This window comes from Eubalaena glacialis, chromosome 19 (genome assembly GCF_028564815.1).
Source record: "Eubalaena glacialis isolate mEubGla1 chromosome 19, mEubGla1.1.hap2.+ XY, whole genome shotgun sequence".
Taxonomy (NCBI): Eukaryota; Metazoa; Chordata; class Mammalia; order Artiodactyla; family Balaenidae; genus Eubalaena; species Eubalaena glacialis.
This window is the reverse complement of record NC_083734.1, coordinates 40,542,153-40,684,409: the sequence shown is the minus strand read 5'-3', so window position 1 is coordinate 40,684,409 and position 142,257 is coordinate 40,542,153. Positions and strand designations below refer to the sequence as shown.

The 142,257-nt window shown below is 50.2% G+C and overlaps 2 protein-coding genes across 7 annotated transcripts; both read right to left on the bottom strand.

Moving 5' to 3' along the window:
* Positions 1-42,635: 42,635 nt before the first annotated feature.
* ARHGAP27 (Rho GTPase activating protein 27) lies at positions 42,636-74,438 on the bottom strand. 6 transcript variants are annotated; one of them, XM_061177123.1, is made up of 18 exons: positions 74,221-74,438; positions 73,149-73,281; positions 71,184-71,858; positions 50,748-51,170; positions 50,369-50,551; positions 50,070-50,150; positions 49,914-49,997; positions 49,452-49,519; positions 49,056-49,146; positions 48,421-48,525; positions 45,757-45,855; positions 44,683-44,788; positions 44,401-44,523; positions 44,229-44,327; positions 43,961-44,038; positions 43,742-43,876; positions 43,479-43,584; positions 42,636-43,372 (listed from the first exon to the last, which is right to left on the bottom strand). In XM_061177123.1, exons 3-18 carry the CDS (start codon positions 71,838-71,840, stop codon positions 43,195-43,197), a joined length of 2,616 nt encoding a protein of 871 aa, XP_061033106.1. In that variant the 5' UTR covers positions 71,841-71,858; positions 73,149-73,281; positions 74,221-74,438; the 3' UTR covers positions 42,636-43,194. The 6 variants fall into 6 exon arrangements, with proteins under 6 accessions (XP_061033106.1, XP_061033107.1, XP_061033108.1 ...); XM_061177124.1 differs by having other exon boundaries at positions 73,164-73,281; XM_061177125.1 differs by lacking the exon at positions 74,221-74,438 and having other exon boundaries at positions 73,145-73,163.
* A 3,382-nt stretch (positions 74,439-77,820) lies between these two features.
* Positions 77,821-127,475, bottom strand: PLEKHM1 (pleckstrin homology and RUN domain containing M1). Its single transcript, XM_061175479.1, has 13 exons — positions 127,357-127,475; positions 124,497-124,658; positions 120,229-120,317; positions 117,019-117,266; positions 114,628-115,254; positions 106,512-106,917; positions 94,381-94,642; positions 90,084-91,007; positions 87,645-87,790; positions 84,241-84,434; positions 79,765-79,828; positions 79,077-79,234; positions 77,821-78,314 (listed from the first exon to the last, which is right to left on the bottom strand). The coding sequence occupies exons 3-13, from the start codon at positions 120,274-120,276 to the stop codon at positions 78,203-78,205; spliced, it is 3,189 nt and encodes a 1,062-aa protein (XP_061031462.1). The 5' UTR covers positions 120,277-120,317; positions 124,497-124,658; positions 127,357-127,475; the 3' UTR covers positions 77,821-78,202.
* Between the last annotated feature and the right edge of the window lie 14,782 nt (positions 127,476-142,257).

Here is a 142,257-nt window from a genome sequence, read left to right as displayed (position 1 = left end):
ATTTAGGCACCTACTGGGTACAGGACCCAGGGAAGAAAGTGGCTTAAGAGAATGGCCACTCCTTTATATTAGAGCTCCAGAGTCATCTTTAATTTTTTAACTTTTTATTGGACAATAATTTCTTATCTTCAAATATACATAATTTCACAAATAGAAATATATTGAAAAGCTGGTATTCATGTTAGATTTCAGTAAAGAAGTCTTAGCCCCAGGACGAAGAAGAATTCCCAGCTCATAAATATTGTTTAAGTACAAAAACTGATCACTGTGTAGTGTAAAGCAAACTCTTTTTAAAGACCTTGAAAGAGAGACTGAATTTCCAGCTGGTGGGGATGGTTTGGATTAAGGTTTTTATTTCTGTGATGTTTCTAATTAAAACCTCCCGGCTCTTCTAGCTGAATTAGGCCACGTTGGTCTCTCGTTATTTTGGTATTTCCTAAGAATCTGAGCTGGGGCCGGATGACAAATGTGCTCCTCAGCCCTTTACCCATGGACTCCGTGGCTTGGTGGCCTGAGATATCACTGGTTTTGCCCTTCCTTTGCCAGAGGAGGAAGAGGGTAGGGGTGGGGAGGACAGGTCACCCAGCTAATCGGTTTTGAAATGGAAGGGGAATCCGTTTGCTGGGGGTGGTCTCTTAATGACCCAGATCTGATCCTGTCACTGTTCTGCCTGAAACCCTCAGGGACCCCTCTGGCTTGTACCCCTCCCCAGCCCAGCAGGACCATGCCCCCTGCCCGCTGGAACCAGCTGGCTCCTTCTCCACATCTCACTTTCTGTCCCTCCGGCTGACACAGGCCCACCATTACTCCCCGTTCCAGCCTCCAGGTGGCCTTCTTCACAGCCTTCAGCATCTGGAAATGACCCGTTTATGGGCATGAGTGTTGGCGTAGAGTCTTTAAATTGAATGCATCTGCCCCACTGGCTCGTAAGCTCCCCGAGGGCCAGGACTTGTCCGGTCCTGCTCACCACTCTATACCCAGCACCAGCTCAGTGCCCAGCCCACAAGAGGCACACGGGAAATATTTCTTGATGCCATTATTATGTCTAAGCATACAGTATTAATCCATAGAATAATGACTTCAACAACTATTTACTGGAAGATAAGCTTAGGAGTCACACAGACCTGGGTTCATGTGCCATCTCAGCCAGCCTCAGGTTTGTCATCTTCAAAGTGTGGGTAGTAATCGCACCTGGATCACCGGGCAACTGTGGGGAAAGTGAGGCAACGCACATAAAGCACTTAACAGAACGCCTGTTGGGGCAGAGCACGCACTGAACAAATGCAAGCGGAGCAGGCTGCTATGATGGGGATTCTCTCTGGAGACAGGGGTGGGTGAGGGTGAGGGCCCAGGACCCACTGACTTTGTCTACATCAGTGGTGAACATCCACCACAGCTGTTCCACTCCGACGTTGGCTTCATCGGATTTAGAATGGCGTTACTGCTGTGGTTCCCAAACTTGGCTATATGTTAGAATCAAAGAGGAGTTAAAAAAAAATCCTAATGCCTGAGCTCAGCTCCAGAGAATTCTGATGTAATTGATCTGGGGCATGGCCTGGACATTGGGACTTTTACAATGGCCCCAGGTGATTCTACCAGGCAGCCAAGGGTGAGACCTGCTGCCTTACCCCAGGTGTGACTTCAGTGGCCTCCTACCTCTACACTGCCTTCTTCCCACCTGCCTGAAGTTCATTTGACACAGCGCAAAGACTTTCATGGCACAATAATAAGTAATGGCTTAAAATGCAGAGGACGAATTGAGGAGAGAAAATGGCTGAATTTCTTTCCTACACATGCTCTCAGTCAGCTGTCAGATTCTTTTCTGCTTTCCTAGCAGGAAGGGAATTAGAGCAGAGGGGCTGGGCCCTGGGAGTTGGAAGGGAAAGGAGAGAGAGGGTCTGGTGTCTGGAGATCCACGTCTTAACCTCAGCTTTGCCACCATGTAAATATAGACAAGTCACTCCTTTCCCCCAACCTGGGTCTCAGTAACCCCTCTGTGAGATGACATTCCTTTGAAAGCCATCATCCTAGAGCCAGGGCCAATTCCACAATCCCTAAGAACCAGCTTTCCAGCCATCCTAAACCCTGCTCATCCACACAGATTCCCTGGACTCTAGCTTGCCCTGCTTCCTGAAATTTTTATTTATTTATTTATTTCTTATTTTATTTTATTTTTAAAATTTATTTATTTTTGGCTGCGTTGGCTCTTCGTTGTTGCATGCGGGCTTTCTCTAGTTGCGTCGAGCGGGGGCTACTCTTCATTGCAGGGCACGGGCTTCTCATTGTGGTGGCTTCTCTTCTTGTGGAGCACGGGCTCTAGGCACGTGGGCTTCAGTAGTTGTGTCACGTGGGCTCAGTAGTTGTGGCTCGCAGGCTTAGTTGCTCCGCAGCATGTGGGATCTTCCTGGACCAGGGCTCGAACCTGTGTTCCCTGCATTCGCAGGAGGACTCCCAACCACTGCACCACCAGGGAAGTCTCCCTGAAGTTTATTTAACACAATCGAGTTACTATAAAGCTTAGTTCCCAGAAGACATCACTGTACCCGTGAGGTTATGAAGCAACCCATAGTAAACTTATGAGGTGTTGATAAGTAGAGGTCATGGGGGATCAGCTTTTTACGGCATAGATGAGAGTCTTCTATAATCAGCTGGAGGCTTATTTACAGTTAGATGTTGCCTAAGAGAGTGAACATGTTTCCTCTCTTGAGCAGGTCAACATGGAGCCACTGTAATAATTTTTACACAAGTTATTTAAAGGGAACCCTGTTCTTATTCCTTGTTGCCCAATTAATTGATGAGATTTTAGGCCTATAAAGCAGTTTTTTGTTTTTTTAAAATTAATTAATTAATTAATTTTTACTTGCGTTGGGTCGTCGTTGCTGCGCGCGGGCTTTTCTCTAGTTGCAGCTAGTGGGGGCTGCTGTTCGTTGCGGTGCACGGGCTTCACATTGTGGTGGCTTCGGCGTGGGCTCTAGGTGTGCAGGCTTCAGTAGTTGTGACTCTCGGGCTCTAGAGCGCAGGCTCAGTAGTTGTGGCGCATGGGCTTAGCTGCTCCGCGGCATGTGGGATCTTCCCGGACCAGGGCTCAAGCCCATGTCTCCTGCATTGGCAGGCAGATTCTTAACCACTGAGCCACCAGGGAAGCCCCTAAAGCAGTTTTAATGAGGCAAAGAATGAGTAGGGTTGAGGCAGGGAAATGCCCTGGAACCAGCCTGAAGGGTGGGCCCAGGACGGTACCCCTGGGCAACCACTCTTGGCTTTCAGATTTTTTTCCAAGGTCAGGGCTGAGGACCTCCTAGTCACAGAGCCCAATCAGGCCATGATGACTGCACAAATCACAAACATCTAGCGGCAGCCCAATCAGGCCAACTTTTACGAATGTTAGAGCTTGCACATTTGAGGTCAAGCGCTGTTGGACACAGAGAGGAAGGGTATTTGGGAAAGGACAGACTTTTCCCAGAAATTCTCTGGCACCCAGCCCCCCTCTCCCCAATTCAGATTTGGGAGCACATCCAAAGCAAGGCACCATCATGCAGATGGCTCAGATACTCTAGGGAAGCTTTCTAGATGAAACCCATTCAATCACTTCAAAATATGAATTGGCTGAGTCTCCTTGTGTCCAGCACTGGGTTAGAGGCTCAAGTAGGAGTTGGGAGGTAAGACAATGTGGCATTATTCCCATGAGGGGGTGGAACCAGTCTGTGCTCCAGGCACTGTGGATTCAGACTGGGGGTTCAGAGGTGAGAAAGACCTGCCCCTACTCTGGAGAGGGTCGCAGTCCATGGGGGAGACAAACAACAGACCTGGCTCAACCATCCTGCTGCTCCAGGACTTGACCCCGCCTGGACAGACCGTGGCTCTTGGTCCCACACACAGTAATCATTAAGCTCCCTTTACACTACTATACCCTCCTTTATCCCATTGGCTGCCTGATGGGCTATCTGGTTGACCCATCCTCCAAATAATAATTTATCTTGATAATTGAGTTTCTTGGCACTTCCTGAAATTTTGCTCTTGAGGCAAATGCCTAACTTATCCAACCCTAACTGAGGCCTGGACAGATGTCTGACACAGCCACACATATATAAGCAGCTGCAGGCCAAAGGGGTGAGTGCTTAGGACAAAGCCCCATGAAAGTTCAGAGGGACGTTTGAATAATTCTGGGGGCAGTGTTTCCCAGAGTATGCTCTGTGGAACACCAGTCCTCCACAAATAAAAGATTTTGTGGACAAATAAGTCTGGGAAACAGTGCTTACTTTAGCTTCCCCTTTAGATATTCATGAGAGACATGAGCACACTGAAGCCTCTGAGACTGCTGTATGAAGAAACAATACTTTCTTAGCCCATCCTCTGAGGCTACTAACTGGGTCGGCTTGGGCAAGTCTATCAATGTTTTTTAAAGTGAAATGAGAGAGACTTATCTCAGAATCTCTTGGGGAGTGCTCGTTAGAAATACAGGGTCACCAGTCTTGCTGCAAAGTTTCTGAGTCAGAGTATATGGAGCCAGGACCCAGGAAACTGCTTTGAACAAGCTCCCAGTTGATCGTGATGCATGCTCAACTTGAGAACCCCAGATAAACCTTCCCAGGCCTTGGCTTTTTTCTCAGAATGTTGTAAAGATCAAGAGATAAGCTTGACCAAAACATGAGTGAAAAGGAAACCTAGACACTTCCAACTCATTCTATGAGGCTAGTATTGCCCTAATAACAAAACCAGGCAAAGACACCGCAAGAAGAGAAAACTGCAGACCAATATATATCATGAATATACATGAAAAAATCCTCAACCAAGTACTAGCAAACCAAATCCAGCAACGTATCAAAAGGATTACACACCATGACCAAGTGGGATTTACCCCAGAAGTGCAAGGTTGGTTTAACATCCCCAAATCTATTCATAATATATCATATCGACAGAATTAAAGACCCAAACCATATGATTATCTCAAAGTATACAGAAAAAGCATTTGACAAAATCCAACACCTCTTCGTGATAAAAACACTCAAGCTAGGAATAGTAAAGAACTTCCTCAACTTGATGAAAGACATCTACAAAAACCCCACAGTAGGTTTTTTAATGGTGAAAGACTGAATGGTTTCCCTCTAAGATTAGGAACAAAACAAGGATGATCACTCTTGCCTTTTCTATTCAATACTGTACTCAGCAAAGTGTAGAATGGTGGTTGCCAGGGGCTGAGGGAGGGGAAAATAGGGAGCTGTTGTTCAATGGGCATAAAGTTTCAGTTATGCAAGATGACTAAGTTCTAGAGATCTGCTGTACAGCGTGGTGACTACAGTTAACAATACTGTATTGTGCACTTAAAATCTTTGTTAAGAAGGTAGATTTCTTTCATGTTCAGTGTCCTTACCACAAAAAACAAGACAAAACAAAGGGACAAGAGGGAACTTTTTGGAGATTTATTACCTTGACTGTAGTGATGGTTTCATGGGTGTATGGAATTCATCAAATGTGTCCAAATTGTATGCATTAAATATCTGCCGTTTTTTGTACATCAATTATATCTCAATAAAGCTGTTTAAAAAACCCCCAGAGAGGTACTTCCCTGGTGGCGCAGTGGTTAAGAATAGCCTGCCAATGCAGGGGACAGGGGTTCGAGCCCTGGTCTGGGAGGATCCCACATGCCGCAGAGCAACTAAACCCTAGAGTCACAACTACTGAGGCTGCGTGCTGCAACTACTGAAGCCCGCGCACCTAGAGCCCGTGCTCCGCAACAAGAGAAGCCACCGCAATGAGAAGCCTGCGCACTGCAATGAAGAGTAGACCCCACTTGCCGCAACTAGAGAAAGCCCGTGCGCAGCAACGAAGACCCAATGCAGCCAAAAATAAAATAAATAAATAAAATAAATAGATAAATAAACTATATTTGAAAAAAAAAACCCCATAGAATTGGAGGTTCTAGCCAGGGCAATTAGGGAAGAAAATGAAATAAAAGGCATCCATATTGGAAAAGAAGGAGTAAAATATCTATATTCTCAGATACCATGATCTTTTATATAGAAAATCCTAAGGAATCCACTAAAAAACTATTAGAACTAATAAGCAAGTACAAAAAGATTTCAGAATACAAAAATCAGTTGTACTTCTCTACACTTGTAATGAACAATGTGAAAATAAAGAAAATAATTCCATTTACAATAGCATAAAAAAGAATAAAATACTTGGGAATAAATTTAACAAAAGAAGTGAAACTTTATACTCCTGGAAACTACAAAACATTGCTGAAAGATGTTAAAGAAGATCTAGCTTCTTTAATAAAAGAAAAGATATCCCATATTTGTGGATTAGAAGACTTAATACTGTTGAGATGATAAATTTATTTTTTAGATTCAATGCAGTTCTTATTGAAGTCTCAGCTGTCTTATTTCCAGAAATTGATTCTAAAATTCATATGAAGATTCAAGGGATTCAGAAGTCAAAGCTATTTAGAAAAAGAACAATGTTGAAGAACTTGCCCTTCCAAATTTCAAAACTTACTACAAAGCTGCATAATAAAGACAGTGTGGTACTGGCATAAAGATAGATATAGAGATCAATGGAATAGAATGGAGAGTCCAGAAATAAACCCTCACATTTATGGTCAATTGATTTTTGGCATGGATAAAGCAATTCAATGGGGAAAGAATTTCAATAAGTGGTGCTGGAACAAATGGATATCCACATATAAAAGAATGAAGTTGGATCCCTACCTCACACAATATATAAGAATGAATTAAAAATGGATCAAAGGCCTAAATGTAAGAGTTAAAACTGTAAAACTCTTAGAACATAGTACAGGGATAAATCTTCGTTACCCCAGCTTAGGCACTGGTTTCTTAAATATGGCACAAAAGCACGAGCAACAAAAGAAAAAAATAGATAAATTGGACTTCATCAAAATTAAAAACTTTTGTGCTTTAAAGGATACCATCAAGAAAGTGAAAGACAATCCATAGAATGGGAGAAAAAAAATAGGCAAACGATCTGAATAGACATTTCCCCCCAAAAGACATACAAATGGTCAGTAAACACATGAAAAGCTGCTCAACATCATAGTCTTAAGGGAAATAAATGCAAATCAAAGCCATAATGAGATACTACTTCTCACCCATTAGGATACTAACAACAACAACAATAGATAATAACAACTATTGGTGAGGATGTGGAGAAATACACTTCTGGTGGGAACACAGATGGTGCAGCCACTTTGGAAAACAACTGAAAACTCATCTAACCCTAATGGAGGCCCCGACAGACCTCTGACTGGGGGCAGCGCAAGCACAAGCCAGAGGGGTAGGCCAGAGGGCTGAGTTCCTCAAAAGGTTAAACACAGGGTTACCATATGATCCAGCAATTCCACGTCTCGGTATGTACCCAAGAGAATTAAAAACATACATTCACACAAAAACTCGAATGAATGTTCATAGAAGTATTATTCATAATAACCCCAAAGTGGAAACAACCCAATGTCCGTCAACTAATGAATGGATAAATAAAATGTGGCATATCCATACAATGGACTTTACAATGGAATATTATTCAGCAATAAAAAAGAATGAAGTACTGATTGATGCTACAAGATGGATGAACCTTGAAAACATTATGCTAAGGGAAGGGAGCCAGACACAAAATGTCACATATTGTATGATCCCATTTATATGAAATGTCCAGAATAAGCAAATCCATAGAGACAGAAAATAGATTAGTTGTTGCTTAGGGTTGGGGTGGGGTGGAGGAATGGGGAACAACTGCTAAAGGGTATGGGGTTTCTTTTTGAGGTGATGAAAATGTTCTAAAATTGACTGTGGTGATGGTTGCACAAGTCTGTGAATATACTGAAAACCACTGAGTTGTACACTCTAAATGGGTGAATAGTATGGCATGTGAATTATATCTCAATAAAGCTGTCACAGAAAGAAAAGAAACCTAGAAGTGGAACTTCATTGCACCCTCTGACTGATAAAGTTCATCAGTTTAGACACAAACAGAACGAAACCAAGTATGAATCATTCATTACCTTCAGCCTCTCGCTTCCTCTTACTTCCTCAGTATGTTTTCCCTTGCCTCGCTCAATCCCCCCCTTGACCACAAACTTGTGGACCTAGCAGAGGAACCCTGGTTGCAAACCCTAGGCTGGTGCTCCACGTGGTCCTCTGTTTTGATGCCTCTGCCTAATTTTCCAGATCTCATTTACCCCAAGAAGCGTTTATTTAGAATCTATGTTCTGCAAAGCACGTTGAAGAAAAGAAATATAGCCATTGCCTTCCATTTTTCGCAGAATCATAGGAGAGATAAGACCTATCATTTAGGATTCACTTCGTTGATACAAGAGAAAAACCCAAAATACCAATGGCTTAAACAAGACAGAATTTATTTCACTCACACTAAATAGAAGCCTGGAGGGACTTCCCTGGTGGCGCAGTTGTTAAGAATCCGCCTGCCAATGCAGGGAACATGGGTTTGAGCCCTGGTCCGGGAAGATCCCACATGCTGAGGAGAAACTAAGCCCGCGAGCCACAACTACTGAGGTCGTGTGCTGCAACTACTGAAGCCCACGTGCCTAGAGCCCGTGCTCTTCAACAAGAGAAGCCACCACAATGAGAAGGCCGAGCACTGCAATGAAGAGTAGCCCCTGCTCGCTGCAGCTAGAGAAAGCCTGCAGGCAGCAACGAAGACCCAACACAGCCAAAAAAAATTAAAAAAAAAAAAGAAGCCTGGAGGGGGGTACTCCAGGGCTGGTACCGTCTTTCCTCAGAGTCACTGGGAACCCAGGCTCTTTTATGTTTTTCCATTTTGTCCTGGCACATGATTTCCCATCCCAAGCTTCACTTCCTGGGCTGAGATGGCTGCTGAAGCGGGTTGAGAATGAATGGGAATTGAGGCAGAAGGAGCAAAGAAATGAATGGCACAGAAGTTGGATGTGCATATGAGGTCAAAAGATGAATTTGAAAAGATGGGAGACAGTAGAGGCAAGTGAAATAATCTCATTCAGAAGGAGAATTTAGAGATGGCAGAGGGGGTAGAACAGCTCAGGAGTCCGGTTCTTGAGAAGGTGAGAAGAGACGGCATCTAGAGCCCATGTGGAGGGAATGGTCTTGGAGAGGAGCAGGGATGCTCTTCCAGTTGTCACAAGGAGTAGGAGAACATGGTACAGATGGGGACATGGGAAGGTGAGGGTGCTCCTGAGGGATTGCTTCTATTTTCTAATTGAAGCTGTCTCCCCCTTGGCCCTCTTTATTTCTTTATTTTTTCCTTTCTTTTTACGAGCATTTACTGAGCACATACTGCGTGTCATAGCACTGTTCTAGGTTACAGCAGTGATTAAACAGACGACAGCACCTCATGGATCATACATTCTCCTGGGTGGAGTCAACTAATAAAATGAATAAGTAGGTTTTACTGATGTTAGAAGGTAGTAAATGCTACAGGGAAAACTAAAGCAGGAAAAGGAGACAGGATATTTTGGTGGGAAGAAAGGAAGGAAATAAGAAAGGAGGCTGTGGGGAAAAATGCTGGGGTGATTGGATTGGAGATGTTGGAGCACTGGTGCAGTGAGAGAGAGAGCTGGAGGGAAGGGGGATGCTATTTGAGGGTGGGACAAAGTCTAGCATGTTCTAGGGCAATGGGTGGCTGAGATGGTGTGAAGGAAAATGGCTTTGGAGGTGAGGAGGTCAAGTAACTGAGAGGCCAGCATCTTGAAAAGTCATCCCTGTGGGCGGCGGGGTCACAAGAATATCGACGGGGTGTGGGAGTGACGCGCGGACCGTGCCTGGAGTGAAAGTTCCCAGTGAATTAGGAGGTTGGTCAGGAGGCGGCATGGAGGTTTAGCCAGTTGGTGCGGACTTCGAAGGAACTAGAGTTTTTAAGGGAGGAAGGAAGAGAAATGACTTTGAAGGAGCTGTGGGGAGTAAGAAAAACACCTGCCCCACCCCCGGCTCTGAGGTACTTGGAATATGAGAGAAAAAATAGCTTCCTCTTGAGCAGGAGGCAGTGTCTCAGGGGAGAGCTTGGTTTCCATTAGGGCCAGGAGGTAGGGGAAATTTCCAGAAGAAGTAGAGTGGGAGTTCCAGAGATCCCAGGGGGAGGGTTTGGAAAGGTGAGGAGAGGGATTGGGTAGCTTGGAATGAGTGTCTGAGTGATGATGGATCAACAATGACTTGCAGCGAGCGATGTGAACAAGGGTGTGGGGCCTGATGGGATAGTCTCAATGGTCTCATAGAAGGAGAGAAATTAGTCCAGACTGTGTTGATGAAGATTTGTTTGTTTTGCCCTTTTTTCCAAAACGTTTTATTATGAAAAATTTCAAACATACAGAAAATTTAAAAAAGAATTGCATTTGAGCACTCACATACCTACCACTGAGGTTCTGCAATTAAGATTTTGTTCTGCTTAATCACATGTCTATGCATCTCTCTTTCTTTCCCCATCCATCCATCCATCCACCCACCACCCATCCATTCACCTATACCTCCATTTAAAAAAATCTTTGAGGGAATTCGCTGGAGGTCCAGTGGTTAGGACTCGGTGCTTTCACTGCCAAAGGCCTGGGTTCAATCCCTGGTCAGGGAACTAAGATCCTGTAAGCCACACAGTGTGGCAAAACAAAAACAAAAACGAAAACAAAAAACTAAAAAAAAAAAACCAAACAAAAAGAATTTTTGAACCATTTCAAAGAAAATTGCAGACATTAGCGTATTTTACCCCTAAACACTTCCGGAGGTATATAATTAACTAAAGTTCAATATTTGTTTATCTTGTTCAGGTACAGTTTACATACAAGAAAGGCACAGATCTTAATTATACATTAGGTGAATTTTGACAGGTGCCTGTACCTATATAATTCAAACCTCCATCAAGATATAGTACATAGGGCTTCCCTGGTGGTGCAGTGGTTGGGAGTCTGCCTGCCAATGCAGGGGACACGGGTTCGAGCCCTGGTCTGGGAAGGTCCCACATGCCGTGGAGCAACTAGGCCCGTGAGCCACAACTACTGAGCCTGCACGTCTGGAGCCTGTGCTCCACAACAAGAGAGGCCGCGATAGTGAGAGGCCCGCGCACCACGATGAAGAGTGGCCCCCACTTGCCGCAACTAGAGAAAGCCCTCACACAGAAATGAAGAACCAACACAGCCAAAAATAAATAATAAATAAATAATAAATTAAAAAATTAAAAAAAAAAAAAAGATATAGTACATTACCATCACCTCAGGAGGTCCCCCATGCTCCTTCCTAGTCAGTCCCTTCCTCCCCCGACCCAGGCAGCCACTATTCCGATATTTTCACCATAGATTAGTTTTGCCTGTTCTAGGACTTCATAGAAATCAAATCATACTACATGTACTCTTCTGTGTCTAATTTTTTTCTCTTGGCATAATGGGCGATTCATTCATGATGTTGCATGTATTGGTAGTTAATTCCTTTTTATTGCTAAGTAATGTCCCATTGTATGATTATACCAGAAGAATTATTTATTCTTCTGTTGATAGTCACTGGAGCTGTTTCTAGTTTTTAGAGATTATGAATAAAGTGGCTATGAACATTCTTATATGAGTCTTTTTGAGGACATATACTGTCCTTTCTCTTCGGTAAGTAGCTAGAAGTGAAATTGCTGGATCATAGGTGGCTTTTGTTTTAAGAAACTACCAGATCTTTATCCAAAGTGGTTGTACCATTTTACATTCTTTTTTTTAAAATTTTTATTTATTTGTTTATTTTATTTATTTATGGCTGTGTTGGGTCTTCGTTTCTGTGCAAGGACTTTCTCTAGTTGTGGCGAGCGGGGGCCACTCTTCATCGCGGTGCGCGGGCCTCTCACCATTGTGGCCTCTCTTGTTGCAGAGCACAGGCTCCAGACGCGCAGGCTCAGTAATTGTGGCTCACGGGCCCAGCTGCTCCGCAGCATGTGGGATCTTCCCAGACCAGGGCTTGAACCCGTGTCCCCTGCATCGGCAGGCGGATTCTCAACCATTGCGCCACCAGGGAAGCCCCCATTTTACATTCTTACCAACAATGTATGAGAGTTCTGATTGCTCCACATCTTTGCCAACATTTGATCTTGTCGGTCTTTAATTTTAGTTGTTCTGGTAGGTGTATATTGGTGTCTTGTTGTGGGTTTTATTTTGTATTTTCCTGATGATTAATGATGTTAAGCAGTTTTTCATGTGCTTCTTCGCCATCTGTATATCTTCCTTTGTGAAGTTTTTATTTAAATCTTTTGTCTATTTAAAACATTGGGTTCTTCTTATTTATTATTATTGAGTTGTAGGGATTATTTATATATTCTGCATACAAGTCCTTTGTCAGATATATTTTGCAAATATTTTCTCACAACCTAAGGCTTGTCTATACTACACCTAATAGTGTATTTTTAAAATAAATTTATTTGTTATTTTATTTATTTATTTTTGGCTGTGTTGGGTCTTCATTGCTGCGTGCAGGCTTTCTTTAGTTGCGGCGAGCGGAGGCTACTCTTCATTGCGGTGCGTGGGCTTCTCATTGCAGTGGCTTCTCTTGTTGTGGAGCACAGGTGCTAGGTGCACGGGCTTCAGTAGTTGTGGTGTGTGGGCTCACTAGTTGTGGCTCGTGGGCTCTAGAGCGCAGGCTCAGTAGTTGTGGTGCACAGGCTTAGTTGCTCCATGGCATGTGGGATCTTCCCGGACGAGGGATCAAAACCCTGGTCCCTGCATTGGCAGGTGGATTCTTAACCACTGCGCCACCAGGGAAGCCCACCTAATAGTGTATTTTGATGAGCAGAATTTTTTAATTTTTATGAAGTCTAATTTTTCAATCTTTTTAAAAATAGTTATTTCTTTCTATGATCTATTTTAAGATACTTTGCCTACCTCCAAGTCCCAAAGATATTCTCCTATATTTTCTTCTAGAATTTCAGCTTTTGACTGAGGTCTGTGATTCATCTCAAATCAACTTCTGTGAGGGAGGGAATGAAGTTTATTTTTTTCTATATGAACTTTCAGTTGGTCTAACATCATTCGTTGAAAAGACTTCCCTTTTCCCTTTGGATTGCTTTGGTGTCTTTATTTATTTATTTATTTAAAAAAATTTTATTATTTTATTTTTTATTTATTTTTGGCTGTGTTGGGTCTTCGTTGCTGTGCGCGGGCTTTCTCTAGTTGCGGTGAGCAAGGGCTACTCTTCATTGTGGTGCGCGGGCTTCTCATTGCAGTGGCTTCTCTTGTTGCGGAGCACGGGCTCTAGGTGCACGGGCTTCAGTAGTTGTGGCACGTGGGCTTCAGTAGTTGTAGTTCGCGGGCTCTAGAGCACAGGCTCAGTAGTTGTGGCGCACAGGCTTAGTTGCTCCGCGGCATGTGGGATCTTCCTGGACCAGGGCTCGAACTCGTGTTACCTACATTGGCAGGGGGATTCTTAACCACTGCGCCACCAGGGAAGTCCCTGCTTTGGTGACTTTATGAAAAAATCAAATGACTGTTTAATTGTGGGTTTATTTCTGGTTTCTCTTCTATTCCATTGTCGTTTATCCTTATGACAATGCTGCAATATCTCGATTACTGTAGCCTTATAAGTCATGATGACAGGTAGGATAAATTCTCCATTTTGTTCTTCTTTTTCAAGATGCTTTGGATATTCTAGATCCTTTGCATTTCCATAAAAATTTTAGAATCAACATGTCAATTTCTACAAAAGGGTCTGCTGGGATTATGATTGAAATTGAGTTGCATCTAATAATCATTTTGGAGAGAACTGACATGACAACAATATTGAGTCTTCCAATCCATGAACATATTTCTCCATTTCTTTAGGTCTTCTGGAATTTCTCTCAGGGATACTTTGTAGTCTTCAGTGCAGAGGTCTTACACATAATTTGTGAACTTTTTTCCTAAGTATTTCATGTTGTTTTAAAAAATGTTATTGCAAATGGAAAATTTTCAAATTTCATTTTCTATTGTTGGCAGCAGAGCTGAATGCCAGAACAGTGACAGAAAAGACAGCCCATCAGGAGATCCTAGGTTTGGGAAGTGGGAGTGGGGAGGTGCCATTTATTTACAGGCAATTGTAGAGGGTCTAGGAAGGTTAAGAATATTGTGGCCATGTGATGGCAGGGAGAAAGAGGCACAGTATAGTGTGCAAGACTGACTTCCTTTCTCTATCCTGTTCCTGAGAAGGGATGTCCTTCCTTAACACCCTCCTGGTAAGGGAAGGCAGGGAAGTGCCAAGGGGCCTTGGGAAAGTGCTCTCGTGTCCCTCTTCCCCAACCTTCTGGGCCACATCATTCAACTAGCCCTCTGGCGGGGCTGCTGCCACCATGGCCTGGGATGAGTGTGGTCCTCTGTGGACAGGTAAGCTGGCGTCAGTGGTATAGGTGGCATATTCTGCCCACTCTATGAGAAACTGCCACAGCCTCTGGTCCTTTGCTGGCCCAGCCTGCAGGGAGGAGAGAGAGGCTGAAATACCTGGGATTTAATCTGCTCAAGGTAGCCGAACTCCGGGGCTGGCTTTCCCAGGGCCCCCACTGATTGCCACCCTCAATGGACTTTCCAGCCCCGTTTCTTCATGTCGCCCCACCCAGTTACAGAGCCAGCTGCCCAAACCTCTCACAAGGGCCAAAACTTCCAACTCACGCTCTGAGGAACGATTTTTGAGGAGAAAACTGGGCAAGCCCAAACTCCACCCATCCTGGGTCTTGTCTGTTTCATGGGGAAGGGTGTGGGAGGGGAGGAAGGGAGGAGAGGAAGGCACGGGAGCTGCCCTGTTGCAAGGCAAAAGGGCTGTTGGTGGGGGGACAGTGGCAGTGCTGCGGAGGGGGACTGTCACCCCTCTGTACTCCCCACAGTGCTCCCAAACCCCCTTCAAAGAAAGGTATACTTACCATGCTTTAAGACAGTGCTAGTTGCTGTAACAAGTAACCCCCCACAGATAGTATGTTTCTTTCTCACTCGTGCACCAGTTTATAGCAACTGTTCCTAGTTTGCATTTCTTCCACGTGGCGATTTAGAGACCAGGATTTTTGCATATTTGAGGCTCTACCATCCCCTGGTCTAGCTGTCATCCTTGGCACCCATCTAGTTGGAAGGAAAGAGGCATAACCGCTTCTCAAAAGCCTTGATTCTATTGGCAAGAATTTGTCATGGGGCCACATTTAGATGCAAGGGAGCCTGGGAAATGTGGTCCCTGGCTCCGCAGCTGTTTCCCGGTGACAAAGTGACACTGGGAGAGCTTGAATTTTGCTGGCCCTGCCACTGAGTCCCACTGCATTTTAACCAGTTTTGTGACCTTGCTTTGTAAACTGTAGAGGGCTGTTTGTATGTGAAGGGTTGTCCCCCACCCCATCCCCAAGCTGGGTTCCTCACAGCTTCCTCTGTCTCTGACGTTGCTTTCCACCTCACTCAGCTACCCCAAGGTCCCCATCTTTCTAAGACACTTGCCTAAATCTGACCTCCTCCACGAAGCTTTTCAGGGACTTTAATATCCACACTGAAGTCTTCCATTCTCTGGGGACCCCGTTTGCCATAAACATGAGCAGGAGCAACATTTAGGGGCGCATCTCCCCCTTTCTCACCTGCTCCTAAGGTTTGGAATTCCTTCAACTGAAGACCAAGACTTTCTGCCCACAACCAACATTGAGGCTTCAGATATGCGTACCCCTGGGAAAGGGGGCAGAATTCTCACACCCTATAGGTCCTTATAGGTTCTTCTAGAGGGGAGGGAAGGAGAGCAAGGGGACCCTGGACTGAGCGGAGAAAGGGGCCAGCTGGGGAAAGGGAAGTGTCAGGCCTGATGCAAGCTTTGATGACGTCTCAGCTATATTTTTTATATTTTTCAATCATCATATGTTGAGCATCTTCAAATTTTTCTAAACAAAATGAGACTAATTTAATAGTGTCATTTATTTACTTATTTGTTTGTTTATTTGTTTAGGCCATGCCACAAGGCTTGTGGGACCTTAATTCCCTGACCAGGGATCGAACCTGGGCCCACGGGAGTGAAAGCACTGAGTCCTAACCACTGGACTGCCAGGGAATTCTCCCCAAGTAGTGTCATTTATTAGTGCTTACCATGTGCCAGGCATAGCGAAGCATTAAGACTTGTCTATTGATCTTCCCAACGATCTAATGAGGCAAGGACTCTTATTTTATCCCCATTTTGTAGACAAGGAAAGCAAAGCTCAGAGAAATGAACTTTCCCAACGTCACATAGCTAGTGAATAGAACAGCTGGGTTGAAACCTAAGTAAACAACTTCACAGTCTGTGAATTCCTCTGTGCCTCTGTCTCCTGGGACACCCAGCGAGGCAGAGGCACTTAATGCTCATTGAATAGCCATGTGCTCCTCCACACTTCCCAGCCTTCCTTGCAGTCAGGTTGGGGCCATGTGACTAACTCTGATCAACAGGCTGTGAATGGAAGTGATGCGTGTCATTTCTGGACCAAGGCATTAAGTGCTGGTGTCTGACCCTCCTGTTCTCTCTTTTCCTTTAGTGGTGACTATAGCGGCCATAGCTTGAAATGGAGGAGCCACTAGGAGGAAGCAGCCTGGATCACTGGTTGTCGTACAAAAGACAGCTGTCCTACCTGCAGCTGCTTCGTGTGTACAAGAAATACGCCTCTGTTGTGTTAAGCCACTGAGATTTGGAGATTAATTGGTTACCGCAGCATGTCATAGCCTCTCCTGACTAATACACCAGACAGGACACCAAATATATCACTGTTTCACCCTGTTGTCTATTGACAACATAGTGTCCCTAAGATACTTTGTTTTGTGAACTGTATTGTGCCCAGAGTAAGAATGACTGCCCAAAGACAAGCTTCCAGAAGCAGATGGGAGAATACTGAGGGTCTTCCTGAGCCCCCTGAGCAGCAGGGACCCCCAGGCCTGGCCTCTTGCTCTGGTTCCTCCTCTGCCTGGCATCAGGCTTCTCCCTGTTGCTGGTTTCCAAAGCTGCTCATCTTTGGCACAGTGCCCCTGTCTCCACCCCCAGCAGATGGCTTCCAGAAGCAAAGGCCCAGACACCACTGGCTGCCCTCCAGATGCTGGCCAAAGTGCCTGGAAGTTTCTCTGAGCCTCACATTGTCTTTCAGATGTATCCCTGGGGATGCAGAGCTCTTGCAATCAGGGCAATCACCGTCTTCTGGCCCCTGCTCACCGGGAACCACTGGCTGGGTGTGGCAGGCAGGAAGCTCAGGGCAGGGCTGCCTGCTTTTAGTTCATACCTGGGGAGAAAGTGGGGGTTTCAGGGCATTGGGCTGGCTCCTGGCTGGAGTGGAGACAGCCGGGACAGTGAGAGTGTTCACTCCTCATCCAGGCAGTTCTCAAACACTCATCTCTGAGCATCTCTGTAGGACTGGCCCTGTGCTTGGTACTGTGAGAGCACAAAGGCAAGAGGTCCTCACCCCTGCCTTCCAGGAGCTTCCATCCCGTAGGCTCAAATAGGACATTAGCTACAGAAAACCAGAGCACAGGGAGTAAATCAGTCTGGGATTTTTCAGTTGCAAGTAATATGACCTCTAGAGAGAAAAGACTGTGTGCTTCTCACTTCTGAAAGTAATTCCTTTTCAAATGTTATTTTCTAAAGTGTTATTTTTTGGAATACGTGTGTGGTGTGTGTGTATGCCAAAATTAACATTGACTCTTTAGATTTTCTGATTGCAAAATTCTAAATACGTTTATCAAAGCTGAAATCTTTTCCTTTCTTCCTCTGTTGGTCCCCTAAGTTAGCTAGTGCCCTAAGTCCATGCTTTGAGTTATCCAAACTGAACCAATCTCAAAAAGGGAATATTTTGTCCTCATGTCTGAAGGGATTGCAGCTTCAGGCTTGGCTGGATCCAGGTCCTTATAACATGTTACATGAAATCTGCATGGCTCTGCTCTTCTCTGTTTTGACTTCATTCCTGGAGATGCTCACACTCTTAGGACCATATCCTGTGATAATCAGTCTCACCTGAAAGAATCTGTCTACTCCCTGGTCACACCAGAAAAGCCCTTATTTAACTGACTCTGACTGGGTCACAGGCCCATCCCTGAACCAATCTCTGTACTGGTCGGTGGTGGGGATGAGGGTGGTTAGAGAAGATGAAATGCTCTGGCTCCTCCCTGGATCCTGGGGGTGAAGTCAGCTTCTTCTGGACCACACGATTGAAGTTGGGGGATACATGATTTCCCAAGGAAGATTAGGATGTTATGATCTGAAGGAAGACAGATGCTGAGTAGGATAACAATCAATACTGCTGGTAGGATGATGGAATATGCCCTCAGAGAGGTATGAACCAAGGCCTGTGGGAATTCAGAGAGGGAGATGTCATTTGTAGTTAAGGGGATCAAGGAAGGCGTTATGGAGGAGGATGCATCTAGGCTGGGCCTTGAAGGACAACCAGAGTTTGAGTGTTGGATCTGGGGGGAAGGGGAGGAAAAGGCATTCTGGGCAGAGGGGACAATGTGAGCAAATTCCTGAAGGCAAGCACAGAGAGGAGCAAGAACTGAAGCTGGATGAGGGAAAGGCTTTGAGTGCCAGGCTAAGGGGTGTGGATTGAATTTGGGAGGCATTCATGGATGGTTCAGGAGCCAAGGCTGGGGTCATCAGATCTGAGCTCCTGGGAGCTGAAAGCGTCAGCCACAGGAGCCCTGACTCTCTGCTCCACTCCTGCCCCTTCCACCCTGGGCTGCCCTTGGTGCCCACAGGTCCCTCTCCCTTCAGTTCAGCTCAGACAGGGCTGGAGTTTTCCAGTAGAAATGCTTACTGAGAGACAGAAGGAAAGTGAAAGCACAAAGTGTGATTACAGAGTTTAGCTTTCTCCTGCCAAAGTACAGAAGGCTTGAGTATCCCTGACATCCCCCTACTCTGGGCTTAACCTCCCCTCTCCCACCCTGTAGGCTGAGCCGGAGGCTGGGTGGAGGATGGGCAGGGTCTGTGGGGACCCTCAGGCTCTCCAGCATCCAGTCAAAGGTGGGACTTGGAGTTGGTCAAACCTGTGTTTGAATTCCTCCTTTGTCCCTAGGGACAAGTCATGTAACCTCCCCGAGCCTCCGTTTTCCTTTTCTGCAAAACGGAACGAATAAGCTCCATCTCACAAGATTGACGGGAGGATTAAATGGAATCCTGTATGTCACATACAGGCACAGGGTCTGCAATAAATGGTGACAATGATGATGATGAAGTTGATGAAGGAGATGAAAGAACCAATCAGGGAGGAAGGAAATGACCAGCAGAGTTCTGTCCCTTGGAGCACTCTGAGCTGAGCCTGTGCGTGAGGCCGTGTCATCAGGCTGGGCAGATGCGGGGCAAGGGAGGCCGGGACAGAGCACAGGGGCCAAGGGCAGCCCCAGCCCCAGACCACATTCCTGGACTTTGAACTCTCCTTGCCCTGCTGGGCTCAGGGAACCCCAACATGAACATCACCGGGTCATCCTTCTTGGAGATCCCCAAATTAAGGGAAGCATGGGCCCTGGGTCATGGCAGAGGGCCCTGGAAAGTCAGACTGTGCCCATACGCTCCAGGTGGTCACCCTCAGAGCCTCGTTTACCCATTGGTTAGGGGATACTGGTCAGGCTCTTTGGGGTCCCAGGGCTGCCAGAGGAGCAAGCTTTTCACAGGATTTCTACAAATCTCAGGATGGCTGGAATAGGCCTGAAGGATGGGGTGGGGCTGGTGGGGGGGCAGAAAGGCGATGAAGGCTCAAGCCAGGGGTCACCAAGCTTTACTGCTCCCTTCTCAGTAAAATAATTTGAAGATGTATCCCCAAAATGTATTTGTTTAGTTATTTATGTCAGTGATATATACTATTACACTAATATATTATGCCCACTATAAAATATACATAAAATGAAAAATTTAAAGCACTATCAATAGGAAACAAACAAATTATGGCCCATCCGTACAATGGATTACTAAGAATGTAAGAATGAGGTCTTACAACTCAATAATAAGGTAACTAAATTGAAAAATGAACAAAAGATTTGAATGGACATTTCATTAAAAAAAGAGATATGAATGGCTAATCAGCACATGAAAGTGCTCAATTTCATTTAACATTAGGGAAATGCAAGTTAAAAACCACATGAGGGGGACTTCCCTGGTGGTCCAGTGGTAAAGAATCCGCCTTACAATGCAGGGTACGCGGGTTAGATCCCTGGTCAGGGAACTGAGATCCCACATGCCGCAGGGCAGCTAAGGCCACGTGCCACAGCTACTGAGCTTGCACACCTCAACTAGAGCCCGCGTACCACAACTACAGAGCCCACGTGCCCTGGATCCTGTGCACCACAACTAGAGAGAGAGAAAAAGAAACCCGCACACCACAACTAGAGAGAAGCCTGCGCCACAAGGAAAGATCCCGCATGCCTCAATGAAAATCCTGCAGTGCCGCAACTAAGACCTGACACAGCCAAAAAAAAAAAAAAGTCAATTATTAAAAAAAAACCAAAACAAAACAGAAAAACCACATGAGGTAACCCTTCACATCTTCTACCATGGTCTTCTTCAAAAAGACAATAGCAAGTGTTGTCAAGGATGTGGAGAAATTGGAACCTTCATCCATCACTGATGGAAATGTAAAATGGTGTGGCACTTTGGAAAAACAGCTTAGCAGTTTCTTAAAAAGTTAAGCATAAACTTACCACACAACTCAGCAATCCTCCTAGGTATCAGCCAAGGAGGAATAAAAACATATGTCCACACAAGGACTTGTATGTGTTTGTAAGCAGCATTATTCATAATAGAAAAACCTGGAAACATCCTAATGTCCATCAACTGGTGAATGGATAAACAAAATGTGAAATATCCATACAATGGCTATTACTCAGGGACAAACTAATTAAACGTGCTGCAACTTGGATGAACCTCAAGGACATTATGCTCAGTGAAAGAAGCTAGACACAAAAGACTACATATCCTATGATTCCATTTATATGAAATTTCCAGAGAAAGCAAATCCCTAGAGACAGGAAGCAGATCAGCAGTTGGCTGGACTAGGGGTGGGAGTGAGGGTTAAACTGTAAATGACCCGAAGGAACTTTGGGGATGATGGAAATATTCTAAAACTGGATTGTGGTCAAAGTTGCACAACTCTATAAGCTTAGTAAAAATCATCAAACAGTATACTTACAATGGATGAATTTTTATGTAAATTGTATCTCAATATAGCTGTTTTTTAAAAAAAGAGGACGCTCTTTAGGCATCGATATATACAGGTTTCCAAGATATATTTTTAAAAATTTTTAATTGAAATATATGTTGTGTTAATTTCTGCTGTATGGCAAAGTGATTCAGTTATCCATATCTATTTATTCTGTTTTAAAATATTCTTTTCGGGACTTCCCTGGTGGCGCAGTGATTAAGAATCCGCTTGCCAATGCAGGGGACAGGGGTTTGATCCCTGGTCTGGGAAGATCCCACATGCCATGGAGCAACTAAGCCCGTGCGCCACAACTACTGAGCCTGAGCTCTAGAGCCTGCGAGCCACAACTACTGAACCCGCAAGCCTAGAGCCCGTGCTCCACAAGAGAAGCCACTGCATGAGAAGCCCACGCACCGCAACGAAGAGTAGCCCCCACTCGCCGCAACTAGAGAAAGCCCATGCGCAGCAACGAAGACCCAGCTCAGCCAAAAATAAATAAATAAATTTTAAAAATAAATAAAAAATAAAATATTCTTTTCCATTATGGTTTATCACAGAATACTGAATATAGTTCCCTCTGCTACACAGTAGGACCTTGTTGTTTATCCATTCTGTATATAACAGTTTGCATGCAAGATGTATTTTAAATGGAAAAATCAAGGTACAGAGTATGCTGCTGTTTGCATTTTTTAAAAAAGAAAAGGTGTGCTACTATGGAAAACAGTATGGAGTTTTCTCAAAAAACTAAAAATAGAACTACCATATGACCCAGCAATTCCACTCCTGGGTAGATATCCAAAAAACCCCAAAACACTAATTTGAAAAGATACATGCACCCCAGTGTTCATAGCAGCATTATTTACAATTGCCCAGGTATGGAAGCAACCTACGTGTCCATCAGCAAATAAATGGATAAAGAAGATGTGGTATGTATACACAATGGAATATTACTCAGCCATAAAAAAGAACGAAATTTTGCCATTTGCAACAACATGGATGGACTGGGAGGGTATTATACTCAGTGGAATAAATCAGACAGAGAAAGACAAACACTGTATGATATCACTTATATGTGGAATCTAAAAAATAAAACAAACTAGTGAATATAACAAAAAAGAAACAGACTCACAGATATAGAGAACAAACTAGTGGTTACCAGTGGGGAGAGGGAAGCAAGGAAGGGCAAGATAGGGGCAGAGGATTAAGAGATACAAACTATTTTCTATAAAATAAATAAGATACAAGGATCTATTGTACAACACAGGGAATAGAGCCAATAGTTTATAATAACTATAAATGGAGTATAACCTTTAAAAATTGTAAATCACTATGTTATACACCTGTAACTTATATAATATTGTACATCAACTATATCTCCATAAAAATGTGGAAAAAAATAAAAGGTGTGCATATACATACTTTCATACATATTTATATTTATTTTTATACATATAATGTTTATACATAGACATGTATATATGGATTATCTTGTATATGCACAGACTCTCTTTGGAAGGACACACAAAAACTAAAGACATTAGGGTTTTTTTGGTTGAAGGAAGTGGATGGCTGCTGGGCAGGAGTGCGAGAGTGACTTTTGTACCTTTACATGTTTCTTCCTCTTTTTGTTTTTAATTGTGGCAAAATACGCATAACATAAAATTTACCATCTTAACCGTTTTTAAGTGTCCACTTCTATGGCATTAAGTACATTCATACTGTTGTGCAACCATCACCACCATCCATCTCCAGAACTCTTCTTATCTTGCAAAACTGAAGCCCTGTACCCATTAATCAGTAACTCCCCCAGCCCCTGGCAACCACCATTCTACTTGCTGTCTCTGCGAATTTGGCCACCCTAGGTACCTTATATAAGTGGAATCATACAGTCTCTGCCTTTTTGTCCCTGGCTTCTATCCATTCGCATAATGCCTTCAAGGTTCATCCATGCTGTAGCATGTGTCAGAATTTCCTTGCTTTTTAAGGCTGAATAATATTCCATTGTCTGTATATACCACATTTTGTTTATCCATTCATCCTTCCATGGATGCCTTGGTTTCCATCTTTTGGCTATTGTGAATAATGTTGTTATGAATACGGGTGTACAGATTATCTCTTGGAGATCCTTGTATATTTACATTTCTAAAGCATGTGACTTGTACAACTTATTTGAAGAAAAAAAAGTAAATTAAAATGTAAAAGTATGAAATATAAGTGAATCGAAATGTAAGTTGTACTATTTCTCCCCACATCCGCTTCGAAGGTCCCTGCGCAGCCCTTGGGCCTCCCCGGACGCGTTTGCCTGCCGGAAGGAGTGGGGGGGCACTGAGCCGGGTCCAAGGGGGCGCGTCCTCCCCGCCCCTTGCAGGGTAGCTGCCAGACGCTGGGGGTCCGGCAGGGGCCCGCAGGGAGGGTCTTGCTTAGTCACCGGGAGCCCAGCCGTGCCCTCGCCTGCCCGCCGCCCACCCCCTGCCAGGCGATTGGCCGGGCCACATTCCTGCGAGCTGCCTGCTGCGGCCCGGTGACTCACGGCCCAGGCAGCCAGGGAACGCCCGGCCTCGTCCTGGGGCCCCGCAGCCGTTGGTTTTCCTATCTGGAAACTCCTTAGACGCCTCCGCTCCAACCAGCCCCCTCTCCTCCCCGGTCCCCAGCAGGCGGGGGAAGGAGGGCAGGGAAGCCTGGGGACAAGCGCCCTCTCTGTGCAGCGACCCACCGGCCTTGGAGAGAACGGATCCACACTCCCTTATCCCCAATTCCAGAACCCAAAAATGCCTGAAAACCAAATGGATGGCAAAACCTGCTGAACTGACGTGAAACTAAGTTATAGTCTTTATCGCGTTGAATGTAGATGCTCAGACGTTTGGCTACAGAAATGTACATGTCTGATTACAGGATGCTGCCCCAGGTCCCCTGGAGGTGCTATATAATGTACATTTCATGCTGAACCTCCTTTCTAAAATCTGAAAAATTCTGAATTCCAAAACCCATCTGGCCCCCAGGATTTTAGATAAGAGACTGTGGATCTGTGCTTTGCCCATTTTACTGAACAGGGTCAAGGCTCAGAGTGGTCAGTCAGAGCTGGGCATGGACTGATGGGTCTAAGCCTGAGGTGGTGTCTCTCCCAGATGCTGTCCCTGCAAGAGTCTGCCACCCTCTCTGTCCCCCCCCTCTTCTGTCCCTCCTCTGGAAAACTTTTCTTGTCCATCCAACCAAAACCTACTGTCCGACTTGGCAAAGGACCTTCCCCTGTTGGGTCCCAGTGCCCACCACTTATGGGCACTTGTTGGGAAGCAAGAGAGTAGAGAGACTAAGCAGGCTGACCCGAGGCTCCAACTAATCAGGACCTAGCTTTGGTTTGGTCACTTTTCGGCTATGTGACCTCATGCAGGTTACTCATCCCTTCTGTGCCTCAGTTCCCTCCGTAAAGGAACATAATAATAATACCCCTCCCATAGGGTTGGCGTGAGGACTGGAGAGAGGTCTGGCGAAGGGCTGCCAGATAAAATACAGGACACCCATATTGCATGGGACATACTTATGCTACAAAATCATTCGCTGTTTACCTGAAATTCAAATGTAACTGGGTGTCCTGTATTTTTATTTGCTGAATCTGGCAACTTTCGCCTATATGTTAGCTAGTATATTAATAATAAATGTTGAACGACATGGAAGGCTTTTTAAAAAATTTATTGAAGTATAGTTGATTTACAATGTTGTGGTAATTTCTGCTGTACAGCAAAGTGATTCAGTTACACACACACACACACATATATATATATATATAAATACTATGAAAGGCTTTTTATCATAGTATTTGTATGTGCCTAATCTTCCTTACTAGATTAAAAGCTCTTCAAAAGTATTCATTCATTCAATCATTCACTTTATTTATTGGGCACCTACTATACGCAAGTCACAGTTCCAAGCTTTGGGGATAAAGTATCAAACCAGACTTGGTCCTCATGGAACTTCCAGTCTGGCAAGGAAGATGAATATTAAATACCAATTACCCAAAATGATTAATAACCATTGCGACAAGCCCTGAGGAGTCCTAGCTGCAGGGACTGTCTGTGGTGGGGGCCTGAGCTGGTCAGGGATGGGTGCCCAAGCCTCACACTTTTCCATCTCTTCCCTCAGTGTCCTGCCTGGTGGGTGGCTGGATGGTGGTGCTAATGGAGAAGGGCTTAGCAAGGATGCTCTTGATCCCTGGGGAAGGAGGGTTGATGTGTCCATCCGTGCTCCTGCAGGGGACCCACGGATGGACACACCCTAGACCATCCACGCTCTCTCCCCATCCTCCCTGTGAATGGAGCAGGTTGGGAGGTGGCAGGTTTAGCTGAGGACCCAGTCTGAGATCAAAGTGGATCTGGGCTGGATCCAGGTCCTTATCTTTAGGCACGTCTTCTTCCTGTGTGTTTGTCCAGTCATCAGGCTCTGGCTGGGGGCTAAGAGAACAGGTTTGGGGTGAATAAGGTCTGTGGAGGCTGGAGAATCAGCTTGTGATGTCACCAGAGGAGAGCGTCTTAAAGATCAACTGACCTGACATTTGATGGATGAGGAAACTGAGCGCTCGAGAGGGAAGTGACTTCTGAAGGTCACACAGATCTTTCCTGGTGGAGCTGCCACCAAAACCCAGGCTGACTCCCAGCCAGGCCAGAACCCACCCCCTGTCCCCACCCCCCGCCCTCCACTGTGGTGTCAGAGGAAAAGGGCCCTGTGAGTTTACTGCGCTGCCTCCAACTGGGAATGCCCGCTGGGGTCACCTGGGTGCTGTGGCCCTCCTTCTCCCACATCCCCCAGGCAAGTTTCGGTACATTTCAGGTCCCAGCCCTTTGCCTGCTGCTCCAAGCAGGGGAACCACTGAAAGCCAACCTCACACAACAGATGAGAAAGTTGACCTTGAAAAAGTGTCACTTCCCAAATTTCATGGTGGTGACTACAATCTGGGCAGCGGGATCTGACATCCCTAATGCTCCCTCACCAGCTCCTTAAAAAAACCCTGAGGAGTTTGGCCCGTGACCGTTCCAGGCTCACTGAGTGCAGGAAGCCCATCTCCCTTTTCTCCCCGGTGCTAGGTACTGATTCAGGCCCCCTGCCCTGGACAAGGGGCTCCCCAAGCCCCTGGAACCATCCAACCGGCCCAGCAGTCCCTGATCCTCTGGGCTGGGATGTCCGCGGGTAGACAGGACAGAGCTTTCACCTTCTTAGCATCACTGCTCTCTGTCTCCTCTCCAAGCCCACATCTACTGCCTTCGTGAAGCCCCTTCTCTTTCTTTCTTGGCAGCCTGGAGTCATGTGAGGTCCTATGGCCTAATGTGTAGACTCTGCCGTCAGACATCCCAAATTCACCTTCTGGTGCCACTACTCCTAGCTGTATGTGGCAGTTCTAAAACATGTCCACAAATTCTTTGGCCGTCAAGAAGTGGGGTCTATGCCTCCTCCCCTTGGAGGAGAGCCAAACTTATAGAGTATGGTGACAATAGGGTATGGCAGAAGTGATGTGATGTGACTTCCAAGGCTAGGTCTTAAGGACAATCCAGCTTCCTTCAAGTTCTCCAGGGATACTCACCTTTGGAGACCTGAGCTGCCGTGTAAACAGTGCAAGGCTGCCATGTTGTGAAGAAGCCCGGACCATGTATAGGTGTCTGGCCAACAGTCACAGCCAAGGTCTGTGCTGACCAGTATCAACTGCAGACAGTGAGGGGATCTGCATTTAGAGAGAGAAGAATGAGCCAGAGGTGTCTGCCAGGGATGCTGGGAGCTCCTCAATCAGGACCCACTAACAGGTGGAACCTTGACTGGCCCCAAATCTGGGCTTACAGCTCGGAAACTCAATGTCAAGGGTCTCCAGAGATGAATGCGCTCAAGGGGAGAGGACCCCCACCCCCGGACTCACAATTAGAGATACTGGCTCTGGGTGCTGCTCCCAGCTCTTAAGCTAGCACCCCCCTCCCTGTGGGCTCCAGCCCAGGCAGAGCATGCTCATGATCAGCAGGTTGGAAGGGACCGTTGGTCTGGGCTGTTAAACCACACCAGCTCTCAAATCTCTGTTTCCTTTATTTCTTTGTTCCTTACTTAGCTCTCTCTCTATGAAAGCAGGGACTCACAGGAGTTTATCTGTGTTGTAATCTGCAGCATCTCCAGCACTTACAACAGTGCCTGGCACTGTTAGGGGGTGCTCAATAAACATTCACTGAATAAGTAAATGAATGGATGCATGGATGGTGTGTCTGTCACTGTGAGGCCAGACCAGCTGCACACTAGGTCCTGCTCCCTCCTCTGTGAAATGGGCGCCGTGACGGGACTTACCCATTGCAGGTGTTGGTGGGTGACTTGAGAGGATGGATGAGCGCTCATGCCTGGCAGGTCACTAACGCTCAAGGGACAATTGCTGGGACTGTTACCATTATCAGTTGTCACCAGGACATCGGTCGGGTTTCCTCTGACCAGAAAGGCAGATTCAGGTTTCCTGACGCCCCTTGGCCCAGGCTCCATGAAGACTCCCAGCCTGTGAGCATACTAGCGCTTCTGACACTCCAAGCAGATGAGGCACCTTCTGGGGCTCCCAGAGCCCCATGTGTACCCACATCCTAGCTGTGGCACACTGATCACTTGTTGGTCTGTGAAATCCCAGCCTCCCTCCGTACACCGTAAGGATTACTGCTCCGTGACAGCCAAGATGGTGGCTCACAGGGCCAATTTCTTCTCATTTCCCTCCCAGAGCAGGAGTTCCATGTGGACCTGTCAAGGCAAAGGTGGCGGTAGTGTCAAAGGGGTCCCCCTACACACACGGATAAAGTAGCCATGGCCTCTGAGAGGCAGCTGCTTTCTCCACAGCAAACACAGCAGGGAGACCAGGGGACCTGGTGGCTAATCTGGCACCCCAGGTTCCCCACCAAACCCCCTCATGGTTGAAGAGCAGTTTCTGTGCCTCTCTGGTGCCCACGGAGATTATCTGCAAAGGAGCAGCGGTGAGGAGATGGGGCCTGTCCTCCCTGTGTCCCTCAGCTGCTTTCACCTGGGTCTGCCCAGCCTCGGGGCCCCAGGCCAGGAGGGAACCCGTCTCCCCAGAGTGAGGGAAAGAGGAAGGGGTCTGGGGAAGACCAGTACTGCTGGCCTGGCAAGACCAGTGGTAGAAGCCACAGTTCTGGCAGTTTTGGGGGTTCAAGGCAGTTCTACAAAAGAATGGATAGTTAACCTGGGCTACAAGCTAGTTAACTTCTCGCCCTCTTTGGGACCTTCCTTCCTCCACAGCGCCCTCTGCCGCCACGACCCATGGCCTCCACCCTCTCCGTCCCCACCCGGCCTGCCCGGCTGGCCTGTTTGTCCTTCTACTCCAGCTAGTTGGGAAGTTCACCCAGGGTGGCCTCAGCCTGGCCCATCTCCGTGTCCGGGCCTCTCTCTCAACCCCTTTACAGCCCTTCCTGGGGGCCTCGGGGTTCTCAGGGTGTCCCCCCAACCTCCTGGTCAGGGTGGAGACTTCCCAGCAGCCCTTGCAAAAGGAGGCATCTCAGGGCCAGGAAGTGTGTGTAGGAGTGTGTCCTCCTCTTTCCCTATAGTTTCCAGATCATTCCTCCTTCAACCCCCTGGCCCCTCTGAACACATACCAACTGCAGCTGTACCAGCCATGCCTCTGCCAGTGCTGGCGTCCACCACCTCCCAGCCACCCCCAACACTCTGGGGGACCCGATGCCTGTCACCCAGCCTGGCCTGGTTCCCAGTGACTCCCACATCCACACAGATGCTCCTCAGCACCCTGACCTCCTGGCCTCCAGCCATCACTCTCCACTCCGCCAGCTGCCCACTTCCAGAGTCACCCCTTGACCTCGTCCTCATTGCCGTCAGTGTGGTCCCCAAGTCTCCACCCTGACCACACCTCTCATCCTCCCAGCTCACTTTCTCTCGGGCGGGCACCGTCTAAAACCCCCAACCAGGGACTCTCCCACTTTCTCACTGGCCGTCACCCCTGCCCTTTCCCTTCTGTCTCTACCACCTTGGAGTCCATGGTCTACCATTTTGATTATTCTCTCCCAACGACCCCAACTCCCGTTCCCTCCTCCCTTCATCGTCCATGCCTGCTGGAGCCTCCCTGTGGCTGAAGCCTACTCTCCACTTTCTCCCCAGAGAAGCAGGAAGCTTCTGAGCCAGTCCCACAGCCAGGCTGCCTGGGTGCAGCCCCTCAGATGGGCACTGGCCTGGCCTGGAGACGGTTCTATTCTCCTGGTGTGAACACGGACAGAACTGAACCTGTGTGGAGGGTGAAGGGAAGAAAGGATGTGCAGGAAGGACTTGGAAATTTTGGGCTGGAGTAGTAGGGTATGCCGTGGGGCCACTTTTCTGAGATGGGACAGATGGGGAGAAGCAGGTTTGGAAGAGAAACCAAGGCTTCCTGCAGTGGGTTCTGCCTGTTTTACCCCCCACACAGACCGTCCATCGTTGCTGGTCTCCCACCTCTGTCGCCTCCAGCTTAGCCCCGTGGTCTTGTTCAAGCATCACTCAGAATACATCAGCTCACTTCCTTAAAACCTTTCGATGGACTCACATCTCACTGCAGAATTAATCCAACGTCTACAAACCTTTTCTAATCTGGCTGCTGGCTTCCTCCTCTGTCTCATCCCTTCCACTCTCCACTTCACCCTCATCGAATATTCCAGTTCTCCAGCTACGCAGAGTGCCTTCCTTCTGCTTCTCCAATGCCCCTGGCACTGTCCCACCTCAGCACCTTTGCACTTGCTGTGCACTCGGCCTGCCCTACTCTTTTCACGGCTGGTAACTTCTCAGATGTCACCTTCTCTGAGAGCCTTCCGCACACGCATCCAGCGCAGCCCCGCCAGTCACTCCTGGTCACGTCACCCTGTTTGCCATGTCTTTCACAGAACTTATCATCACCTAACATTACCCTGCTGGTTTGTGTACAAGTTTACTCTCCGCCGCACCCTGATGAGGGGTCTTGCTCGACTTACATTCTTGGCAACTGGCACATGCTAAGCTGTCAATATATATTTGTGGAGTGTATGAATGGAGGGGTGGATGGAGGGGTCCCTGTCTCCAGCGTTGCTGTGAGGATGAGCTGCGATCCTGGCTGCGCCATCACTCGGGAAACTGGCTCATGCTGCACATGGTGGGTGTTTTGCTCCTGCACCATACCTGGCACGAACTAGGTGCTCATGAATGAACTCATGCAACACGAGGCAGGATTTAGGGTGCAGAGGAAGTGCAGATGAAGTGCCAGGGGCAGAGGGAACTCATCAGAGAGAGGAGGTGGGGGAGGCGGGGGCTCTGTCTGGCCCTCTCCGCCCTGCCTGTCTCTCCAGCCTCATCCCTCGCCGGTCTCTGCCCCTTCCCACCCCAGCTGCATCTCACTCCCCTCACACGTCCTGCCCTTTCCCCACCTCCAGCCCTTTGTTCACAATGTACCCCCCTCCTAGAAAGCCTGAGGAAAGGCCAGCTTTCACTCATCCCGCACATCTTAGCTCAGCTCTTGCCCGATTCCTTCACCGATACTCCTGGAACACCTGCTCTATGCCTGCCACTGTCCCCGACTTTCAGGCATTGGAAAAGCAGCTGAGGACAAGATGTGAGGTCCCTGCCCTCGTGGAGCTTACATTCTAGTGGGACAGAAAGCAAACTGATCAGCAACCGACACATCAACCTCCTCCGGGAAGCCTTCCCCTTCCCCAGCCGCCCCTCCCCAAATCTGATGCCTCTTCTCTGGCCCCCTGTACCCCTCCCCCACTGCACTCACCACCCTCTTCTGTGAATTTCTGTCTGTATCTGTCTCCACTTAGGAGATAGGATGGCTGGGATTCCTGTCTTTTCCATCTCTTATCCCGACAGATCTGGTACTTGGTGATAACTGTACCTTTGAGTTGAATTTCAGACGCTGAAAAGGTGAGGCACGATGCTCTGGGCTGAGGGGCCGGCAGGGTACAGTGTAAGTGGCTGCGTGTTTGGGGAGAGCATGGGGTGCAGGTGGTGGGGTGAAGGTGGCATGACCGTTGTCACCAGATCTTGGAGGGCTGCTCAGGTTTCAAATGGGGGTCTTGCCGAGGGAATATGTCCCGATTTACTAAACCACCAAGGGAGCCATGGACTCGATCACGTGTGAAGTCACATCTGAATGAGTTGCCCCATTCAGTTACTCTCCTCCCCGTCCTGCACAACAACTTGTAAAAGTTGAAAACTAAGTGTGATTGTCTCAATCAGCAAGTGCCTGGCTTAGGGAACCTGTTAGGCTACCAAGAGGTTAAGTAGAAGTTGGAGTCACTCTCATGGGTGACCTATCCATATAAGGTGGTAAAGGGAACTGGGATGACTTGGGGACATCCCTAACCTTTGAGGCTGACGTCATGGTGATAAGCACTCACCCACAACGCATCTTGTGGCACCCATTCTCCACAGAGATGGATGAGGTCCCTAACACGGGGCTGAGTGTCTGATGCTCTTACAGGCACGCAAAGGGAACCAGCTCCCGCCCCACCCCACCAGGAAACTGCAGAGAAGTTAGAATCATTTGAAGTTACAATCATTCTTTCATTCGGCAAATATGTATCGAGAGTCTCCTCCTATAAGAAGGTGCCAACCACTAAAGGAATAGTAAACCATGTATAGGTACACCTTGGAGATATTACAGATTCAGTTCCACACCACCACAATAAAGCAAATGTCTAGATAAAAGGGGTCACACAAAGTTTTTGGTTTCCCAGTGCATATAAATTTATGTTTATCCTGTACTGTAGCCTATTAAGTGTGCAATAGCATTATGTCTAAAAAAAATGTACATACCTTAATTTAAAAATACTTTACTGAGCTTCCCTGGTGGCGCAGTGGTTAAGAATCCGCCTGCCAATGCAAGGGACATGGGTTCAATCCCTGGTCCGGGAAGATCCCACATGCCACAGAGCAGCTAAACCTGTGCACCACAACTACTGAGCCTGAGCTCTAGAGCCTGCAAGCCACAACTACTGAGCCCACGCACCACAACTACTGAGCCCACGCACTACAACTATTGAAGCCCGCACGCCTAGAGCCCCCCACAACAAGAGAAGCCCCCGCTCACCGCAACTAAAGAAAGCCTGTGTGCAACAACGAAGACCCAACGCAGCCAAAAAGAAAATAAGTAAAATAAATAAATTAAAAAAATACTTTATTGTTGAAAAATGCTAACCATCATCTGAGCCTTCAGAGTCCTAATCTATTTGCAATAGTAACATTAAAGATCACCATAAAAAATATAATAATGATGAAAAATTTTGAAATATTGTGAGAATTACCAAAATGTGGCACAGACATGAAGTGAGCAAATTTGTTGGAAAAATGGTGCCTGTAGGCTTGCTTGACGTAGGGTTGCCACAAACCTTCAATTAAAAAAAAAAAAAAGCAATATGTGTAAAGTGCAATAAAATGATGTATGCCTGGATATTGTATGTGCTCATGGGTGGGATGGCGCAGAGAGGGTGGAGCTAGCCTCTTGTGGGGCCTGGCATCACGTAGGAAGAGGTGCTTGAGCTGGGTATTGAAGGATGGGCCAGTGTGATCACCAGGTAGAAGGGCGTTCCAGGGGAACAGCATGCACAGACACTTGGGGGTGCAAAAAGGTGTGAAACAGCAGGGCTTGGGCAGGGACCATCAGCTGGGCCATTTATCAAGGCCATCCTGTGTGCCCAGCACTGGACAACGTTGTTCCACTGATCAAGCCCATCACCCTCTAAGGTGATTTATAGATGAAGAAGCTGATGCCCAGAGAGGCTAGGTAACTTGTCTGAAGTCCCACAGCCAGTGGCAGAGCTCAGGTTCCAACTCAGGTTCGTCAGGTTCCCAAATCTGTGTTCCTAACCACCACGCTGAACTGCCCCATGACATGATGCAGGACCAGAGGAGCCAGGTATGACCATTTGGACTTGAGTCCTGAGAGCAGAGTTCCCTGAATGCCAGCCATTTGCACTCCATCTTCAAGAGACCTGTCCTGTCCTCAGACTTTCATTGTCTGAATGCTTGTCTTTATTTTTAAAAATTTTTCTTTAGTTTTTAATTTCTTAATTGATTTACAATGTTGTGTTAGTTTCAGGTGTACAGCAAAGTGATTCAGTTATACATAAATATTTTTTTCAAATTCTTTTCCCTTATAGGTTATTACAAAATATTCAATATAGTTCCCTGTGCTATAGGTAGGTCCTTGCTGGTTATCTATTTTATATATAGCAGTGTGTGTATGTTAATCCCAACCTCCTCATTTATCCCTCCCTAAATGCTTGTCTTTAAATGTTTCACTTTTTAAAAACTTAAATTTAAGTAATTTTTTCTTGACATACAACACATATGCAGAAGTACACAAAGTTAACTTTCACTCATGTTAAAAAAAGCAATTTTTCACCCAGGTCAATAACAGAATATTATGAGCCCTCAGCAGCGGGCCTTGTGCCACCTGCCAGACATAGCCCCACAGGTAACCACTCCCTGAGTTGTAACAGCATAGATTAGTTTTGTTTGCTTTTGAACTTCATATAAATGGAACCACAAAGACTGTTCTTTTTATGTGTCTGGCTCAACATTTGTGTAGTTTAATTTATTCATTCTCACTTTTACACAATATTTCATTATGTGTATATACCAGAATGTTATTTCTCCATTCTACTGCTGACATGTAGCTTGTTTTCAGTTTCTGGCTATTATGAGTAAAGCTGCTATGAGCATTCTTGTGCACGACTCTTGGTGAACACATGTACCCATATCTGTTGGGATCATACCCAGAAGTTGAATTCCTGGGTCAGAGGGTAGTATGGAAATGCCCAACATGAGTGGATATGGCCAGTTTCCCAAAGTAGTTGTCATAAATTACATCCTCACTACCAGTGAGTCAGAGTTCCAATTACTCCACAGTCCTGCCAACATTTGATACTGAAAATCTTTTTCTTTTTAGTCCTGGTGCATGTACAGGGATATCAAACTGTGATTTTAATTCATACTTCTCTGATAACTAATGTACTTGAGCACTTTTCATCTGTTCATTGGTCACTTATATATGGTCTTTTTTTTTTGAAGTGTTTAAGTCTTTTGCTCATTTTTCTATTTGATTTTTAATTTCTATTCCTTTTTTCTTATTGATAAGTAAGAGTTCTTTATATATACTGGATGTTAGTCTTTTGATGGATATATGATTTACAATATCTTTTCCCAAATAAATTTATTTTATGGGCCATTACTACTATAACTAAAAAACCAATATCATATGTCATAGATAGTAGGCAAAATACATAAAATAAAAATAAGACCATGTTATTACATTCTAGCTAAATATCTCATGGCTGGCAGAATGGATAGAATCCTGTTAAGAGATTAGCAAGTGAAAAAGAGGTGTTAAAGACATTCTAGCAGCACGTGGAGACTTTCTCCTTGATGTCTTCAGAAGGTTGGAAAAAATTAGAAAAGATATAATATTCTCATTTTGCAGCTCCATGTTAATTATCCTTTGTCCTTGAGCCTCCTATAATTATGCCACCCACTGTGTGAGGTCTGCACAACAGTTAGGAGATGTGGATGCAAGGAGGGTTTTAATGAAGGGGTTTAAACTAAGGGGTTGACATAATGAAACTGATGTTTTAGAAAAATCGTTCTGCTAACAATGTGAATAAAAAAGCAGAAATAAAGGTGAGGAACCTAAGTTAGGAGAAGTTGAAGAAGTCCAGGTGGTAAGTGTCAAGGGTCTAAACCAGGGGTGAGCCAGGGACTGGGGGTGAGTGTGCGGACTGGAAAGACAAGAGGTAGAATCTGGGCAACGTAGTGGCTGATTGATGTGTTAAGAGAGAAAAAGAAGATGTCTGGGTGACTGTGGGACTTCTAAGTCGGAGGACTGGGAGGAGTGGGAGAGCAAAGACTGGAGAAGCAAATCATGGGAGGGAGGAGGTGGTGAAATCTATCTGGAATGCGTTGAATTTGAACTGTTTGCAGGACCTCACAGGGAGAGTCTCCGTTTTTTTATTCATTTCACAAATATTCACTGAACACGTATGGGTGCCAGGGGTACAGCAGTGGATCAGACAGATAAGATTTCTGCTCTGATGGAGCTTAACGTTCATGGGAAAGATGGACGGTGGGAAAGACAGATAAGGACCAGCAAAGTGTGCACGTGGCTCAGGGCTCTGGGCCGTGGGGTGGATTGGGGGCCTGTTGGAGTCAGCGCAGCAGTTAAAGCTGTCCGTGTGAGTGAGCTTGCCCAGGGAGAGGGACAGAGTGAACTGTGCGGAGGGGAGGGTGGAATGCCAGCGTTTAGAGGCAGCAGGGGAAGGAACACCCTCAAAGTAAACCACGGAGGAGTCATCAGAGGAGGAGGAGGGTGGAAGTGGGCCACAGGAAGAGGGTTTCAAAGATCTTTCAACTGATGCATTCATTCACTTATTCAATCAAACTTTACTTGGTGCCTTCTGAGTGCCAGGCTCTGGGGAATCAGAGATGAATGTGAAGTCTCTGGGGGAGGAAGTTGTGTGAACTACAAATGATTAGGCAAGGCTGCGTGAGAAAGATTCTATTATGGAAGCACAGTTGATGTATGTCGTGGGAGCGCAGAGGATGGGAACTCCCGCTTTTTGAACCTACTATGCGTTAGGCTTCCTGGAGGGGTGGGCATGGAGCTAGAGAATGGGGGCAAGGGCCTTGACAGAGAAGGACCAGCCTGAGCAAGGGCGAGGAAGTGGAAAGCTGCTTGGTGAGTTCTGGCAGCCAGGATCCACAAGCACAGGAGGGGTGGAGCAAGCCAGAGGACCAGAAGCCTGGGACAGGCTTAAGATCATGCCGAGACAGTGGGCTCAATTCAGAAGGTGATGGCGCCAGTGCAGATTTCGAGGAGAGTGCCTGCCACTCGGCACAGTTCCACCAAGCCCACGGGAGCCAGAGCCCCTGGCAACGCCCCTTCTCTTCCCAGCCCCCAGCGGTTAGGAGGCGCCCCGCACGCTGCGCAGCCAGTGTCCACTCTGCGCGCTCCACACAGCCCGGAGCGCCCTGGAGAAGCCCCGGGAGAAGGGGTGGGCACGTGCTGGAAGGCATCTTTCAGAGAGGCATGTGAGAGCCGGGTAGAGTATGGGGCGCTCCAGGGTCTTGGGAGCGTTCTCGGAAGAGTGGACGGAGAACTGAGGGCATCTGTCAGGGATGGAGAAGGGTGGATGGGGCGGGAGGTGCCAAGGTCCAGCCCGGTGGCCTGAGCTCCGAGCCACCTCCTGATGGGGAGCCCCGGGCTGACGAAGGGCCAGAGCTCTCTCCCTCCGCACCTCCTCCTAGTCCAGGCCTCACCTTGCCTTCTCCCCCACTACGGGTCATCAGCCTCGTCCCCCAGCCTTGGAACTCAGGGCTGCACTGAAACTTGGGGGCTGAGGGCTGGAGGGGCACAAGACTCTAGGTTCTCTTGGCGCACGCCCACAGCGGCCCGAAGCGCCAGCAAATCCTCCCTGGTGTTCAGGGTTTGGAATCGCCCTTTGGGCGCAAGACCTCTGGCGCCCCCTACTGCCAGCTCTGCTTCAACAGCCCCAATCCCTCCTCTCTGCTGCCGACCCTGACCCATGTGGCTGGAGGGCCAGTTTCAGTGGCAGGAAGTGATGAGGAGCCCCGTCAGGACGCAGGTCTGGCTTGTGATGTTTACCTGGACTCCAGCAGCTTCCTAATTGGTCTCCCTCCCTCCCTCTTCCACCCACAGCTGGGAGAATCTCTTTAAAACATATCTGTGGAATACTACTCAGTGATAACAAGTAATGAACTATCCGTACTCGCAACAACTTAAATGGCTCTTAAGGGCATTATGCTGAGTGCAAAAAGCCAACCTCAAAAGGTTACATACTTTATGATTACATTATATAACATTCTTGAAATGACACAATTATAGAGATGGAGAATTGACAAGATTGCCAGGCCTTAACGAAGGGGAGGGAGGGTGTGGTTATAAAAGGGCAGCAGAAGGGATTTCTTTTAAGGTGATGGAACAGTTCTGTATCTTGATTGTGGTGGTGGTTATATGAATCTATACATGTAATAAAATGTCATAATTATACACAAAGACATACAAAAAAATAAGTGCATGTCCAAAATGGTGAAATTGAGTGAGGTCTGTAGTCTAGTTGTGTCTAATGTCAATCACTTTTCTGGTTTTCGTAACACTACAGTTATGTAAGTTGTCACCACTGGGGGAACTAGGTGATGGGTACACGGGACCTCTTGGTACTATTCATGTGACTTCCTGTGAGTCAATAATTCTTTCAAAATAAAAAGCTTATGAAAAGAGAAAAAAGCATACCTGGCCATATCACCTACCTTTTGTTTTTGTTTTTTTTATAAATTTATTTATTTATGTATTTATTTATTTTTGACTGTGTTGGGTCTTTGTTGTTGCGCGCGGGCTTTCTCAAGTTGTGGCGAGCAAGGGCTACTCTTCGTTGTGGTACGCGGGCTTCTCATTGCGGTGGCTTCTCTTGTTGTGGAGCATGGGCTCTAGGCACGCGGGCTTCAGTAGTTGTGGCACCTGGGCTCAGTAGTTGTGGCTCTCGGGCTCTAGAGGGCAGGCTCAATAGTTGTGGTGCACGGGGCTTAGTTGCTCCACGGCATGTGGGATCTTTCCGGACCAGGGCTCAAACCCGTGTCCCCTGCATTGGCAGGCGGATTCTTAACCACTGTGCCACCAGGGAAGCCTCCACCTACCTGTTTATCTCTATCTTGTGGCACATGGTAGGCCACAGAGGATGAAGTCCATGGAAGGAAAAGTGCCAACTCCTTTAGTATACCAAGCCCTCCTCTGAGGCTGGCGACAGAAAAAGAATATTCTCTCCTGGAGGGCACAGGGGGCTGGACCTCACAGCCCTGATTCTACCTGAGGGGACTCGCTTGTTAATCCCAGTGCATCCCCTCCTGTACTGGCCTGAGGGGGTGCTCTTCCACCTCTGATGCTCTGGTCGCCAAGGGGACAAAGTACCCTTCCCTTAACACTGCTGGGCCTCAGTTTTGTTTTGTTTTGTTTTTATTGTTTTTCTCTTCTAAAAAAATTTTTAACAATCATGTAAATTTTTAAATCAGGAAATAAACTTTTTTAACTTAAAAAATTTTAAGACACATCAAGCTTCCTATCTAGATACAGTCATGTATGAAAATCGTATCTTAGCACTTTTCTATATCACTTTTATAAAAGGGATCATTTCAATGGCTGTGCTCCTCTATATGAGTTAGAGGGCTAATTAAGCATTGAAAGGCAAGTTTTTCACCAGCTAAATATTTAGTCTTATTTCAGTAAGACATTTCATTTAGACGTAAAATTTCACAAAAATACAGCTTGGGAGTGGTATAGCTATCTATTGACAGAAGCTACTTACATGTGTAACACAATAATAAACCTTTATGAAAATGTTTCTGCAGGTATGCTGTCCTCCTGGGTATCACAAATACATCTGTGGGGATCAGTCTTGGAAAAAAGGCTGCTCTGGAGCTCCGGGAAACAAAAGCTGAAATAAATTATGTTTTCAGACAATGCAAAGTAAGCTTTCAGGCTTCCACGATGTTGGGTGAGGCATTATAATGAGCTGGTTGGTCCCCATTTTTTAAAGTGCAGCAAAGGATAACCAGAATGAATTTTCAAGATTTCTTATTCACTTTCCCCTTAAAATGAAACTGGCGAATGGTAGTCAGTGCTTGGCTATTGTTAAGTTTACCCCCCAAAATGTTGATGAATGAATGAATAAATAATTTTTACTCTTAAAAAAAAAAGAAAAGAAGAGGAAGAGATGAGCTCTCTCTCTCCCCCCGTGCCGTGTGAGGTCACAGCAAGAAGGCAGCCATCTGCAAGCCAGGAAGAGAGCCCTCACCACAACCCCACTCTTCTGGCACACTGATCTCAGACTTCCAGTCTCCAGAACTGTGAGAAATAATTTCTGTTGTTGAAGCTACCCAGTCTATGTTATTTTGTTATAGAGGCCCATGCTGACTAAGACCGTATTTCCCATAAAAACTCGCACCTGAATGTTCACAACAGCGTTATTCGAAACAGCCCCAAAGTGGAAACAATCCAAATGTCCATCAATTAGTGAATGGATAAAAAAATGTGGCATATCCATACAATGGAATGCTATTTGGCCGTAAGAGTGAATGATGTACCTCCATGGACTACATGGATGAACGTGGAAGACATGTAGCCCTTAGCCTAGTGGGGAAGAGAAGGCTATGAAAGCACAATTACGTTACAGCGAGGCAAGTGTGATGAGGGAGAGAGGCACGTGTGAGAGATCTGAGGAGGGGTGTTGGGGCAGGTGTGAGCTGAGGCTGAGAGAAGGAAGAATTAGCCAGGAGAAAGGGAGGAAGACAGGGGACTGTGGGCCCAAAGGCATGCAGGCAAGGAACATTCTGTAGTGTGCTGGGAGCTACAGGCATGGGCACAGCTGGTGTGCAGAGAGGTGGGAGGCATGGCTGGGGAGGGCCTCAGAGGCCACACACCAGAGTGCCATGGTCAGATGGCTGCTAAATGGACGATGGAACTGGAAGTGGAGGAGTCCATCCAGATGAGAGGTTGAGCAGGGGTGGGAGAGGCAGATCCAGGAAATCTTTATGGGGTAGAAGATAGGGACTTGGAGGCTGCCCTGAAATAGGGGGAGGGGTGGCTTCAGTTTTGTTTTAGGCAGGTTGCACTTAGGGTGCCTGGCAGCCACCCGTGCAGGTGGACATTTGCACTTGGAACTCGGAAGCGAGCGGTTCAGGCTGGTGACAGAGATCTGAGTGATGCACGCGCAGGCTTGATGACAGTCCCCAGAGTGGAACGGATGAGCGCCATCAGGGAGGGTGGAGAGGAGAGAGCAGTGGGCCGGGGCATCACCATTTACAGGCTGGGCAAAGACCCATGTTGCTGTGAGCAAAGGACAGCTTGTCTAGGAGGATGACAGGCAGTTCACGAGTCCACTCACATGAGAGCTGGGCGCGTCCACGGGACTTAGCAACCAGGTGGACACCGGAAGCCTTTTCTAGGGCAGCATCAGGGCAGATGCCTGGCTGTCGGAGGACCTGGGGTATCTGCTGGGAGGGGGACAGAGGCTTGGGGAGAGGCCCCCCTGTGACAGCCCTTATCAACTGTGTCACTTATTTTTGTCTATCCCCCAACCAGATGGCACTTCAAGAGGGCAGATACTCTTTCTCTATATATGAGTATATATATACTTTTTCTATGTATCTTTGTGCCTCCAGACAAAATCCAATTCACCCCAAACGTATTCACTGTGCACCTGCAGTGCTCGCCATGCACTGTGCTCGCAGTTGACGGTTTATGGCTGAGCTTAACCTTCTGCTGGGGCTCACTGTAGGTGCTCAGACTGTGTGCATGAAGCTCTGGGCAGGCTCTGCTGCCAACCTGCCGTGTGACCTCAGGTGAGTTACAGCTTGTCTCTCCAGGAGTTTACTCTTTGGCAGTAGGTGATTTCTGAAGCTCCTCCTGGTGATAGTATGTGATGATCCTGGGACTTCCGTGCCTGAAGCTGCCCACATTACTTGCTGCCCACCAAGCTCTTGGCAGGGTCAAAAGCTTGGGGTGGGGTGGGGAGCTGACACTTCCCAAGACCTTCCTGCCCAAGGATCCTCCTGCCACTGTCCTGCCACAGGTCCCCATTCGTGGTGGTCCACAAGGCCCTGTGCACTCTGCCCCCTGTCAGCCTCTCCAGCATCACCTCCCACCCAGGCTGCTGGCTTTGTGGGCTCCAGTCACGATGGTCTTCACTCAGATTTTGTTCTCCCCACAAGCCTTCTTGCCTCAGAGACTTTGCACATGCTGTTCCCTCTGACTAGACACCTTTCCCTTAATTCCTCACCTTGTTGACTCCTCCTCATTCTTTAGTGCTTGGCTCAAATGTGGTTTCAGCAGAGACATCTTGGCCCCCTGGGGGACAGTCACACCCCAGTGACACACCTTCAGAGCACCCTGCGCTTTTCTCAGCTCCCGTACCAACATGGTTAACCAAGTAGTTGGGTGTTTAATATCCGTCCAGTTCCGCCCTTAGACCTGTGAGAAGGGTCTCTGCCCTGCCATGGGTCCCACTTTAGCTCTGGACCTTCTCTGTCTGTGCCTCTCCCCCCAGGATGAGGGATCTTTGGGGCCCCCTTGGAGCCCAGGCCCATCCCTTTAGACCATGCTCCTGACACGTGGGACCCCAGGCCCATTCCCTCAGAGGGTGGACCATGTGGGGTGACCAAGGGGCAGCAGTTTGCACTGCTGTGTCCACCTGTGTGCACCTCCCCTTGGGCCAGGATGCTCTGAGGGTGGGAAGATATGGTGGGTGTGGCTGAGAGCAGAGCCAGCTCTTCTCATGCCAGCCATCTGGGCATGGAATTCGGAAGAGTCAAAGAAGTTTATGTTAGAACCTGGCCTTCAGGGATTCCCTGGCGGTCCAGTGGTTAGGACTCCTTGCTTTCACTGCCGAGGGCACAGGTTCGATCCCTGGTTGGGGCACTAAGCTCCCACAAGCCGCATGGCAAGGCAAAACAAAAAAACCAAAAAAACCCTGGCCTCCCAGGTCATTATGAAAGATACTTGTCAAAGTAGGAGAATAGAACACATTTTATTGAACACTTGTTAGCTTGATTTATAGCTTTACGATATGTTGACGTATGGTATGAGGCCTCCACTTGTACTCTTGCCCCAGCCCCTCTGGCATTAGGGGTGGGCTTTGGTCAGCCCTGCCCACCCAACCATAAGCTCCACCAGGGAGGCAATGTGCGGTACCCCTGCCCCAGAGCACAGTGCCTGGCACAGAAGAGCAGATAATAAATATTGGCTGTGAGAAACAAATGAGATAATCCAAGTAAAATGCTTGGTATGGTGCAAATGTCAATAAATATTAGCTATTATTGTTTGAACACATGAACGGGTAGGTGGGGCAGGGTGCTGAGACCCATATACTGAGGTGGTTTGTGTACAAGAAGGGAAGGGGGGCTGATGACCGCAGCGTTCACGCTTCCTTTTCTGAGGATGTGCCCTCCTTCCCCCTACCCATCAGGCCTCTCCCTCTCAAGGTGGGCACCAGGGAGGCATACCTGACAGCCAAGGCACTGGGAGGGGCTAGGAGCTCCTGCCAGTGCTATTTCCCGTCCCCGCAGAGAAGAACAGCTGAGGCAGATTCCCTCTTTGCCTTCAGGGACCTCCCCAGGCCCAGACAGAACCCACTCAGCTTAGTTTCCCTGCTTTACCATAAGGCCATGCTGGGGTTGAGGGGTAGCTGAAAGGATTGATTTCACCCTCACAGGAGGCTGTGCTCTGGTGTGAGAGGAGCCTGAGCTGGGGAGTCAGATCACCCACCAGACCCTGAACAAGGCACTTTGCCTTTGTATGCCTCAGTTTCCTCATCTGTAAGATGGGATTACTAGTAGAAAAGGTGCATGTCAAGTGGCAGGTGCAGGGTACACATTCAGTGACCAGGAAGAACCCTTGCACAGAGCACAAGTGGATCAGGGAGGGCAGAGGCCCAGAACCCCAACAGGAAAGTCAATGAAGAGGGTCTACAGCCAGCCAGTGATTGGGCCTGGCAGGAGCGTCAGCCCAGAGGCCTGGGGAAAGGCAGCTTCAGCTGCCCGCTGGAGGCCCGGCTCAGTCCTGTTTCCGCAGCAGGGAGGTTGTCGATTGCTGCTTCATGATGGGCACAGTGCCATGCACGGGGCCGGGGACCCACAGGGTCTCCCTGAAGGCCTCCACCAGGTGCAGGCCTGACGAAGCCAGGAAGCCCTTCGGCCAAATTCCTCCTCGCAACAGCGGTCGTCCCAGAAAACTCTCCCCCCACCCCTCATTCTCGCACACGCACAGTAGTTGGCGCTATGATAAAGAACAGAGCCCAATTAACCCCCAAACAGGCCAAATCAGAGAAAAAGAAAAAGAAAAAAAAAAAAAAAAAAAAAAAAATCACATTTTGCGAACTGCCCACCAGGGGTCACCATACCCTCAGAACCGAGAGGTGCAGAACTCGCACCGGCCTGCGGACTGGTGGGAGGCGGAGGGTCTCAGAGATAGAGTCCAGCCGCGTGGCTTCCAGCCGCCCCGCTTCTATGCAGGACCACTGTCGCCGCCCCCACTCCCAGGTCCGCAGCGCCAGCAGCGGGGGTAGGGGTGCAGGCCCGCGGTCAGTGCGGCGGGAAGACGTCTGAGCACTGCTGCAGGATGAGCTCCACCACCTGGTTCTGGAACACCATGGTCATGGGCATGCTGGTTTCCTCTGTCTCGGGCCGCAGCAGCGTGGGCCCGAACACTATGGCCACGCTCTGCACGGACATGCGGTTCTGTTCTCCGTGCTCGATCACCCTGCGGTGGGGGTGGGGTGGAATCAGGGCCCAGGGCTGGGGAGAGGCGTGCGGGGGAGGGTCCTATCAGGCCCGCCTCCCCATTCCCGTGCGGCTCCCCGGCTCACCTGCACAGGTGCTGGAAGAGCAGCCGCAGCGTGTCGTGGTTGGGGGCGGGCAGCGAGCGCACCAGGTTCCGAACACAGCGGCTGCGCTGGGCCTGGTCCTGCAGCTCTGGGCAGGGGACGGGTCAGAGGCAGAGAGAGGAGAGGGAGGGAAACAGAGGGGGCTGACTTCCAGTATTTTGCGGGGGCGGTCCCAGCCAGAGGGGTGCCTGAGGCAGCCCAGCCCCACCCCTACCCCATCCGCCCCACCTCCCCCAGGCGCTCACTGATGGCCGCGATGAACTGGGGGAAGTGCGAGAAGGGGAAGAGGGGCTCGGGCAGCTCTCGAAAGAAGAGCTTCAGGGCGCCGGTGATTACGTGGACGTCCTCCCAGCGTCCGTCGTCCAGGTCCAGACGTTCATCTGCGGAAAGCGGGGAGGGGAGGAAGAGGAGGTCAGCATCCCTTTGCGCCCTCGGGCCTGGGGCAGGGACGGGACGGGCCTCACCGTGGTCCACCTTATAGCGCAGCTTCTGGATGGTGGCCAGGTTTCCACTGATGCGGTATAGACCGTCGATGTCCAGCCCTGGAGCGGAGGGAGGCGCTGACCGCGGGTTCGGTGGGATGGCGCTAAAGCCCCTGCTATGATTCCTGCTCAGGAACTCCCGTTCTTTCCCCCTCGACCCTGCGCTCCCCGGGGGCTCCGTCTGGGGTCCTGGAAGGAGGCCTTCAGGCTCCCGGAATGCCAGGCCCAGCCGGCAGGCGCGCGTACGTACCCCGGGCCTCGACGGCGCGGATGCACTGCTGCACGAAGCGCGGCACCTGGCTCCTCTCGCGCTCACACAGCACGGCCAGCGCGCAGCCGAACACCTGGTCTGGGGGAAAGGCTCATCAGCGTCGCCTCGCCCCTGCGCCACCGGCGCCCAGCTCTCCGGGTCCCTCCTGTACCTCTGATGTAGCCCTTCTCCCGCAGCGACTGCAGCGTGGGCCGCTTCAGCAGGAACTTGCGGAGCTTGTGCCGGACCTTGCTCAGGTCGCTCTCCAGACCTCCGGGCCCCGGGGTGGGCACGGCTGCCCAACGGGAATGGGAATGTGAGGGCTGGGTCAGTCGGTGGCGCCGGGGTTGGCCCGGCAGCCCTAGCCCGGTCGTCACCACCCCGCCCCCCCCAGACCCCACCCCGCCCAAAGGATGCCCACCACCCCCTCCACCAGCCTCACCCCCAAGCACACCTGCACCAGGCCGTGCCTCATCCTCCCGCCAGCTTCCTAGGCGCTCACTCGACCCAAAGTCCACGCTGCTGCTCTCACTTTCCTCCTCGGGGGGCAGGTCTGCGGACTAGAATCACACAGCCTCAGAGAGGCAGAGCCTTGGGCCAGCTGCGGGTCCTTCTGGGATGGGGTGAGGGACCCGAAGTGCCCTCCCAGCCGGCCTGGACTGGAGACCCCCAGGCAGAGAGTTTGCTGTTTCCTTATCCAGGTCAACCCCCTTCACCTCCACCAGAGAACCCCAGAAGCTCACCTCCCTTGGCTGCATGGAGCCCTCCAGGTGTTGGAGACAGTCATCCTGTTCTCCCCCACCTTTTCTTATCCTGACTACCCCTACCCACCTCCCCGTTCCTGGTCCACTTCCCCCATAATTTTCCTTAGCTCCTCTGTACACACTCCAGTAGGTCAGTATTCCTCAGTATGTGGCTCCCAGTTCGAGCTTGCAGTTTGAGCTGGGGCCAGAGCGCTGCCAACAACCTCACCGGCATCACCTCCCTGGATCTGGATTCCTACCTCTATTAATACAGCCAAGCAGGGCACCCGGTGTTGCCTAGTCCCTTAACAGGGAATTAAGGATCAAAAAGCCTCAGGTTGTTTCCAGGTGAAGAGCTGTCAGAGTGGGCCTGCCCCATCTCTACTTATGCAATTGATATATTGAACTTAAAAAACAATGCTAGACTCATCAATTCAATCCTTTTAAATTCTGTCTTCTGGTTTCAGCCTGTCTTTCCAGCCTGCGCCTGTTTAGCAGAGTATTTACTTTTCTCTTGCCTCAGTGTGGAATGGGACACTCCTCTAGGATATGCCCACCTGGAGAGTCCTCCTGTGCGGCCAACCCCAGAGGCTGGATTCACTTCCTTAAGAAAGGCTATTTCTTCAGCAGCCCATCTGCATCTGCAGAGAGGGCTACTTACCCACTGGTGCCATGGAGCTCCCAGTGCCCCAGTGGAGGGCCCCACCCACAGTGGGCACAGCTGCCCTGCATAATGGCTGCCCATCCCCTCCCCACCAGCCTTGGCGGCCCCCAGCTCTGCCTACCAGCTCCTGGATGCCCTGGGCGATGGCCTTGTGCCAGGTGCTGATGATGGCCTCCGAGTCATGCTGGATCAGGTACTCTGAGCCATCTCGGCTCCGCAGCTGGTGGGACACAAATCACTCAGTCATCTCTGGTTCGCTGGGTCTGTCCCAGGGGGGATACAGAGGTAGAGGTGATCTGTTCCTGTCCCCAGAAACTCAGAGCCTAATAGAGCAAGGGCCTCACCCCAATCCAGGGTATTTCACCTCATTAAAGTGGTAAGTAACAGCATCTCCGTGTTACAGATGGGCAAACTGAGGCACAGTGAGTGTAAGCAACTTCCTCGTAGACACACAGCTAGTGAATGATGGAGCAAGGATCTGAGTGCAGAAGATCTGCACATCTGTCAACGGTCTGGTGTGCTCTTCCCTGCCCCATCCCGTCTCTGCATGAGCCACAGAACATGGCAGGCCTACCCAGAGCACAGGCCAGCAAAAAAGTCAATGAAAGAAACTCCCGGTGGGAGACCCCAAAGCCACTATTTTGTACTATTGAGGAGCAAGCAGATATTAACAGCCTGGGGTATTTTTCAGCTGACTGCTGTTTCCCTAACAAAGTCTACAAAGAACAAGGTGAGGCAACTTGGATGGATCTCTCCTCAACCTCTGGCTCTGAGAACCAAGCGTTCAAGGTTGATGGGAATGGTTGGTTGCCACAGCTTTGGGTCAAATGAGAGTCAGAGTCAGCAAAAACTGTCTCAGACAACAGGGTACAAACTTCCAGAATCAGAGAGGGCTGTGTTTTGGCTGTCTACCTATTTAACTCAGACTTGAATGCTACTTAAAATGCTTTCCAAGACAAAACCAAACAACCCTGCATGTTCTACCCCATCCCCCTTCCTGCAAAGACTAGAGAATCTTCAGTGGGCAGATGGCACAACCTCGTGCTAACCTAAACTGACTGTCTGTTATCCCAGAGAATGGCCTAACAATGCCTCTAAAACAATAGCCATTATTTTTGGCAGCTGTCTCAAAACATAATCAGTTCATATTTGAGTTTCATACAGAAGGCACATCTGTCTAGTTACATATCAATATACTGCTCAAGACATTCATTCTGTTGACTGCACAGGCAAGCCGAGCTCAAACCAGCCATTCTCAGGGGACTGTTACTGAAGTTTTCTGTGACTCTGGGGTGACTAGAAAGACCGGCCATCCTCAATGATATAGAATTTGGGGCGGTCTCTTGAGAAAAATCCAAAGTCACCTACAGGTCACCCCTGAGTGGAGGAAGGATGGCTGCCAGCCAGTGGGAAGCAGGGGGCTCCAGGATTTCCATTCAAGACTGTCAGCCTTCCCATCGGCTTGAGGAGCTCTGAAGAGCCCCATCTGCCTTCCAGTTCTTGCCAGAAAAGACAACTCAGAAGCATCTACTCTGAAACTTTCATCAAAAGCCCGGTCAGAGAGGTGACATTCAGAGAGCCCTGTTTGAAGGATGTCCCTCCAGATCAGGAAGGAACATACCTAGCAAATATGATGTCCCTCCTCAATCTGACGTCCACGGCAGACATTGCTAGTCGATTACAGCGCTAAGCCTGGAGAAGGCTCCAGACCTACTGATCAGAGTGGCTCATGAGACAAAACAGGTTTCCAGCTCTGCTCTGTGGATACTCTGGTTCTAGAACTGAGTGAAGCTGGGTGAATTATCATTAAATGACACACTCAAGCCCCTTGCAGAATTGCTTTTTCTGAGCTGAGATGGAAGGTCATGCTTTTTGGGCTTTCATCAGATGTTAGCTGAAGCAGCCCAAGAGTCCCTTTACTAAACTAGAACGGAGCTGCACACTAGAAACTGATTTCCCTCAAAATCTAGGAAGGTTTCTCCCCGCCCCAATAATAAGAGCCATGTAACTGATTGCCGTTCTCTTTTCACTCTGGCGACCAGGAAACCTGGAGCTGATTTTTTTCAGCAACGACAACCTCAGTACCTGTACATCATCCTAATCCCTCTCCACACTGCCCTCTTCCTCTAACTTGTTTTGTGGGTCCTGGCTTTCAGTGGCTTTTACCAGCTCACCATATGCATTTTTGTTGTGAGCTGCCTCAAAACATTTGGGGACTGAGGTGAGGGTAAGAGTAGTTTAAAAACAAGACAACACATGGACAGTGAAGGGAAACACAACAGTGAAGACGGTGAAGGCAACACATGGACAGTGGCCTGGGAGGGTCTTGCCTGGGCCCCACCTGGCCTCTCTCTTCCTGCTGCAGAGCCTGAGAAATGTGTCCACTACCCTGGTTTATTCACTGCCAGTTGGAAGCTGGGCTCTGACCAGCTAGAGCAGGTGTCCCAGCCTACCAGAGTAAGTAGCTGGGGACCCAGAGCCTCCTGTCTGTCTCAGGCCAAAGCAGCTGGGATGAGGACTGCGCTTCTAGGCATGACAGTTTCATTCCCCAAGGACCCCTACTTGGGACCAAGGACTCCAGTGAACTCCACTCCTGGAGAGGGAGCTGCAGAATCTGTGATGCCAGGAAACACTGTGGACGGATCCCCAAGGTGGAGGCAGTTTTGGTTTTGAGCCCCGAGAATTCCAGTCCTAACTCCCCAGGTCCACCTTTTTGGGGCTTGCTTAGTGAGGGTCCCAAGCCATCAGTAAGCCCCTTCTCCTTCTCCCCCACCCCACCACTCACCTCCAGCACATTCTTCTTGCTGGATTTGTCTTTGGGGGCCCAGGCGAGAGAGGCCCCCTTCAGCTCCACCGTGTACTCGGGGGTGGAGAGCTTGGAAGGCTGCCTCTGTGGGAAAGGGAAGAAGGGTTGGAGGGAGCATGGTTACAGGGCACCCTCAGCTCAGCTTGGGCCTGTCACAGCATCCTGGCTCCAATCTACCAGGCTCCCTTGGCTTCAGGGACAAAATGGGGTCACAGCTCTGGGGACAGGGGGTCCAAGCGTTCCTGGAACCCAGAGATCCTGGTACTTCTTAACCATGGAGCCTGCAGGCTGGCTGGTTGTTTGCTACCTGCCCACCTAGGAGAGGAAAGGAGAAAGGAGTGCAGCCCCATCTCTGCGAGCGGGTGTGTCCAGTCCCCAGCCTCCCTGCCCACCAGGCTGGAGCTGTCCATCCTCAAGGACTGGTCCCCACGCCCAAGGTGGCTGGAAGTGCTTGTCCTGGGGTGATCTGCTCTCATCACCCCCTGCCAAGGCCCAGCTCCCTTGACACTCATCTTCCATGGTCTCAGACCTAGCCTCTGGCAAGCCTGATGAGGTAAAGACCCACAGGAGTCAGGAGCAGATGGGGTGGTCCCTGCTGGGCGCCTGGGCCTTACCAGGCCACCTGCAGTCGAGGTCTTCGAGTCCTTGAAGAATGTCAGGATGCCGCCCTCCAGCACTGTCCAGGAGGCACTCCAGTTCTTCTTCCTAGGTGGGGCGGTGGTGGCAGGGCTTGGGTTTGGTCCTGGGCTGAGGCCCCCCTCCCACCCCCAGGAGCAGGGCGCAGAGTTTAAGAACACAGCTTGGGGCACCCAACTGTAAGGGGTGGACTCCCAGCGCTAACACCTGGTAGCCAAGGGACCTGGGGCAAGTCACTTCCTCAGTGCCTCAGGGTCCTCACAGGACCTCATAAAATCTCTATGAGGGTTAACAAGAGCCCGGCATACGGGAAGTGCTCAGTGAACGTCATCGTTAAGGCCCACCGTGGAGTCTGGGGGCAGACGGGTTCTCACCGGAGCCGCTTTCCTTTGTCCACCGTCTTGGTTCGATAGAGCACGCCTGCCTTGTCCAGGGTCTTGATCTTAGAGAAAGAAGGGGAAGGAGGAGGCAGTTAAGGGGGGAGCCATGGGGGGGGCGGGAGGGGGAGCGAGAGGCTAGGCTCCCTCTCAGCCAGCCACTCCCCACAGGTTGGGCCTGAGTCTCCACTGAACCCTCTTTGCCGGCACCTGGCTGCTACTTGGTGGGGTGCCTGCTCCCACAGCAGGAGCAGCAGCAGGAGAGACTTCCTTCCAGCTCCGAGCCTCGCCCAGCTCTGAGCCTGGGATGACCCAGAACCCAGGTTCATTCAGCCCAGGTTAGTGCTCGGGGCTATGGTGGAGACGTGCCTCCAGACCCAATCCCAGCCTCCAGAGCCTCCAGAAACACCCCAGTTTTTCTTTGGGGTCCTGCCAGGTCCTACATGCCCCCTCCCTTACCTTCTCCTCAGGTGGGCTGGCCTGGGCCGGGGTCTCATTGTCCTGGCTGGATTTGCGGATGCTTCGAGGGGCAGGGACAGGGACCTGGGGAGAAAGACACTGTCATATATAACCCCCCCTCCTCTCCCCGGCACTCTCCCTTCCCCACTTGGTTACCTGGGGCAGCTCCCACTGCACGGAGGCGTCATCTGGATTGTAGAAGTAAGGCTTCCCGTGTTGGTCCTCCAACCTCATCCACTGTGGGGAGAGGGATGGTCAGGGACCTAGCTCACCTCATGATGGGGGAGCAAAAGGTTCCCTCCGACCAGAGCCCAACATAGCCCCAAAGAGTTTACACGGGCAGGTGTGGGTGATTCGGTCTTGGGCTGACTTGGAGCCCGCGCGGGAACTTCAGTTTAGAGTGTTAAGGGGAGCGACCCCGCGGCTGTCTGGGACCATCTGCCCACTGCCCCTACCTGTTCTTGGGTGAAGTTGTTAGTGTACAGCGTCTGGCCATCCTGGCTCACGTGGCAAGACCAGCCTGGCGGTGTGACAAAGGGAGAGGCGGGGCCGGGCTCACCGAAGGAGCCCACGGGGGAATAGTCTTCCTCTGGGTAACTGGTCAGCAACTCGGGGTAGTCCGTCTCAGGGGTGGGGGGCTGCAGGGAGCAGAAGAGTCAGAGGCTCTCAGAGCCAGCAGTGACCCCAGGGGCCCGGCCCTTTCGGTCCAGGCCACGCCCCCTCACCCTAGTTCCCCCGGGCTGTGGGAGACAGAGGCGGGGTCAAAGTCTCTCAGAGCCAGCCCCGCCCACCCTGGCCAGGCCCCGTCCTTTCAGACGAGGCCCCGCCCCTCACCCTCTGGTCCCTGGGGCTGCCGGGGCTCAGGCCAGGCTGCATCTCCTGCTCGTCCTCCGGCTGGTCCTCGGACTCGTCCTCCCAGGCCGTCTCGCCCGTCAGCGGGTTGTAGAAGAACACCCTGCGGCTCTCCTCATCCCAGTACTGGCCCCACTCGGTCTCGAGGCTCTCGTGGCTGCCCACCGAAGCCGGAGACGTGGCCGGGCTGGCGGCGCCCTCGGCAGCCTCGAAGGGCGACTCCCAGGTGGTCACGCCCGTGTTCGGGTTGTAGTAGTAGGGGCGCCCGGTGCCCGCGTCCGTGTGCGTCTCCCAAACCGAGCCGGGGCAGTGGGCTGCGGCGGCGCCAGGCGACGTGGCCCGAGGCTGCCTCTCTACGTTCGCGTACACGGGCTCTGGGAGGTCATCCACTGGGAGGTCATCCACCTGCGGCAGGAGGAAGGAGACGTGACCTTCAGGGCAGCCCCGCGGTCACATCGTCCCCACTCGGGCACTGGCCACTTGGGCGACTTTCAGCAAGTCACAGCACCTCTCTGCCTCGGTTCCCCCAGCTGCAAAATGTCTGCCCTGCCCACTCCGGAAATTGTAGTGAAGAGAGAATGAGGAAATGTTCTTGAAAGTGCCTTGTAAAGTATGAAGTGCCCCAGATGCATGGGACAATTAGATTATTTATTAACAGTAGTAAAATATTGATAACGAAGTTCTCCAGCTGCACACTCACAGGTGTGAATCAAAGGTTGCCCAGGAACAGAGAAATGCCCTGGGCCCAGTCCTTTCTCGCCCCAGGCCTCAGGACACCTGGGGGCAGGGCCCTGCTCCATTCTACAGCCCCCACGAAGAACCCCCAGCCCTCCTTCCTCTTCTGCCAAGAAAGCTCTGAACTGGAACCAGTACTGCCTCCGGTTCCAGATTTGGAGCTGGAACTTCCCCAGTACAGGGTTTGCAGGCCTCAGAATCAATTGCAGACAAAAGAAAGAGAAAGAGCCAGATGGGAAGGAGGAAGGAGGGTGAAGAAAGGTGAGCCCCACTTCCTCCTCCAAAGTAAAGTGAGGTGGGCTGGAGGGTCCAGTCACACAGAATATAAGCCTGGTCATGCTTTACACCCTCATGGCTTCCTGCTACCTGCTGGGCAAACTCTAAGCCCTTACCAGGGCACCAGAGGCCTTCCGTCACCTGCCTGTCTTCCCCCCTATTTCCTGCCACTCCTGGCCCTTGTCTTGAACTTCAAGCTCCAGTAGCACCGGGTTGCTGGAGGCCCCCAGCCTCTCTGCTGTGTCTGCTACAGGCCTCTGCTCCTTCACAACCTGCCCCTCCTGGCTGACTCCTATTCCTTCTTTAAGACTCAGCTCAGGTGTCAGGTTCAAGATCTCCCCCGAGATTTCTCCTGTGTGCCCACCACACCCAGCCTAGCACCCACCAGAAAGATAAATAATGACACTATCAAACCCCAGGCAGCAGAATAGCACGAGGAGATTAATACTGTTTTCTAAGAATGCATAATGGTACAAGGGAAAAGCAGATTTCAAAATGTAAACTTAGCACAATTCCAATTTTGTGTTTTTAGAAACTCTCCAAAATGCTAACGGAGGTCATCTCTGGGTAGTGTAATTATAGGACTTGGATTTGGTCTTGTTTAGTTTTTTTCTTTCCTGCAGCATCAAAATTTTGTGCAATAAATCTTTTTTTAAAAATCATAGAGGGACTTCCCTGGTGGCGCAGTGGTTAAGAATCCGCCTGCCAATGCAGGGGACACGGGTTCGAGCCCTGGTCCAGGAAGATCCCACATGCCATGGAGCAACTAAGCCCATGTGCCACAACTACCGAGCCTGTGCTCTAGAGCCTGCGAGCCACAACTACTGAGCCCACGTGACACAACTACTGAAGTCCGCGTGCTCTAGGGCCTGCATGCCGCAACTGCTGAAGCTTGTGTGCCTAGAGCCCGTGCTCCGCAGCAAGAGAAGCCACCGCAATGAGAAGCCCGCGCACCGCAACGAAGAGTGGCCCCACTTGCCGCAGCTAGAGAAAGCCCGCGCGCAGAAACGAAGACCCAACGCAGCCAAAAATAAATAAATTTAATTAAAAAAAAATCATAGAAGTCCCTCTGTTGCTGTAACACCTTCACTAAGCTATAAACCAGGGGTCCCCAACCCCCTGGCCATGGACCGGTAGTGGTCCCCAGCCTGTTAGGAACTGGGCCGCACAGCCCGAGGTGAGCGGTGGGCGAGCAAGCGAAGCTTCATCTGCTGTTCCCCACCACTCCCCATAGCTGGCATTACAGCCTGAACCATCCCCCACCTCCCCCCCCCACCCCGGTCTTCCATGAAACCGGTCCCTGGTGCCCAAAAGTTTGGGGACTGTTGCTATAAGCTACTCGAGAGGGGAAGCACCTCCCGCTCAAGGCAGCCTCTCACTGGGCCTTGGGCAGGCGCCTACAAAAACATTCACTTGGCCAGCAAAGATTTGCCTGCTCTGTGCCAGGCACTGTTCTAGGCACTGGGAATGCAGCCGTGGACAAATGGACACAAATCTGCCCTGGCGGAGCTGACACTCTAGTGCATGTGTGTGTAAATGGTGGTGGGGTGAGGAGGGCACCAAGCAGGGTGATAGGGAAATGCACCACACCTCAGTGATGACTGCTGCTAACAAGAAAAAAATAGAAGGGGGTGTTGCCATTTTAGACAGTGTGGTAGGCCCCAGGCATGGAGGGGGCAGGAAGAGCTGCGTACACCAGTCCACTCCTCTCCCTCGCTCCACAAGCTCCTGTGTGGCTGAAATGGGACCTTCCACACCACTTCTTTCTCTCTGTCCACAACAGCCCTCCGGTGGCATCCTGTATTCCAACCACACTGGCCTGCTGACCCTCCCCCAAACACAAAAGGCATCTTCTTACCCCTATGCCTTCGCTCCAGATGTTCCTGCAGCCTGGAAACCCACCACCCTCCCTCCGCATTCCCTGCTGGTCCAAATCCTGCTCCTCCGCTGGCGCTCAGCTCACAAGCCTCACCTGGGGGAGGCTTTCTCCCTCGGATGAGAAGTCTAACCCGCTGGCACTCCGCTTGTTGCTCTGTTGGGGCCCGATGGCATTCTGCCTTGGTGGTCCGTTCATTGTCCACCCATCTGCCTAACTTCTCTGCCCCCAAAAGGCAAGAGTTTCTTGAGATCAAGACCCAGGATGATGTAACTGACCATAGTCGACCCCCAGCAGATGGTCCAATGCCCTGAGCCACACAGCCGATCCATCAAAAACTCTTACTGAGACTTCCCTGGTGGTCCAGTGGTTAAGACTCCGTGCTCCCAATGCAGGGGGCCCGGGTTCGATCCCTGGTCAGGGAACTAGATCCCGCATGCCACAACTAAGAGCCCACATGACGCAACTAAGGATTCTGAATGCCGCAACTAAAAGGTCCCACATGCCGCAGCAAAGATCCCACGTGCCGCAAATAAGACCCGGCGCAGCCAAGTAAATAAATATTTTTTTAAAAAATGCTTTATAACAAACAAAACAAACAAGCAAACAAACAAAAACACTTACTCCATGAGTACGCAAGTCAATTCCATGCCAAACGTCAGTAACAAACAAAAACCAAACACACCCGATATTACAGGAGAGACTGGGGTTAGCTTTGAGCAAGAATTTCCTGAAAATGAGAGTTCAGGCACAGGAACCAGGGAAATCCTTGGGAGAACAGGATGCAGGCAGCGGGTGGAGGAAAGTGGATGACCGGACACACCTCCTACCCACCCCAGCTGGACCCACTGAGGTAGCGGCCTTGCTCATCCCGGGGACAGGGGCTGGAAGGGTGCCAAGGAAGGAGACAGGCTCTTGGGAGTGGGGATTTCCGCGTGGCCAGGCTGCTGGCCTTGGCTCTGAGTCCACGGGGAGTCCTGGGCTGGTCGGGATCTTGTACAAGGAACACCCCCAGCCGGTATAGAGGAGATTTGGGAGGTAGAAGTTGAGGCCCCCCACGTGACTGTCACCAGGAAGAGAAGACACAGAATTACACTGGGGAGCTCCAGACTGCAAATCAGAGGCCAAATGGGGGTAGGGCAATGCCCCTTGGAGGGAAGCACAGTCTAAGGATTGGAGCTGCCCCAGAGACACAGGCAGCTTTGGAAGGTTGTGAGGGGCCTTCGTTTGAGGTGGGCAAGCAGAGTTGAACCACTGCTAGGGATGCTGCAGCGCTGTGGAAAGAGCTGGACTGAAGTAGCCCCGAGGCCCTTTCAGACTCTAGAACTCTCTGTAGAGCCCCTGCAGTGCTGAGATAGAGGTACTTTCCTCTCCTGGCAGAGCCTCAGACAGGCTCAGACTGGCTCCTGGAAGCCAGGTGGTGAAGCCAGGCCCTCCAGGCCCTCAGGCCTTCAAGGAGGAGCTCTCCCCGCTTAGAGCAGGGCTGCCGCCCCTCCCCCAACTCCTGGAGGCCCAGACTAGATGCAGACACAGGGGTCTGACTAGGGCACCAGGGGCTCTTGGGCCCCAGATCCCAGTCATGTTAGAGACACAGGGGACACTGAGTGGGAAACAGAAAGTGGTCTCCCACCTCAGTCTGGAGAACAGAGCCAAGAGGGGCCCAGCTGTCACCACACCCAGCTGCCCCCGTGCCCCTCTCAAAACCAGTCCCCTCCCCTTGCCCACAGGCAGGTGACAGGCCTGCCTCTCCCCTCCCCGCCCCCAGCCCTGAAGCAGGTCACCACCTCTCAGCATCCCTATGCCGCCCCTCTCAGACAGGCGGGGCCTCAGAGAAGGAAAGAGGAAAGAAGGGAGGAGTCCCAACCTCCGTGAGGCTCCCTCAGCTCCTAGCGGGGCCAGAGGATGGAGGCCCACTGGCAGCCCCTGACCCCATAGCCCCCTCTGCCATCCCCATCAGAGGCTGAGCTCTCCCCCTGATGCCAGGGTCCCCTACCTGTCCCCGCAGGCCCCGACTCTGCCTCCTGGTCAGTTTGGCAATGATGTCCACCATCGTGTGCCCCTGAGCTGCTGGGATGGAGCCCTGGGAAGGCTTTGGGGGTGGAGCTAAGGGGCACAAGCCCAGGGCTGGTACAGGGCAACAGGGAAACAAGAAGTTGCCTTGAGATGGCGGGAGGCTGAGCCTCCAGCCCATTTCCTGTCAGGGCTGCGGAAATGCTGCCTGAGAAGGAGGCCGCCTGAGACAGGGTGGGGTGGAGTCAGGTAGGGGTGCCTCGGGGCAGGGGTGTTTTATGTCCAGGGAAACCACTGACCACCCCACTCAGTGCTCTGATTACCAGTGAGTTCTGAATCCCAGGCCCAGACACAGACGCGGAGCAGGCTGCACAGAGGACGGCACTGGGCCCGTGGGTGGGGGAGGGGTGGGCTGCACAGACGGGGGGCCGGCAGAGGCGGCAGCTGGGCGCTGGGGCCTGGGCTGGTGTAGACAGGACAACGAGTGGCCGTCAACTCCTCCAAGGCCCAGGGAGGATGTGATGGAAAAGAGGAAGCTTGTATGTGGGGGGATGTCTCAAAGAGGAAGGGGTCTGGGCAGATGTGGTATCAGAGGGAGCTGGTGTCTGGATCCCTCCAGCCACGCGGAGGACAGGAGGGATTCTGGCCACACCACCATCTACCCGCCTGACCACCTGGGTCCGCCTCCTCCAGCCTTGGTCACCAAGACGCATGCGTGCACCCTCACCTGAGTGCCCACACACACGAGCAGGTACGCCCGGGCCCCTCCCCTGCCCTCCATGGACCCAGAGAAGGGAATGGGGACTAGCCCCCCACCCCACCCTACCCTAAGAGCTTTCTTCTGGCCTCCCCTCTCTTCACCCCCTCACCAGGTGGGTGCTCACAGGACACAGCACGTCCTGGATGAGAAGCTGCGGCCTCTCCTCCGAGCCTCTGGGGTCCATCTTGTCTTTATTAACCCCCTCAGAGGTGCTTCCTCCTCAGCCCCAAGTGCCCACCACCCGGCAGCCCGCAGGCTCGCCCGCAGTGGCTGAACAGGACGCTCTGACCCTCCCCCTCCCCCCTGCATCCCAGGGCCCTCATCTCCCATTTCAGCAATCCCTCACCCCCCAGCCCTGGCTCTCCTTCCTTCCCGGCCCACATCCCCCAGGCTCTCCTCCCCTGCACCCACTGTGGGCTCAGGACAGGGACACCCAAGTCGAGCCAGGCATGGTGTAGATTTGGGGTGTGGAACACTTGGGGAGACCCCATTCAGAGCAAGTCTGAGGGCTATGCCCTACTCTGCCCTCAGGGCTCTAGTATCACTTCACTACCATCCCCTGTGCCCCAACTCAGAAGCCAGCAGCCCAGGGGCAAGACTAATCCCCCAGAGAGGCCTGGAGTCCTCACTTGTCACACATATGGCACAGCACATTGCCCCCACCCTGAGGGCCAGGGCACACACACACACACACACACACACACACACACACACACACACAGCCACCAAGAGAGATGGAGCCAAGCCCCAGAGAAGGGAAGAACCTCTGTAAATTCCAGAGCAGCTGAGCCACCAGGGAGGAGCTGGGGTGGGGAGGGAAGACAGGAGGACAGGTGCGGGAACCTAGGCCCTCAGCACTGCCCTGCAGGAGGAACTGGGGAGCAGGGTCTCCCTGTGGCAGGGACCAGGAGTGACAGTGGGGGGATGGCTAGGACCACAGAAAAGGCAGCCAGCACCCCGCCCACTGCTCCTCCCCTCTAAGAGGCCTGGCTCCCACGCCTGGGACCGAGCAAAACCCACCCACACAGCTCTGGCCTGTCCTGGTCACCGAGGTTGGCTCCTCAGGCCTCCTGCCTGGGCTTCCCCTCCCCCGGTGAGAGGAGGTGGTGACCACAGCGGCTCCCCAGCAGGGTCCTCCTCGCTCACCACACCCTCAGGCCTCGAGAGGCACATGCGGGGGGAGGGGGCACAACAAGCCAGCTGCATGTCACCCATCTCTCCAAAACTCTCACAGAAGTATCGGGCCAGGAGTAGGTGCAACCAGAAAATCCTATCAGCTCTCTGGGACCAGAGGCAAAAGAAAAGCCCACAGACCAGTGACTGAGCCTAGGGACTGGCTAAGGGGGGCCGGGGGAGGGGGGACAGGAACTCCTTGGCTGCCTCTGAGCCTGCTCTGTGCCACCCGGGCTGGGGTGGAGGGGGAGCGGGAATGAGTCATGATCTTTGTCCCCAGGGGCTTAGCCGTGTACAGAACCGCCCTGTTCTGGCGTCTGTCCCTCCTCTGAGCACACCTTCTCCAGCACAGAGTCCAGGCCTCACTCCGTATCCACCCCTAACCCTGAGCGACCGGTGCACCAACGTGCAGTGCGGAGCCATGCCTGGCCCCGCCCCCGAGAGGCACTTAGTGTGAGATTCCAAACACAATGACCTGAGGTGAGGTTCTTCTCCTGGGTTTGGGGCAGAAGCTCCATTCAATTAAAGGGAAAAAAGAATGGAGCCAGAGTCCAGAGACCTGGCTTCTTGTGTAGACTCTGTCTCAGTGTCTCTCTGGGCAACCCCTGGAATCTCCGGACCTCAGTTTCTTTATCCATAGAGTGGGCTGTCATTGTCCCCCCCCACCCCAACAGGGTTAGTTGGTACAAAAGAGCCAAGCAGGTACCTGAGTTCCCACACCCACATGGGGACATGGGGAAGAAAGCAGGGTTGCACTTCTGCTTTTCTGGTTTTGGGTTTCAGTTGGGTGCCCTTGGCTCTGGACTCTGCTCCCAGCCTCTTGGTGCCCATCTCCTGGGTGCTTGGTGTCTCATCTCTGCTTCTCACTCTACTGTGCTAGGAAAGCTCAACCAGCTTTATTAGGTTAACAACTTGCAACTGTATCTCCAGGTTACTTGGTGGGGTGAGGCCTGGGGTGGAGCCCCTTCCCCACTTACCACCCCCTGTGCTCTGAGGAAGGCTGGCAGACACCCAAGAGGTCTCCTGCTGCTGGGCCAGGAGGAATCAGAAATGGTCTGTTGAGGACCCCGCTGGCCAGCAAACGCTGTGATTATGAGCCAACCTCAGGAGGTGGGAAAATGTGACCGGGTGGTCATCTTCTGCCACCCCTTCAAGCGAATCTGTCCCTGTGCTCACCTTTCCTTCTCTCTCCCCTGATGGGGGTGCAGGGTCCTCCTGTCCAAGCCGACCTCCCCAACGGGCCCGGGAACCCGACTAACTCTCATTTGCTCAGAAGCTGCCTCACCTCTAATCTCCAGCCCCTTCTCCAGCCTTTGTCCCTTTGGCATTTCAACAAATTCAAGGTCTCTCCATCTTGGAAAGAAAAAAAGTGTGTGCCTGGACCGAGCCCTCCCCTCCTCCTTTTCAGAGCCAACTTCTTGAAGGAGTGCATTCACCCACCATCTCGCCCAGATACCCAGCCCCCTGCTCGGGTCTCCCACAACCTCCTCAATGACTAATTTGGTCCTGGTCTGGCCTGACTTCTCTCTGCTCCTTAGTCCTTATAATCCTCCCCCTCCTGGACTGCCTCAGGCCGTGGCCTCTTGGTCTGTCTCCTTCCTCTGTCCATCTCCTGGGTGCTTGGTGTCTCATCTCTGCTTCTCACTCTACTGTCCTGGGAAAGCTCAACCAGTTTTATTAGGTTAACAACTTGCAACTGTATCTCCAGGTTGAGAAATCCAACTGCCCCCCTCCCCCCGCCCCAGGATGTCCCTGGTACACTGAAAAGATGCACAAACCGAGTTCATCTTCATCCTCCTCCCCATCTCAGCATCACCTCTGTTGCTCAGGCAGAAACCTAGAATCATCCTTGATTCCTGCTTCCCTTGTATCACCTGTCTCAGAGCCCTGGCGATTCAGCCTGCGGAAACCTTTCAGACTTACCCGTCCCCAGGTAACACCAGGCTTAGAGGAGCATGGGAACATCACCACAAGGAAGCCAACATTCAGCTCTAAAACAGACATTCTACAGGACAACTGGTCTGGTCTCTTTAACAAGTCCGTGTCAGGGCAGAAGGAAAGGAAGGGGGTTGTCAAGGGAGATTTAAGAGACAACCAAATGCAATGAATGCATAGGATTGGATCCTGGTTTGAACCGGCTGTGAGAGACTTGTCTTAGGATAATGGGGGAAATTTGACTATGGCTTGGATCTTAGAGGATATTAAGGCATTAATGTTAGTTTTGTTAGATATAATAATGGTATCATGGTGATAGAGAAAAAGATCATTTTTAAGAGGTGCATGCTGAAGTTTTCAAGGGTGAAATATAATGAACTCTGGAATTTGTAACTTTTATAATTTTATTCTTGGCAAAAAAGATAGAACAAACACGGAAAACAGTAACTGTCGAATATAGCTAATACGTATAATTATATTCACTTCAGTATTATTTTTTCTTTTTTGTATGTTTGAAAAATTTCATAATAGAAAGAAAAAAACCCCTCAAACTTTTTTTTTTTTCTATTCTTCATCCTCAGTGTTACTACTCCACAAGGTATTCATTATTTCTTATCTGGAAACAGACCGGCCCTTCCAGCTCTCCCCTACTCCCAATCTGTCATAGACAAAGGAATTTCTCTCCCTTTAAGATATAGTTCTGGGGCCAGGGATTCTGAAATATAGCAGCTTAAACATGCCCTGCTTCTCTTCTTCTCCCAGTTGCTACCCTCTACTGCCCAAACCAAGTGGGAGCTGGTGCAGGTGAGTGGGCAGGACCTGGCTGGCACAGGTGAGAGGTCCTGAGAGAGGCTGGGACCCGGGAGACCCTGGTGTAGACTGCCCCTGCCACGGGACTTCACCTAGGGTGAAGGCAGGGGGAGCCTTGTCCAGACCCCTTGCCCCCAGGAGCTGACAGGGAGCCAAGCAGGTGGGCTAAACACCCTCTGTCCTTAAGGCTGGGCCTGCTGAGGAGGCAGGGAGAATTCACACTGGCAGAGACCACCGCTGCTCTAGGGACTCCCCACCAAGCTCACCCCCAGCCCTGATGAGCAAAGACTCATAATAAACTCCACTCCTCTGACAGCCCGGGGGCTGGAGAGAGGTGGAACAAACAGAGCCACCAAACTGGCCACTGCTATCAGACCCCAGTACGATTGGGATGCAGGACACGCTAAAGACGCCATCACAAATCATGGCAGGAAGAACTTGTCAGTAAAGGGGGATGGGACAACTGGATGACCATCTGGAAAAAAAAAGTAATTAAAGGTGAGTCGACATCTCACTCTGTCCACTCAGACATACCCCCAAAGGATCAAAGATTCAGATGTTAAAAGTGAAGCCATAACAACAATACTCAGAGAGGAAAATATAAGCAAAATTCTCTTGAAAAAAAAGCCTTTGTGGGATTTCCCTGGAGGTCCAGTGGTTAAGACTCCGCACTTCCAATGCAGGGGGCGCGGGTTCGATCCCTGTTGGGGAACTAAGATCCCATATGCCGCGTAGTGCAGCCAAAGGAAAAAAAAAAAAAGAAAGCCTTAGTAACAAAGACTCTAAATCTAAACGCCATAAAATAAGTGAGTTTTACATTTGACTACATAAATGTATTTTAAGAAAACTTGTGTGGCCAAAAATTACCATTAGCAAAGTCAAAAGACAAACTTTGACCAGGGATTACAACTCATGTAATAGACAAAGGGCAATTTTCCCTACAGAAAGACCTCCTGGAAATCAACAAGAAAAAGACCAAGAATTCAATAGATAAATGGGCAAAGGATAGGAACAGGCCATTCACAGAGAAAGAGAAACAAATAGTCCTCAAATATGTAAAAAGGTGCTTATTCTCACTGGAAAGAGAAATGCAAATTTAAGCTACCTTAAGATAATACATTTTACTGTCAGATTGGCAGAAAACAAAATTTTGATGACACTCAGTTGGCAAGGCTGTGGAGAAATAGTCGTGCTCAGTTGCATTGGTGGGAGAGCAAATTGGTATAAGCCCCACCCACAGCAATTCGGCAACATCTAACAAATACCTACTGTTTACCCTTCAACCCAGCAACTGTACTTCTGGGATTTATCCTCAATTTACCTGTAAAGGTGTAAAACATTATTTATTATAGTGTTGTTTGTAATAGCAAAAGATAGGACACAATCCAAGTGTCCATCAACAGTGGACTGGTAAAATGAATTATGATACATACCTACAATGGGAAACCATGTAGCTATAAGGAAGGATACTTTCTGTGTACAATCTCCAAGATACACTGTTAAATCAAAAAGGCAAAAAATAACAAGATGTAGGACCCTGTGTCCTGCATACTATCTTTGTGTAAGAGAGACAGAAAACAATCAAATATATATTGATACCAGTTTGTGTTTGTATAAAGAAACTCTGGAAGAATAGAAAAAGAATTAATAAAAGTGGTGACTTTTGAGCTGATGAAGAACAGGGCATGGAAGCAACGGTGTGTGTGAGGATTATTGCTATATACTTTTTAATATTGCTTTGATTTTTTTAAAACCATGTAAGTATATTACCTGGTTTAAAAAAACAAAAACAAAAACACTTTGAGGCTATTCGAAAGATAGAGCGCTGGAAAATATAATTACAACGTGAACAAAAAATAAAAACTCTTGGGCTTCCCTGGTGGCACAGTGGTTGAGAATCTGCTTGCTAATGCAGGGGACACGGGTTCGAGCCCTGGTCTGGGAAGATCCCACAGGCCCGGAGCAACTGGGCCCGTGAGCCACAACTACTGAGCCTGCGCGTCTGGAGCCTGTGCCCCGCAACGGGAGGGGCTGCGATAGTGAAAGGCCTGCGCACCGCGATGAAGAGTGGCCCCCACTTGCCGCAACTAGAGAAAGCCCTCACACGAAAACTAAGAGACCCAACACAGCCAAAAATAAATAAATAAATAAATAAATAAAAAACAAAACAAAACAAAACAAAAACTCTTAAGGAGATTCAAGTAAGGCACAAAAGAAGGAAAAAAAGGACTATTTTAGAACTTAAAATATATTGTTGTACTACTAATTGAAGGAGAAGATAGTCACTCTTGAGATTCAAATGTGTGGCCTGGGAGATCAAGCAGAAAAACATCTCAAACCTCAGAGCAAAAGCACATAGAGATGGAAGTAAAGAGGGAAAAGATAAGAAACCGGGGGTATCCAGCCAGGAGAGCTAACATGCAAAGGAAAGAAAAAGTAAAAGAAACAATAATCATGTAACAAAAAGATTTCCCTAAGCTGAAAAAAGACCCAAGTCTACAGACTGACAGGGCTCTGAGAGCTCCAGATGGGTTGCTGAGAAAAAGAATCCTCATCACACACATCCTCTACAACACACTGGATTAGGAACCCCAGGGAAAAGCAGAAGCCACTAATGACGAGCAAAGTGCAGCAGGACAACAGATTAACAGGGAGAGAAAAAGGTAATCAAGAGCAACCTGACTGAAGGGGAAAAGAAAACCGCAAGGTAAACCAATAAATGTAAAATAAACCATTAGTGGGACTTCCCTGATGGTCCAGTGGTTAAGACTCCGCGCTCCCAATGCAGGGGGTCCGGGTTTGATCCCTGGTCAGGGAACTAGATCCTGCATGCCGCAACTAAAAGAGCCCGCATGCCGCAACAACTAAAGACACCGCGCGGCAACAAAGATCCCCGTGTGCCGCAACTAAGACCTGGCGCAGCCAAATAAATAAATAAATAATAAAATAAAATAAAATAAATCATTAGTAATAAAATCAAGGACAGTGTATCAATTATTAAATGAAATGTGAACAGATTGAATTATCCCATTAAGAGACAGCTTGGGTTTTAAAAAAACAGTGATATGATATGTACAAGAAATACACTTTTTAAAAAAATGATAATGATTGAAAATAAAAGGATACTGAGAGAACAGCAAGTGCAAAAAATAAAATAAAATGAAATAAAAAGGAAGCATGGCCATATTAATAACAGAAAGGTGGAATTTCAGGTTTAAGCACTAAGCAGGTTAAAAAGGGACATGGCATAATGATACAAAGGCATGATTTGTGATGACAGGACAGTCAAAATCTGTATGCCCCCAATAGCATCATAGTTAAACAGAAAAAGCAAAAACTATTAAGAGTACAAGAAGAGGGCTTCCCTGGTGGCACAGTGGTTAGGAATCCGCCTGCCAATGCAGGGGACACGGGTTTGAGCCCTGGTCCAGGAAGATCCCACATGCTGCGGAGCAGCTAAGCCCGTGCGCCACAACTACTGAGCCTGCGTTCTAGAGCCCGCGAGCCACAACTACTGAGTTCGCAAGCCTAGAGCCCGTGCTCTGCAACAAGAGAAGCCATCGCAGTGAGAAACCTGCGCACCGCAACGAAGAGTAGCCCCCGCTCACCGCAACTAGAGCAAAGCCCGCGCGCAGCAACGAAGACCCAACGCAGCCAAAAATAAATAAAAAAAAAAAAGTACAAGAATAAATTTACAGAGAGAATTTGAGTGGGAGATTTAATAAACCTCTATCAGAATCAGAACAAAAGACAAAAAAAGAAGCATACAAAGGAAATGCATTTGAATAATATAATCAATAAACTTGATTTGATACATATGGACCCTTACATCCCTTAAACAGAAAATATATACAGTTTTTGTAGGTCTATGAAAAACTTTGAAAACTTAAAAAGGAATACTTTCCTGGTAAAATATGAAAAGGCCAAAATTAACTAGAGAACCAGTGGAAAACTTGAAAAGACTAATTACCATTGATGAGAAGAAGAAGAAAAAAAAATCTGTCACTGCAAAAGCACCAGGTCCAGAAGGTTTTGCAGGAGGCTGAGTTGTAGAAACCGTATGATTCACCTCTGACATCCCCTCCCTGGACAGGAGGATTGTAGATTTCCCTCTCGCCTGAGAGATCCCGGCAGGGGGGCTTCTCGGACGTGCCCCCCACAGCACCGTGCAGTGGCATTCACCACAAAATACTGTAACTGTCATTTACTTGTCAATCTCTCCCCCTGGACAGTAAGCTACCTGAGGGTAGGGACCACCTCTGATTTTTCATTGTCTCCCAGTGCCTGGTAACATCACCTGCCATTTACTGAATCAAGGAACGTGGAAGTGAAAAAGTACAGCATAATTGTCAGCACACTGGGATGCCTGTAAAACTCCCCAACATGTAAGCCTAGGAAAGCAGAATGGATGGAGAGAAACCCAAATCCTAAATCATTAGATTGAAGTTCCCCCTCCCTCCCCTTTATCCAAATATTTGCAATGGGGTTAAACTATTCTTATAGGGAAACAGTAATTTACAAGTTCAGACAAGGCGAGGAGTACTCCAGTGTATAATGAGGAGCGAAGATGGCTGGCAGGGTCTGGAGGCAGGCCCCTTGTGGGCTTCCTCTCTCGGGCCCAAGTGGGCCCAGCCTCCAGAACAGACATGAAGCCTAGACATGGAGTCCTGGCCCACTCACCTTCATGCTCACGGTGGACCTCCAGGTAGGGCAAGGAGAGGATGCAGGGCGGCACCATGGAGCCCAGAGCCTGGGCTGGACAAAGGGTCCTGCAGGCCTCACCTTGCCTAGGCAGTAGCTCTGGAAATCCCCTCAACACCACAATCCTTCCTCAATTTGGAAACAGTCTCCGAATTTTAGCAAGCACCCCTTCCCGGGACCCAGCGCCGGGAGCCCCATTTCCCTCGACACCAACCAACATCAACTATCCCATCGCTGCTCCACTTAGATCCAGCTCCAAATCTCCCCAACACTCTGCCGTGGAACCTTGACCATGTTCTGATCATCAGCTACCTCCGGTCATGATCATGGGCTTTCCCATGCCCAGGACCTGGCACTGACTGGCCATCGGGGCTGGCATTCAGTACTGACTGCCCGACCCCTCCCACTGTTGGACCGACAGCTCCAGGAAGGGCAGAGAAAATAGATACAGAGTGAGCCCAGCTGCCGGAGCCCAGGAAGGAAGTGGGGAGGCAGGTGGGCTTGCGGCGGGGTTGTCTCAGGAGGCCTGGGGGCTGAAGGGAACCGGGTGAAATGAGGCCCAGGCTGGGGGAGCGGGGGAATCACCCAGTGACAACAGTCTGCAGGGTGGGAGGTTGCTCCTTTCCGCCTTGGGAGCAGTGGGCAGTGGGGGCTCTCAGTGGGCAGGAATGTGGGGTGAGGATGGGAGGGAGCTCCCCAAGAACCTGCTCTTTCACAAACCAGGTCATAGGCTGGGCAGTGGGGCTCCCGGGTCAGCCTGGGGCTGCAGGTGAGCCATGGGGAGGGTAAGTTCAGGCCAGGTGTAAAGAAAGCAGCTGGGCCACCCCAGGGCAGCTGCCCTTGCTGGGTGGGGGTGGGCTGAGTTGTTGGAAGGAGGGCATATGGACAAGGGGACTCATTAGGTCCTTCGCTTGGCCTCGGCTCCCCTGTTCTTACCAGCCCCCTGGCTGGTCCCAAAGGGGGATCCAGGTGGATCAGCCCAAGGCCAGTTCCCTTATCTCCATCACAGCTGCCTGGGGCTGCCCTTGGAGTCTGTCCCAGGGAGTGCGTGCCAGGGCTGGGATCCGGAGAGGAGAGTGGGGCACCTGGCAGCAGGGGTCACCGGGTGGGTTCTAGGGTACAGGGAAAGGCCGGGAGGGGAGTCGGGGAGAGCGTGGGAAAACCGCTGTGGCACGTCCCTCCTCCCCCCAGGGTCCCAACTCCTTGGGAGGCGAAAGGTCACTCACAGTTCCTGGCAGAGGAGGAGGGAGGAACGAGGGCCCTGGGGCTCCGTCCAGTCCAGAACACGCTCAGGTGCGGTGCCTCCTGGGCTGTTTGCATAAGCAGCTGCAGAGGCCGGGGCTGTAACGCCTTCCTCCCTGGGGCCAATGCCCCGGCAGCAGGGGCGGGCTCCAGTCCAGGTGGCCGGCCTGGGCCTTCCCACCTCTGAGTCATCTTGGGGCAGCGATGGTGACCACACCCTGAAATCCCAGAGTTGGGACGGCCCGTCGCCCAGGGGTGACCCCGCAGCAGCCACCGGGGAGGAGTCTCAGAGGCCCCTTCCTCACCAGGCTTCCCTGGGCTCCCAGGGTGCCTCCCGGCAGGTGTGCGTGGCTGGCGGGGGTACCGTCCTCCAGCTCACCTCCCGCCTCCCTCTCGCCCGCCTCAGAAGGGTGTGCTTCTGCCCCCTCCTGGGACATCTCATTCTCAAGGGGAGTGTTTGGAATCCCTGCCTCCTCCGTGCCCCCATGCCCACGGCTGGGCACATACGGAGCACACAGAAAAGTGAACACTTGGGGATTCCCTGGCGGTCCAGTGGTTAGGACTCCGCGCTTCCACTGCCGGGGGCCCAGGGTTCAATCCCTGGTCAGGGAACTAAGATCCCGCAAGCCGCGCGGTGCCGCCAAATAGTACCCAAAAGTGAACACTTGCTTGCCTTGGGCTTGTACTGTCCTTGCTGAGAACAGGGTGGCCAAGCCTGAAAGCCACCTGGCTGAGACTGAGCCTGATAGTCAGGGTGGGGTCTGGGGTCTGGAGGCCTGCAACTGATCTGGAAGCAGCCACCTCCTGGCCGTGTGACCTTTGGCCAGTCACTAAAGCTCTTTGAACCTCTGTTTGTACTCGGGACAAACGTGGGGGGGTACCCATGCCTGCCTTCCGGGCTGCTGGGAGGATGAGTCTTTGAGAGCCCACAGGACCGTTAGCCCCTTTGGGACAGGGACTGTCATGTCTTACCATGCTTTGTGTCCCAGTGGCCAGCACACGCTAGATGCTCACTATGTGCTTCCCTAGCCAAGTGAATGGTTAATGACGAGGCTATGAAATGCCCCACGTGGTGCAGGCTCCTCTCTTCTGGCGGGGACAGTCCCTGCCTCTGCCAATTGTCCTGCCCTCCTCGCCACCATCTCCCCTTGTCCAATGGTCCATCAAGTGGACACTGTTCCTACCCCCCCAATGACCCCATGTCACCTCCATGCACACATCCTTGCTCCTCCTCAGAGGAAGCAGGTCCCTTCCCCTCTGCTCTGGGTCCCTCCCTCACTCCTTTCTCCTGGGATCTCATCTCTTCAACTACCTCCTCACCATCCTCAGCCTCCCCCTCTTCCTGCCCCTTCACTGAGATTCAGGGGAGTCTCCACCCTAGATCTGCACCCGCATCTGACCACACGGGTCTGCCTCCCTGTTAAGCTTCTGAGAGTTGTCTACATGCTATCTGTGTCCTCACCTTCATTTCTCTGATCCTTTGCTCTCTGCCTTCAGCAACCCCTTGACCCCTTGACCAGCTTCTGATAAGGTGGCCGCTGACCTTCTGGTGGCCACTACCGATAAATGTTCGATGGCCTTTATCTAACTTCCTTTTTCTCTGGACACTTCCCCTCAGCTTCTGGGCCAGCACTCCTTGTTCCCTGACTGTTCTTTCCCCTTATGCTCCTCTCTCCTCCCTCTGTCAGTCACCCAAATGCAGTAGCCCCAAGGCTGTTCAGGTGCTCCTATCCCCACGTCCACATTCTCTCCACACCCATGGCTCCGCCATCACAGGCTGAAGGTCTCCTCCTGGACGGCAGCCCCAGCTATCCGACTGCCTACTGGACCAGGCAGGGCCAAAGTGGGCACTGCGTTTTTCCTCCACCCCTTCCTCCCCGGTTATCCCAGCTGTGAACAGCACCACTGTCTGCTCCAGTGTGCGGACTGGGAGACTGGAGCTCCTCCTGATTTCCCACCCACCCCCTCGACCCATCAGCCACCAGGTCCCGCAGAGTCTACCTCCCAAATCTCCCATTATCACTGCGTACCTGGGAGACCATGAAGGTCCTCGTCATTCTCCAAGGCCCAACCACAGGGGTTTTTCCTCAATCCCCCTCCCTTCTCTGCTGAAAGCCTTCCAACAGCTGCAGGATAAAGTCCAAGTTCCTGGCGAGAGCCCATGAGCCCCTGCTCGGCAAGACCATCCACCCCCGACCCCAAACCCCCATTCCTGAGCCCCAGCTGTAAGGCCCCAAAGGTGCCGCATCTTCCCGCACCTCCACCTCTGCCCATGCACCCCGAGTATAGCTCCATCACAGGTGGCCTGTGCCAGGCACTGAAGCATCTGTCCCCTCCTCCCAATCTCCCGTCCCAGACAGTGAACCCCTCAGAGCTGGAGCTGTGCCTCAGTCACCTTTAGATCCAAAGGCTCACCTGGTGCTTGGCAGGTGTTCAGTCAATTCACATGTAGTGAATGGAGGGGAAAGGTAGGACCTGCTTCTCCTGCATCCTCCAAGGAGAAAACAGGCAGGCTCACCTTTCAGGAAACTGCTTCTCTAAATGCTACCTTGAACAACTGAGCGCAGGGTGGGATTTCCTTCCCAGGAGGGAACCACCTGCCCACCCCTGGAGTTTGTCAGGGATGGGGTGTCAAGGGAGGCCCACAGCTGACACTTGAATAAAGCACAGTCACAGGGAGTGTGGTATTATACCCATTACACAGGGGAGGAAACAGGACCAGAGATGCTAAGTGACTTGTTGAGGTCACACAGTGAATTAGGGCCAGAAGTGGGACTGGGCAGAGCCTCTCTGCCAAAACCCAGGTGTCTGGGAGACACCCCAGTTCCTCCCTGTACAAGCCCTACCCCCATCATCACCTGTGTCCACATACTCCTAATACACCACTGCAGCTGCCGCAGCTAGAGGAAGAAGGGGCAGTGACCCTGGCTCCTGGGGTGATTTCTCTTCTGAGGAGGTACCAGGATGCGGGGAGTGGGGTGGGGGGGGTGGTGTCTCCTCTCCCTCTTTCTCCCATCTTGGTCCTGGGCTCATGGGTGGAGCCCCTTGGGCAGACCTGCAGAGCCCCGGCTCATGGTAAGGGGGCTGGCTCTCCCCGTCCCTCTTCAACACATTCGGCAAGGCTCTGGGCCAGGCCCTATGCCAGGTGCTGGGGTTCAGACAGCAAGGCCAGTCCCCCACCTCAAGGATCGAAGAGTGCACCTCCAAGGGCCAGACAGACATTCCCACCATCACAAGGACAGAGAATGTGGAGAGGCCCCAGAGCGCGCCGCCGAGAGCCTGCTCAGGAAACGGAGGGGCGCCGGGGAAGGGGTGCTGGCATCCAGCCATGTATTCCAGAGAAGCTGTCTGGTGGGTTAGCAGAGGCGCTTGGCTGAAGGATTCGCCCCATCGCTGCTCCGCCCCCGCTCCGCCCCCGCAACTCTCCCCGCTCCGGGTCTGGGTCCCGACCTCCTTCCCCACCCACCGCATGCTGTTCTCCGCTCTGGTCACCAGGGGGCGGCTTGGCCCTTGCAGAAACCTTAGCAAAGGTGGCGTGCACCCGGAGGAAAAGATACCCAGTGGGACCTCAGCCAGTCTTGGCTGACCGCCTACTACGTGCCAAGCACTTCCACACTTCACCTCGTTTAAGGCTCTCAACGCCTCGAATCCTTTGGTGTTGTTCTGCATGTACACAAGAGGGCATCGTGGCCGGGGGAATGAAGCGGCTTGTCAAGAGATGGCAGGTGACCCAGCAGAGTCAAATTCGAGTCTCTGCCCCAAATCCTGAACACTGCACCATAACGAGACCGGGCGGAGGGAAGACCCAGGAACTCACAGATGGGGACGGTGCCTCTTTCTTCCCACACTCAGTCCCTGCACGTGGCAGGCGTCAATATTTATTGTAATCGTATTGGGTCCAAAGAAGGAAATCAGAGACTCACAAGTTTCAGGGGTCATCCATCCCCTACCCCCTTGATCTAAACGCTAACTGAGACCCTGAGAGAGGAAGTGGATTGCCCATAATTACACAGCTGTCAGATGTGGCACATGTCAGAGGGGGCCTGTGCCCCTCACCCCCCCACCTCTCCCTGAAAAGTCCCTAAACTTGAAGAAGTCCAGGCCGCCGAAGGATTCTGAGGATGTAAGAGTTTTAAAAAGGTGCTCTTATTTTAAATGATACTTAAATAAAAATTTAAAATTTCCCAAATTTACATAACCGGATTCTGAGGCAAAAAGAACATCCTCGCGATAACTGGACTTCTTTCTGAAACAAAACCATCGAAATTACAAAAAAAAAAAAAAAAAAAAAAAAGGAACTAAAATGTTGGAACCAGTCAAAAAAGGAAGCAGACCCCTGACTTTCACATCCATTATCTCCTCCGACGCCCAAGCTCATGTGAGAAAGGCGAGGCAGGTAGAGCCGCCGGCGGCAGGTCCACAGTCCCCTATTTCATTCCGGATACGTTTCGGAATGGTTCGGATTTTAGAAGGATAACCGGCGCACACACCTGCCACAGGTGACATAACTCTCCCAGCAAGGCTTGGGCAGCAGCCTGTAATCGGGTTTATCTGCACTTCTGCAGCAAAACTTGAATGGTCACACTAAATGGGATAAATTAAGGCCGTCCACGGCCGCACATCGGTTCAAGTCAAATTTTGCCATCAGCTGAGTTACAAAAACCCTTTGGGCTCCAGGGAGCTTTGACATTTGGGAATTGCAGGTAAGAGATCGTGAGTGAGCCTGTACCCCTCTCGTTTCGTGGTTGAGGAAAGTTAGGCTCGGCGTGAGTGGTCCAAAGCCGGCGGACACTGCTGCTCCGTGGAGCCCGACGCAAGACTGAGCGGGTCTCCTAGCGCCGCCGCCCGCGGCGGCCGTAACTCCCGCCCGTCTGCCCGCTCCCGGCTCCCCGTGGCGTACCTGCTCCGGGTGCTGCTCCAGCGGCTGGCCGCGCACGTCCTGGATGGCCTCGTAGACGTTTTCGGAGTTGCTGCGCGCCAGGGGCCGCGGGCACACCCACGAGCCCGCCACGCTGCAGGCCTTGAAGCTGCCCCCGCTCCCGAGGAGACCGGCAGGGGGCGCGGCGGTGCGGGCCAGGTCGTCCAAAGACTGCGCGGGCCGCACAGGTGCCATGGGCCTCGTGTACAGGCAGGAGGGCAGGCAGGGCGCCAGGCTTCGGCGCTGGGTTGCTGCGCCGCGCCGAGCTAGGCCGCACATGGAGCCCGCGCGCCCCCGGGGCTCGGCGGGCGCGCCGTCGGGACCGGCGGGCGCCGACGCTCTCACGAAGCGGTAGTCATAGGCGACCGGTTCGGGGTCTGCGGGGCCCGGAAGGCGCGCGGGCGGCTGCGGGGCGGGGACAGGGTGGCCGAGGGCCGGCAGCTCGCGCACGTACTGCGCCGGCAGGTAGAAGGGGCGGCCGCCGGGCTCGCTGCGCACGTGCCACCAGTGCTCCGTGCTGCGGCGCAGCAGTCGGTAGCGCTCGTTGGGCTGGATGGCAACGCGGCGCCCGTCCTTGCCCGTGTACTCGAAGGGATGCTCCACCAGCACGTACACGTCCCCCTCGACGTCCGCCGCCATCGCGGCCGCGGCGTGGCCCTGTGAGCAACGAGGAGGAGGGGCGCGGAGGTCAGGGCCGCCGAGCCGGGAAGCGCACCGCACTAGGGAGACGGAAAACTTGGGTTCGAGTCCCGAAGCTACAATCGTTTGTGTACGTTCAGGCCTCAGTTTTCCTGTCTCTAAAACGGGGGACTTGGATAAAATAATCTCTAAGGTTCTCATTCTTACACTCAGTGATGGAATTAAGACAGTCCTTTCATTCTGTTGCATTGATTGTAAAATTCTATCCCTTGGTAGGGAGATTGTGGGTAATACTGGTTCAGCTTTTCAGCCAGGGAAGCTTTGGCTCAAAGAGATGGGGGTGATTGCCCGCGATAAAGTCGACACCACGTTTGCCTAAAAGTTGACTGGGCCTCAGTTTCCGCGTCTGTGAGGTGGGAAGAATAGCCCATTCCATTACCCCCGTCCCACCCCTCCCCGACGCTTCCAGCCCTCAGGGAATCGCGTCCTTGGCACCCCGCTCCCCAGGCGTGTGCGCCCCAGGCCCGCGGGGACAGGGTTGGGGCGCGGGCTCCAGGAGCGGCCCCCGCTTTGCTCTACTCTGGGAGTGTCCCTGCCCCGCTTAGTCCAAGGGCCTTGGCGTGAGGGGCCGCGACTGCCAAGGCCGGGGGAACCGGTTCTCTCGGTTGCTCTTTCCTTCCGCAGCGGCTTTGCCACAGACGTGAACCCGGAGCCCGGCCAGCCCAGACCGACCGGCACCGCCCCCTGCTCTCTGGCTCCCATCTCCACCTCCCGAGAGAGGCTCGGCCTTGCGGCCTGCCCCCCTGCCCTGTGATCTCTACCTTGCCCCATGAGAATGGCCCCTAGGGAATGCACTTTGTGACAGTGACCACCCGTGCGGTGTACCCAGGGGCCCCCAAAGCTCTCCTGGAATGATCACCACAACACGCCCCCCTCCACGCCAGCTCAGTCTGGCCCTTGGTATGTTGGGAGAGAGAGTCAGAGCCCAGTTGTAAGCCTGCCTGTGTGGCTGGTCCCTCCAAGCCTTTACATCGACCACACCTACTGACCCACAAAGGTGACCTGGGACCAGCAGCTGGGAGCTCGGCCTCTTGCTGAGTCTGAGGGATCCAAGGCACAAGGTCTGGTCTGGTCTAGCGCTCCTTCTCTTTCTCAAGCTTTCCCCGATGGGGAAGGGGTGTAAACTGAGTCACTAAGCACACTGGACCCTGGAGGCGGGGTCCTTGAGCTGACGGGAGCTAAGCCACCAAACCCTAGAGGGGGACACCCCTTCTCACCACCTTCCCCTGGACCCCCGCGCTCACTCACGTCGGCAGGGCTGACCTCACGGAGCCCATGGGCTGGCTGGGCGGAGCCGGCGGATGTATGCAGGTTAGGTCCCTGCCATCTCCTTGGGCGGGGCTTCAAAGAGCTAGGCTGGAGAGACCTCGGGGAGCAGGAGCTGGCAAGGAGAGCAAAGAAGGAGAGGGCTGCCTTCAGTTCCCAAAGCGGCTGTGTCTGGGAGGGGCGAGGAGGAGCCTGAAGAAGTCTGGCTGGGCCGGTGGGGACTTTGGGGGCGGGGCCCGGGGCAGGAGAAAGCCTGAGGGAGGGGCAGGGGCAGGGAGGGCTGCGACCGAAGGGGCGCTGGAGGGTCGCGAGCGGATCCAAGGGAGGGTAGGTCCCGACCCTGCCCCGCCCCACCCCTACGCGCGAGATTTCGTTGTCCGCGAGCCTCTGCGTCCCGCGGGCGCGCTGCTTAGGGACTGCTCGACCCGGGCTTGCAGTCTTGTCGGGGCGTTCCCAATCCGAGCAAGGCCATTTGCATCCTGAACTGTCCGGATTGCAGGCACTACCCGCTCCGGTCCCATCTACGTCCTCCCCAGGCTCTTTCCGAACGCAACTCGGCCGGGCCTGGAAAAACTTGGAGCGGGGTTCCCACCGCAGGGACGCTCCCCGGGGCTCAGGGTCACTGGCTGGGTGGGGAGGGGACCCAACCCTCGGCTCCTTCCCCGACCCTGGGGGAGCGAAGAGAACGGAAGGGATGGGGGAGCGGGGAGGATCCCTAGAGCGCGAGGACGGACCCATCACCAGGAGGTGCACTGCGTCCACTGCCCGGGAGACAGACAAGAGCCACAGGGGCGCCAACGCCTGGGTCGAAGCTGGGGGCCTGGGCCTGCGCCCCTCCTGCCCCGGGACGGAGGGCAGCCCTTCGCCTCCCCCCTCCTCCCGGGGGAGGGGAAGATCCGTCCCGCGCGGCCCTCCTTCCGAGTCCGCGCAGCTCAGGCTCCAGCGCAGTGCGAAGGGGCTGGCGCGCGATGCTCCCGGGTGAGGACCCGCCACCTGCGGTTCCCCTCCCCGCCCCAGATCAGCACCCCCGCCCAGTCCGGCCCTGCCCTGGCACCTCGGGGTGTCCGATCGCTGGCCTCGCCTCCACTTGTTCTGGCAGCCGCGCGGGGGCTCGGCGTCCGGCGCTCCCTCCTCCACCGCCCTGCTCCCACGCTGCCCTGTTTCCTGTTCAACAATATAGCGAGGGAGGCACCGGCGGAGAGCACCCGGCAGAACTTCCTCCCGGACTGGGGTTGCGGCTCCGAGAGACAATCCCCGGTGTCCTGGCTTCCTGTCCCCTCTGGGACGGGCCAGCGCCCGAGGAGCAGAGGCGCCACCCCTTCCCCTGCACCTCCCGGGATCCTGGGCCACACCTGGCGGTCTCCCGGAGGTGGAGGCAGCAGAACCAGGATGGTGGGATGAGAGGGGAGGAGGCCTTCTCACCAACTTCTGGCCAGATTTCCCTCCACTGCTCTACTCCAACCCTTTCCCCCACCGCCTTGCCTTGATCCTTGTGGGGCAGGAGGGCCTCCTCCAGTCTGTCCCTAGGATAAGCTCAGAGCAGGCTCCTGGGGCTTGAACTCAAGATGCTCACCTTATCTCTGCATCTCAGTTTTCTTTCCTGTAAACTGGGCATAATAACACCTACTTCACAGGATTGTTGTGAAGATTAAATGAGATGCACTAAGCAAATGTATTGTTATGATCACATTCTAAGAACACACATTAGATTAGTTATTACCACTAATTTTATTATGAGGTGAGCTGTCCTCTTCTTTGGGGTTGAATTGAGGTCTCCAAACACCACCCCCCCATCCTTCTTTAGGCAGGAGGGGGAAGGGAGACACAAGTGTTCTCAGAAACACCTTGCTAAGGATGGAGGATTGAGTCCAAAGGTAGCACACAGGTCATGTGCTCCTGGCCCTCCTCTGGGCCTGCCTCCTCTAGCCCTCGCACCAGGTCCCTCAGGTTTCCTCGGAGCCCACCACTACCTGCCCTTGAGGGAAGCTGGGGCTCATGCAATGGGCGGAGAGTGAGTGGTCCCTCGAAGGCTGAGAGGCATCTTCAAGGACAGGAAACTGCAGACCTGAATCTTTCAGTCCCATTTTCCTGCAACCTGATTTCCCTGGGAATTAGTCTGTTTCCTTCTTCTGTCTTTACAAGGGGCAGTGGCGGGCTTCCCCCTGCAGGAGCCCCCCACCCCTGGGACTTCTTCTGGAACTTCAGAGGAAAGTTGGCAGCCAAGTAAAGGCCATGTTGAGCCCTAAAACCATGAGCCCTGAATCGGGCCCTGCTCACGAACCTTTCCTTCCTGAGCCCCTTCTCTTGCCTTGGATAACCCTGTGGGAAATGGTTTCACATGTTCCAGTGTCAGGAGTCCGTGCTTTGACATTTAAGGAACAGGAAAGAAGCCATCATGGTGGGATTTCAGGCATTAGCTTCATTAGTTATATGAGTGTATGTAAGTAAACCTCCCCAAAGGCCCTGAAATCCTATCCCACGGTGGGGGAGGGGGGCTGACTCCGAGGAGAGGCAAGGGTGGGGGGGTAGACTGAAGAATTACTTCCCCTCTTCTCCATGCCCAGTCCTGGCACACAAGCCCCCTGCTTGCAAATGTTTACCAATAACCACTCCCCTCCTGCCCTCCGTTGCCTAGGGTTTGACTGACAAGAGAGCAGGGGCGGCTATCAGATGGTAACTGAGGGCCTGTGGTCTCCCCCAATCAGCGGCAGCATTAAGATTCAGAAACCAGGGACTTCCCTGGCGGTCCAGTGGTTAAAACTCTGCGCTTCCACTGCAGGGGACCTGGGTTCGATCCCTGGTCTGGGGAACTAAGATCTTGCATGCCAGGTGGCACGGCCTAAATAAATAATTAAATAACTGAATTACTTACTTAAAAAAAAAAAAAAAGATTCAGAAACCAGACCACAGGTTAGAAAGATCAGGTCTTTACTGCAAAATCATTCAAAAATCACACGCAGCAGTTCCTTCGGTACATTGCAAAGCACTTCTCAGGGCCAGGGCCCCTCACTAGAAACAGTTTATTGCATAAAATGAAATTTTAAAAATAGTGTGGGCACTACTGAGGTTCACATCAGCTTCCCATTGGAGGTGAGGGGGTTAAAAGTCAACTCATCTGAAAGCATCAGCAGCTTTTTGGTATGGGGGAGGGTCAGCTCTAAGGCTACTGATCTCAGGGAGGGCGGGGAGTGGGGCATGCCAGGCCCCGCCAGACCAAAGTCAGCTCCTCCAGGGCCTCACTCCTGCTGCCTCCTAGGGACCCTCTGGAATACAGAATATACTCACAGGCCCGAGGAAACAGGGCTGGGCTCAGGCGGCGCTGCCCACCCCAGGCTCACTCAGGGATCTGGACCACTTACGGCTCTGATCAGGCTGTGTTTGTGGTGGAGCATTAATGCTGGCTATGGGGGGTGGGGATGGGGGTAAGGATCCACTTTCTTTGGTGCGCTGGGCACAGGTGTGCACCATCTTCCGTGATGGGGACAGGGAAGCTGTGTGACAGCCCCCTCCCCCATCCGCCTACCACCTCCTCGATTCTATTGCACAATTTATCCAGCTCCACAGGGCCGGGCAGGTGACTCAGCAGCCAAATCCGCCCAAGGGAGAGGTGGGAGTAGGTTCGTATCTTGACAGTGAAGGCGGATCTCCACCTAAGGCCGCCAATCCAAGCTAAGTGCAGATAGGATGGCCAGAAGACCCCAGGGCTGAGGGGGGCCTGCTGGATCCAGGAGAGGTGGGGGGGGGAGGCAACAGAGAAATCATGCCCAGATTTCACCCCCCAACCCCAAGGGTCTAAATATCACTTTGAAAACAATTCCAGGCTCCACCCCAAGACCCCTTCAAAAGGCAATTGTGCTCCAGTGAAATTTTCCAGTCTCTCGGCAGCGCCCCTCCTGGGCCAGTCCAGCAAAGCTTTGTGAACTCTCATGGCTTTGTAAACTGAAGCTGAGCATCCTTCCACGAGGGTGGCTTCTCCTGCGTGTCCCTGCACATCTCAGCAGCAGGGCTGACACTCTTCGTGGAAGGACGAGGGTCACTGTTCCACAGTGGGGACCCAGCCTACCTCTGTCCCAGTGGGGGTCAGTCAGGCGGGGATGCATTCCTGTGTCTGCAGCAGTCCCCCGCGCGGCTGGCTGCTTGTTAGTGGTAGGAGTGAGGAGGGCGGGGGGCTGAGGGGTGGGCTAGATGGCGACCCTTCCCTGGACCAAGGAAGGCTCAAAGTGCTGACAGTGCTGGTTCCGAGTCACTCCCCTCCTCCTGCGGGACCAAGATCCCAGGCTATGGGAGAGCCAGGGGCTCTGACATGGAGGAAGTGATGGGCTTTTCAGGTGAGGAGTGGGCGGGGAGCAGAGGAGAGGGAGAGGAAACACACGGTCCTCAGGACTGAGCCTGCCTGGCCCCCCCGGGGGTTTGGCACGTTGTACAGGAGCTGTCGGCAGCGAGCGCTCGGTGAGGGGGCAGGAAAGGCACCCGCCAGCTGGCAGGCTCTGTCCTAGGGGGCCTGTCCCCCCAGCCGCCACCCGCCCACAGGCCTGGCCTGAGCAGTTCCTGCACATTTGCTCAGGGTGAGAGTGCCTGGATTTCTTGGGTGACTTGTGGAGGGTCAAGAATAAAAAAATATTTTCTGTTGAAATATGAAGGGAAAAAACCCACCTTAAAAAAACTAGGCCTTTTAATCAGGAATGTGGAATTGAAAATGCTTCCCAAGTCTTATTTCCACAGTGTTTGAACAGCCCTAATGGAGATGGTGCGTCAGTGAGGGGATCCGGGCCAATTAGTGCAAAGCCCCTCTCCTCCCGCATCCTCAGACAGGGGCATCTGCTGGTGTCCCGGCCTCCTGGAGCAGATGGGTGGGGGGCAGGAGGTGTCATCAAGAGCTCCCAAGGCTCCCTCTCATAGGCTCATGCTCTGATCACATCCGAGAGTCTTCCTGACAAGGGAGACATCTGTGACACCTTGAAAGTGTGACCCAGGCTGATGGCCAACCCAGCTGGGATGGCTGAGCCCCGGGTCCCCGGTGGGGACAGGAAATGGGGTTAGGCGAGAGTGCTCTGTTCCTGGTACTTGCGCCGGCGGGCACAGCGGGGGCAGCCCTTCTTCATCACGGCCTGACAGCTCTGGTGGAAGACAGTCTTGCATTCGCCACACCTGGGAGAAAGCAGCAAGCACTGTTGGGACCGATGGGCCTCCCGGGGCTCGAGGCTGGTCAGTGTTCCTGATGGGGGCCTGCCACCCACGGCACATGGCACTGCCCCTCTGTTCCGGGACAAAAGGTTCTCGCCACAGTGCTTACCCCTAAGCCCCGCAACGCACGCTCATACTCTCTATTCTATTTCCCTTTTTATAAATACTGCTGAGACTCACAGAACGATTTCTTGCCTATGTTTCAAACACTCTGCAGTTTAAAGAACTCAGCCCCAGGTCTGTTCAGAGGTCAAATCCGGGTCCGGGGACACCTACTGAAAATGAATGAATGCTCCCACCAGTTCAGTTTTCCACTCCCACATGGGTTGGAATGGAGGTTTGCTGGATGAATTTTTCCATTTAGAGGCCTCTGATAATGAGCAATAACTGGGGACAAGAACAATTGTTACAGGGGCAGAGGCAGCGGCAGGTACCACCCACCAGGTGCCCGCTTTATGCCCGGCCTGTGCCAACACTCCAGGCCAGAAACTCATCCAGTTCCTCCTCCACCTGCTCATCAAGGACAAAACTGAGGTCCTCCCACCACAACTCAAAGAGGCAGCAGCCACCTCTTCTCCAGAAACATGGATGGCTCGGTGGAGGCAGGGAGTCCTGTGAGGGCTCGTCTTGTCCCCCTCCCTGGGCACCGGGCCTGCCGCCCGGGGACTCCGGGGGGCCAGGTGGGAATGGGGGTGGGGCGGGGTGGCTGGCTGAGGGTCCGCATACCTGACTGTGGTGTCAAACTCAAAGGGGAAGATGATGTCATGGTGGTGGCATATCTGGCAGATGAAGCCGCGCTGCGTGCACAGGTCGCAGTGGTAGACGTGCTGGGAGGCAAATTCGATCAGGGACTTGAGGAATCCTTCATACACCCCGTCCGCGATCTGTGGAGGGCAAGCGCGGGCCGCCGGGGCCTCTTAAGCAGCTGTGCCGAGCCTGAGGCCGTCTGCAAGACGTGGTCTGCTGCTGCTCCTGGCACCCTGCCTGAAGAACTCCTACCCCAAGAGGAGTTTCCTTCCACTTGGGCGAGAAAACCTCCCGGAATCAGACAGAGCACGTGCAGCCCTTGCGCACGGAGGAATCCACTGTACCCTCCCTTGAGGAAAGGAATGTCCCAAACCTTCACCCCTCCCTCTGCCCTCCCTGCCGGGGAGGAGTCCAGACGCAGGGAAGGGGCTGAGCCCTGTGATCCTGGGCTTTGCTGCAGTGCCTGCTTGTCCCAGGGGCGCTGGGGGCTCAGCCACTGCCCAGGAAGTGTGGACGGCGGGACACCCGTTCCAAGCTACCAAAAAGCTGAAGACGGCCGTCTGGCCTCAGTAGACTGCAGGCACTCTCCCCCCACCCCATCATCTCCCTTTCTGATTTCTCCAGGAATAAGGTCCCTCTAGAGAGGTCTGGGGGGTGGCATTCTCACCTGCTGGAGGTCCGCGACACTGTACTTGTGAGGAGACTCCAAGAGATAATTCCTGTGGTTGAGCCTTCAAAGAAAACACAAGAGATTCCTTAGAAGGAACCCGGGCCAAGCTGGGTTTGGTTTCATTCCCTCAGCACTGCTGACCAGGCATAAACAGCTCCCGCCTGGGCGGAGCAGTCAGCCGTCTGGGCTTGGGACCTGGGCTTCCAGGTGACAAGCTGTTGGGACCTTGGGCAAGTTACTTAACCTCTCTGAACCTCAGGTTTCCTCACCTGAGAAAGAGAGCTGTTCTGAGGATGAAATAATTTATTTAAAGCATCTGGCACAGTGCCTCATACATAGTAAACAATGAATAATTATTAACCACAGTTGATAACACTGCACTGTATAATGTTCTCTCTGTCTGTCTCTGTCTCTGTCTCTGTCTCTCTCAGACACACACACACACACACCATGTATATACATAAAAATATATAAAATATGTGAGGATGATGGATATGTTAATTAACCAGATGGGAGGAATCCTTTCACAATGTAATCATATGTCAAATCATCACAACATACACTTTAAATGTCTTACAATTTTGTCAATTATACTCAATAAAGCCGCAAAAATTTTAATTTGAAGATATAAAAAAATAAACATCTGTTTAAAAAATAATAATGATGAGGATGATGAGGAAAGCTAACGCTTGGTACCGGGAACAGGACTAAGAGCTTTATATATATTAACTCACTTAATTCTCACAAGACTCCTGTGAGGTTGACACTATTATAACCCCCATTTTGCAAGAGGAAATGGAGGCCCAGAGAGGTTAAATAACTTGCCTGTGGTCACACAGCTAGTAAGTGGCGGAGCTGGAGTCTGAACGAACGCATGAGTCTGGCTCCAGAGCCTGCATCCTTTCCACCCAGTGAATGCCTGTAGGTGTTAGCTGTTGTCATTATTGCCACCATTACATACCAGGGACAGGGCTGGGGACAGAAATGCACAGGACATGGCCTCTGCCTTCCTGTAGCCCCTGGTCTAGTGGAGGGACAGACATTCAAGCATCTGGTTTCAGTGCTATGGGAGAGGAGCTGAGACATGTCCTGAGTGCAGCAGATCCCATTTCAGAGGTGGGGGAGGGTGGGGGGTGGGGGAGGCAGAGGACGAGGGCTCAGCTGCCAACCCAGCTCTAGTTTCCACCTCACCAATGGCACAGATCCCAAGGGTCACATCCTGAGAGATGGAGAGGAAACACCTGCAGAAATTCCCCTGGTACAAAAACTTGTCTGACCTTGCTGTGTGTCTGTGTCGGTACTGGGGTTGGGGGGAGAATTCTCCCAGTCTGAGGAAGCGTGGGAACCTGCCCCAGGATGCTCTGGACATCTGGGGGCAGGAAGGTGCCAGGCCCCGCGGCATCTGGAGTGGGTGCTTGGCTTTGCCCACCCCATGGCCTCAGTTGTGGTCCAGGGGGGACCCCACCCGGGGCCGAGACGGCAAGTTCCACCAGGCAGGCAGGCAGGCCAGGCTGTGCTGCGCGGGGTGAGGATGCGGCCACTGTCCGCTCAGCTCAACATGCTGGTCTCCCCAGTAAACTTCCAGCTTTCTGGGAACAGGACGCTGCCGTTTATCACCAGGAAAATGCAGGGGGTGCGGGGTGCACAGGCTGTTCCTGAGCCGGCAGGAAGGGTGGGGCTGATTTGGATGGAGAGTCCTCTCTGTCGTCTGCCCTCTGCCCGTAGTCGTGGAAGCCCAGGGGGCCAGCTAGGCCCAGGGCCTTCCCTACGAGCCACTAACCCTGGGTCTGTCACACCCTCAAGTGAGGCCGTACAACTGTTGGGGTAGATGAAGTCAGGGAGGAGTCCCCTTCACCAGGGCAGCCCCCTGAGAGAAAGGGGATCCCACATCCAAAACCTGCCTGTTTCTCCTCAGCCCTTCCCATCCTCTCACCCTTCACTCTGGCCGACTCAGTCCAGGCCTCCTCACCTCCTGGGCCAATTCCTACACCAGCACCCACGCCCCACTGCTGCTAAACTGGTCTTTCCTAAACTCCTGACTGAACGTGACCGTCCCTTGCTCAAAACCCCTCAACAGCTCCCCACTGCCAGCAGAATGAAATCCAGACGCCTTTGCTGTGGCACAGGGGACCTTCGAGGTCTGGCCCCTGACCCACCACCTGACTGCCCTGAGCCCCCCGAAGGCCCTGGCGAGCTATGCTCCTGCCCCGCCTCCGTGCCGTGGGTTCCCTTAGCCAGGAAAGCGGGCCCTCCCTTCCGCTTTCTCCTCTGCTTCTTTTGCTGAACCCCAGTTCACTACGTACATGATGCCGTTTGTGTTGTGGCAACTCCGTTCTCCTGTGTGAGGACCAAGTTGGGTCTGGAGCATCTAACAGAACTGATGGTGGCCAGACTAGAGAAGGGGGATCCCAACTTTCTGCTTGACTCTCTTTCATACTATTTGAATACTATCTTTGTAAAGAAGAAAAAGAAAAGCACTTTTTCTTTTTAAAAGAACAAAAGAAACGAACTTCACAAACCCTCAGCTGATGCCACCTCCTCCGGGAGCTCCCCTGGCCCTTCCTTCCTTCTTCATGGCACAGACCGCCCTGACCCAGGGCCATCTGTGCACCTGTCCCTGTCCCACCCCAGACATTGAGCCCCTCATGTGGCCCTCACCACAACTCTGGTAGGCCACGTCAACACAGGGATCACTGGCCCATTTTACAGACAAGAAAGCTGAAGCTCAGAGAAGTGAAGCAACTTCCCTGAGTCACACAGTGGATCTGGGGCCAGGCGGAGGCTGCTCCTGAACTCTTTCCCCCGCCCCACGCTGCTTCTGAAATGGGACTTCCACAGGCCTGGCCTTGCTTTCTCAAAGGCTGGGAGCACCGTGTGCAGTGCTGCCGCCCAAGGATGGGAACAGCAGGGCCAGAGAGAAAGAGGCAGGACTGTCCCCAGTGCCCAGGCAGGGCAGCCCGGACAGGCCAGTAAGGCTGCTGACCAAACACTCTCAGCACGGCAGGGATGGGTGAATGAGGCCAGCACCCAGGATGCACCCTACAGGCACCTGGTCTTCTCAGGTCTGCAGAGAACCCTGGACTGGGGAGGGTGACAGGGTCCCACCTGACCTGAGCTTTTACCACCCTGGACAGGGGGGCAGGAGGGCAGACTCTGGAGCCCTGGGTCCTGGAATCTCAGAAAGGATGGGAGTGAGTAGGGACCCAGGCACTCAGCTGATGATGGAGACAGAAATAGCCTCCCCAGAAGCAGCCTTCTAGGTCCCTCATGGTGGCCCCCAAAGGGCTTTCTGCTCTTCTGGGCCCTGCGGAGGAGACCAGGGCTCAGCCGGCTGCTCTGGGAGCCTATGAGGGGCCAGCCTCTGCTCCCTGCCTAGGAGGGGGCTCCCTGCGCCGCCCTGGCCCTGAGGAGCCGAGCGGGAGCGGCTCTGGGAGCACGGGGACCAGGACTGAGCAGGCGAGCCCGTCAGACAGGTGGTCTCCGTGCCAGCCCTGTCGGGAGGAGTGGCTGCAGGGGGAAAGTGGAGGGGCTTGTGAGCTGCTCCAAGACCTCAGAAACCCAGCAACGAAGCCCAACTGGGCAGCAAGCACCAGCTCATCCACCTGAGGTCTGCCCTCCTAGGGCCCCAGGATAGCACAGCCCCACAGAAGGTGTCACCCCTCACCCCCGACTGAGCACTGAAGGCCCCCCTCAGGCCCTGGGTACCAAGAAGCTTCTTGAAGGGCATCCTAAGGGTCCCATGCAACCCTGTCCTCTGGCGAGGATTTGGGGACGGATGTTGCCACAGCAGCAAAGCAAAGCCGCCATGGGGTGAACGGCTAGTGGGAACCAGAGGAGCCAGGGCGACACAGCCCTTCTTACCTCTCCAGCCTCCTCTCACCACGCCCCTACTTCCCTCCTCACTCCCCCGAAAGCTCTCCCTGTTCTTTCCACGCATGGGGCCTTCATTCACAGCCTGAGCACATCACTCCTTCTACCTGGAACAGTCTTTCCTGCGTCTCCTCGCTTTCCCACTCGTTTGGCAGGTCTCACCCTGGATGTCAGTTCCTCCAGGGAGCCTTCCCCACTCCGCCCTCCTCCAGTCTGGGTTAGATCCCCCGCCCCTCTAGTAGGACTTCCAGGGCGTCCTACTCTCTCCTCCAGCCCTCACTCTTGGTGGTAGCTGCTGCCTTACTCACCTGCCACGCCTTCCAGAGGGCAGGACCCAGGTCCACCTTGCTCAGCGCTGGGGCCCATGCCCCAAGCCCAGTGATGGACCCTGAGCACGTTCTCAGTAAATATTTGTCAAACGAATGAATGAACAAATACACGCACAAATAAAAGCCACTCCTAAACTCAAAGGGAAGGAGTTCTCCTCCCAGCCCTGGCATTTCTCCCAAGAAGCTGCTTTTGCACTGACCCTGTGTGTGTATGTGTATTTGTGTGTGTGTGTGTGTGTGTGTGTGTGTGTCCATGCATGCCCAGGGTGCTCACCTCTTGCTCAACTCCTTCAGGGCTCCGCTTCGGCACAGGCCCAGGTAATCCCCCAGGAGCTTCAGCTGCTCCCGGCTCCTCCCGATGAGGTGCATCCGCTCCCCGTGCTCGTACAGAGACGCGTTCACCAGCTGCAGGTTGATGAGGGGCTGGGCCTGGATCTGCGTCAGGAACTTCAGGGCCTGCCTGCAGACCTGGGGACACCACCAGGCAGCGAGGGTGAGACAGGAGGGCCGTTTGGTGAGCACCTGAGGGCCAGGCACTGTGTTACCTACTCACTCGCTCACCCCTCCAACCACCTGCCGAGGGAAGTGGTACCATCTTCATTTTACGGATGAGGAAACTGAGGTTCGGAGAGAGGAAGTGACTTGGTCAAGGTCCACGGCTCGTACAAGTCATGATGTGAACCCAGTCTATCTGACTTCCAAACCCACTCTTCCCCCTTGAAACCAGCTGCTGCCCCTCCTGGCAGTGCTGGGATGGAGGAGGGGCTGCTTCGGTCAACGCGCCTCTCCTCCTGGGCCTCACAGATCCTTCCCACTATTTCCTGTCGTCCCTGCCCCCATTTTCCTGCCGAAGGGAAACAGGCACTACCCCGGGCCGACTCAGGAACCAGGTGACAGGTCTGAGTCAGGCTCCAACCACAGGAAGCTACGGATCAGACACAGCTTAACTAGAGGTTTCCTGAGCTCCCTCCACCCCTGCCAGCAGCACCAACCAGGGCCCCCCAAGTCTCCATGTGGATTTGAGTGATCAATCTGGGCCTCTCCCACATGATAGGACTTTGAAGGTTCTACCCTCAGCCCTGACCCTGATGCCAAAGCCAACTACTGAGCACCTACTATTTGCCAGACACTGGGCTAGGGACCTCGACCACATCCTCACAACAACCCAAAAGGGAAGGTGTCATCATCCCCATTTTACACATGAGGAAACTGAGACTCAGAGAAGCTAAAGTGGCTTACCCAAGCCACCAGAAGAAAGCAGAGCCCAGGTCTAAACCGAGGTGTTGTCTCTGCACACTTGGCTGCCTCACGTGCTGAAGAGAAGCCCCTCTCCCCTGCAGTCTCCTCCTTGCCGTGATAAGGATGGAGGAGCTGAGATGTTCTCCACCGTCAACCACCCTGCAGCACTTACGAGTTGGGCTTTGGCTCCTGGTTCACCCCTTCCCAGCTGTATGGCCTTATGAAACTTACTTAACCTCTCTGTGACTCAGTTTCCTCATCTGTAAAATGGGGAAAATAAAACCTACCTCCCACCTACCGCATGGGATAATTTTGAGCTTAGATGAAAAGAAAATCCATGTAAGCATATCCTCAGTAAAGGGAAGCTGCCATCAGACTCTGTGAGTGCCTGTGTGGTCCAGGTGTCTGTCCCCTGGCTCAGGGAGATGTAATAGGGCCCTCAGGAGACTGTTAGGCTGGGGGCTGCTCCACCAGCTTCACCAGCATCTCTCGCCTCCCCCAGCAGCTGACAACTCCATCTTTTCCCATTTCCCAGAGCCCTGAGGAACCAGCCCCCAGCCAATAGGCAGCCCACGGGCAAAAGCCTGGTGAGTCCGTGACTCAGGTCAAACTGCTGTTCCCCAGCCCTTCTGACAACTCAGCCCCAGGATTCCGGGGAGGCTCAGATGAAATACCACGCAGGAATGCGCACTGAAAACTGCCAAGTGCTGCCGACAGGCATGGGCTTCGAGCTCCCCAGGGACTGTTCCTCCCCCGTGGGCGTGGAGGAGACAGACAAAGAGAGAAGCCCCAGGCCTGGGCTGACATCCTGCCAAGTAGTGCCAGCCGGACCTCGCACAAGTGGGTCAGCCAGAGTGGTAACAGTGGACAAAGGGCCCCTAACCCGCCAATCAGCCACTTTCTAGTGTGAATTTTCGTGTCCTTCCCAGGCCCGGGATCTTTGAGAGAGCTGGATATTTCCTGACCTCAGGCACACTAAGGGAAGTGTTATAATTCTCCAGTTGGAAAGAGGAAGTGGCACCAAAATTACAGCAGTGAAAAGAAGATGGCTCAACAGAGGTATCTGGGTGTTGTAAATAGTGAGGGTGTTTTATGGCCAGAGGGTTCTTTGCATTTGTGGTGATCTTGAGGTTTAATTTTCTCCATGTAGTTAGTTAAATACTTAACATTGAGGGCAGGGGTGGGGACGAGGTAACCAATAAAAAAGCCAAAGTGAAGCTAATGTCTTTGGGAGGTTCTCACCCCCAGGGGGGTGGAGGTCAGGGTGGTACAGGCCCTGAGAATCATGTTCCCTGGACTCTGATGGGGACACGTGAAGACACCTCCACACAGTGAGGCGGCACGGCCGGCAGGCCTGGGTCTTGAGAGAAGCAACCAACCTCTTCCCGGTGTTTCTGTGTCTTGTCTTAGCAGAAATCTGTGCCTTTGGAAGAAAGCCAAGTTTGCATTCCTTGAGGCAGACCCTCAAGCAAATTAGGGGCAGAAGGTGAGGCCTCAGGGCACTAATGTAAGGCACCATCTAAGTGACTGGTGGGTACTGTCTCTTTTAGTCCTCACACAGCCTGGGGACAGACGCTGTTATTAATCCCCCTTTACAGACGAGGAAACTGAAGTTAAATAGTTTGTTCATGGTAACACAGCTATGTAAGTGGGTAAGCTCAGCTGAAGAAGAGGAAAATCTGAAAGATCATAGAATACATCTTATGCAGAAGCATTTGGTGAACATAAAAAAGTACCCAAGATGTAATACTAACTAAACAAAGCATGTTATAAAGCAGTATGAGTCCAGTATGATCCCACACTTTACAAAAAGTAGATGCAGGAGCTTGTATTCTTGGGGGTGGGGAAGAAAGGCTAAACAACCGAATAAAGATGATTTTGAACGGTGAAAAAAAAAAAAGTAGATGCATATGTAAAAAAAAAAAATGCACGGAAAAATGCTCCCAGGGGAAGTGCAGCCAGCTGGCTAGCCCATTCATCCACCTACCCACCCATCCATCAACCCATTCATGCTTCCATCCACTCATCCACATCTATCCACCGATCTACCCATCCATCCATGCACGCATCTACCCACCTAACCCATCCACCCAACCATCTATATCTAATCTATCCTATCTATCATTTCTATCTATGTATCTAGTTGTTGGTGCTTTAAACAGTTTTATCTGTATCCATGGGGAGCTGCAGCAAACCATCCTCAGATTCCCACCTGAGGACAAAGGTAGGCACTGACAGAGCTCTGTCCAGGGGCTGGAGACCAGAACCCAGTTACTTTCTTGGTCAACTCCCCCACATCATGGGGCCTGAACTAGTGACCCGGGCTTCCCTAGAGCCACACTCCCCCAAACATATGAACAGCAGCCACAAAGAGGAGCGACCCCTCTTCTGTCACTCGGCAGCCCTGTGTGGCCACGGCAGGCTGGGCTCCAGACTTACCGGGCGCTTGGTGAGGTCCCAGTTGTGGATGATCCTGGCCGGGATCACTGAGGCATCGTCTTGATGGCAAATGTCACAGTAATAGAGGCCAGAGAAGGCACAGAGCTTGGGCCGTACAAACGAGAAGCCGATCTGCCGGGAGCAGCCTGGGGAGAAGAACAGTGAGAGGGTGAGCAGCGGTGGGAATGGAGTCAGCTCCTGAACAACACGGAAGTGGCCAAGGCAGAAAGGGCCCCCTATCTAAGGAAAGTATCCATAGAAAGATTAAAAAGGAGAGTACGAAGATGAAAACCACCACCGCTCATATTCCCACCAGTCAGAATCAACCCTATTAATTAATCTTTACGACAAAACACTGTTAAGAATTATCAGCGGCATTTCACAGCTGAAGAAGCTGATGCACAGAGAGGTCAGGAAACCTGCCCAGTCACACAACGATTGAGTGGCACAGCTGGAGTCAGATTTGGGTGGGGCTGGTGTACAGCCCTCATTCTCTTATTCCCAGCTGCCTCTCTTCACTGCTTGCACAACAATGCCAGCCTCCTCTAGGTCCACCCCTCCACAGCGGCCTAGAAATGGAAGCCACGGAGTCAGGGTCTCGGCAAGCAGGGCAGAAGCTGGGGACATGGGGTTGGCCACAGGGAGTGGGTGGGGAAGCCAGCCAGAGGCAGGGCTGTCTGGACATGGCCTGGTGCCAGCTGGAAGCCACAGCTGCCTGATAACCTCGGAACAGTGGTTCAGGGCCAGCTTCAGTCCCTCTGCTGGAGGGCCCTCCACAGTGGGGCGGGAAGGTGGGGGGACCGGAAGTGGGGTGCGCCCAGGGCACAACAAAGGCCTGGCTCGAATCCTGAGCACAGGCCCTGCCTCCTACAGGGCCAGGGAATGAGTCCCTTCCGCCTCCTGGTAACTAGAAGGACCGGTTCTTCTGCATGCTAGCTGTCTCATCCTGACCTTCACCCAAATTTTGCAAGGTTCCAATTCCCTACTACTTGCTATTCTGTGGGGTTATTGCAAAGTTTAAATGGAGTTTTGAAAGTGCCCTGTAAACTGTGAAATACAAGCCAGATGTCAGAGGTTGGTGTCTGCCCGGCCACCGAGCTGTGCTCGCAGGCAGAAAGGAGGCCCGAGCTCCCCAGTTTCAGTCTGGCCGGCAGGCTGGCGGCTGGCAGGCGTGGGGAGAGCCACCCACCAGCATCCACATCCCCAGCGAGAGAGCCCTCCTCCCAGCCCCGGAGGCCTGGCCTCCTCCCTGAGACTGGCACCCACGTGCTGAAGGGCAAAGTGTGAGTGTTAGGGTCTGGCAGGTGGGGGGCGAGGGGTGAGCAGCAGCTTGAAGATATTTTCTGCAGGAAGCGCCGCTCTGCTTAGCTTCTCCATCCTCCAGGGGCACCAGCGGCAGACCACTCCCTTCTAGATGCCTGAAGCAGGCTTTCCCCTCCAGTCCCACAGGCTCCTCCCCCACGATGGGACAGCTCCTAGACCACGTGCAGCCGCAAGCCTCCCTCTGGCACACTCTGCAGCAAGGCCACCTCCTCACAGTTCACCCGGAGGGCCCAGGGTGATGGACGTGGGTGTCTGGCTTGGGGAGAAGAGCTAGAAATGGAACGTGAGCGGCAGAAGATCACGAAGCCTTGAAAGCAAGGGAGTGGAGAGGCCCTGTGAGGACCTGGAAAAGAGCACAGGTTCTGGGACCATCAAGTCCTCTGCGGGCTCCACCATCACTCGCCGTATGAACGTGGGACAGGTACTTACCAGCCCTGTGACTCAGTTTCCTCAGTTATAAATAGAGACAAATCCCTACAGGGTTGTTGTGAGGATTAAACAAGACAATCCAAATAAAGCATCTGGCCCAGTGCCCAGCACAGGATTTGATGATGCTAATGACAGAGCAATGTACTGACGTACAAGAATATGCATAATATATTCCTAAGTAGAAAAAAGCCAAGTTGCAGAACAATAGTTATAGCTGCGCCGTCTAAAACAGTGGCCACGAGCCACAGGTGCCCATTTACATTTAAATATATTTACATTAAGGCAAATTGAAAATTCAGTTCCTTCCACACTAGGAAGCCACATTTTAAGTACTCAGTAGGCACATGTGGTTTGTAGCGACCGCACTGGACAGCACAGATCTAGAACATTTTCATCATCACAGAAAGTTCTGTTGGACAGCTCTGAGTAGTACGAGCCCATTTTTGTAATTTTTAAAAAAACTGTGTACACTTGCAAAAGCATGCAAAAATTTTTTGGAAGGGTACCATGTCCCTGCTCCAAAAGAATACAGTGTGATCATGGAACAGCCTCATTTGCTGCAACTTCCCCGGGGCAGGATGGGGGCACTCGTGGGGAGCAGGAAGGGGTGCAGAGCCTAGAGTAGGAACCCCACTGCGGGCAGAGCGAGGCTAGCAGGCTGAGGGCGGCGGGACAGCGAGTCGGCACCTGCACAGAAGCAGCCCTGGGAGTCGAGGCCTTTCTCCGTGGGGATGGCCACCAGGTACTGCAGCAGGAAGCCGTTCTCCCGCGTGGCGAACTTCAGCACCTCCTGACAGTTTTCATCCAGACTCCCACCGAGTGTCACTGCCTCCTCAGCCGTCTCTAGGTAGGACGCCAGGACCTTGCGCACCAGGTCCCTCCACAGGGCGGCCTCCTCAGCGTTCCCGGCCTGCAGCTTCAGGACGGCCTTGGCCGTGATGATTTTGAAGAAGGATGGGCCCCCAAGGCTCGTGTCCGGCAGGATATCTCGGATGGTCTCGACTCCATGGCTGTCACTTAACATCTTCTCATTGTTTCTCAGGCGGAAGCACTTCAGAGACTCCAAGGACAGGGAGAAGATATAGGGCATCCAGGTCCGGTCTGTGTACAGGTACAGAAGGGATTCTTTAATAGCATCGGGCTCGGGAACCTGGGAAGAAGACCAGTCAAACTGCAGGCCCTGCGGGGTTTCAGGCTCCGAGAGCAGGTCCGAGTGGGAGGGGCGGCCACCCTGGGGGGCCTCTGGAGGGTCCTCGGGCTGGTCTGGGTACTGGATGGTCACCCACTCCTCCTCCTGCTGGGGCCGCCGGCACTTCTGCAGCGCCTCGCGCACACGGTCCAGCCAGTCCTCGGCTTCATCCCGGGACGAGGAGCGCAGAGTCAGCTTCTTGCCCGAGAAGACCAGCTCAAAGCGGCCATCGCTGTGGGCCGGCCCCACGGACTCACAGCGCAGCAGTGAGCAGTTCTCCACGCAGGTGCGCTCCTCGCCGCTCAGGTAGAGGCGCAATTCCAGCGGGGAGAGCTCGCAGAAGAGTTCCTTCCAGATGCCCATGGCCCCCCGCCGCTCCACCGTGCCCAGCTTCAGGAGCCCCCGGAATGGGTTAGACAGCCCTGGAGGCAGAAAGAGGTGCTTTAGACGACGGGCCTGACCCTTCACCACCCAGGAGAACCTCCGGGGCCTGAGTCCTGCCCTGGGTGCAGACGACGTGACCACCAGGAGAACACAGGCCCGCCATGGGCCGGATGGGAACATTTTTTAAGAGCCTCTATTCCATCCTCACCCCAGCTGTTGACCTTGTTCTTCAATTTCACCGAGAGAATAAAAGCACTCAAACAATCACCTCCACATGCCCCTCACTACCCCTCCCCTTTCCAGCATCTGCACCCACACTCTGACCGCCCCGTCGCCAGGGATGAGCTGACTATGCTTATGTCTGAGGTCAACCCTCCCATCTGTGCATCTGTGCAGGGGGTCCCACCACCCCCCACCTACTCAAGGACAAGGACGTCCCTCCAGCAATCCTCCCTCCCTCTCCTGCACTGCTGTTTCCTCCCTTCTCTACTGGATCATTCCCACCAGCCCACAAACACGCTGTTATTTCTCCCAGCTTTAAAAATACCTCTTGACTCCACTTGCGTCTCTAATTACCACCCTGTGTCTCTGTCTCCTTTACAGAAACCTCCCTGGGGAGGTGTGGGAACTGTCTCCAGTCCCCCTGCTCCCATTCCTTCTTCAATCTGCTCCAGGCAGCCTTCTGTCCCCTCATTCCACAGAACCTGCCCTTGGGAAGGCTACCAGGCCCTCCTTGTCGCCAAGTCCAAAGGCCAATCCTTGGTCCCCATCTGGCCTGGCCCATCAGCATCACTGGACACAGCTGAGCCCCCCTTCCCTTGGCTCTTCTCGGCTGTCACTGTCCCCTGTCCTGTCTCCCAGGCTCCCCCTCCTCTCGCTGGCCTCTCGATGCTGGAGGCCCCGGGCTCAGCCCTGGATTCTCTTCTCTACTGACACCAGCTTCCTAGCTGATCTCCCCTGGTCTCAGGGTTTTATGCCAACAACTCCCCAGTTTTTATCTCCAGCCTAGACCTTGCCCTTGAACTTTAGATTCTGATCTTCAACTGCTCTGTGTATGTCTATAGGCTTCTCAAAGTTGACATGTCCAAAAATGAATTCCTGATTCTCCCACTCCAAGCCCGCTTCTCTCCTGATGTTCCTCATCTCATAAAATGACAAACTTCATCCTTCCAGCTACTTGGGCTAAAAACCTTGGAGTTATCCTTGATTTTCTTTCTTTCACACCCCACATCTAATCCATCAGCCAATCCGCTTGGCATATCCAGAATCTTCCTCCACTTCACACCGCCTGCACCACTACCTCAGGGGTTCAATCCACCGTCATCCCTGGCCTGGCTTATGGCCATGGCCTCCTAACTGGTCTATGTCCCCTTGTAGCCCTTCAACAAATAAGCCAGTATGACTCCCCCTTTTAAAAGACAAGTCAGATCACGTCTCTCTGCCCCAAACCCTGCAAGGCTGCCGTCTCCCTCAGAGCAAAAGCCAACGTCCTTTCTGTGGCCCACGAGACCCTCTGTCACTCTGACCTCATCTCTAACCACCCCCCTCCCCATCTCCTCTGTTCCAGCTACTCTGGTCTCCGTTCTTTTCCTGGACACACCAAGTACGTTCCCATCGCAGGGCCTTTGCACGTGTTCTCCCCGCTCGAAACACAAAGATCGTCTCGTGCCTTCCTCCCTCCCTCTCCGATTTACTATTCCCCACAGAAATTATTATTACCTGCCCACACTGTACGTTTACTTGTTTATTTGCTTATTTCCTGCCTCTCACACTAGAATATAAGTCTCATGAAGATAAGGACTTTGCTTTGTTTCCTGCTGTGTCCCCAGCACCTAGAATAGTGCCTGGCACATCACAGATGCTCACTAAGTATCTGCTGAGTGAGTGAGTGAGTGAGTGAGTGAGTGCCTACGTACCACACACAGCCCAATGCTCCCTGCTCCCTGGGGGTCAGCCATCCCCTGAACCAGGGGGTCCAAAGGACACACACGTCTCTCTCCCAGACTAGACTAGCCTTAGAGATTTCAAACCATTGTGTAGGGTCTTCCCACCCTTCAGGGTACCTGATGATGTAGGCATAAAACACACCTTCTCTGGTACGGTTGCAACCATCACATGGGCTGAAAGAAAAACCTAAAAGGAGGCAGCATGGAGACCAGGGCTCTGCCCAGACTCCCCGAGCCAGGGCCCCAGGAACCTGGCCAGAATTCTCCGCTGGGTCATTGCAAACAGGAAATGAGGAGAGAAAGAGACTGACTCTAGAGCACACGTGTTTGTTTGTTTGTTTCTGAGGGTTACAGAAAAATTAGGTTATGGTTATTTAATGCTTTCTGGAATTTCACAGGGTGTGGAGATCAAGGTGGCCTCACTGTAAACTGCACATAGAGGACACTGAACAAACAACAGATCTAATAAACCCCATCAGAGCTGTTAAATAAACTAAGAGAAAGGCCTTGGGAAGGAGCAGTTGAAACACCTGGGCCTTTAAGAGGCGGGGGTTTGCTCTGGGCTACAGACAGAATCACGATGTCTGTATACTCATAAGATTATCTTATGTATCTTATGTATAATCATAAGGTTTATAGGAGAGTTTCAGGGAAGATATTTTCCATTTCAATATGTGAAACAGTATTTGTGTACTCTGTAGGCAGTTTTGAGCATTACTTTATTTAACATTTTATGAGAGGGACTTCCTTGGTGGTCCAGTGGGTAAGACTCTGCACTCCCAATACAGGGGGCCCAGGTTCGATCCCTGGTCGGGGAACTAGATTCCACACATATGCCACAACTAAGAGTCTGCGTGCCACAACTAAGTGTCCCCATGCTGCAACTAAGAGTTCACATGCCACAACTAAGACCCGGCCCACCCTAAATAAATAAATAAATAAATAAATAAATAAATAAAATAAAAAGGGCTTCCCTGGTGGTGCAGTGGTTAAGAATCTGCCTGCTAATGCAGGGGACACGGGTTCGAGCCCTGGTCCGAGAAGATCCCACATGCTGTGGAGCAACTAAGCCTGTGTGCCACAACTACTGAGCCTGCGTTCTAGAGCCTGTCAGCCACAACTACTGAAGCCCATGCGCCTAGAGCCCAGGCTCCGCAACAAGAAAAGCCACCGCAATGAGAAGCCTGCACGCAGCAACGAAGACCCAACGCAGCCCTAAATGAATGAATGAATGAATGAATGAATAAATAAATAAATAAAAGATTTTATGAGAAAATATAGTACTCTTCCTGAAATGCTTTCCCGAATTACTCAGCAAGGGTGCTCCTTATTACATTTTGGGATGAGGTTTTCCTTGGGAGAAGACACCGCCCAGTTGGTAACGGAAAAGGGGACTTTTGAACTGCTTTCTGAAAGGCACTGCCCACGCGCAGTGCGGTGCCCGGAAGCCTGCAGAGTCGCCTACCCATCTGCCTGCGATGCACCACCCTGAAGTTCTTATGCTCCAGCGTCGGGGTGGCCTTGCTTCTCCTGCTTCCTGGGGACGGCACGCAAGCTTTGTCTAAGGCCTCCATGGAACAGCTTCTTCTTGGTCCTTGCGAGAGGAGACCAGGCCTTGGCTCTGGAGTCCCTCTGGGAGAAGCCACGGAAGCATGGGGAGGACTCTCCGCGGGCTGTTCCTGGGGTGGCCGGTAGAAGTCATCTTCTGAGATCCAGCTCGTGCTTTTCTATTGGGAAAGAAGTAAAGATAGGTTGTTTTTAAAAACATCTTTATTGAGACATGATTCACATACCATAAAATCAACGCATTAAAAGCATGTAATTCAACAGTTTTCGTGTATTCATGGAGTTGTGCAACCATCACCACAATCTACGTTTAGAACATTTTCGCTGCTCCATAAGGAAACCCCGTACTCATCAGCAGTCACTCTCTGTTTCCGCTGAACCCCTCCAGTTCCAGGCAACCAATAACCTACTTTCTGTTTCCAGAGATTTGGCCATTTTGGACATGCATAAACGAAATCTTATAACATGCGGTCTTTTGCAACTGGCTTCTTTTCCTTAGCATAATGTTTTCAAGGTTGATCTATGTTGTGGCATGTATCAGTACTTCATTCCTTTTTATTACCAAATAGTATTCCAACGTATGGATGTACCACATTTTGCATATCCACTCGTCAGTTGATGGACATTTGGGTTGTTTCCACTTTTTGGCAATTATGAATAATGCTGCAGGGAACCTTGACATAAAAGTTTTTCTGTGGACACTCGTCTTCTATTCCCTTGGTACATACCTAGGAGTGGAACTGATGGGTCATATGATAACTATGTCTAACTTTTGAAGAACTTCCAAACTGTTTTCCTAAGCGGCTGCACCATTTTACATTCCCACCAGCAACATATGAGGGTTCCAATTTCTCCACCACCTCTCCGTCATTTGTTATTATCTGTATTTTTGATTATAGCCATCCCGTATGGCTGTAATATGAAGTGCAATCTTACGGTTTTGATTTGCATTTCTCTAACATCTAATGACACTGAGCATCTTTCCATGTGCTTATTGGTCATTTGTATATTTTCTTTGGAGAAAAGTCTATTCAAATCCTTTACCCATTTTTAAATTGGTTTATTTGTCCTTTTGTTCTTGTGTTATGGGTTGAACTGTGTTCCGCCCCCCAAAAAAAGATATGTTGAAATCCTAACCCTCAGTACCTCAGAACGTGACGTTAGGTGACAGAATGTGAAAACAGGGTTGCTGCAAATGCAGTTAGTTAAGATGAGGTCATACTGGAGTAGGGTGGGCCCTTCATCCAGCGTGACTGATGTCCTTATAAGAGGAGAAAAGACACACAGAGAGAGAACACCACGCGAAGACAGAGACACAGAGGGAGGCCACCATGTGATGACGGAGGGAGGGCCTGGAATGATGCGTCTACAAGCCAGAGAATGCCCAAGATTGCTGGAGCCACTACATGTTAAGAGAAAGGCGTGGAACAGATTGTTATTCAGAATCTCCAGAAGGAACCAATCCTGCCTGCATTTGGATTTGGACTTCTAGCCTTCAGAATATCAGATACAGTAGTTCCCCTTTAGCTGTGGTTTCACTTTCTGTGGTTTCAGTTACCCACAGTCAACTGTGGTCCAAAAATATTAAGTGGAAAATTCCAGAAATAAACGATTCGCAAGTTTCACACTGCGCGCATTCTGAGTAGCGTGATGAAATCTCGCACCATCCTTCTCCATCCCGCCTGGGCCGTGAACCATCCCTTTGTCCAGTGTATCCCACCCATTAGTCACTTAGTAGCCCTCCTGCTTATCAGATCTCCTGTCATGGTATCACAGTGCTTGTGTTCACGGAACCCTTATTTTACTTAATAATGGCCCCAAAGCACAAGACTAGTGATGCTGGCAATTCGGATCTGCCCGAGAAGCCGTAAAGTGCTTCCTTTAAGTGAAAAGGTGAAAGTTCTCAACTTAATAAGGAAAGAAAGAAATTATATTCTGGGGTTGCTAAGATCTACGGTAAGAATGAATCTTCTATCTGTGAGACTGTGAAGAAGGAAAAGGAAATTTGTGCCAGCTTTGCTGTCGCACCTCAAACTGCAAAAGTTATGGCCACAGCGTGTGATAAGTGCTTAAAGGCATTAAATTTGTACAATAAGATATTTTTTTGGGGGGGGCAGGCCACATTCACATAACTTTTATTACAGTATACTGTTATACTTGTTCTATTTTATTATTAGTTATTGTTGTTAATTTTTTACTGTGCCTAATTTATAAATTAAACTTTATCATTGGTATGTATGTATAGGAAAAAATACACTATATATAGGGTTAGGTACTATCCATGGTTTCAGGCATCCACTGGGGGTCTTGGAACGTATCCACTCAGATAAAGGGGAACTACTGTAATACATTTCTGTAGTTTCAAGCCATCCATTTTACGGTCTTTTGTTATAGAAGCCCTAGGAAACAAATATAAGTTACAATGTTTTTTTTTAATATTCTGGATACTAGGCCCTTGTCAGATACATGATTTGCAAATAATTTCTCCAATTCTGTGAGCTGTCTTTTTACTTTCTTGATGGTGTCCTTTAAGGCACAAAATTTTAAAATTTTGATGAAGTCCAATTTATCTATTTTTCCTTTTGTCTCTGTGCTTTTGGTATTGCACTTAAGAAACCATTGCCTAAGCCAAGGCTACAAAGATTTACTCCTATGTTTTCTGCAAAGAGGTTTACAGTTTTAGCTCTTACATTTAGGTCTACAATCAATTTTGAGTTAATTTTTTTTTTTAATGTCTTCCATTGTTTTTTTTAAAAAAATAATTAATTAATTAATTTTTGGTTGCATTGGGTCTCCGTTGCTGTGCGCGGGTGTTCTCTAGTTGCGGCGAGCGGGGGCTACTCTTTGTTGTGGTGCGCGGGCTTCTTCTCTTGTTGTGGAGCACGGGCTCTAGGCGCATGGGCTTCAGTAGTTGTGGCACACAGGCTCAGTAGTTGTGGCTCGCGGGCTCTAGAGCTCAGGCTCAGTAGTTGTGGCGCACAGGCTTAGTTGCTCCGCGGCATGTGGAATCTTCCTGGACCAGGGCTCAATCCCATGTCCCCCGCATTGGCAGGCGGATTCTTAACCATTGCGCCACCAGGGAAGTCCTGAGTTAATTTTTGTGTATGGCGTGAGGAAGGGATCCACCTTTATTCTTTTGCATGTGGATATCCAGTTGTCCCAGCACCATTTGTTGAAGGGATGTAGAGTTTTTCAGCACTGCTTGTAGGGTTTGAGATGAGGGAGGCGTGGGTGAGCAGGACCCAGAGACCTCACTAGCTCCCTCTGCCTCTGCTCCCCACTTCTGAGCAGGCCCCTTCGGCTCCAGGCAGCCAGGCCCTGCCCCTTCCCTTCTGTTGCTGTCTCTCTGAGTCTGAAGGCTCACTGGCTGAGGAAAGTGGGTGGGTCTGGGGTCAGGAGGCTTGTAGGAATGGACTCTGCCTCCTTTTCTTCACTTTTTCAAGTGCTCCCTGCCTTTCCGTGCCTAAGTGTGGAAGAGCAGAGGCGAGGAAGCTGACTGGGCGCCTAAGTGGCTGTCTACACAGAGGAAACGAGTCACCCGAGGGGTGGGACAGCCCAACTGTTTTGTTAAGTGCCACCAACCTCATCCTGATGTTGCTATTTCCAACCCCTAAATTAAGACTGCCCTCCCTGCTCCTGCAGACAGGGAATGCGGGAGCAGGGCTGGAGCTGCCCAGAATGCCCGGAAGGATTGGTTTGGACAGTTTAATCCATTCAGATGCTGCCAAATTCCTTAAGCTGAGAGTGGCGAGTTCTGAGTCAGGAGCTTGGAGGTGGGCTGGGGGTGGGGGGTGCTCACAGAGCTGGGCCTCCAGAGCTTCCTCCCCAAACCCTCAGATTGGCAGGTGCTTCCTTCTGCCAGTGACAGGACAACTTGTCAATCAGGGTGACTGCTAGGGACCATTCACAACTCAGGATTCTGAACAAAGCCTGTCTAAGTCATCATGACCCAGGGGAACTCCCCAAGGAAAATGGGCTGGAAGAGCAATCACATGGCTGTCCAGGCAGCCTCCTGGAGCCTGGCACACACACCTGGGAAACCCTGCAACTTTCCAGCCCTGGATAATGGCCCTAATGGGAGAGACCACTCTCCCTTAAGACTCAGCTCAGGGGTCATCCATCACCTTCTCCTGGAAGCTGTCCTTACTCACCCTCAGCCTACACCCCCTCCTACCCACCCCCAGCTGGGTTTGGGACCCCTTCTGGGCTCCAATGGCATTCTGTGTTTACCCCCATCCTAGCACCTACAAAGCTGTTTGGAATGGTCATTCTTCTTTGTGGCTGGCACAGAGTTATAAAAGATGAGGGAATACACCTTGACTATCCAAATATCTTTAACATAAAATAACAAGGATGGGGTGAGGAAACAAGGAAGGAGACAGATGTGGATTTTGAGATGGTGTACGCTCACTGGTGAGGGCCTCTCTCTCCTTGGAGGAGAGGGAGACTGCTAGGAAATGTTCACACCTGGTCCAGTGGCCACAGGCTGGCCACCAGGAAGTGATACTCTAGGGAAAACCTTTTGTTCTCTTAAGCAATAGAGAAAAACAGCAGGAATACTGGGGTCCTTGGAGCTTCTGCACATGGGCCTGGACTGAGCTCTGCAGCTGTGGCCCCCTCCAGGACCCCCAGTTATTACATGGAGCGGGGGAGAGGGCAGCACACCACTGTTTCCCCTCCCCCGCTAAACCTTCCTGCCTCCTGCTCACTCAGGGTCCCATATCTGGCCCGTTCCCTGCCCCTTTAACAGTGGGGGGAAATCACCAATGACCAAGGATCTAAGCCAGAGCAGCACCTGCCACCAGGACCCAAGACAGAAGAATGCCACTTGGAGTTACTACAGGGACCAGGACACTGTGTACAACAGCTAAATCCCAGAGAGGGGTCTGGCAGAGGAGTGAGATGTCAGGTCTCTGGACCACTTCCAAAAAATCCCTTTTGTTCAGTCTGTCCTCATTATGTCAGGCAAAGGGACAGCCTGTACCCCCTCCTGGGGGAGGGGACCACATGCCAGAGGCCAGTGGTCCATGAGGGCAGTGATTAGGGCCAAGTCTTAGAATTCAGACTGTCCTCTGGGAGTTAAACTGAGAAACCAACTCACCACCTTCCGGATGCCACATAGGCAGAGTCACCCTAGTTTCCCCACTCCTGTCCTTCCCAGCACTTATCACAAGTGTAATTATGATGCAGATAGTTAATTGTCTAACATAGTGTCTGTCCCCAAGGAGCAGAGCCTTTGTCCTGTTCCATCGCTGTACCAAGTGTAGTGCTTGGCCCATAGCTGGGGCTTTAATTAAATTAATTAAAAACAAATTTTTAAAGAAAGATTGAATGGCTCTCAGGATTATAAAACTTGATAGTGACTCCCTCCCCCCCATAAAGTGTCAGATAAATAGCAGTGACTAAATGACAGAAGCATAGAAAGATGAGAATCACAGGGAATCACAGGGGCAGCACAGTGACTATCTAGCTCCCCTCTAGAGACAGACTCTGGGAGGGGCGAGTATCCGAGGTTCTCACGCTGAACTCGGCACCCGGTGCTTCGATTCCATGGTCCCCAAGCAACCCTGCAGCAACCAGACTCCCCTGATGCCGGCCAGGAGGCGGAGGGTGACCTGGTCAGACCAACCTGCCTGCCCCAGGCACCTGGTGCAGCACTTCTCAGTGTAAACTTACAAGCTGGCATCTCGGGAGTCTCTGGACAATGTGAGAACTATTCATTGATACCTATGCTTTCCCAGGTACAGTGCTCAGAGCTGACAATATAGAAGTGAACGTGTGACTTCCCTGGTGGCGCAGTGGTTAAGACTCCACGCTCCCAATGTAGGGGCCCTGGGTTCGATCCCTGGTTGGGGAACTAGATCCCACATGCATGCTGCAACTAAGAGTTTGCATGCCACAACTAAGGATCTGGCAAGCCACAACTAAGGAGTCTGCCTGCCGCAACTAAGACCCGGTGTAACCAAATAAGTAAATAAAATGAATATTAAAAAAAAGAAGTGAACAGACATGGTCTTTCGTATCATGGAGCTAATATCCTGGACAGAAATACAGGAAATAAACACGTAGACAATGAAAGCGATAACAGAATCTAACCTAGTGATGAGTGTCATAAAGTGAAGCAGGTAAATGGGAAAGACAGTCATTGGGGATGGTGCTTTTGAAACAGGGTGGTCAGGGAAGGCTGAAACGACAGTGAGGAAAAGCAGTGAGTCGGGAAAGGGTCCAGGCAGGGGGAATAGCAAATGTAAAAGCTGGGGCTGGAAGGAGCGGGCTTTGGGAGCAGGTGCACGGAGGCAGTGCGGGGGTGGAGGTGGTGGGGACCGTCAAAGCTTGGTGAGCAGAGGAGGAGCTTTGTTGACGAGGTAAGCTGTTCTGTCCATCAGCTCTAGGACCCTGGTAAGATAGGATGTCAGAGCCAGCAAAGCAGAAGCCAGACCCTCAACAGGAGTGAACTCACCACAGTCAAGGCCACGCTGGGGAGCCCTGTTGCGGCCCACAGCCACTGTCCACAAGGGACATCCCTTTCCTCTAGCTCGAGTGGGGGCTTCAGAGCCTTTCTCTTCAACCTTCGGTGTGTGCTGCTGGTTTTATAGTCACAACCTTCAGGGTCTTGTGACATTCTGGGCCTAAAGTCACCTTCAAGATAGCAAAAACTGGGGAACTCCCTGGCGGTCCAGTGGTTAGGACTCGGAGCTTTCACTACGGTGGCCCAGGTTTAATCCCTGGTCGGGGAACTAAGATCCCACAAGTTGCAAGGCCCGGCCCCCCCCCAAAAAAAGAGAACAAAAACTGAGAGTCTGACCCACACTTACACAGTTCCATGATTTACACAGTCATACTCGATAAATGGTACTAAGTCAATCAGATATCCATTTGGAAAACACCTACCTCACACCATATACAAAAACGAATCCCAGATGAATCATAAACCTAATTGTAAAAGGTAAAATATGAAAGCTTCTAGAAGAAAATACAGGGATTTCCACAGCCTTGGGGTAGACAAAGATTTTAAAAATAGACACAAAACACATTGATCGAAAACAAAAAGACTGATAAATTGAAGTTCATTAAAATTAAGAACTTCTGGGACTTCCCTGGTGGTCCAGTGGGTAAGACTTCAAGCTCCCAATGCAGGGGGCCTGGGTTTGATCCCTGGTTGGGGAATTAGATGCTGCATGCATGCCACAACTAAGAAGTCCACATGCTGCGACTAAAAATCCCACATGCCACAATGAAGACCCCACATGCCGCAACTAAGACCTGGCACAGCCAAAGTAAATAAATAAATAAATAATTTTTAAAAATTAAGAACTTCTCTTCAACAAAAGATACCATTAAGAGATTTAAAAGGCGGGGCTTCCCTGGTGGCGCAGTGGCAACTAAGCCCGTGCACCACAACTACTGAGCCTGCGCGTCTGGAGCCTGTGCTCCGCAACAAGAGAGGCCGCAATAGTGAGAGGCCTGCGCGCCGCGATGAAGAGTGGCCCCCGCTCGCCGCAACTAGAGAAAGCCCTCGTGCAGAAACAAAGACCCAACACAGCCAAAAATAAATAAATAAATGAATAAATAAATAAATAAGAAAAATATGAAAAAAAAGAGATTTAAAAGGCCAGCCATAGACTGTAAAAAGATATTTGCTATATACATATATTTTTCTCCAGTAAAAGACACATCCACAGTATATAAAGAGCCCCTACAAATCAATAAGGAAAACACATACAACTCAATTTAAGAATGAGACAATTATAGTGAGGTGGATGGACTTAGAGTCTGTCATACAGAATGAAGTAAGTCAGAAAGAGAAAAACAAATACCGTATGCTAACACGTATATATGGAATCTAAAAAAAAAAGTGGTTCTGAAGAACCTAGGGACAGGACAGGAATAAAGATGCAGACGTAGAGAATGGACTTGAGGACACGGGGAGGGGGAAGGGTAAGCTGGAACGAAGTGAGAGAGTGGCATGGACTTATAAATACTACCAAATGTAAAATAGATAGCTAGTGGGAAGCAGCCACAGAGCACAGGGAGATCAGCTCGCTGCTCTGTGACCACCTAGAGGGGTGGGATAGGGAGGGTGGGAGAGAGATGCAAGAGGGAGGAGATATGGGGATATATGTATATGTATAGCTTATTCACTTTGTTATAAAGCAGAAACACACCACTGTAAAGCAATTATACTCCAATAAAGATGTTAAAAAAAAAAAAAAAAGAATGAGACAATGACTTTAAAGGATGCTTCCACAAAGCAAATGAAAAGGTATCAATATCATTAGTCATCAGCGAAATGCAAATTAAAACCACCGTGAGATACCACTACACACCTACTAGAGTGGCCAAAATGTAAAAGATTGATAATACCATTGACTATGATAAATAGCAATGAAAATGCTCGTATATTGCTACTGTGAGTATAAGTTAGCACAAGCACTTTAGAAAACCGTTTGGCAGTATCTAGTAGAGCTAAACATATGCCTACCCAGTGACCTAGCAATTCCATTTTTAGACGTACACCCAGAAATGAGTACACAGGTTCACTGAAAGGTAAGTACAAGAATGCTCATAGCTGCTTTCTTCATAATAGCCCAAACCTGAAAACAAGCCAAACGTCTGTTAATGGGAGAATGGATAACTATGTTGTGATATAGTCTTACAGTGGAATACTACAGAACAATGGAAAAGAACAAACTAGAGCTTCAGGCTACAGGTACAGATGAATCTCACAGACATAGTGTTCAGTGAAAGAAGTAAAAGAGTACATACTGTATGATTCCATCTATATGAAGTTCAACAACAGGACAAACTTTATGGACTAGAAGTCAGAATGGTGGTTTCCTCTGGAGCAGGGCAGTGAGTGGGAGAAGGCATGAGGGAACCTTCTGGTGGCTGGAAATGTTCTGTCTCTTGATCTGGATGGTGGTTACAGAGTGTATATGATATATAATTATCCACTGAGGTGTACACTGAGGCTCTGGGTACTTTAAATACACCATTCCTCAAAAAAATTTTTAAAGGGGAAAAGTGGGACAATTCAATGGGGAAATAATAGTCTTTTCAACAAATGGTGCTCATACAGCTGTATAACCACATGCAAAAAAATGAAGTTAGATCATAGATTTAAATGTAAGAGATGAAACTGTAAAATTTTTAGAACACATGGGAGTAAATCTTCATGACCTTGGATTAGGAAATGAGTACTTAGATATGACACCAAAAGCACAAGTGACAAAAGAAAAGACAGACAACAACAAAATTTAAAACTTTTATGCTTCAAATGATATAATCAAGAAAGTGAAAAGACAACCCACAGAATGGGAGAAAAATTTGCAAATCATTTATCTAATAAGGGTCTAGTGTCCAGAATATATAAAGAACTATAACTCAATTTATTAAATAACCTAATTTAAGAATGAGCAGGGACTTCCCTGGTGGCGCAGTGGATAAGACTCCACGCTCCCAATGCTGGGGGCCCAGGTTTGATCCCTGGTGGGGGAACTAGATCTCACATGCACGCCACAACTAAGAGTTCGCATGCCACAACTAAGAAGCCCGCCTGCCACAACTAAGACCCAGCGCAACCAAATAAATAAATAAATAAATATTAAAAAGAAAAAAGTCTGTGACAACTGTAATCTGTTAAAAAAAAAAAAAGAATGGGCAAATGTGTTTTTTTTTTTTGGAGGGGGGTTATTTATTTATTTATTTATTTATGGCTGTGTTGGGTCTTCGTTTCTGTGCGAGGGCTTTCTCTAGTTGTGGCAAGTGGGGGCCACTCTTCATCGCGGTGCGCGGGCCTCTCATTATCGCGGCCTCTCTTGTTGCGGAGCACAGGCTCCAGACGCGCAGGCTCAGTAATTGTGGCTCACGGGCCCAGTTGCTCCGCGGCATGTGGGATCTTCCCAGACCAGGGCTCGAACCCGTGTCCCCTGCATTGGCAGGCAGATTCTCAACCACTGCGCCACCAGGGAAGCCCCTGGGCAAATGTTTTGAATGGACATTTCTCCACAGAAAACACAAAAATGGTAATAAGCATTTAGACGAAAAGATGCTCAATATCATTAGTCATCAGGGAAATGCAAATCAAAACCATAATGAGATACCACTTGTCATCCACTAGGATGGCTATAATAAAAGCAAAAACAAAAAAAAACAGACAGTAAGAACTGTTGGTGAGGATGTAGAGGAATGCACTGCTGGTTGAAATATAAAACAAGGCAGTTGCTCTTGGCAGTTCCTCAAAAGGTTAAATATAGTTACCATATGATCCCAAAATTCTACTTCAAGGTATGCATCCAAAAAAGTTAAAAACATATGTCCAAGCAAAAAATTATACATGAATGTTCATAGTAGCATTATTCATAATAGCCAAAAAGTAGGAAAAACGCCAATGTTCATTAACTTATTAATGGATAAGTAAAATGTGATACATCCATATAATGAAATCTACAATGGGATACTGCTCAGCAATGAGAAGGAGTGAAGTACTGATACAGGCCACAACATGGATGAAACATTTTGCTAATTGAAAGAAGCCAATCACAAATGTCACATATTATATGATTCCATTTATGTAAAATGTCCAGAACAGGCAAATCTATAGACAAAGGAGATTAGTGGTTACCAGGGGTTGAGGGTAGTGAGGTAGGAGGGGAAAGGGACAGGAGTGATTGCTAATGGGTAGAGGGTTTCTTTTATGGGAGATGAAAATGTTTTAAAATTAGACTGTGGTGATGGTTGTACAACTCTGTGAATATACTAAAAAAATTGAATTATACACTTTAATTAGGTAAATTGTATGGTATGTGAATTATATCACAATAAAGCTGTTAAAAAAAGAGGGTGGATATGCCTCTTCTATAGTCTATTTCATGGTGCTGGCCCATCCTGAGTTATAGGATCTGGAAGCTACAGGCCAAAGGAGAGATGTGTGTGGATGGAACTGAAAGAGCAAGACTATATCCCCAACACAAGCCCCAGACAGCAGCTAGGATGAGCTCTGGGTTTTATGTGTCTGTGTCCACGTGCACTCCAATTCCTACTTCTGCTTTTCACGACCCAAGAGCAAATGTGAAATGGCACAAGACCTTGGGTTCACAGCTTGACTCTTGCTTCCCGGGGCCCACAGTTCCAGCCTCTACCCTCGGGGCTCTCTCCAGGACAGTCCCAGGGTTGGCTACCCTCGGGGCTCTCTCCAGGACAGACCCAGGGCTGGCTTCCTCGGGTCATCAACACACTGGATTGGCTTATTCTAGAATAGTGCTGTCCCACAGAAATACAATGCAAGCCACATAGGTCACCTTAAATGTTCTAGTAGCCACATTTTACAAAGTTAAAAAAAACAGGTGAAATTAATTTTAATAATATATTTTATTTAAAATACATATTTTAAATGTTTTCATTTTAACATGACCAATAACCAAATTATGAATGAGACATTTTACATTCTTTTTTTCCTACTAAGCCTTCAAAATCCAGTGTTTATTTTACTCAGCTTATCTCAATTTGGACGAGCCATGTTTTAAGTGCTCCAGAGCCACATGTGGCTAGTGGCTGCCCAAGTGGACAGTGCAGTTCGAAATCTGGTTCGCGTTGCAAAATGAGTATTTTCAAAGCCTGGTGCTTTATGAAAATGTTAATTTAATAATAACAAGTACTGAGGAGGAAACCAAAGCTCAGTGAGGTGAAGTGCCTCGCCTAAGGGCATAAGGGCATAACCCCTGAGTGGCAGGGGTTAAGAGAAGAGAGTCTGCAGTTGGGTGAGAATTAGCTTCTCCACAGGGTCCATGTGCAGATGACGGGAGACACCCATGGGAAGAGATGGGCGCACAGCCCGGCTCACATCCACCACTCACACCCCAAGGAACATTAGCTCCATCACCACAATGCTATTAACACCAAACCGTGCAGGGCGAGAGGCTCAGGGGGAAAAGGCAGAGACCACTCGGGGTCACTAGCTGGAGAAACCCCGCACCACCTCTGAGACATTCACCAACACCCCCTCAAAAAAACCCAGCTTGTACCACTCACCGGACTGGTGGGTGAGGGAACCACAAGGCTCAGCCAAGGTCCATCCTCCTCCGGAGGCTTCTTCTGGCCACTTCCTTGGCCGACTGCTCTGGTCGCCTCCCTCAAAGGACTAGGAGGCTGCTGGCCTGAAGTGTTCCCCGAAGGGACAGCTTGGGCACTGGCTGGCTGTGGCCAGCCCAGGGGGCCAGGTGCCTGGGAAAGCGGCTCCTGCTTGTGGTCCCCATCTCGAGTCCCAGGGGATGCTTGGGCGGGGCGGGGCTCTGCAGGTACCTCAAAGTGCAGGGGTGTGCTGGTGTCCAGGCCGCGGAGGGCGAGCAAGGCCTGCAGTGTGGGAACCTCCGTTTCTTGGCTCAGTCTGTTGGTTGGCACAGAGTTTACCTGGGCTTTGCTGAATTCCGACAACACCCTGTAAGTTTTTAAACAAAGAAACCTGTGTGACGGGGTTGTCAGCTGGAATGCCCAAGGCTAAGTGGAAAACTGCTGTTTTGTGATTGAACAAAAAACAAAACAAAACAATCCCCAACCCCTTAATCATCGCTGAGCTCCCAGCTCACACACACAGACACTCCCACCAAAGTTGCTCCCCAGCTGGGGCTTGGGCAGGTTGGGTAGGCAGGTGAGTTGTGAGGCCCAGGATCTCAGCTGACAAAGCTCACAAAGCAGAGAAAAGGACTAGAGGCGAATGGGAACTGACTGCCTTTCACCCTCTGAACAGGCTAACTGTGGGCCTGAAGAGTCGGCTCAGCCAAACAGCTGTGTGGCCGGTCCCTGCCCCAAGGCGGCCTCAGCAGTGCCTCAGTGAACAGCATGTCTCAGAGCTGGGCTCCAAGACTCCGCTCCCTGGGACACGGGCTTGGGTGAAGTGAGGACCCGCTTTGTTCCTGGAACAGTAACTGGGCAGCAGGGTCGGGGTGAGGGGCTGGGTGTGGATCCAGAGAAGCCTCAAATCCCCAGAAGCTGCTGCTGGAGCACAGTGCATACAAGCTGTGCAGCGTGTGTGCCCGTGTACACGGGGTGTGTTCCTGATGGGACTGGCACTTTCTGCCCCTCAGTGGTGTGTCTGGAGCCGGGGGAGCCAATGCCACTGCCTTTGTGTACACACACACACACACACACACATAGTTCTGGGACTTCTGGAATGTGTACTGGCTAGTGGCTGCTCCTCCCTCCCTCTCCTGAGGCTTCCGAGAATCCAAGTTCTGTTTCTGAAGTAAACCTATTTGCTGTCTCCACCTCTGCTTATGAATCCAGTGAGGACATCATAGGCAAATGTAGGTTCTGGTGGCAAGAAAGCTGTCTGGAGCCCAAGAGATCTCACAATCTGCCCTAATGGCTTAGACTGGGTGCAGAAGACACATCAAACTCCCCTTAATGCGGTTATGGAAAAGAGGATTTTAGAACTCAAGTTTTCATGTGATTGTCTTCTAGGTGAGCTCTGCTCTTATTTACACCATCATAACCCCAAACAACATTTTAAGACATTTTAGACAAGAAGAGGTGACCAAACCATGCATTTCTGGGCAACTGATTTTCAACAGAGGTGCTGAGACATTTCAGTGGGAAAAGAATAGTCTTTCAACAAATGGTGCTGGGATAAGTGAATAGTTCCATGCAAAAGAATAAAGTTGGACTCATCTCACACCATATAAAAAAATTAACCCCAAATGGATCAAAGACCTAAAGGTAAGAGCTAAAACTATAAAACTCTTAGAAGGAAACAAGTGTAAAGCTTCATATCTTTGGATCAGGCAATGGTTTCTTAGATATGACATCTAATGCATAAGTGATTAATAAAAAATATAATAAAAATATTTGCATATAAAATGTGCAAATATTATCATATAGCTGATAAGAGTCTAGTACCCAGAATATGCAGAGCTCTTACAACTCAACAATAAATAAATAACCCAATTTAAAAACAGGCAAAGGACGGGACTTCCCTGCTGGTCCAGTGGTTAAGAATCCGCCTTCCAATGCAGGGGACGCGGGTTTGATCCCTGGTCAGGGAACTAAGATCCCACATGCCACGGGGCAACTAAGCCCATGTGCTGCAAGTAGAGAGAAACCTGTGGGCCGCAACAAAGAGCCCACATGCCACAACTAAGACCCGATGCAGCCAAAAATAAATAAATAAATAAATAGTACAGATGAACTGGTTTGCAGGGCAGAAATAGAGACACAGATGTAGAGAACAAACATATGGACACCAAGGGGGGAAAGTGGCGGTGGTGGGGGCGGTGGTGGTGGGATGAATTGGGAGATTGGGACTGACATGTATACACTGATATGTATAAAATGGATAACTAATAAGAACCTGCTGTATAAAAAAATAAATAAAATTAAAAAAATATTTTTAAAAAGAAAAAAGCACAAGGCTTTCAAAAAATAAATAAACAAATAAAAAATAAAAATAGGCAAAGGAAAAATAAATAGGCAAAGGATTTGAGTAGATATTACTCCAAAGAAGATATACAAATGACCGATGAAGACATGAAAAAGTGCTCAAAATCATTAGACAATAGTGAAATACAAATCAAAACCACAATGAGATACTACTGTACGCCCAACAGGATGGCTATAATAAAAGAGACAGAGAATAACAAGTACTGGCAAAGATGTGGAGAAATTGGAACACATATATATTATCAGTGGAAATGTGAAATGGTGCAGCCCCTGTGGAAAACATTTGGTAGTTCCTCAGAAAGTTAAATATAGAGTTATCATGGGACTCAGTAATTCTACTCTTAGGTACATACCCAAAAGAATTCAAAACGTATGTCCACACAAAATACTTGTAAATGAATGCTCATAGCAACATTATTCATAATAGCCAAAAAGTGGGAAAAAATGTCCATTAATTGATGAATAAATAAATTGTAATATATCCATACAATGGAATATTATTTGCCCATGATATGTGCTTATATAACATGGTTGAACCTTGAAAACATTGTACTAAGTGAAAGAAGGCAGTCACAAAAGGCCACATATTTTATGACTCGATTGATATTAAATGTCCAGAAAAGGTAAATTCATAGCTAATGGGTAAGGGACTTCCTTACAGGGTAATGAAAATGCTCTTGAAGTAGACAGCAGTAGATGTTGAATTCACGACCTTGTGAATATACTGAAAACCACTGAACAGTACACTTTACAATGGTGAATGTTATGGTATGTGAATCATATCTTGATAAACAAAGAGGTGATCTCTCAGAGAAAGGTGTAAATGTGTTTGTGGAATAGTTACGGGGGGGACGCAGATGGGGACTCGCTCTTGCTCTAAAAGCCACACTCTAAAAACAGACCCACAAAAAATCCAAGAGTGCAATTTGCAGCGAGTAGGCAATGATGAGTTCTGGAAAGAAAGGGGTAGTTTCCACAGGCAGAGGAGGAGGGGCATTTGCTAACCACTTATATGTGTCCAAACCACGGGGCCCCCTTCTGAAATGAACTAGGGTGTCAGATTTTTTACAAGGTCCTCTGTGAGGTCCTGGCTCCTCATGGGCTCCCGGGAGGTGGTGTGGTGAGTGATTAAAAGCAGGGGCTCCCGAGTCCACCTGGCCTTGGTTAACACATGGCTGTGGGCCCCACAATGTGAACATTAAGTTCATGGACTTAATTCCCTTATCTGGAAAATGGATGTGGTACCAGCACCCATCTTTTATGACTGTGACAAAGATTAAATGACATAATACAGGTAAAGTGCTTAGCACAGTGTCTGGCACAAAGCGATCAATAAATGTTAACCTCATTATCACTGATAAGACTGCTTAGCCTCCGTGTACACAAACATAAACATGTAAGGGAAGGAACAGATTTATTGAAATACTCACTAGCATTACCAAAACAGTTATCAATTAGAAGTGAATCTTAACCTACAAGAAAGATTTTAATGACAAGCGTAGACTGGGTATTAGAACAAGTGAGTGACTTAATGCTTAGAGAAATGTCACCAAACAGCAAGAAGCTTGTGTGATCAATTAGAGCTTCTGTCAAATCAAAACCAAGGTCAAGGGGAATTCCTTGGCAGTCCAGTGGTTAGGACTCTGCAATTCCATTGAAGGGGGCATGGGTTCAATCCCTGGTCAGGGAACTAAGATCCTGCAAGCTGCAGGGCACGGCCAAACCCACCCCCCCCCAAAAAAAACCCAGGTCAGGGTGAAATGAAGCTCACAGAGCTTCACCAGAATTGGTGAAGGACCCAGTGAGAATAAGAGAGACACGTACATCAAGTGGAAAAAAGGGCTAGAGATGAGATTTTGAAGGAGAGGCAAAAGAAAGAACATTTTTAAAAACTTTGAGGAAAATGAAACATAGAAATGAAACTGGGGGGGGAAAAAAAAAGGAAAAGAAATGAAACTGAAACCACTACAGTCCTTCCACTTTGGTCTGGTTCAGGGCCGTGTTTCCCAAAACCTTTCTATTCGAAAATTGTTTGTTTTTTTTTTTTTTGGCTGCGCCGCCCGGCATGTGGAATCTTAGTTCCCCGACCAGGGATTGAACCCAGGCCCCCCCTGCATTGGAAGCACGGAGTCTTAACCACTGGACTGCCAGGGAAGTCCTCTATTCAAACATTTTTAAACTTTGTGCTTTCATTTAGAGAACAATCTGGAAAAAAAGTATATGTATTATAAATACTTATGTATGAAGTAAATTAAAAGCATGGCCTGGAGAATCTGAATGGCCACCTTATAAAGTACCCCTGACAAGTGATCCTGAGCCTGCGGTTTTCCTCAACATGCGGACTATTGTGTTAGTGATACACAGTACTATTTGGTAGTCAAGGGCCACTAATAAAAGCAAAGAGGTGGGCTGCACATGCTAAGAATCATTTCCCCCAAGGGAAGGCCTCATGACAATGACCTCTGACAAATATTACTAACCAAGGTTTTGCAGCAGTGTATGTGAGGACAAACAGTAGGAGAACGGATGTCACAGGTACACAGCAGTAAAATGACACCACCACCCAGTGAGCATGCATGCTGTGCCAGACACTGCTCTAAGCATTTGACAGATCTAAATTCATTTCATCTCCCCAGCATTCCTTTGAAGCATTCTTATCCCCATTTTACAGATGAGGACATCAAGGTCAGAAAGGTTGAGTAACTTGCCCGAGATGGCAAAGCTGGTTGATGGAGGGCTCAGGCAGTCCGGCTCCTGAGTCCACACTTTTTACCACTAGACTGTACCTATGCTTCTCAGTGATATAATTATAATTCAGGATATAATTATAATTCAGACCTAATGAACACAAAAGAAGCTGTGTGGGGCAGTCGATCCTCTCTTCACAAGGCAAACTGTAATTTGGCTTCTGCAAAACATTAATAAGTTTCATTTGGAATGTTATGGGTTTTGCACTTCATGTTTAATTTGTAGATTTTTTCCTTTTTTTTGGCCGCACCGAGAGGCTTGTGGGATCTTAGTTCCCTGACCAGGGATTGAACCTGGGCCCTGGCAGTGAAAGCGCAGAGTCCTAACCACTGGACCACCAGGGAATTCCCAGTTTGTAGATGTTTTGATTTTATAGTTGCAAGAGTTTTAAGCACAACGTGTTTATGCCTAATTTTAAGTTATATACATTTAAGTAACACAACAACTTAAGCAAACTCTTACGTGTTGGTGAGAATCTTTACCCTTAAAACATATACTCTAAGAAACGCTGCTCTCTGTGAATGCTCCAAGACAAACTTCTAGCCCAGCTCTAAGAATGATGGTGCTGGCTGCGTGCTTGTGTGTGTGTGTGTGTGTGTGTGTGTGTGTGTGTGTGGTGTCTGCCACTTCCTCACATCACTGTCCAGTGTTGGTCTGTACATCCTGACCCTCTTCCCTTGAGTTCCCCTGGAATACACAGGACAACACTTCCCATGCAGGGTGGATGGCCACTGATTCAGTGACCTTAAGCTGGAATTTTCCAATCACAAGACTCATGAAAGATAAAGGAAAGGCACATGACAAAGAGAAGGCTGGCTGGTCTGCGGGAGGAGGGAGAGACAACCAAGGGCTAAGACAGGTGACTGAGCCTCAGTCACGCCACGGGCCCAGCCATCTCTGGGGCGGGGGCTGCTCCTTCCCAGCACGTTATATCTAATCCTTCCGTTTGACATGTGAAAATTCTATCTGATGTGCTCGATGTTCGATGTTCGGAGGCCATTTCTGGGACCTACCAGACATTCTTATGTGTGCATCTCACTCATGGGTATCTCACTTGATTCTCAAACAGCCCTATGAGGGAATTTCCATTTTAAAGATGAAGAAACAGTAAAATAGGTAACTAGTAAGGACCTACTGTATAGCACAGGGAACTCTACTCCATATTCTGTAATGACCTATATGGGAAAAGAATCTAAAAATGAGTGGATATAAGTATATGTATAACTGAATCACTTTGCTGTACAGCAGAAACTGAAACAACATTGTAAATCAACTCTACTCCAATAAAAATTAAAAAAAAAAAAAAGAAAAAGATGAAGAAACAGAACCTCAAAAAGAGTTAGCCATGTACGAGACATTACTGGGCTTGTAGGTGGTGGAATGGGGCTTGAAACTAGATCTGCTCCAGGGCCAGTCCATGACACCCAATCCTGGTGTGATTCCCACACCGGGTGAGAGCCCTGTAAAGACCTGAACCAAGGTGGGGGGAAGGGTGGGGAACAGCAGGAGGGGAAAGGTCCTAAACACAGCTGATGTAACACAGGTCCTACTAGAGGAAATGCTTCAGAGACGGCTACCATTTTTTACCTATGAGACGAGCAAATTTCCAAAAGTTTGATAATACTTTCTGTTGACAAGGCTGAGAGGACACAAGCACAACCCTGATAGAGTGCAAATAGGCAATATCTGTGAAAATTACAAATTAATTTATTCCTTGGCTCAGCAATTTTGCTTCTGGGAATTTACTGAACAGAGATAGCTTGCATAGGCCTAAAGGACCACATACACAGGTTATTTATAGAAACACTGAACTCTAATGTCCATTAAACTCAGGGCTGATTCAATAAACTAAGGTACATTCATACAATGGAAAAATCTGTAGTAGGAAAAAAAAAAAAAAGAAGCTCTGATATGAAAAGATCTCCCAAACAAGGTATAGAATAATGTATTTATAATTTATACTAGCTTTCGTGGAAAGAAGGGAATAAGAAATAAGAAAGATAATAACCTATAAGGGAAAAGAATCTGAAAAACAATATATTTTTTATATATATAACAATATGTTATATATTTATTTATATATATTATATATATATAACATATTTATATATGTGTATAAATAACTGAATTACTGCGCTGTACACCTGAAACTAACACAACATTGTAAATCAACTATACTTCAATTTAAAAAATAAAGAAAGAAGAAGGAAAATTTTAAAATTTGTACATTCATATTTGTTATAGATGCATTTAGAAACTGGAAAAATATGCAAGAAATTAATAATTATGGTTACATAAATACAGTGGGAAAGACTTTTCACTGTATATATTTTAGATTTTTTTAAACTATAAAAATATATTATCTATTCAAAAATTAATGTTAAAAAGCCTGAAGGAAGGAAGGCTGTGGCCAGGCTCCCTTCTCCAGTCAAGTTCGTCACTCCATGTCCTCCTCCTCCACACACTTGCTCGTCCCCATTTGTCTGCCACCCCCGTCCTGGCATCACTCAGGTTTTGTGTCCCCCAGAAGGTCTTCTGTGAGGTCCCAGAAGATCACCCTTATGCACTGTGCTTCATTGCACTTTTTTGGAAGTTGTACGTAGAGCTCTGAACTATACGTTTCCTTCTTTCTAGATGAAGACGACAATAATATTTCACACTAAATCTCAGAGAGATTAAATAACTTGTCACAGGTCACCAGGACAGAGCTGGGGCTGGAACCAACTCTGAGCCCCATCTAAATGCATTCTCCCCACTGGCCCCAGTCTGCCTGAAGGTACAGCTCCCAGCAATTCCAGTCCCTGCCCCCTTCGTCTGTCTTTACGCCCTAACAGAGTTCCGTGCTCAGTGACAGGCAATCACACGCCCCAGGAAGGGAGGGAGGGCAAGAGGAAGAGAAGGAAGGAAGGAGAAAGAGAAGGAAGGAAGGAGAAAGAGAGGGAAGGGGTGGGGGAGGGGTACTCACTCTTGCAGAGACAGGTCTGAATCGTCAGCATTTGCCGTCCCCAGGTCTGAGTCGCAGGACATGGGCTCCTCGGAACGGTCTGGACTCTTGGAGCCATTCTCTTGGAGCAGGCAGCTGTCAGAGTTGAGGCTGCAAGAGAGCTGGGACGAACTAGCCGTGTCCAGACTGAGGGAGGAGGCCGTGAGCCCCCTGTTCCGTCGGATCTTATGGCCCGAGTGCTGGACCTCAATGTCCTCCGAGCCTGAGGAATGGGAGATGGAATCCAGAGACTCCTTCCGCTGTAGTTCCGCTCCAGAGGTAGTGAGGGGGTCGAGCTCCGAGAGCGGGCAGAGCCCGGAGAGGGCCAGCGGGGTGAGCGTCCACTCGTTTAGGATGGCAGACTTGTAGGAGAGCTCGAAGGACAGGGACGTCAGGCCCTGCAGGAAGCTCAGGAGGAACTCGCCCTCCTCGGCGTCACGGAGCAGGGCCGTGGGCTGGTAGTACTCGCACAGGCGGGCCTGCTCCTGCAGCAGCAGCTTCAGGTAGCACTCCATCAGGCCGTCATTGAGGGCCAGCCGCAGCCAGGCCCGGCAGCGGCCCACGTCCGTGCTCACGAAGATCAGGTGCTCCAATTCCGAGATGATGTGTCTGGGAAGGCGGAGAACGCATGTGCTTCAAGAAACAACTCCAAATCACGGACATGTCATTTTATCCACTGGTTAGCAAGAGCCAGTAACAACGACCGCAAATATACATAGGCATGAAAAACTCCTGGATAACAGTGTTCAAAGGGGAATTTAGAAAGGTTCAGCTCTAACCCCCCAACTTTTTTACGTTTAGTGTCATGAAGGATTGTTGCCATTTTCATGACAACTACCCGTCCGGCCCCTGACATCATCTGCTCATCCAGGACATGTCTGCTAAGCCCCTAAATTTTAGGTTGAGGTCCTTGGAGCTGTGAAGACACAGGGTAAAGTCATGGTCCCTACCCTCGGTCCAGGAAACCGCCTTTCAAGGGCATATTGAGGTGAGCCCTGTTGTTAGCAGAGCTGGGGTGAGGGCTGGGTAATCACCTCTGGGTTGGAGTAAGAAAAACGCCACAGAAAAGGGCAGTATCTGAGCTGGGCCTTGAGGGACTACAAGAGGCAAAGATGGATGGAGAACCTTTGAGGCACAAGGGACTGACGGAGAAAAAAACATAAAGGGTAGGAAAGCAACAGACTGTAACGCGAGTGGGGAGCGCTCCAGTTACAGCACAGGGACGAAGAGCGGGTGATAGGGTTGCAAAGCCAGGTAATGCAGGGCCCTGAGTATCAAACGGGGGAGGCAAAGCGGGGCGATGCTCCCCACACCTGGCGGTGCATCGGAATCACCTGGAGAACTAGGTTAGGATACAGGTTCCGGGGCCCCAGCCAAGTGAAGCAGACCCCAGGCTGGCGTTTGGGAGCCTGTGGGCTACAGGTTTTTGCTCAGGAAAGTGACGTGCTCGCAGCTACGCAGACTTCAGGGTGGGGTGCTCCTACCCAACCCAACCCCACGTGTACCAAACTCAGCTCCTGAATGCCTCGGTCTGATGTAAACGCCCCTCCTCTGACTACCGCCATTCCCTGCGCACGTCTCCTCCACGGGAGTGCGGACCGTACTCTGCAGAACCCAGTGATGGAGCTCCAGTCAGCTTAAGCTCAGTAAATGTGGGCTGACTGACCAAAGGAAAGACAGAATGAGATAAGGGGGACAATTAGAAAGGCACTGCCACCCAGGAGTGAGGTAAGAGCCTGAGATAGGGCAGTGGCAGTAGCACGGGAAGGAAGATTAGAGACAGACAAAGGCACCTTCGGGCAGGAGGTGGCATTTAATAGCCCTGAGAGGCACAGTGTCAGCTGCTTGCTCCAAAGCCCAGGCGGTTCAGGGCAGGGCCAGCAAGACAAGTGTCTCAGAGCACACATTCAGAGGCTCTAGCTGGATGCCACTCTTCTTAAAAAAAAAGAAACAAACCCTACCTTGTTACAAGTATGATACGTAGCACACAGATGTGCAAACATCCTAAGGCAGGGTCAGCAAACTTCTGGAAAGGGCCAGACAGTAAAGATTTCAGGCTTTGCAGGCTGCACAACCTCTGTTGTAACTACTGAATTTGCCAGAGGGTGGTAAAAAGAAGGTTCCTGCTCCTGCTCAGGGCGACCAGCCCAGGGGCTCGACGCTGCCCCAGGCCATGGTCTGAGGGGCTCACTGAGCCCTGGTCTAATATCCCCCACCAACCCCGCTTGGTCCACCATCTCCTCTCCGGGACACAGGGCTCTCTGTGTCTTTCCCGCACGGCTGGAGGGAAGAGCCCAGCGTCCCACACTCTGAAGCTCCTCCCTGACGTGAACCGCCTCCAACCCCCACCCCGCCGCCCCCAGCAGCTCTCACTTGTGGGTGACAGCTTTCAGGAGGGGCCAGAAGACGGGCTGAGGCAGAGGCTTCTGGTGGGCACTTTTCTTCCTTTTCCCTCCGGCCTCGGCTCGGATGTGCTTGGTGTGCAGGCCGTGGATGAAGACGGCTTCCAGGGCGCTGCACATGCTGTTGGCATCTCCGTCTTCGCTTGTGACCGCTGTGTCCAAGGACACGTACTGCTTCTGCAGTGCCTTCACGGAGCCCACTAGCTTCTTCTTGATGACCTGGGTGGCGCCAGACATAACACAGGCCTTTAGAGGCTCCTATGGCGACCCCTGCAATGTGACTCCTCCTGTGGCCAAACACATGGGTCCACATGCATGCACAAATCTACATATCTGTGTAGCAAAACGAGTACAGGCTAACGGTAGAAAATAAAGAGAAAGCAGAGAGAAGAAAAGGAAAATCGCCCCAAGATGTGTTGTTAGTTTTTGCAAAGTTGCGTGTGTTTTTAAAATTTCTTTGTTTTCTATTTTTTATTTACTTATTTATTGGCCGCACGGAGAGGCTTGCGGGATCTTAGTTCCCCGACCAGGGACTGAACCCGGCCCACGGTAGTGACAGCGCTGGGTCCTAACCACTGGACGGCCAGGGAAATCCCTGTTTGTTTTTTAAACCAAACTTCAGTAAGCTGATAGCCATATAAATCTTGTGTTTAAATACTGGCTCCATCAGAGTTACAGCTATGGGAGCTTGGGTAATCCATCTAGGGCAGGGGTGAGGCTTCCCACCTTAATCACATGACCAACATTCCACTGAGAGTCAACAAGTTAAGAGGCAAAAAGTGCTGCTTTAGAACAATAAAAACACCCAGAAACAGGAGCACGGTTTACATGAAGAAAGATCCTAGACCTGGCAGTCAGAGCCTGGGTTTAGTCTCAGCTCTGTCAGTCACCAGTTGGGTCACCTCAAATATTTCACTTAACCTCTCTGAGCCTCAACTTTCTCATCTGTTAAATGGAAATAATACTTGGTGATTTACAGCTGGGGGTATTACTCTTTGAAGGTAGGACTAGTTTTTTATTCATCCTTGTGCCCTCAACAATGGGCCTGGTTCCTGGCACATGTACTCAATAAATGTTTGTTAAATGAATAAATTATAAAATATATATAAAGTCCTTTGAAAATACAGAGTTAAGATCGTTCTATCATAATATAAGTACATATGTCAAAATTACCTAAGGGTTTGGAAAAGGACTGGAAGGGATTGCAGAAAAACTGGTTTGAATTATTAGGTGATAGGATTATGGACAAATATTTCACTGTTTCATTTTTATTTTAGCCTACACAATTAATGTTAATGTTCTGTGAAAAGTTAAATGTTCCTTTTTTAGAACAGCTTTAATGAGACATAACTTACATATCATAAAATTCACTCATTAAAATACACAGCTCAGTGGTTTTTAGTACATTCACAGAATTGTGCAACCATTTCCGCTATCTAATTTTAGAACATTTTTATGACCCCCAAAAGAAACCCTGTACCTATTAGCAGTCACTCACTATTCCCCTCTCCCCCAACCCTTGGCAACCACTGATCTACTTTCTGCCTCTATGGATTTGCCTATTCTGGACATTTCTTATAAATGGAATCATACGATATGCAGCCTTTTGTGTCTGACTTCACTTAGTGCGTTTTCAAGTTTGTCTGTGTTGTAGCACATATCAATCCTTCATTCCTTTTTATTGCCAAATAATATTCCATTGCATGGATATATCACATTTTATTTATCCATTCATCGATTAATAGATATTTGGGGGGACTTCCCTGGTGGCGCAGTGGTTAAGAATCTGCCTGCCAATGCCGGGGACACGGGTTCAATCCCTGGTCCGGGAAGATCCCACATGCTGCGGAGTAACTAAGCTCGTGCACCACAACTACTGAGCCTGTGAGCCTAAAGCCGGTGCTCCACGAGAGAAGCCACAGCAATGAGAAGCCTGCGCACCGCAACGAAGAGTAGCCCCCGCTCGCTGCAACTAGAGAAAGCCCACGCGCAGCAACGAAGACCCAATGCAGCCAAAATTTAAAAAAAAAAAAAAAAAAAAAAAAAAAAAAAATAGATATTTCGGTTGTTTCCACTTTTTGGCTACAACGCTGCTATGAACATTCATGTTCATAGTTTTTTGTGTAAATATATGTTTTCAATTCTCTTGGGTGTATACCTAGGAGTGGAATTGCTGAGTCACATGCAACTCTATGTTTCACTTTTTGAGGAACTATCAAACTGTTTTCCACAATGGCTGTACCATTTTACACTCCCACCAGGAAGGTATGAGAGTTCCAACTTCTCCACAACCCCACCAATACTTATTATTGTCTGCCATTTTGATTACAGTCATCCTAGTGGATATGAAGAAGTATCTCATTATGTCTTTTTTTTTTTTCTGGCTGCGCCGCACGGCATGTGGGATCTTAGTTCCCCGACCAGGGACTGAACCCATACCTCCCCGCAGTGGAAGCACGGAGTCTTAACCACTGGACCACTGAGTAAGTCCCTCATTATGACTTTTTTTTCTTACTATTTTATTTTACTTTTTAAAAAACATTTGTATTGGAGTATAGTTGACGTACAATGTTGTGTTAGTTTCAGGTGTACAGCAAAGTGAATCAGTTATACATAGACATATATCCACCTTTTTTTTTTTTTTAGATTCTTTTCCTATATAGGCCATTACAGAGTACTGAGTAGAGTTCCCTGTGCTATACAGCAGGTTCTTATTGGTTATCTATTTTATATATAGTAGTGTGTATACGTCAGTCCCAATCTCCCAATTTATCCCTCCCACACTTTGTTCCTGGTAACCATGAGTTTGTTTTCTACGTCCGTGGTGACTCTACTTCTGTTTTCCTCATTATGGTTTTGATTTGCCTTTGTCTAATGTCTAATGATGTTGAGCGTCTTTTTATGTACTTATTGGTCACTTGTATATCTTCTTTGGAGAAATCCTTGGTCCTTAGGTAAACTACATGTAATCTCCATTGTTTTTTGTAAATCTCCATTTTATCACCAATAAGATGATCTGGAAAGGGCAGGATCTCCTCGGAGCCTGCTTCTGCTATAACTTTTTCTCAACTCCAGGCCTCTCTTTCTGAACAGTGCAAATGCATTTCAAAGTGAGAAAAAACAATGAAATGGCTGTCCCAGGCACCCCTTCCCTCACCCTTGATTCTCCCTTGTTGCCTACCGGGATGGCAGCCCGGGGGTCCAGTCCATTCTCCACCGCTGAGAGCATTTCCACTCAAGCAGCAGCTCCTCAGAAGAATCACATGACACCTGCAGGGACAGACACGGCCGGATGAACAATCACTGCGCCCAGACGATCTCCTCCCCACGCCCCACCCCCATCTTACTCAACCTGCAACTGCAAGGACTTTCAATACAAAAGTAAAAACTGAGAGTGGATTTTAAGGATGGAAACAAGGAAGGAAAAAAGATCTCGTGGTGTGTGCCATGGGCAGGTCTGTCCCAAAGGGTGGGTAGAAAGGGCTCTTGACTCCACTCCAAATGCTGGCACAAAAAAGCAGGGAATAAAAGGCTAATTTAGGGACTTCCCTGGTGGCACAGTGGTTAAGAATCCGCCTGCCAATGCAGGGGACAGGGGTTCGAGCCCTGGTCTGGGAAGATCCCACATGCCGCGGAGCAACTAAGCCCGTGCGCCACAACTACTGAGCCTGCGCTCTAGAGCCCGCAAGCCACAACTACTGAGCCCGCGTGCCACAACTACTGAGCCCGCGTGCCACAACTACTGAAGCCCGCGCGCCTAGAGCCCGTGCTCCGCAACAAGAGAAGCCACAGTAATGAGAAGCCCGCGCACCGCAACGAAGAGTAGCCCCTGCTCGCCGCAAATAGAGAAAGCCCGCGTGCAGCAATGAAGACCAAACACAGACAAAAATAAATAAATAAATTTATTTAAAAAAAAAAAAAAGGCTAATTAGATACAGAGCTGAGGCTGCAAGGGGGGATGCTGCAGCTGAAGGTGCCAAGAACTCACAGGGGCCGGGAAGCAGGGGCTCACAATTCACATTCAGGGCCTGGGCTCTGCAACTGTCCCAACTCCCGTCCCAGCCCAGGGTCGGCCAGCTCAGTGGGGAAAAGTACAACTGAAACGCCTTCAAAAGGAAGGGCTCTCTCGCCACACAGCTGCTTCTCCTTTGGGCTGCAGAGGTCTAGCTTGAGCAGCACAGGGACATATCTAAAGGGGAACAACATGGGTTCTGATCTCAATTTGCCACTAACCAGCTAGACACACTGGGGCACGTATCAGACCTCTTAAGTGGAGACTATGAGTATGGAAAACGCTGAGCACAGGGCCTGATATTTACCGAGGATAAATGGTATCTCTAACCCCAGTGGATGCGGCTGCCCAAATCTACAGGCAAAGAATGCCACTACCTAATTAAGCGTGTGCCAGCAGCTGAAGTCAGTACACAGAGAAATCTCTCGGTCTCTCGGGGCAGCTGGCTCTCTCCTGGGGTGGCTGAGGCTAAGGGTGGGGTGGGGGTGAGGACTGCAGCCTGAGCCTGAAGGGGCTGCTGCCTGGCCTGGCCCACCCTGGGAACTTGCACAGAGCAGGACTGGACAGGCACACTCACATCTAAACAAATCTCTAGTGGCCACACAGCTAAGCATGAGGGGACACCAACAACAACAAAAAATAATAAAGAGAGAGAAAATCAGGTTACTGCTCTTTCTGCTCTCAAGAACCCATGGCCCAAAGAAGTTAGTAAAACCAAGACCTGTTAAATGGGTTTTGTGCCCTTTACATGTATTATCCCATTCATTCCTGATAACCATCCTAGGAGTGTCTTATCATCTCAGTCTGACAGATAAGAAGTAGAAGCTGACCCAGGTCAAGGAAATTCCCAAGATCCCAGGGCTGGTAAGTGGCCAACTCTACCAGCCGCCGCCAGGACAACAGCAACCCGAGCTCAAGAGAAACCCCCAGACTCCAGAAGGAGCGCGACCACCTCCCTCTGGAAGAGGTGGGTGTGGGCTAGGGCTAAGGCGGCGACGGGCAAGGGGGCAAGGGAGGCCTGGGAGGAGGGCTCTTCAGCCGGGGGGCCAGGTGAGGGGCCACAGTGGAACACTGAGGTCAGTCTGGCAGGAAAGGTTTACAGGAGGACATGAGCGTGACGCTTGGAGATGAGAGAGGCAGAGTGGCCCTAAATGGTAGGAGCTGCTCTGATTCAATCCCTGGCCTCTGGAGTGGGCAGTGGGTAAACAGGACCCAGAGCCAACCTCTCCAAGTAAGGACATGCAGAGGGAGGGAGGTGTGTGGAGGGCGGCCCCCGCAGAGCCAACTCTGGTCAGGGTGTGAGAGACCCCAGAACATGGGCCCCTGGCCTCAGGCCTTGTCTGACTTACCTCACCCTCACCTCATCCCCCTCCCACCTACCAGGGATTCTTCAGGGCCCTCCTCCACACTCCAGCCACCAGCGCCCCAGATAAGGGGACATGTGCTGCAGACAGTCCCTCTGGACAATGTTCCTTCCAGGCCACCCTTGTGCAGCCCAGGAGGCCAAATCCAGGTTCTCTGGCTCCAAGACCCTGGGTTCCAATCCCCTTCAGCAATTCCAGCAGCCAAAGGCCTCCCCTCCGGCCTGCCCTTCTAGACAGAGCCTCAAGCTGCAAAACTGCCCTGCCCTCAGCCAGCCACAGGCCAGGCCAGGAAGGGCTTAGGCCTCAACAATCTGAATAACAGCCTGGATCCATTAAGGCCTCATTAACTAATTAACTGAAAATAATATTCATGGGAGGGAGGGAGGCCTGTTAGTAAGTGGGTGCTCCAGCCCAGTAAGGGTCTGCTAAAAACCCAAAGCAGGGCTTCCCTGGTGGCGCAGTGGTTGAGAATCTGCCTGCCAATGCAGGGGACACGGGTTCGAGCCCTGGTCAGGGAAGATCCCACATGCCGCGGAGCAACCGGGCCTGTGAGCCACAATTACTGAGCCTGCGTGTCTGGAGCCTGTACTCCGCAACAAGAGAGGCCGCGACAGTGAGAGGTCTGCGCACCGCGATGAAGAGTGGCCCCCGCTTGCCACAACTGGAGAAAGCCCTCGCACAGAAACGAAGACCCAACACAGCCATAAATAAATAAAAATAAATAAATTAAAAAAAAAAAAACACAGAGGCCCCCCATCATTGCTCATGAAACCATTGTTTTAAAAAACAAACAAACAAAAAAACCCAAAGCAAACTGATGCTGAGAGGTCAGAGCAGGGCGAGACACGTAATCGCCCCCTAAAACCATGAGTCAGAAAAGCCACAAAATGACAGTGCAGAGGAGTCCAGAAGGAGAATGGCCACTTGACAATTCACAAAATAGGACTGAGGCTTTGGGGTTCGGGCCACAATTCAGGGCACACCTTTCTTTGCAAGAAGCCAAAGCACCCCACCTATGTGGGTCTGCTCCATCATGCCTCAGGGGGCAGGAGACATGAGAACTTGCTGATGGAACCATAAGGGAGCTTTGGGTCTCCTGACTGCTGGGTCAGCACTCCGTCGTTCTCCAGACCCCCAGTCCACCTTCCTATGGGACTGGTTTCACTTCCTGTCCTCAGAACAGTCTTCATTGACACCAAAAACCAAAGCAAAGAGAGGCGTGGCTGCAAGGAGACCTAGGCTAAAAAGGGTTAAGGACAGAACGTGGGCAACATTACCAAAGGGCTCTTCAAACATTACTGGTGGAGTTTAGCAGAAAAGGTGACTTCTGTCTGCCTTTTAGGCAACTCCTAACCACAAAAAGTCTACCTCTCCCCCTAAGTATTGATTCATCCTGACATGGCTCTCCTAGCTTCTCTAATCTCATTTAATTCTTAAAACAATCCTGGGGACTTCCCTGGTGGCACAGTGGTTAAGAATCCGCCTGCCAATGCAAGGGACACGGGTTCGAGCCTTGGTCCGGGAATATCCCACATGCCACGGAGCAACTAAGCCCGTGCGCCACAACTACTGAGCCTGCACTCTAGAGCCCAAGAGCCACAACTACTGAGCCCACGTGCCACAACTACTGAAGCCCATGCGCCTAGAGTCTATGGTCTGCAACAAGAGAAGCCACCACAATGAGAAGCCCGTGCACCACAACAAAGAGTAGCCCCTGCTCTCTGCAACTAAAGAAAGCCCGCACACAGCAATGAAGACCCAACGCAGCCAAAAATAAATAAATAAATAAAAACAAAAAAAACAAAAAACAATCCTGTGAGAGAAGGATGATTATCCCCGTTTTACAGAGAAGACTAAGGCTCAGTAGAAAAGAGCCCCAGGTAAGGGACAAAACTGTCTGGTTTCCTCATTCTAAGTCTTGTGTCAGACTTCACCAGATCAAACTGTCTCAGGTCTCTGGTTCCAAGAGTTTCAGGCAAACTGATTACTTATAGACTAAGTAATAATTAACTTAGTACTCAGAAAGCTCCATTTTTATCAAATGAGGCTAAAATCAACAAGAAACAATCTTACCCATCAGGTCTGTAGTCCCAACCAGCTGAGGCCAGGTCCTTTCCATGGTACACAGGTTTCACAGCTGTCCTTTCTTAAATGTTCCAACACACAGGAAGGAATTGTTCTGGTTGCTTTTCTTTATTATACTGCCTGGGCTTCTATAAATGTCCAATTTCACTTCTTCCAGAGACCAAGGAAGAAAGAAAAGAAAAGAATGGCTTATATGAGACTTACATTAAAAGAAGAAATGGATGGCTTGGCTTCCCTGCTTCTGAAACACTCCATCCATAGGTAAACAGCAACCTCTTCTCCTTAGAGACTTCTCAGCCATTCCCAACAGCCTCCTCTCTACAGCCTGAATCCAATCCTGTACCAGGCTGTTCAGAACAAACAGCCTGACGTTTAAGCCATCCAGCTGCTGTACCAGTTGATGAGTCATGGTTTTCAGTTGGAAAAGAATGACAAAGTTATCTTCTGATTCAGAAAAGCAGCTGATCTTTCAGACATGTTAGTGCTGAGTAAACTGCACCTCCTCCCACCTGAAAAAAGCTGGATTTCTGGACAAGTGTCCTGGAGGGCGGGGGATGGAGAGAGTGTGCTAGGGGAACTGCATCTTTGAAGCAACTGGATACCAGCTGGAGGGCAAGAAACGTCTAGCCTGTGATTCCCAAACCAAAGGCTAGTGAGTGAGCCCAGAAATGTGAATCAGTGAACATGGGGTATCTTTCTTTCCCCCCTCCTTCCTTCCATTCAATAACACCCATCTCCCCCATATTTTTGTCCCATCCTTAGGATTCCAGCAAGGACCAAACTCTGAATGACCAAAAACAGGAACTTTGCTCAACTCATTCACCATTACATTTCTAGTGCCTAGAACAACCCAGAGCACGCAGTGGTGCTCAAAAAATACCTGCTGAATGAACAGAAGAATAAAACAAAAATAAGGCTCAGGGGCAGGTTATCTCCATTTCACAGACCGAGGAAAGCTGAGGTATACAATTCTCAGCCATGATGGAACTCCTTTCATTAAATCACCCTGCCAGCAGGCTGAGACCACTCTGATATATTGCACCATAATGGGGGGGGGGCGGGGGGATACTGAAGGGAGAGCTTCAACTTTCAAAGGAACAAGACTATAAACGGCAAGCAAAGACAACGGGTCCTGTTTGGGGCCCTTTAAAATTGCTGCCAAATGGCCAACCCTCTGAAGCCAGGTCACTAGAATTTGGAGAGAATGTGTGCCCCCAAAGCCCAGGAGATGATAAATGCTGAGCTTGGGGCCCGGGTGCCTCAGGAATGTCCCTCTGCCTCAGCTACTCAGATATCTCAACTACCCATGTTCATGGGTAACCAAATGGCCAAAACTCAAAGATTCAGCACCTGCAAAAAGAGGAAGTGATTCAACAGCCTCTGTACTCGCCTAAGCCTTAGCCTCCTGGGAACCCTCTCACCTACACTCTTCACAACATGTAACATCATCTCTGGCGTCCATCGTGTTCCCTGTGTTAAGCGTTGGGACAGGTCTGCTGTCAGCTCCAGCCAGGAGGAACACTGGGTGAGGAGGGTCCTTTACAAGTGCCAGGACAACACACATGGACGTGGTTCTGTGACCACAGTCACACAGTGGTACTCCCTGAGTTTCTCCTGGGCCAGAAAACCAGCCAAAAGGAAGTGATGGCTTCCATTGGCCCAGGCTATGAGTGAGCTAGGGGAGTGGCCATTCCCCACCTTCCAGGTATGTGGGCGATACCCACCATTCCAGCAGTAGCACAAGTCATTTAATATGAATGCTAGACCCATAATCCCTGGGAGCAGGTACAGGCGACAAGACACCCGGGGAAAAAAATCCCTCACCCTGACCCGAGGGCGGATCTCTACTTCTCCACACTTATTTACCACCTGAGGCCCTGCATGCACCCAGCTCAGTCTCTAACTGCTGGGCTCCCAGCAAGCACCTAAATTTGGCTGTTGAGGGGCAGCCGGTGGGGCTGGCAGGGGACTCTGCACTAAATTCTCAGATTGAATGGGGACGGGGTCAAGGGAAAAATGGGTGTAGAGTTGAGGAGGGGACAGCAGAGGTGAAAGGGCAGGAGATCTCATTTTTAATAAGATTGGCTGAGGGTGGTAGTAACTGGGGCACCAAGAGTTGGGGGTGGTTTAGCAAAGACTTAGGGATGGGGGTGTCCTCTGATGGTTGGAGATGGAAAGGAAGTATATGGTGGGCTAGGAAGTTAGGGGTTGAGTCTGTGAGGACAAGATACATGTAAGACTTGGGATAGGGCTGAGACCAGAGTTATCAAAAAGAAAAGGGTGTGCTCAACAGGGCATCTATTTTAGTAGTGGGTCTTAAATGAGAGTGGGACAGAGGTGGGGTGTTCAGGATGGGCAGACCTTGGGGAGCTGACCAGGGGGGTGTGGGAGATTCGGATAAGAAAGCTGATCCCGAAAAGGGCAAACCAGAATGGTGGCTCTCGAGGAGGCCTGCGTGCAGCACTAGCCAAAGGGGTTGAGAGGTGAAGACGAGATGTGTTAGAGGGAGGCGGAGGGACGTGGCCAAGGTCGGGGTTGGAAGTGGGCTACAGGGAGGTCAAGGCTGCGGCTGCATTTACGCAAGACCGGCGGTGAGAGGGTGGGGGTAAGGGCTGGGATCAGGTCACGAGTGGCAAATAGAGGGGAGAGGCCAGCAGCGGCAGTGCGGGCCGAAGGCTAGTTGGAGTGGGGCGCGGGGCTTGGGCTGGGAAGGGTGAGGACTCTGAAGCAGGCTCAAGGTAACCAGGGGTTTGGGATCACGGAGAGGGTTGCTGTTCCCTGTTCGCCTGTTCCCGTCCCGGCCTCGCCGCCCCTCTGCTGCCCGCCTCGCCCCCGACCCCTAACTCACCAAACGGAGTGGGGAGGGGGTCGGGGGCACTCCCGGCCGCTGCAGCCCCTAAGCCTCCGACCGGACGCTGCGGCCTCCGGACGACTGACAACAGGAAACGGTTGCCGCGGCGCCTGACGCCGTCCATCACGTCGGCTGGGCGTCCGACCCCGCCCTGGTCCGCGGAGCCAATCGAGGGGCGCGGAGGAACCGCGGGGCGGGGCCAGCGCTCTCGGACGCCCCAGGGTTCCCAGCCCGGGAGCAGAGACGTGGTCCGGGAGACTCGCGATCCCTGCATTCCTGTTGGGCACAGAGAGGCAACGCCACAGACTCCGGGCGGAGTGCGTTCTCACTGCCTGCCTCTCACAGGGTCTGCGTCAGACGAGATCCTGGCTTCTGGGTTCCTGACCTTATCTGGCCGCAGCACCATCTGCGTAGAATTGGGGCCGACACATGGCCTCCTTCAGCGAAGGTTGCCCACTTGTAAAATGGGACCAACGCCTACCCCGTTTTTGCCTCCCCCAGGGCATCAGCGTAGCCCGGTGGGCAGAGCCCAGGCCCAACTTAGAGCTTCCCTCCTGCTCTCAGGAAAAACGTAGATGTTTTGAGCACAGCTTATACCAAGTGAGCGCCTTGAGGTCCTCTGGGCATTGTCCTGTAACGCGCCATCATCCCCGCGCCGCACATGCTCAAGCAGTTATTCTCATAGAGCCTTGTAGTTGTTTGCTTTACATCGTATAAGTGCTATTTCTCTTTCAAATGGAATCAGAGCAAAAGGTCAAAAGTAGCAGGGGTGTCCCGCCACACTTCAGACATTTAACACATGCAGGCTTTGATCGACTGAGAGCCTAGGGTCTGAGCGTGGGCCAGGGGCGGAGAGGTACCACTACATGCAGGTCCAGGGGACCCTGGAGTGGCTTACAGGGCTGGGAGAGGAGGGGACAGGCCAGTTCTTAGGAGCAAGCTCCACTGATCTCTGCTGGATTCCTGTGCTCCATCCGCCTCTGCAGGGAAGGTGTTCCTCATATCTCTGGGAAGGCTGAGGTCCCAGTGTAAGCAGATGTGTGTGTGTGGGGGGGTGTTCCCAGGAGGAAAAGAACCCGATATAGCTTTTTGACATAAGAGAAGCCATTTTCGGCCTAAGCCATTTTGTGATCTAAGCCTGGCCACAATGCTTGCCTTTGAACAGGTCTCAGTAATTAATGATCTTAAAGGAACAAAGGAATGGAGGAAAGCAATCAAGAAACAATAATTCCGCGATAAAACAGGAGTCCTAGTTCTTCCTTAAGGGATAGACTTAATAATCTGATACATATCTTTGAGTTGTACTACAGGAACTAAGGGCCCCCACCCAGGTGGAGGGTGGTAACTACATGCTAAGACCTCAGACTGGTGGAAAATTAAGGAATGATGACGTTGACCTTTTCTGACCCTCGTGACTTCAATCAACTAAAGCTTGGACTCTGTCAACCTTTGCCCCTATTCTATGTTGAATTCCCCTCTGCTCAAGCCCCTTCATGAATGTGCATACACCACCCAAGCCCCTTCATGAAGTATGCATGTGCCCTTAGTTTAAAACTGCCCCAATTTTGCTGTTTGGGGAGATGCTGCTTTGGGAAAGATCCTCCATGTTTTCTTGCTGCAAGTAATAAATCCTTCCTTCTGGTCTTTGACTTGGTTGTGATATTGAATTGGTCGACTGGACCTGTGCCAGGGTCCTAGCCAGCTGAGACCCCTGGTCTCTGCCAAGGAGGTTTTTTCTGCTTGGATTCGCACAGCCAATAATGAAACCGATGCTGAGACTGGAACAGACAAGCTTTATTCAATGGCTAAAGAATGGAGAAGAGGGGCTTCCCTGGTGGCACAGTGGTTAAGAATCCGCCTGCCAATGCAGGGACCCGGGTTCAAGCCCTAGTCCGGGAAGTTCCCACATGCTGCGGAGCAACGAAGCCCGTGCGCCACAACTACTGAGCCTGCGAGCCACAACTACAGAAGCCCATGCGCCTAGAGCCCATGCTCCGCAACAAGAAAAGCCACCGCAATGAGAAGCCGCGCACCGCAAGAAAAGTAGCTCCCGCTCACCACAACTAGAGAAAGCCCGTGCAGCAACGAAGACCCAACGCAGCCAAAAATAAATAAATAAAATAAATAAATGAATTAAAAAAAAAGAAAGAATGGAGAAAAGGAACTTTTCTCAAATCAACTTCTCAACCCAATTCAGGTGGAGACACCATATATATAGGAAGGTCGAGGTAAAAGGGAGTGAATTGGAAAGAGAGGAGGAATATTCATGAGTTATCCAACAACAGGGGTGTGGTTTGGACCCGGAACTGATGCAATACTCCTTTTTTTCAGTCCTTGTTTGGGCTCTTCCAGTTGTCATGGCAATTGTCAACTGTCATGGCGCTGATGGGTGTGTCATTTAGCATGATAATTCATTACAATGAGGCTTAAGGTCTACTGGAAGTCAAATCTTCCACCATCTTGGGCCTAGTTGGTTCTAACCACTTCTTGTTTTTCTCTTTGCAGCTTCCTCCTGAAACTTAGATAAGAGAATTAGTTTCTGTTCGAGGGAGGGGTAGGTGGATGATTCTGGAGAAACAGCCTTGGTAGTAACAGTTGTGTCTTTTAGGGACTTCCCTGGTGGTCCAGTGGTAAAGAATCCGCCTTCCAATGCAGGGGACACGGGTTCAACCCCTGGTCAGGGAACTAAGATCCCACACGCTGAGGGGCAACTAAGCCTGCGTGCCTCAACTAGAGAGCCTGCGTGCTGCAAACTACAGAGCCCACGTGCCCTGGAGCCTGCGTGCCACAACTAGAGAAGAGAAAACCCACACGCCACAACTAGAGAGAAGACCGGCACCACAGCGAAGGGCTCGTGCACTGCAGCGAAAAATCCCGCGTGCCACAACGAAGATCCCGCGTGCTGCAACTAAGACCCGACGCGGCCAAAAATAAATAAATAAATAAAAAATAAATCTTAAAAAAAAAAGTTATATCTTTTGGCTTGACAGCCAACAAGAGGTGAACCCAGCTTTCAGGTGACACCAATGACAGTTTCCACTTATAAAAGCGTCTGCTGGGGCTGTGGTCGGCCCCTTCTGTAATTCTCCAGCAGTGAGAACCACTGCATCTTCGGCTTTAGGCTAGATGCATCTGACTGCTGAGCACCTTCACTGGAGTTAACGGTTGAGCGGAAAGATTAGAAATAAGGGCATAGAGGCAAAGTGTTCTCTCAGCGCCAAACTCATTGTAAACAAAGTGGAAAGTAAGAGATTTACTAGGGAAATCCGGTTACCTTGGCAGAAGGACAGTGTTTCTGGTCATGATTGGCACAGCAAGAGCCTCACTGGCTTGGCACGAGCATGCCCTCCCCACAAATGGAGCACGCAAAGTCCCTTGGTTATTCTTTTTTTTTTTTTTTAATTAATTTATTTAATTTATTTATTTTTGGCTGCATTGGGTCTTCGTTGCTGCGCGCGGGCTTTCTCTAGTTGCGGCGAGCGGGGGCTACTGTTCATTGCGGTGCGCGGGCTTCTCATGGCGGTGGCTTCTCTTGTTGCAGAGCACGGGCTCTAGGCGCGCGGGCTTCAGTAGTTGTGGCTCGCGGGCTCTAGAGTGCAGGCTCAGTAGTTGTGGTGCAAGGGCTGAGTTGCTCCGCGGCATGTGGGATCTTCCCGGACCAGGGCTCGAACCCATGTCCCCTGCATTGGCAGGGGGATTCTTAACCACTGCGCCACCAGGGAAGTCCTCCCTCGGTTATTCTGATAGGGGCAGAGTAAAGTAGGTGACTAAATAGTTAATCCCACTAGGGGATTGTAAGCAGAAAAAAAAGTATGGGAGACCCCTTTAAGTTAACGATTACTCAAGAAAGCAGGTTTGCTTAACCACAAAGCCAAGCAGGCTTGCTTAGCAACAAAACCATGCAACAGAAGCAAGAGACATGCCCCCAAACTATAAAACAATGGTGGCATGAGACCCACATCCTGCCCAGTGAGCTCAGTAAGTTAATGACCCCTAGGACATGCTCTCTGCACACATAAAAAACAATAATTTATGGAAAGGTGATATTTCAAAGCGAAAGACCCTCATTGTACTGAGACCTGGAATAATTTTTCCATAGTCCCATGACAGAGAAAACTCCGCCCGACATAGAGGAGGACTAATGATGGAAGCATGACGTCTACTCAAGAATGAGGAAGAAAGTGGTCTTTTCCCCCTCCCCACTTTTCCTTTGATTATACAACTGTAGCCCACTAAGTTCTCAGGGCGGGGCACCCTCTCACCCACCCGCTTGTAAGCCTCACAAGCGTCCTCTTCTAATAAATCACTTCTTATCTATCACTTTGCCTCACTGAATTCTTTCTGTGCTGAGACATAAAGAACCAGAGTTCTTTGGAGCCCCCTGAAACGCCACCTAGCAGTTTCAATTCCGATGAATTTTTGCACAGCTGCCATCTGCAAAAGCTGTAGGAGTCCCCTGGATTAATGCTGTCTGACTTTTCAGGAGCACCCCCATCTCCCGGTCTTCTCTTATTTCCCAGGCTTCTCAGCCTCTGTGAAAAATCTGTGGGCTTGTCTTCCTTTCTTCATCTTGCTCTACAAAACTTTGTGAAGCTGAATAAAGCCTTGGATCCTGGCAGCGGGTTGGGGGTGGGACGGCTGGAGAGTGAAGGAGAGTGCTCATTTCCACGAAAGGTTTTACACATGGACCATGAGTCCACCAGGTAGACTCCAGCTAGAAAAAGAATCTCACATTACCACACAATTTGAACAATAATAAAAGCACTTGCAAAGTGCTAGACAAGAGAGCTTGAAATGCATCCTGGAGGAGGTGACTTTTGATCTGAGCCTTCCTGTCAAGTAGAGGAAAGGGCACTACAGAGGAAAGGACTGGCAGAGAAATGGCTGGTGGGTAGGAATGCAGGCTGAGCTCGGGGTTGGGGGGGGTGCATCAAGAGGTGGAGGGAAGCTAGGAAGTAAGAAAAGGGAAGAGTCAGGGAACAGGGTCAGGATGAAAGGGAAGATAAAGATGGACTAGGCCACAGAGAAAGGGAGGATGCACAGACACAATTGGAGGCCAGGGCAGGGAGGGCTCAAAACATTTGCAAAGGCGGTTCACATCCTACTGGTCTGAAAGCTTAGATTTCTAGCACTGTCCAGAGTTATTTGAAGCCAGGCAGAAGAACTGCAGGCATCTGAATTCCCTGGGGACAGGTCCAACATACAGATTCCTGAACCGCACCCCTACCCTAAAGAGTCACTATAGGCTGGGGTCCAAAAATTTGGGCTTGATCATCCCTCCTGTCCCCTGCCCTCACCACTGATGGATCTGAAGCATAATAAAATGAGAGGATCTCTGTCCCAACCTAGGAGATGAGGGGTAAGGGTGTGACATTTGTGGAAAATAGAAGCTCCTACTGTTTGCCAGGTTGGAATTGTGATCTGCCCTCACCAAGCATCTGGAAGATAGGGGCCCTTGTTATCCCCATAGTGTCGCAGGAAGGGAGACCCCTTCTAGGGCCCGAGAGTGGGCTCTTGTCTAACACTCAGAAATGATTGTCCCAGGAAACACACGTGCTGACAAAACAAGAGACTTTATTGGGAAGGGGCGCCTGGGCGGAGAGCAGGAGGGTAAGGGAAACCAGAAGGACTGCTCTGCCACGTGGCTCGCAGATAGGAAGGATGGGATTAGTTTCCAGGTTGTCTCTGGCCAATCATTCTGACTCAGGGTCCGTCTTGGTGGCGCATGCATCGCTTAACCAAGATAGATTCCAGCGAGAAGGATTCTGGGAGGTTGGTAGGACATACGGACTGGCGTCTCCTCTCCCCTTTTGACCTTTTCCAAATTCTTCTGGTTGATGGTAGCTTGTTAGTTCCACATTCCTTACCAGGACCTCCTGTTGTAAGATAACTCATGCAAGTGGTTACTATCAGGCCTGGCCAGGGTGAGTGGTACAACTATACCAATAAGAAAACAGGCTTAAGAGAGGTTAAGTGACTTGGGGGCCCAAGGCCACACAACTAACAAACAGCAGAAGCAGGATTCTCACCCAGCTCTTTCTGATCCTAGTTGGAGAGGAAGCATAGTTCAGTGGCAGAGCAAGTGAGTTTTGGAGCCAGGAATGCTTAGATTTGAATCCCATACTGTTTGCTGGGCTTTCCCTAAAACAGTGCAGGGTCCAGGGCAACCCAAGTGTGGAGCGAGGACAACTTCCACACTGTCATTATTTTTCATAGGTCCCTTGAGATAGCACTGAAGATAGAAACTTCTAAATTGAATTTTATTGATGTTCAGAAAAGAGAAGTAAGTCACAACATTCTCTGGCGCCTTAGACTCAGGCAGAGGGGTCCAGAGTGTGTGACTTCAGGGAAGTTCCAAAAACTCGCTGAGCCTCACTTCCTCATCTGTAAATTGGGGAAAATATCAGATTAAATAAGATAATATAGTTAGGACAGTTTCTGGTCTGTAGTAAGCACTGGAAGATAACTAGCTATTATCAGTATAGTTCTGGCTAATTCTCACCTTCCAATCCAGTCAGGTCCCTGGCCTTCACTGCTCTTCTGAGCACTGGAGTGAGATCTTTTATTGTTTGGACCCCCCAGATATATCCTTATTTGGCATCTGATTGAAATCATGTAACTAGTATTAAGGCAACCATCTCTCTCAACTCAGGAATAGCTAGTGTTCTCCTGGGTTCTGTAGTAGGAAGCTGGTTCTTCCCTCTCTCTCTCTCTCTCTCTCTGTCTCACTCTTTTTTTTTTTCTTTTTGGCCGCACCACACGGCATGCAGGATCTTAGTTCCGGGACCAGGGATCGAACCCGGGTCCCCTGCAGTGGAAGCGCAGAGTCCTAACCACTGGACTGCCAAGGAATTCCCCTTCCCACTCACTTTTTAAAAATGAATTTAAGTTTTAGGGACTTCCCTAGTAGCGTAGTGGTTAAGAATCCGCCTGCCAATGCAGGGGACACGGGTTCAAGTCCTGGTCCGGGACGATCCCACATGCTGCCGAGCAGAGCCTCCTCTGCTCCCTGTGATTCAGTGGGCACTGAAGTACTGGTTTAAGACCCCGCCCAGCATATGCACATGACCATGGCTGGCCAATCAGGGTCTCCTCCTCCTGGACACATGGTCCAAAGGTGTGGAGTGGGAATGACTAATGACCATCTTTGCTGTCAGGGGGCAGGAGTCCTCTGGAGGCTGAAGCCATGACAGAGGAAAGCAGAGTCAAGGGACAGATAGGGAGAGGATGACGTTGTTTGAGTCCTGGAAGCAGCCAGCTCTAAGCCCGTAGGCCTCCTGGTTATATGAGCTGATATACTGTATGCCATTTGTGGTTTAAGCATATTTTAGTTGGATTGCTTTCACTTGGAACATAAAGAGCAGTGACTAATATATTATCTTTGTGAACTTGGGCAAGTTATTTACTCCCCCACCCCACCCCCAAGTCCCAGTTTCCTTATCTGTTAATTGGGGAGAATAAGATCTACCTCACAGGTCGCTGTAAGATGAGATAACATACACACTCAATATGTGATAGCTGTTAGTGACACAATAATTCTATTTGTGAAGACACAGGATTTATTGGCTCTGCAAACAGGGCTTGGTGCACACGTGTGTTACGAGGCCCCCTGCTGTAACTCGTCTTCCCAGGACTTGCGGCCACATCTGGGAAACCCACTGCTCCACGGGTTGCCTCTTGAGCAGAGCAACGTCTAATCTCCTGTCCCCTTTTGGTCTATGCTTATTCCTTCTCTAAAAGCATCATGTGGTGTTGCATATTCCCCCTACCCCTGTTGCGGGAAAGAAAGTGGGGCGTGAGTGGATGGTCACGTCCCAGGTCTCAGGGGAGTCCCTGGGATGGCTGCCGAGTGTGGGTTCTTGGCTTCCCGCAGGAAAGAATTCAAGAGTGAGCTATAGTAAAGTGAAAGAAGGTTTATTCAGGGAGATACACACTCCACAGACAGAGTGTGGACCATCTCAGAAGGTGAGAGAGGCCCCAGGGTATGGGGCTGTCAGTTTTCATAGGGGTGGGTAATTTCATAGGCTAATGAGTGGGAGGAGTATTCCAGCTATTTTGGGGAAGGGGTGGGGATTTCCAGGATTTGGACTATGCCCACTTTTTGACCATTTATGATCAGCCTTGGAACTGTCATTGCGCCTGTGGGTGTGTCATTTAGCGTGCTGATGTGTTACGAGTGTGTACTGAGGCTCAAGGTCTAGTGGAAGTCGACTCGTCCGCCATCTTGGACCTAGTTGGTTCTAACATTTATGTCGCATGCTCGGGCTATGTCATTCTTTAGAGGTTGTGCCCTGCCCCCTTCCTGTCTCACCCACATTCCCTCCTTAACTGGTCTGGATACAGGTTACGAGCAGGATCGCCGTTCCCTATTACACCAATTCTCAAACTCATTCAGGAAGCAGGATGCTTGTGAAACAGGAGGGAAGGGGTCAGGGCACAACCTCTGGAAGAATGACATAGCTCTTGAGGGCTCTCACTTTCCAAGATGACCCCATTCCCTGGGGCTGCTCTTGCCTTTTGAGACATTCTGTCTATGGAATGTGTATCTCTCTAAATTAATCCATTTCTTACCTATCATTTTGTCTCTTACTGAATTCTTTCTGTGATAGACATCAGGAACCTGAGCTCCATGAAGTCCTGAGACCAGATATGTGATCTCAGCTAAAAGCCAGTGGGTTCAAGTCCCAATCTGGGTTCTGGCCGGGTTCGAGTCCTGGTCTGTGGGTACAAGTCCCATCTGAGTTGTGCATGGTGTCGTCTGGGAAAGTGAGAGTGGCCATGGGAGAAACACACTCCACAGAGCGTGGGCCATCTCAGAAGGTGAGAGGCTCAAGGTCTACTGGAAGTTGAATCTTCCACCATCTTGGACCTAGTTGGTTCTAACCAGTTTATGTCATATCCTCAAGGGCTATGTTATTCTTTTAGAGGTTGTACCCTGCCCCCTTCCTCCTGTTTCACTTGGAAGGTATGCATTCTGCAGAACACTTCTTTCTGTTACACAACTAGGAATACCCTTACCAACAGGTCCCATGGCTGCTGTTTATTGATGCAGAATAAAATCACAATCATCTGCATACATTTCTCAGGAAAAAAAAAAAATGCTGTCAACCAGTGCTTGACAGTAGGTTGTTTTTCCTTTTTTTTTAAAAAAAATTAGGGGCTTCCCTGGTGGCGCAGTGGTTGAGAATCTGCCTGCCAGTGCAGGGGACACGGGTTCGAGCCCTGGTCTGGGAGGATCCCACATGCCGCAGAGCAAGTGGGCCTGTGAGCCGCAACTACTGAGCCTGCGCGTCTGGAGCCTGTGCTCCGCAACAAGAGAGGCCGCGACAGTGAGAGGCCCGCGCACCGCGGTGAAGAGTGGCCCCCGCTTGCCGCAACTAGAGAAAGCCCTCGCGCAGAAACGAAGACCCAACACAGCCAAAAATAAATAAATAAATAAATTTTTTTTAAAAAGGAAAAAAAAGAATAATGAATTAAAAAAATAAAATAAAAATAAAAATTCATTAATTTATTTATTTTTGGCTGCATTAGGTCTTCGTTGCTGCACGTGGGCTTTCTTTAGTTGCGTCGAGCAGGGGCTACTCTTCGTTGTGGTGCGCAGGCTTCTCATTGCGGTGGCTTCTCTTGCTGTGGAGCACGGGCTCTAGGCGTGCGGGCTTCAGTAGCTGTGGCTCGCGGGCTCTAGAGCGCAGGCTCAGTAGTTGTGGCGCACGGGCGTAGTTGCTCCGCGGCATGTGGGGTCTTCCCGGACCAGGGATGGAACCCGTGTCCCCTGCATTGGCAGGCAGATTCTTAACCACTGCACCACCAGGAAAGCCCTGTTTTTCCTTTAACATCCCCTTGCTACTTCACATTGTTGTCTGTGAGCTCACAAGAGCAGAGAGATGGTGGCAGGAGCTAAAAGTTTACACTGCGAAAAAAAATTAAATGTGAAATCATAATATCTATTAGCTTATTTTGTTTTAGGCTGATTGCAAAGTCATCTCCTGGGAATCACTGTCCTGGTACAGTGACCTTACATGGAGATTTCTATTTATTTATTTATTTATTTATTTATGGCTGCACTGGGTCTTAGTTGCGGCATGCAGGATCTTTAGTTGCGGCATGTGGGCTTCTTTAGTTGCAGCATGAGGACTGTTAGTTGCAGCATGCATGCGGGATCTAGTTCCCCGACCAGGGATCGAACCCGGGCCTCCTGCATTGGGAACACGGAGTCTTACGCACTGGACCACCAGGGAAGCCCCCCTATATGGGGATTTCTAATTCCCAGTTTGTTTTTTTAAATTTAAGTACTTAATACAAATACATGATATAAAATTCAAAAGGTACAAAACGGAATACGGTGCTGCAGTCTCCCAGTTTTCTTCCCTGAGAGCAACTACCGTTATCAGTCTCTTGTGTGTCCTTCCGGAGATATTCTGTACCAGCATCATCCAATAGAACCATAGTGATGAAAACGGTCTATCTGCATTGTCCAATATGGTAGCCGTTAGTCACATGCGACTACTGAGCACTTGAAATGTGGCTAGTGTGACTTAGGAGCTGACTTTTAAAATTTATTTAATTTGCATTAATTTAAATTGGGATTTACATAGCTACATGCAGTAATGGCTACTGTATTGGACTGTGCAGTCCTATACTGTACATCTAACACAAAGTGTATAGTAGCATCTTGCTTTGTTCACTTAATAACACATACATCTTGGAGATAGATTGTTCCAGTCTGCCTTATTTTTAAAACCTGCTCTGGTAATCCAGTAAGGCAATCCCTTACCCAGCCTAGAGAAGTCATCACTTTTAATAAAAAGCTCTAAAATCTTTTACATGCATCATAACCAACACATCTCTCAAGAATGCTGCGTTCTCCACCCCTCCACTTTTACCGGCCTGGGCCTGAGTAGTTTGACATTGAATAGTCCCTTTTAGGGACTGGAAGCTACAACTTACCATGAGTCACTGCCCTAAAATACGCTTTCCACCCTCATGCCCTGTGTCTGGAATTCAGTGGTGATGGTGGCATTCTTTAGGGTTAATCATGGCTCCCTTTAAGTGGTTCTCCTTTAGGGTGAAAAGTCTGCAGGGCAAGGCAACAATGAACAGAGAGCATCTGGGGCCAGTTTTGCTTCTGCCCCGATGACAGGGACAAAGACATGATGAGAGGGGCCAAGGGGCTTTGTGGAGCCATGCGGGCTCTGATGATGAATCTCACTGTTCTTAAAGTTGTCTTTAAGTGCACGTGGATCCCTAACTAGGATTGTGCTTTTATTAAAAAAAATTTTTTTTTTTTGGTCGCACCACACAGCTCGTGGGATCTTAGTTCTCCGACCAGGGATCGAACCTGGGCCCTAGGTAGTGAAAGCGCCTAGTCCTAACAACTGGACCGCCAGGGAACTCCCTAGGATTGTGCTTTTAGACAGCCTTCCTCTTCGGATATTTCAGGCAATGAGTCTCTTTCCAGTTTCAAATGGAGTCTAGAGAAAGACATTTCACTAACCTGTTTTGATGTTTACCCTGTACAAACCTTTTCTTCTCTGAGGTCCCTATGTGAGGCTGATGTGGGTAAAAAACTCAGCTCCAAATGGCATAGTCCCTTTGCAGCTTATGGGGCCAGTACATAGCATCTTGTGCTGACCTCTAGGAGGTCGGTCTGTATTTCACAAGGAATCATATGGGGAGAATGAAGAAATGGTCTAAAATTCACTGAAGAATATTCCTGAGTCATCACTGGGGGCAGGGCCTGCTACTAGACATTGGGGAGAGGAAGGAGATATGATTCTTGCCTTGTCAGCGTTCCTGACCTAATAGAGAACAGTGTTTGGGTCTGCACGCTGATGGACACTGTCTTTCACAATATTCCATTTAGAGGTGACACCTGAAAGAGTGTGAAGGTGTGCATTCTGCGGAACACTTCTGTTACAGAACTAGGAATATCCTTACCAACAGGTCCTATGGCTGCTGTTTATTGATGCAGAATAAAATCACAATCATCTGCACACATCCCAAACCAAGACTCAGCCACATCCTGGGACAGATAGAATTATTAGCCCCGATTCCTCATCCCTCCCTGCATCCATACTCTTTGCCATGTCTCACTGTGGACAGAGTGTACTGTCCAGTCCCCTGGCTTGGGTCTTGGCCATGTGACTTGCTTTGGCCCATGGAATGGGCAGAAATGAGTGTGTGCCAGTTCCGTGCCTAGCTGGAGGAAGCCTGATGATGCTTGCCCCTGTATGCTTCTCTTGGGTAGCTGCTGTCTCTTAGCCTGGGCCCCAGGATGAACACACATGGAAAAGAGCTACCTTGGCTGATCCGCAGACCAGCAATGAGAAGCAGAGCAGACCCAGCCAGCAGAGCACTAAACCATAGCTGTACCAGCCAAACGGCAGACAGATGGGAATCGTTATTCCAACCCACTGAATTTCTGGATGGGTTTATTACATAGCATTATTGTGGCAATAACTAACCAATACATGTACCCACTCTTTTATTAGGTTATAAGTTCAGCTGCTGCAATAGAGACCCTAAACAACAGTAGGTTAAATAAGAAAGACATTTATTGATCTCTCGTGTAAGAACCTGGTTAAGTAGTCCAGGGTTAGTTTAGTGGCTCGTGTGTCAGGAAGCCAAGCTCCACCATTCTCCGTGTGACCGTCTTCCACCCGAAGCCTTCATATTGTTCACAGATCGAAGTCTTACCGAAATATTCCACAGTGTGGCGCCAAACCCTCTTTCCAACATTACCGTCCAGCACCTAAGGCCTCACCTTGAACCATGATTCCTCTTCTCTTTCAGGCCTCGGGACTTGTCCTCTTCTTGAATGGGCGTGCTCCCCCCACGTCCCCAAGCTGGTGCTCCACTGCCATCCTCCAGGTGTCAACAGCATCTCACTCTCACCAGGACCTCAGGGGCCAGAACTGGCCGGGGCCTGGTGCTCCCCAGGAGTGAGAGGCCCTGACCCCCATGGGGGGTGGGGGGGTGGGGGGAGCCGTCCAGTGTCCAAGGTAACAGTCCAGTCTGCCTCCCAGTCATCTTCGCACCTGGCCTCTCCCACCCTCAAACCCCTGCTCACCTCCGACCCTGAAGAAGCCAGAGAACCTCTGCAGCCCCTACTTCCCTGCCCCTCTTCCTTCCACACCTCAGCAGTTCAGTGAGCGTAACAAGGCTTGTTAAAATGGGTCCCTCTGCTTCTGAGGTTGACTCAGGACGGGTGAGCACATGGGTTTGGAGGGTGACAGACTCTCTGCTGGACCAAACTCTAGCCAGGCTCCTCTGAGCCTTCCTCTAGATCCAACCTTGGCCTATAAAGACTTCAACAAACACTAACATAGTTTCTAACAGCTCAAGACCACATCTCTAGGATGACTCTAGCCCTCCGTAAAGTGCCTGCCTGAAAAAAGTTCAAGGCTGCCTAAAGGATTTGCTGTTTGTTCTAGCCAACACCTAAAGATAGGGCCCTTGTCTCCCAGCTTCTGGGACAGGGTAGGAGCCTAACTTTGAGAAGCATCAGTTAGCCAGAACAGATGGGTTTCACATGACCACCCCCCATTCCCCTTCTCACTTCTCTGACTAGACAGACCCTCCCCCCTCCTCATCCCCTCATCCTCCCTTTAAAACCCCTGTACCAGTCACAGTTGAGTTCAGTTCATGATGGTCTCTTTCCCTCTACCATTGCAATTGTACATTATTGATTGAACTCTGATTTTACCACTTTAAGTAGCATGTGGCTTTGTTTATTTTTGATAAGGGGGGGGGCGTGTGTGTGTCCAGGACTAGACTTTTATTTTTATTTACTTATTTAGGATCAGCCTTTTATTTTTAAATTTTTATTTATTATTTATTTATTTTCTTTACTTTTTGGCTGCGTCAGGTCTTAGTTGCAGCATGCGGGATCCTTTTGTTGCAGCGCGCGGGATCGTTTTGTTGCAGCATGCAGGATCTTCGTTGTGGGGCTTGGGCTTCGCTCTAGTTGTGGCGAGCGGGTTCTCTCTCTCTAGTTGTGGCACGGGTTCCAGAACGCGTGGGCTCTGTAGTTTGTGACGTGCGGGCTCTCTCGTTGAGGCGTGCGAACTCAGTAGTTGCGACGCGCGGGCTTAGTTGCCCTGTGGCATGTGGGATCCTAGTTCCCTGACCAGGGATTGAACCCACATCGCCTGCATTGGAAGGCAGATTCTTTATTTATTTATATTTTTATTATTATTTTTTAGAATTTATTTTTGGCTGCGCTGGGTCTTCATTGCTGCGCACGGGCTTTCTCTAGTTGCAGCGAGCGGGAGCTACTCTTCGTTATGGTGCACAGGCTTCTCATTGCGGTGGCTTCTCTTGTTGTGGAGCACGGGCTCTAGTCATGCGGGTTTCAGTAGTTGCAGCACGAGGGCTCAGTAGCTGTGGCTCGCAGACTCTAGAGCACAGGCTCAGTAGTTGTGGCACACAGCCTTAGTTGCTCCGCGGCATGTGGGATCTTCCCGGACCAGGGCTCGAACCCATGTCCCCTGCATGGGCAGGCGGATTCTTAACTACTGTGGCCACCAGGGAAGTCTGGAAGGCGGATTCTTTACCACTGGACCATCAGGGAAGTCCCAGGATCAGCCTTTTAAAGAAGCATCACAGAGATGTTTGAGTGTAGAGGTCCACAGACCATATTTTGAGAAATGATATTTCCCTATGGACACCTTTTCTCTGGCAGCCCTTTAGAATGGCAGCTATGTTCTCTCCGATGCTGCACTGCCTGCAGTCTACCCAGCTTTCATTCCAGTGAGAACATTCCAGAAACCAACTAAGGATCAACTCCAGGTGTTTTTGAGCTGAAGGGGTGTAAAACCCACACTTCTTATTGAAGAGTAGTCAGCAAAGAAAGTATATTGAATTAGGCTACAGCAATGTATTTTCTATATATTTCTC

What these genes read in the sequence shown, in the direction of transcription:
- PLEKHM1 (XM_061175479.1), bottom strand. Translation starts at nt 120,276, where the DNA reads ATGCTCTCAGCGGTGGAGAATGGACTGGACCCCCGGGCTGCCATCCCG. An exon ending in CTGAAGGAGTTGAGCAAGAG is followed by an intron (nt 79,829 to 84,240) that starts GTGAGCACCCTG and finishes TTTTCTTTGAAG; the next exon opens with GCTCAACCACAGGAATTATC. An exon ending in GTGTCGCGGACCTCCAGCAG is followed by an intron (nt 79,235 to 79,764) that starts GTGAGAATGCCA and finishes TGCCCTCCACAG; the next exon opens with ATCGCGGACGGGGTGTATGA.
- ARHGAP27 (XM_061177123.1), bottom strand. Translation starts at nt 71,840, where the DNA reads ATGGCGGCGGACGTCGAGGGGGACGTGTACGTGCTGGTGGAGCATCCC. An exon ending in TGCAGTGGGAGCTGCCCCAG is followed by an intron (nt 49,998 to 50,069) that starts GTAACCAAGTGG and finishes CTTTCTCCCCAG; the next exon opens with GTCCCTGTCCCTGCCCCTCG. An exon ending in CCGCGCCGTCGAGGCCCGGG is followed by an intron (nt 44,039 to 44,228) that starts GTACGTACGCGC and finishes CCTCCGCTCCAG; the next exon opens with GGCTGGACATCGACGGTCTA.